The sequence below is a fragment of the Melopsittacus undulatus genome, chromosome 6 (assembly GCF_012275295.1).
Source record: "Melopsittacus undulatus isolate bMelUnd1 chromosome 6, bMelUnd1.mat.Z, whole genome shotgun sequence".
Lineage (NCBI taxonomy): Eukaryota > Metazoa > Chordata > Aves > Psittaciformes > Psittaculidae > Melopsittacus > Melopsittacus undulatus.
Window position 1 is genome coordinate 63,295,453 of NC_047532.1, and position 144,179 is coordinate 63,439,631.

Below are 144,179 nucleotides of genomic sequence, written 5' to 3' on the forward strand. Positions count from 1 at the left end.
TCTGGCTTTTTCTCCTCTTGAGACTAACAGATTTGAAATTCTTTATTCCTATTTCCAAATCACCTAATAAACAATTAGCAATACTTCCTTAACAGTTTGGGGAATATAAAGTCATCAGAAAAAAAAACATTCTAGGGGTACAAAACAAAGTAATGCCAGAAGTCAAGTTAGCCCTTGTAAAATTTTCAGACTACTAGCTAAAGTGCTAATTTGTCACACCATATTGTATGACCTACTTAGGCACTATGACTTACAATACTTTCTGCCATGAGAAATGCTTTACACCTCCACATACAGTCTCCCAGTCGTTTGCCTGGGATATTTCAAATATCTATTCAGGACACATCAAATATCTGTTTCACAGATCAGCTATGAACCTCTAGGACATCTACCTTTATAAATCTTAAAGCCATATTCAGGATGGAGCTTAACTGTCTTGCAAAAGGGTCACATGCAACACAAGTGCCTAATAATACGAAGTCCATGACAGTTCTTCATTAAACATCTTCAAAAATTCTCAGGAATACCAATAACAGTATAAAGTTGTGCCTATTTGATGAAACGTAGCTTTTAATGTTTTGTACAAATTTTCACTAATTCATAGCGAAACAAATGTCAAAAATATCAATTTTCCAAGAAATACAAATTCAAAAAGTTTCAACTTGTTCTCATGCAAATGTCAATATTTATCACACAATGGTAGCTGCAATGCAGTAACATGAAGATTTTCATAGTGTTCTCAACCGTCTGTCCTTCCCTATGAGCTCATTATGTCTGCCATTTCAAAGTTGCACTTTCAGTACCAATTACAAACAGAATCATGGAATAGTTTGGGTTGGAAAGAACCTTAAGATCATCTACTTCCAACCCCCTGCCATGGGCATGAACACCTTCCACTAGACCAGGCTGATAAAGGCCACATCCAGCCTGGCCTTGAACACTGCCAGAGATGGAAGGAGCATTTACTACTTCTTTGGGCAGCCTGTTCCAGTGCCTCACCACCCTCACGGTAAAGAACTTCTGCCTTAGATCTAACCTGCATCTCCAGTGTTTCAGTTTGAACCCATCACCCCTTGTCCTATAGCTACAGTCCCTGATGAAGAGTACCTCTTCGGCATATTTCTAGCCACCTTCAGATACTGGAAGTAGGATATTGTGTGATTTACAAAGAATAGGATCTTATAGTCTATGACCTTATGCAGTTTCTTGAGATCCTTACAGCAGTGGGCTTGTATTTTTCATCCGGCTACCCAATCTTCTGGAGAAAGTCAGTTGACAGTATAAAGACAAAACAAGTAAACATAAATGGGAACTCAGTATGAAACAGGCATGACTTCATACAAGCATAGAAGAGTCTAGGACTAATATAAATTAAGATGTAAATAAACACCATTTTGTCTGAGACTAGAAAATAATTTAGATTAGAGGAAAATAAAGGTAACTGAAACTTGCTTTTATGTTCAAAGAAAACTAAGTGTTGTGAAACTGAAGTTTATGTGGACTGTTCTTTCATAATGTTCCACAGACAACATAGAACTATGTGTGCCTAAGAGTTGGGAGAGGTGGGGAAAATAAATAAATTCAGATCCTATTTTTCTAAAGCTCTACAAACATATTTCATTTGATACATAATAAATGTCACCACTTCACACTAATGGAAATATAGACAATGTCCCTACAAACTCCAATGGATTTTACCCTTGTTTGTAAGTATGCAGATAAATCTCTCCAGGACCAGGAGCTTAGGCTGCTGCAGGAAGTGCTTAAATTGAAATTAACAATTTTTTTCAGCAAATTACTGAGCAAAATTGGCATTTTCCTACCTTGACAGTGATCTAATTGGATAATAAGATCTACTCATTGGGAAAATGTCACCGTTTTCTGAACAAATCTTAGCTTCAAGATTTCTTGTGAGGTACTCAGTACTTCGTATAACTTAGTATATAAAACTTAGTATAACCCAAAACATAGAATGGTTTGGGTTGGATGGGACCTTAAAGCTCACTCAGTTCCAACTCCCAGCCATAGGCAGGGACAGTTTCTGCTAGACCAGGTTGTTCAATGCCCCTTCCAACCATAGTAGCCTGTGTGACTGTTTTTTTAGATCTTACGAAAACAATCTTTTTTTGTTAGATGATGCAATGTTTCATTAACCATTCCTACATAAATGTAAGACAGTAAGATAACAATTTATTTGTATATTTACACAAATATTGTCAATAGGCCTCAAAATTCAGTTTCTACAAACACACAAACAGAAGAAATGCTGCTTATACAGTTAGAGATCCATACATAGAAACACAGGTAAAATAAAAGCGGATACACAAAATAATGGCCAATTCTGTTCTTACAATATGTTCAGCTCTAGAAATTTGCACTTTTTGAAGATAAAGTGAAAATTTCCTATATTCAGCAACAATAAAGTCTGTAATGTTTTTCACCAAGGGCACTCACCTTATGAGCCCTGACCAAAATTCAGCATAGCTGAAAACTTCAGATAGCATTCTAGATTTTGTCTTCAGCACCCCCTTATTCCTGTTTCTGCAAGTCTTATAAGAAAACTATGTTGGAAAATGCCATTCTTGCAATCCCTTATGTAGATTGGGGGCAGGAGGGGGTTTGCTAATACGTCATCTAAACCACGCTTGATCTGCTATTATACAAAAAACTGGCCAAATTCAAAGGATATGAGCATTGCTACTGAAAAATCACACATTTTGTTTGGTCATGGCTCTTTTTTTATAATCTTGCATGACCTTTAATGATTTAATCCCCAGTACTGATGCTAGTACTATTCAGATATGTATGTGTGGCAATGTTAAATCTGTGCTTTTAGATTTTAAACACCTGTCCTGGGTTCAGCAGTAGCAATCATTTTTTTCCTTGGTAGCTGGTGCAGTGCTGTGTTTTGACTTTCAGCCTGGGAACAGTTGCTGATAGCAAGTATGATTTCAGTTACTGCTCAAATGTTTGGTTTGTCCAAGGCCTTTTCTGAGCCCATGCTCTGCCAGGGAGGAGGGGAAGCTGGGAGGAAGGAGAGACAGGACACCTGACCCAGGCTAGCCAAAGAGGTATTCCATACCATAGCACGTCATAACCAGGATGTAACCGGGAGTTACTCGGCAGGGCTGGGCCTCTGGGGGTTGGTGGATGTATCAGTCAGTACTTGGTCGGGCAGGGTGGGGTGAGATATGGGTCGGTGGCTGGTGAGGTGTTGTATTCACTTGTTATTTGCTTTATCATTATTATTTATAGTAGTAGTAGCAGTAGTGATTTACATTATACCTTAGTTATTAAACAGTTCTTATCTCAACCCCTGGGGTCTACATTCTTTGGATTCTCCTTCCTAACTGTCAGGGAGTCGGGGGAGCAAGGGGGGGGAGTGAGTGAATGAGCTGTGCGATTTGGGTTTAAACCACGACAACACCAGGGTTCTGAACTGCACTGTACTTTTTATATATGTTTTGCTTCTTCCAACACTGCTGTATTCTAGGAAGAAAGTGGTATAATTCCACAATTCATTCCTACCTGCTGTGACAGTGCCCCTCAGGGTAAACATGATTTTCTACATTAACACACTGAAAGCTTCCACTATGATTGACCTTAAAGACACTGGCAAATTAATTACTTTCTAGTCAATATGGCATGGCAGCTTAAAGATTTGAACAGATACCCAGCCACTTAAAAGCATGCTGCCATCTGCTGAATATGAGAGCAAGGGATTTGTGCTGCTCTCTCTAAAAGAAAAGCTGTGTACAGCCTTCCAAGAAATGTCTTACCAAACCCCTAATTCATAGCTTATTTCACAAGTCAAATAAAGAGTGTTGAGTTTCTGCAAGAGCACTGGTAGTCTCTCGCATCTCTTTGATCGACATGTTTAAGACTAAAAAGAAGACTATCTCAGAGAATCTGCTGAAGCTTTGGTTTTGAGCCTACTTCTTAACAGCTGGAGGTAGGGTATATTCAAAAGATCATGAGATTTATATGAACGCTTATGCAGTGCAGATGTGAGCATGGGAGTTCATAATTTATGTGCCTCACTGTCAAGCCTCAGTGTTATCCTAATTTAGAGAGTTCTCCTCTGGCTTGAGATAAAAAAAAAGTGGCAATAATGTATAAACTGAAGTTCCTGTAAAACAATGGTTAGGAGGCAACACAGAAGAGTGACTTACAAAGACTACAGCTATCTTCTGAAAACAAAACAAAACAAATAACGGAGTTGTAACAAGAAAAAAACGTACTTTTTTAAATTTTATTTTCAGTACACCCCCATCAAATTAGGAAACTGAGTAATTTTTACATTACTATTCCTGTAAATAAAAACATATATCAAACTGGTCTAAAACTATAAGTATATAAACATGCATATGTATATACACACATAAAACTATATGATATATATCATATTGGTCCAAAAATGCATACTAATGGGAAATACAGCATCTATTATTTCTCAGATATGTTGAGGGGTAAGATAGGTGGCTCCAAGTCCTGCACACAGCAGAAGAAGCCAGACAGTTGTGCAAATCACCACTGTTCACATTAGTAGAGGATCATAGGATAATTCAGGCTAGAAGAGACCTCGGGAGATCCCCAGTCCAAACTATTACTCAAAGCAGAGTCAGCTGTGAAGTCAGACTTCATTCCTCAGACTTCTATTCAATCTAGTATGAAAAAACTTCAAGGTTACAGACTGTAGTACCTTGCTGGTCAATCTATTCTGCTACTTGACTATCCTAATGGTGAAAAAGGGTCACTTTATGTCTCAAAACATGTAGTACATAGAGCTTTTATGCCTCCTGCATATCAGATACTGTAGGTATGATTCACTTTTCAGATACACTAGTTGCAAATAAGGAATAACTATGCAAAAGACCAACAAAATCACTGGAACATAAACCACTGGGAAAACAAGACCTTTTGCTCCAAAGTGTAGTTTTAATCTTTCATCCAGTTATTCCCTCTAGAATTTATAAATGGGCTGATATCCTACAGAAGTTTGAAGAAAATCTTTCTAAATTTCCTTCTCTAAAGAAGAGATACTGTTTTTTCTTTGACCAAGTATCATACCCAAAGCTATGAATCAGTAGAATTGGAATGAAATAATTTCATCTGTTCCTCTGTTGTTGCTGTACAACAGGATAGAAGTAAAATCAAAAGTAGAGCCAACTCTCAAGTATTAGGCTAACACTGGACAACTGAAATATGATAAAAAAAGGATATGTCCCACATGCAAGTTATAGTCTTCTAAATTTTATATCATAATGAGAAAGTAGAAAACAAATGACACTGCACATTGTAGAATGCAGAATTTGCTGAGCTGTTAAGTCTATCCAGTACAACCCAGTGAGCATACCCGTACTGCTTTGAGACTTGGATGGAGGGCTCCATGATAATTATGTTATTAACTCAATTACTGTATAACATGGATAATCTCCTATTTGATAAAGAAAAGCTGATACCATTTGATAATTGCCAAGAGATATCAACTTTGTTTTTAGAAACACTTTAGAACCTAACACATGCTGAACTAAACCAAAGTACCTTTTTCAAATCTTTCTCTACCTATCATTTGCCCTTTAAAAAGCTGTCAACCTACTTAAACTGATCTCAGAGAGCATATTAATACATACTATTCACAGCCACAACCCAATATCAGTATTCAAAATCTAAACCTACAGAAGCACCAGGGGAATGCCAGCAAGCATCAGCTTAGACAATTACTTATTTCAGATTAAATTCTAGCATCCACCTGGAATTAAAATATCAAATATGTGTCAACTAACAAAATTGTATTACAACAGTCCCCAAGTTCATGTCATCAGGTATAACAAGCATACTTCTTGACTATATGGGAGAGAACCATGAATACTGCAATAGCACCACAAACAGCAGCATACTACTAGGTTCCTTTAAAAACTGAAACAGATTAAAAATCAAAACAATGAACTACTACTGTTACAGAAAACACTCACCTCTTTAAGCTCATTTGTCTCTGTGACAAGTTCTTCCACAAACTTTTCTTTCTCCTTTCCTGCAGAAATTTCTTCACAGAAGACAGACAAGATACTAAATACAAGGATTCTCCATTTGAGAAAAAAATATCAGGTATGAAAATAACATTCACCAGCTTAAAATAAACAGAAAACAAAATCCATCAGACTGTTTGCACCATAATTTATAATCATGACCTATCTTTCCCTCAAGTACTTGCGTCCTTAAGTGATTATGAGGAAGACTGGTATTGCAATTGAACTTTTAGTAGTGATTCGTTGTTGTTATTTTTATTAGTTTAAGAGCCAGTCCTGTGAGATGCTGAGTCCCAGAAACTCCCCAAGGGAGTAATGGGTTGAAACTTAAACAGCAGAGGTTTAGATTGGATATAAGGAAGAAATTCTTTACTGTGAGGGTGGTGAGGTACTGGAATGGGTTGCCCAGGGAGGTTGTGAATGCTCCATCCCTGGCAGTGTTCAAGGCCAGGCTGGATGAAGCCTTGGGTGATATGGTTTAGTGTGAGGTGTCCCAGCCCATGGCAGGGGGGCTGGAACTTGATGATCTCAAGGTCTTTTCCAACCCTAACTATTCTATGATTCTATCATAAAAGTTCAGCTTCTGTATCAACAGCTTAATTTTGCTTTTATCTTTTTTCTGTCTTTAGTGCCATTGAAACATCAAAGTATCTTCTGTAATAAAAGACACATATATGCTAAGTACAATTGAGCTCCACTGAAGTCAATAAAGGTCAGCATTCCACACCTCTTCCCAATTACCTAAACTTTTCATTCTCATAAGTATAGAGAATGCCTAAAATTTCAAATCCAGACCAACTTCCTACAGTAGAAAATTCGACTTCCATGAAATATCCAGTATAAGACTGATTTCATAATTTTTTTCTTGTCTAGGAAAACATTTGATAACACTGCAATTAAAAACAGGGGTTTGGATGTAACCTGCTATAAATAATTTAAACATTGTCTTTCTATAGAGGCATATGTATGTTGACTTTTATCATAACTCCTGTCAGTAGTTTCAAGCTGTCAAAGCCAGACTGCACAACTTCAAACTTATTTATATAGAATACAGTACCCACATCCAATTTACCAGCTTCAGTTTTCAGTGTACCCAAGTGAACAAGTATCTGTCTTATTCCACCTGCTAGCAATATGTCTTGCAATATGGTATGAAAAGAAGTTGTTATAACTTTAACCACACACTGAGAATATCCTTCACTCCCTAGACAAGCTGTATGCAGCGTGCCTCCATTTTGCTAAAAGCTGACGCCTGCAGAAAAAATAAGGCTTTTTGACATCTCTTTTTTCCCCCTCTCTCATGACCAACTATTTTATCCTGACTGCAGCCATCTCCACACAAAAAATTCAAGAAGAAATGTAATTTATGTGGAATTTCCAGGTTGAAAGATGATTAAAAGCTTTTTTAGAGAGAGATCTTCAGAAACGGTTGTTCCCTTGCCAATTTGAGGCATGCAACAGAAATAAGACTTTCTCATATGTACTTGGATTTTGTTTAGTTTTTTCAGATGCATTTAACAAACTTCATTAGTTCTGGTCTTAATTGCTAGTGATTCACACCATTCTTGAGACAGCCTTTTCTGGAAAAAAAAAAAAAAAAACAAACATACAAACAAAAAACCATGTTGGGTTGCTAGAGGGTGGGAGAATAAGCCTATTGTATATTTTCTTCTTAATGGATAGTTAAAATCAAGCAGAATAGAATTGGGTCAGTTTATGCCACTCTTTTGAAACTCATTTTCATTTTTAACCTTTCCATATATAAACTTATTTAGTTTGTAACACACAGAAAGAAGTGTCTGAGTGAAGGAGAGCTGAAGTCCCACTTTTTTCAGGAGCCTGGGAAACATTTTATCTATTTCTAAATTTACTGTTCAGTATTTGATTGTCATAGAATCATAGAATAGTCAGGGTTGGAAAGGACCTTAAGATCATCTAGTTCCAACCCCCCTGACATCGGCAGGGACACCTCACACTAAACCATATCACCCAAGGCTCTGTCCAACCAGGCCTTGAACACTGCCACAGACAGAGCATTCACAGCTTCCTTGGGCAACACACTCCAGTACCTCACAACCCTCACTGTCAAGAGCTTCTTCTTATATCTAATCTAAACATCCCCTGTTCAAGTTTTAACCCATTACCCCTTGTCCGATCACTACAGTTCCTAATGAAGAGTCCCTCCCCAGCATCCCTGTAGGCCCCCTTCAGATACTGGAAGCTGCTCTGAGGTCTCCATACAGCCTTCTCTTCTCCAGGCTGAACAGACCCAACTTTCTCAGCCTGTCTTCATATGGGAGGTGCTCCCGTCCCCTGATCATCCTTGTGGCCCTCCTCTGGACTTGTTCCAACAGTTTCATGTCCTTTTTATGTTGAGGACACCAGAACTGCACACAATATTCCAAGTGAAGTCTCACAAGAGCAGAGCAGAGGGGCAGGATCACCTCCTTCGACCTGCTGGTCACGTTCCTTTTGATGCAGCCCAGGATATGGTTGGCTTTCTGGGCTGTGAGCGCACACTGAAGCTGGCTCATGTTCATTTTCTCATTGACTAACACCCCCAAGTCCTTCTCCGCAGGGCTGCTCTGAATCTCTTCTCTGCCCAACCTTTAGCTGTGCTTGAGATTGCTCCGACCCAGGTGCAGGACCTTGCACTTGTCATGGTTAAACTTCATAAGGTTGGCATCAGCCCACCTCACAAGAGTGTCGAGGTCACTTTGGATCTTTCAAATATGATGGACAGTGGCTTAGCAACTTCATTCGCCAGCTCCTTCAGGACCCGCGGATGGATTTCATCAGGTCCCATGGACTTGTTTACATTCAGGTTCTTAAAATGGTCTCAAACCAGATCCTCATGTACAGTGCGCCTAGGGTCTAGGTTTTCACAGTCCCTGCGTCCGCCTTCCAAGACTCGGGTGCTGCAGTCAGAGCCTTTGCCAGTGAAGACCGAGGCAAAGAAGTCATTCAGAAACTCAGCCTTCTCCAAATCCAGGGTAGCCAGTTCTCCTGATAGCTTCCGGAGGGGGCCTATGTTGCCCCTAGTCTGTCTTTTATTTGCTACGTACCTATAGAATCCCTTCCTATTATCCTTAACATCCCTAGCCAAGTTTAATTCTAACTGGGCCTTAGCTTTCCTAACCTGGTCCCTAGCTTCCTGAACAAAATCCCTGTATTCTTCCAAGGCAGCCTGTCCTTGCTTCCACCTTTTATAAGCCTCTTTTTTTGCCCTCTAAGTTTCCTCAGCAGCTCCTTATCCACCCAAGGAGGTCTCCTGGACCTCCTGCTGCACTTCCTTCTAGTTGGGATGCAACGCTCCTGAGCTTGCAGTAGGTGATCCTTGAATATCAACCAAGAGTCTTGGGCCCCCCTGCCCTCTAGGGCTATATCACATGGAACCTTGCTAAGCAGATTCCTGAAAAGGCCAAAGTCTGCTCTCTTGAAGTCCAGGGCAGTGAGCTTACTGTATGCTCTTCTCACTGTCCTAAGGATCTCGAACTCGATCATCTCATGATCGTTGCAACCAAGGCTGCCCTGGAGCATCACATTTGCAACAAGCCCTTCACTGCTGGTGAGCACGAGGTCAAGCAGGGCACCTCTTCTTGTCGGCTCCTGTATTGCTTGCAGAAGGAAGTTGTCTTCCACACAACTGAGGAACCTCCTGGATTGCTTGTGCCAGGCCGTACCGTCGCTCCAACAGATATCAGGGTGGTTAAAGTCCCACATGAGAACAAGGGCCTGTGAGCATGAGGCTTTTCCTATTTGTCTGTAGAGTTCTTCATCCACAGGTTCCTCTTGATCAGGCGGTCTGTAACATATCCCCACAGTAATATCTCCAATTGCTGTTCTTCCTTTAACCCTGACCCACAGACTCTGTTGACTGCTCACCTGTCCCCAGACAGAGTTCCATACTCTCCAGCCTATCCCTAACATAAATAGCAACTCCAAACTGTTTTCAAAGACAGTTTTACAGTTACTGCTAGCAGCATCAGGGAATGGAAAAACTCATCACATCACTGAAGCTCTTCAACAAGTTTGCATTCTATGATTAATTCAACATTGTTCATACGGTTTGCCAAATATATCTGTGATAGACTGAAAAAAGGAAAGATGAGAAAAGTGTGGGGAAAATAAAGGTAAGGCAAAGAAGAGAACAAGCCTCTCTAGAAAAGAATACTCTAGAAAGATCTAAATACCTTCATCCCTGACTTTGTGGCTTTAGAAACTATGTTCTGGTTTTGTTTTGTTGTGGTGTTTTTTCATAAGAAATTGCTTTATTTGAAAACACCATTCATTTTGGCCTTTAGAAGACCTCAGATTTTTAGTTTGGTACCATTACTTCACTTATCATTGAATCCATATTAATAAATGCAGCTGTCCAATTTTACATTCTTTTATTGTTATTTTATAGAAAAACAGACCTTTTATATCTTTCCTAGAATAGTGAGGGAAAAAAAAAGAAATAACTAGTCTCCTTTATATTTCTTTTACATTTTCCTTGCAGAAGGAAATTCAATAGAGTCAGTATCAGAGGAAATTCTCTTTCCATTGTGGACCCTGGAATGTTAATGGAAGCTCATTCATAAATTCTATCATTTTCTTTTCTTGCCATAAGGAACCACACTTTGCAGATCTACCATCTACAGAAATGGAAGACTGTATCTTCCTCTCAGATACTGCTGGCTGAAATGGGGCTTCTCTAAGTCACCATAGCATAAAAGATCAATTGAGGAGAAGAAAATCTTGTTATTTTAATGTTATAAGAAAATCAGAACGCAAAAAAAATAACAAACCATTGCAGGAAAATCATCATTTTTTTAGCTGGCAACATTATGCCAAGGATATGCAATCTCTTCAGATACCACATAGGTAGAAGAGTTTCGGCTCCCTTTGCCTTAATTCCTGAATACAAAACCCACCAATCCTGTAGACTTAGAGAGAGTAAATTATAAAACCATGCTCTGTCCATACAGATTCCAACAGACCCTCAACTAACTCACCCTCCCAAGCTTAGAGTTTTGGTTGTTTGGGTTTTTTGTTATTGGGTTTTTTTTTTGTGGTGGTGGCTTTTTTACACTGAATTTTTGCTTTCTCTTTGTTGAGATCACATAGCACCACAACAGCACTGGCCTTTCTGTGCTAGCTGCTGAAAAAGTACATAATAAAGACCCTCAGAGAATTTAATCATGACCAAAAGGTTGCCAACTGTAAAGCTAATACATTTTACTATGTAAAGAAAAAGCTGAAAAAACCCTCATTTATAATAATCTTATTTATAAGATTAAAACTAAAGTTACACTAACCATAGATCCCGCTTCCGAGTCTTGTAAAGAAAAATAACTGAAACTTTACTGTACTTTGCCCATGCTAAGAGGATGGTGCTATTGGGTGATTTACATCTGGGACATACTCAGCTGTGATCAACATGGAACCCTTAGGAAACCATATCGCATCCCTGCCTGTACTTCCTTTTCTGGAGCTGTGGAAAAGTGACTATGAGCCACTGCACAGACAGAAGCCCACCCGGAGCCTTGTCCGGCAGACCAGCACCGACTACAAATGATACTAGCTGATGCAGAGAAAATGAAACTCCTGATGGCATAAAATCATGGAATCATGGTCACTTGCTGGCCATGGTCCAACTGGACAGCAGTGGTGGTTCCGCACTCATCAGAGTTCAGGCAAACCTTTCACTGTGGGGTAGTGAAGGGGCGGGATCCCCCAGACGAAACCCTTCTTCCCGCTGCGACACCAGCAGTGGCACCCGCAGCTCCTCACAAGAGCCAGCCCTCACCCCTCTCCCAGTGCCATGGTGCCCGGTGCTCCTTTCGGAGAACACAGCCGCGCGCTCCTTCCGCAGATGGAAGAACCTCCCCTATCCACCGCCACGGGAAATTAAACGAGCCGAGCCGAATCGAACTGAACCCAGCCCAACCCAGCCCAACCCAACCCAGCCCAACCCAGCCCGCCCAGCCCAGCCCAGCCCAGCGGCGCTCGCGGCCCATTTCCCAGGCCCAAACTTGGCCGGTGGGCTGGCCGGGGGCGGGGCCGGGCCGCGGCCGCGGAGCTGCTCCGGCAGCACGGGCACCGCGGGCACCGCCGGCTTCGCCCGTCTTTCCCGCAGCGAGGCCGGCCGCGGAATGAGCGTTCCCCGGGCGGCCGCCGCTGCAGCCTCCACTCGGGCGGGCGGGCGCGCGCAAAGCGCGTCTGCCGGCACTGTCGCCGCAGCGGGTGTGGAGTGAATGACAGAGAGGGGCGGCGCGGAGAGGCAGCCCTGGGGTCAGGATGCGGACGCCTGCCAACATCGTCAACCTCCTGCTGCTGTCCTTGCTGGCCAGCCTCGATCCGTCCAAGGTAAGAGCCGCCCGGGCGCCGCCTCGGCGGTGCAAGGCAGGCGGTGCCGGCCCGCACAGAGCGGCGAGCGACGTGGGGCGGCTGTATAGCTGCGGGAAGAGGCGGGTGCGCGTCCTTGGTTGTCCGGTGGGCTAGGCGGGAGAGTTCGTGACGGAAACGGTGGTCTCGGGACTACCGGGTGCCCGATGCGAGGCGGGGAACCACGGGTGGAAGGGCTCCATGGGCGCGGGCTCGCTGCAGCCGGGCCCAGGGCACCCGCGCGCTGAGCATCCGCGGCCCTGATCTCCCCACGACGACCCAGCCGAGATCGCTCCACGCACAAGTTATATCAGCCGTCGGGAGAGGAGCTGGGCGGCGGGGCCCGGCTGAACTGAACAGCACGTTCTCCGGTTCAAAGAGGTGTTTATAGTGCGCGATAACTGCACCACTTCCGAGGAAGCAGCCAGGCTCTGGAAGCAGGGATCGGCAGCCGCCGGCTGGGAAGAAATGTGTTTAGAGGGGAACCGGAGGCACCAGGTGAAGAGCCCGGGTTTAACACTACTCTGGGCTCTGCAGAGGTCCATTGTCTTACAATGCGTGCAGGACATTAAAAGGATCACATATGATAGTGAAATAAGTAAACGACATGTTTTGGCCATGCAACCTGGCTTGTGAAGGTAATTTTAGATGAAATCATTTTAAAAGATGCAGAATTGCACTGTACCACCTCAGAGCAATAATGACTGACCCCCCCCCCCCCCCCAGGCCTGCAGATGTCTGTAGTGCTGCATCTTGTAGGAGCAGAACTTGTCTCATTTGTCTTTGTGTGATGGGCAATCCTGTTAACTATGAACGTTAAAAGAAAGTAATGAGAGATGAAACATTCACAGAGTATTGCAGACCATTGCCAGCAGTAGTTTATGCTGTGTAGCCACAATTTGTATTGTATGTTGGTGAATGTCGTTTTAATGATATCGTTAGGTACCAGACAACTGTATGAGGCGATGTTCAGCTCTTCTGGCAGTTATTTTTTCCTTTAAAATAAAGACATTAATCACATAAATGTACAAATATATACTGAATTCCCAACAGTATGGGAGGGATGTTCCTTTTTAAAAATGTAAAGATAGAATTTCAAAAGCAATTCAGTGGAAATCTGATTTATGGCTGCAGTATTTTGTCTGCTTTTTAATAAGTATGATACAATAACAAGCAGGAGTGATACAGGATTAATAATGTTAGCTAAATAATTGTATTGGTGTTACTAAGTAGGAGCTATCTAAAAGCATCAGCTATTGCTACATCTATAAACAGACTCATCAGGCAACAAACAGGAGTTCCACATCTGTGTCGACAGCAGCACATGCCCGTGTTATAATCACAGGTTTTGACACAATCCTTTTTTAATTTTTTTTTTATCTTCTGTTACACTTTGTGAGATCTGTTAAGCTGAAGAGACTTAAGGAGACTGTGAAAGCAGAAAATGCAAAATCTGTGTACACATGCAGTGTAATACCACTAATGAAGCAAACCAGCTCCAGGTGGCAGGATTATTCTGTTAGTTCAAGTGGCAGAGTTATGCCCCAAAATAACAGTGGGGAGAAATGCTCCATTTTATGCATCTGTCACCATCCAGCCCTGAATAGCAGCATGAGCCACTGCAATGAAATGGCATGAATTAACTTTTGAAACTTTGCTTCTAGCTCTTTTTGCTGTGGCATGCTGTGCAGAGGACATAAAAATACCCTTTTATTCATCGCCCTATGTGGCATTTTCAGGGATATGAAAATGTTCATTGCAGGGTCTTTTCGCTTTGTCAAGGGGACGTGAGCCAGAAAGCTCAGAAGTCCTTAAGATTATGTAAAACTTAAGAGCCATTAACGTAAGCCTGGTGTTTATCAGAGCTAAATTAGCTTTTCATAAATAAAACCCACAAGATCAAATGGTTACTCTGATCCTTGGTTAAGATACTACAGCAGATTAAGTGTAAAAAAATGCCACATGGCACAGAATCATTTAGTTTTGTTGACTATGGACAACAGCTTTCAAATTTCTGTGAAATATATCTAAAAATGTTTCCAGGGTTTGGTTTTGGATTCCTTTTTTTGTTGTTTTTTTATTTTTGTTTTGAAATGGAAGTAGTAGTGCTCAGTTATTTATCTTGCTTTATGCTAAATTGAAATGGAATGATAATTTTTTGCCCTGAGATTGGAAAGCAAATATATCATTTTGGAATTAACTGTAGGAAACAAGGGGATGTTAAATTATTTATTTTCCAAACATAATTCTGCAATATGCTCATGACTAGATAGCCAACTTTTTAAATGCCCTTGACACTCAGAAACCATTCACCTTAAGAAACTAAATCATATCTGACATTTCAAAGTATCCAAAATACATTTCCATTCATGTCCTATGGAATTTGTATTCAAGGAATAACGCATTTTACTGATCACTTACTTTAAAATATTGCCAAGGGGTGGGGGGGTGGGGGGGAAGCTTTGAATTAGTACCAGGCCATCACTGACTATTGTTCACAGGTATTTTTATTATGGCAGGTCTTTTATGTTATACTGACTAGGTTATTTGCTGATAGTGAAGTGTTTAAGTATCACCATCTTATAGTAAAACATGTAACAAAAAATATAAATAATTTATTCTTAAATTCTAGAATATTAATATTTGATTTTCAGCATAGCAATTTGTTGCCAACTCTTTGGGGTTTGTTTGGGGTTTTTTTTTAGGTTTTGGGGTATTTTTTCTGCTAAACATTATAGAGAATATTGACCAGCTCTGGAAATTCCTTTTTAACAAAGGGAAGACATCTCACTTTTGATTAAACATTTAGTGCGAATTACAGACTATCCATTTTAAGATAGTTGTTAAATGTCCTATCTACTTGATTCTTGTTTTTTCTCTGTATTTATATAGAAAAATACAAGAAAACATTCATGCTAATCTGATTTATTTCCAGCAGTATGACTAGATACTCAGCAGGAAGACAGCTACAGGGAAAGGTCTTGGAATAAAAAGTCTTTCATTAAGTGCAGTATCTTGAAAAGAAGGAAATTTCTAAGAGTCACTGCTAGATGGCATCTCTGTGCTGCTTTTCTACAAGCCTAGAGTTTTCTGCAATGACCTTCATATTCTGTAAACTGGACTTTTATAAGAGTTACTTTTGCTGGCCATTATGTGATAATCATAGTCATATAACCAAGTGAACATTTTATAGTGATGTAATGCTGCTCCACATAGAAATCAAGCCAAGCAGGTTTCCAAGTGTACATGACAATTACAGAAAGCAGTTGCTATCTGTATTCCCTGGGATAAGGATGTTTTGGAATATTAACATTAAAGAAAATAAAAGCAAATTTGAAACAAGTCATCTATTTTTGAACGCTTAAACTTTGTATTTTGACCTTTGGAATGGCTGTGCTTCTGGATTTTAAAAATATACAATTTTCACACACACTGAGACTACACAACTAGCCACTAAAATCTTACTTTTTTTCCCAGATTTCAAGAACTTTTTAGTAGGAAGAGGGCATTGCTTTAATGCTGCTTTGCAATATGAACAAATTCATCCTTATTGTGAGATAACAAGAATACTATGTACACACAAGGATTACTACAATACACTATTTTTGTTGTAAATATGATCATAGTTCTACAATATGTTGCAAAATTAAATGTAAATCTCATTAACTACTTGGAAATTCGTTTATCCTGTTTCTTACAGTATCAGTAGTTAGTCAATATGAGAAATATAAATAATTATTTATCCTGCATGATTTAAGAATGCTCTAAATCATTCATTGCTCAATGTGGTTAGCTCTTGCTTGTTATCTGCTCTCCCAGTTCTGAGTGACATGGTTCAGTAGCCATTGAAGGACATCCTGTTGCTATCAACATATCCTGGGTCCTCTCCCAAGTGTCATTCCAGGCTGAGAACATTGGGGCTGCCCAGCCTAGAGAAGGGAAGCTGCGTGGAGACCTCAAAGCAGCTTCCAGTGTCTGAAGGAAGCTACAAGGATGCTGGAGAGAGACTCCATCAGGGACTGTAGTGACAGGACAAGGGTGATGGGTTCAAACTGAAACGGGGGAAGTTCAGGTTAGATCTATGGCAGAAGCTCTTCCCTGTGAGGGTGCTGAGGTGCTGGCACAGGGTGCCCAGAGAAGCTGTGGCTGCCCCATCCCTGGCAGTGTTCAAGGCCAAGTTGCATGGGGCTTGGAGAAACCTGGTCTAGTGGAAGATGTCTCTGCCCACGGCAGGGGGTTGGAATCAGATGATCTTCACAACTTAACCGTTCTATGATTCTATGTTATTCTTGCTCTAGTAACTTCAGTCAATGGGTAAAGACCAAACACTGTTGTTAACACTACTGGTTCTTCCTGCAATGGTCAATACAATGGCTTCTGACCTTTCAGACCCTGAAAAAAAAGATGCTTCTTATATTTCCTGTTTATCCTCACTCAATAGCACATAACCACCATATGTTATATAATCTGACAGAAAGGTATACAGCACATCATTTTAAGTAACATATATGAAGATATTAAAGGAGAGTATGTGAAAACATGCATCTGAATGACATGTCTGTGTCTGCTAACTCATGTTACTATACGACATCAAATGGTTATTTAAGGGCTTTTATAAACTGTTGATGCTATGTGAAGAGACCTTTCTTTAACTCTAGTTAATAGAAGACTCCTATGTTCTCTACTAATTTCTCTACTAATTTGACTATTCTGTGGTTAAAGCTCAGCCAATAACTCAGAACCATGCAGCCACTCGCTCACCCCCTCCCTCTTCTTCCCACCTGCTCCAGGAGGGATGGGGAAGAAAATGGGAAGAATGTAACTTCCATGAGTTAAGAGCAGTCCATAACTAAGGTATAACACAATCCCACTACTGCTACCACCAATAATAATAATGATAAGGGAAATAACAAGGGAAGAGAATACAACCACTCACCACCCCTTGATCAATACCCAGCCCGACCTGAGCAGCGGTCTGTGCCTTCTGGGTAACACCCCCCAGTTTCTATACTGGGCATGATGTGCTGTGGTATGGAATACCCCTTTGGCTAGTTTGGGTCAGGTGTCCTGTCTCTGCTTCCTTCTGGCTTCCCATGCCCCTCACTGGCAGAGCGTGAGACTGAGAAAGTCCTTGATTGGAGTAAACATTACATAGCAACAACTGTAAACATCGGTGTTATCAGCATTGTTCTAAGGCTGAAGTCGAAAACACAGCAGTGCACCAGCTGCTAAGAAGGAGAAAAATAACTGCTGTAGCTGAACCCAGGACACTGCTGCTGCTTTGAATGCAATCATACACTGATTATATACATTCTTTATAATCTCAAAAAAATATATGTGTATACATATATATGTATGTATAATCTGATGTGTTTATACATATAGTAAATAATTCTTTTCTCAAGGAAGCAATTATTTTCCCCTTAGATGCATACTGCCTTCAGGTAACTGGGCTTCCACCTTCCTTCATTTGGTCAAGTAATAATCCAATGAAGGAGGAAAAATTGACAAATTATGGAAAGAAGAAAAAGCTGAAAAGGTGACTGTCAGGAACAGGAAATGCTGTTATAATAGTATAACAGCCATTAAAACAACATCCAGCTACAATTCTAAAAATTGTGTTTCTCATTGGCTACAGGTTTAACACAGTTATAAATTTCAAGTTCAAATCCAGGAAGTTCCTAAAGGGCCTATTAAGAAATGAAAAGGGAGTCCTCAGAGGTGGTCTAGTCCATTTTGGGCACTGAAATCCCCTTTTTCAATAGTGTAGTATGAGAATAATGCTTCACGGAATCACTAAGGCATTCTTACTGGATCTTCACAGAAAGCCAAGTAAAATTCAAAAGCTTTGTGTAAATCTTTGCAGCACTAGTATAGAGATGTCCTCTCAAAGAGCATCTTTCACAAGAACAGACATCTATCCTATTGCTTCATTCCACAGGGCAGTGGATTTTTTTGTCTCAGATGAAGCCTAGAGAAAATAAGGACTTTTTGTGCCTGTGTTTGAATACAAGAGCCTTTTCATGAGGGAGAATTCAGGAATAGTGGAAAACTACTCTGAAAATTTCAGAAATTCCTGCATTTAAGCCTAAGTGAGATACAAACAGAAACAAAGAAAATACCTCCTAATTCTAGACCAGATACATTATTCATATGTTTTTAAACCAAGATGTATGACACAAGCACATGCTATCTGTGCATGTGGATCCTAAGAATCCTAAGATCCTAGCCATCAGAATTCTTAGTCCTCCAAGGCAATTAAGACCAGAAATACAGCGGCAGTACATATGACTCTTAAAAATACTTTGAATGGTCTATAGAAAAGCATTCAGGAATTAAGCATACTTATGTTTATTTGGAAGGAAGATCAGAGCTTGAATCATACTCATTTGATGTAAAGATAGGTGTGTGCTTCTTCCTACATGGTCAGCTAACTTTTTTTCTCCTAAGAGGAAATGATCTTAATGCATTCACATGGAGATCTCTTAAGAACTCTCAAAGTCCACAGCATCAATCTTAATGTACTTCATCCTGGCATTCATGATGTTTTTGTTGAGTTTGCTATAAAATAAAAGCAGGCAATAAGTATCTTAACCATTCCTTTATTCAGCCTTTATTTTCCCAACACTAGAAATAAATTAATTTTCTAGAGGACATAATTCCTCTTACTTCAGTACTAAGTTATCTTTACCACTGGTTCAGAAAGTTGATTCTATTGTTTACCATATTGTATGGGAACATACTGAATATTAACCAGAAATGACAGCACATGTTATCCAAGAAGTAAGAATATAAGTAAAACAGAAGTGTAAATATGGCTGGTTTGTAGTGAAAGCTGCATAGAATTCTAATTTAGGAATTGGCCAAAAGCTGCAAGTTTTAACAGTTCTGATTATGACATGTTATTATCTAACTCTCTGGACACCCATCCACCACTGATGGCCACTTGATACCTTTTGCTGTCTAAAATAAAGAGTTACCCTGATTTCAAGATGTAGGAATCAAGCATAAGTAGTTCAGTTGTGGGAGCATTTGTCTCTGTTCATGAATTTAAGATTCATGCTACAATGTTTGGGTGGTGAAGCCCAAGCAAAGACAATTCTGAGATTATTTCTTATTGTTGTGCACAGCACAGTGTCAAGAAATGCATCCAAAAGCAAATAGGGACTGATCTTTAATATAATCTCTAATGTTGCAGCATTACTTCCAAGAGTCAGTGACAGTGTGGACTGCAGCTTCAGATTTCTTCATTAGTGACTTCAATCTTAAAGGCAACTGAACTTCTATCAGTAGCATAAGATAGCAGAATATTTGAAACTATTTCAAAAACATTACCAGTTTTATTGTCATTGCTTTATTCCTGGCATTAAAGGTTTTTAAACTCTAGACTTGGTTTTGTGTGCAATTGGAGAATCATGTTTCCCTACTGCAATTATTTTTCCTATTTATTTTGTATAATCTGTTATGTATTATCATCACAATTCTACCTTTTTATAGTAAGATTCTGTGCACTTACAATATAAGATACTGAGATTTTTTTTCCAAGAAAATACATAGAAAATAGTGTAGTTGAAACACTGAGCTGCTGTATGGAGTAAAAATTACACGGAATAGGTGACTGTTTGAAAAGTTCAGGTGAAGCTATAGACACATGCTCTCAGTTTTCAAAGCAAGTGTGTGATAGGAGTGAATGTACAGTAAGATCTCAGATCAGTATTATTTGCTGTCACACAGGTATTTCTGGGCTCTTGCATAAAAAATACAGAGGTGCATGTCAGGCAGAGTAGCAAACGAGCATGTTAAAACAAATATGCATTTTCTGAAGTAACTTAGTAGCTTATTACAAAAGCATATAAGAGCACAAAAGTCCATAACTATATTAAATGTGAACAAACACAGATATAAAGTAATATTCACATTATTCCATTTCATCCATTGTAGAAATTAGTGACAAAATACTACTTAACAAAATCAGAATTGCTAACTTCTACAGTTTTCTCAGAGAACTGTGACCTCCTAAATTATTTATAATATCCCCTGCTCATATTTTATTCAGAGTGACAATTAATTGAAAGCTTTCTGTAAATACCTTATTCAGAAAAAAGGTTTCTGAAAAGCAGATTTACGCCTGAAAATTACTTCTGTCAACTTAGCCAAGGAATTCTCTTAAACTATATGTTTCCCAGAATGTTCCCAACTGTGGTTGTTTGCTTCAAGGTAAAATTACATTTCCTATGGGAAGAGCATCATTCAACAGCTTTTTTTCTTTTGAGTTTACCTTTTAATACAGTGATTTACTTTTTAAATCAGCAGCTATTTTTCAAATACACAAAAAGCCTTGTTCAGTATGTCAGTTACAATATTACATTCACTTTATTCAGCCTGGACATAATTTCTATTCTGATAACTGATTTATCTTGAACAGTTGTAACTTAACATACTTTCAGGAATTAATTTACTAAGAGGAATAAAGGGCTGTACAGACATCCCCCGCTATTGGTCTCAGTATGTCCCCAGGATCTATTCTATGGCTGTGACTCCCCAACCAGGATGGATATCTTCATGACAGTAGTACAGTAAAATCTGCCAAAATCAGAACCTTGAATAACTCTTCTGGAGGTTCCCCCTCCTGGTAATTATTTCAAGACATACATATATAGGAATTAAATGTAAAAGGAAATAAGTGCAACTGAGAAAAAAATCACAGTAAAATGTAGTGCAATAATACTTGTTTTCCTGAGAACAAGAAGAGGTAATGCTGCTTAGAGGAGCTCTGAAATGCTTTCAGTCAGTCAATACCATATTAAAATAATACTTTGTAGTTACTCATTCATGGCAAATTCATCCTTAAGTATATGGCAAAGACTTTTTCACAAACTCCTTAATAGTCTGAAGCTGCTTTATACAAAACAAACCATCAGAGACCTTTGGTCTTTTAGTCCATATTTCCAGCATTTCGGAACTGCTCTAAGCAGCAATTTCCATCAATTTAGTGTCATTCTGCTCCACTGTGCCAAAGACCAACCAGTCAGCATTGCCACTCACTACCAGCAAGCTAGACTTCAAACCACTACCCTTTACCAGTCCAAACATTTTTCTGCCTGTCTTGTTCACCCTAGTTTAACCACAACAAGGACACTGTAGCATGTCGTATCAAAAGGCTCAGTATGTGACAGCCTCTGCTTGTGGCTCAAGTATAGAATTATAAAATCAGCTATGTTGGAAAAGACCTTTGAGATCACCCAGTCCAACCATTACTCCAGAATTGCCAAGGGCACCACTAAACCATATCAAAATAATCTGAGATTTCTAGTGGTTTATTTGTTCCTATTTTATAATCAGGCTGTGTTGGGTATTGTTGAAGTCCATTCCTAGAGGAAAATCAGATTTATGCACTGTATAGAAAGAGTAATTGTGTGGTCATACAATTTTGGTTTGGATTTTGGTTTCATCAGGTCCTAAAAGTCAGTTAATACTGAATTTTGTAAAACTCTATGGCAAAAAGAAAAACGTATTTTTATACAGTGATGACTTGCATCTAAGTCATTTTCTATATATTTTTCTAGTGCAATGCTATCATAGTTTTAAATTGAAAGACTGTGATAGCAGAACCTTATTGTTTGTTTTCTTATCTCTTTAAATTGGAAGAGGAGACAGTGATTTCCACTTCAGAGTTCTTATCCTAAAGCTATTCAAACTGAATTTATATTTCTTCACTTTTTCAGCAGCAAACTAAGGGCCACAGGCATACTTTGGTGAAGTTCTTGGATTGGTCAATTCAGAATAACTGGAAAATTTCATTACTGTGTTAGTAAGATACTGAGGTATCTCCTGCGTTACCTGATTCCTATGGGAAATGTAGAAGAAATGTACAAGATAATGAGATCCATATTCTTTACCACTTTGTCCACAACAACTCTTAGTTCAATGATAGCCATGACTCTTACTTGAACTGAATTCTACCTAATGACATTGGGTTTGTATTATTTGTTATACTTGAAAAGTTTATTTACTGGTATAAGCTTTCCTTTTATAAACAGAAATATAACATCTTTGCATACTTGAATTAGAAGTAAATGCAGTAGAATAAACTAATTTATTTTCTGTAAGTAATTTATTATTCTTATACTTCTCAGTCTGTCCCCATTCTAAATAAATTCATTTTAGTACAGCTACTCTCCTGGTCCTTTAATACATTTTTCAGCAACTCTTTAGTCCCCACTACTTACTCTGCTTACTTCTTTTTGAGGTATTCTAAGAGAAATTCATTACATTTTTTGATACACACATTATACCACAGGGAGAATTAGTCATATCTTTGTTCTATGTGCATTCCTGTCCACATGGAGGACATCTGGTTCATGGATAGGCTTGTTCTTGGACTTGCAGCGAGAGTCAGTTCTGTTTGAATGTATCATAAAACCAGCTCAAGATACAAAGATTGAGCTGTTTTTCAGGTCTCCGAATACATGCACAATTATCAAAACATTTTAAAAAATGCATTAACAATGTCCCATGAGGATTATATAAGCAAAGAATATGGTCTTCTGCATTTTTGTCTCTTGAAAGCCTCAAATTCCCCTCTGAGTCTTTAACCTACTTCCACCTTTGCCTGCCACATAAGAGACATGAATTTACTGACTCCCAAACACCTTCTTGATCCCAAGTGCTCTTGCTTTTATTTCTCTTTCTGATGAAGAGGTTGATATGGAAATTATATGGACATTACACAATATACGCAAGTTCAGAAAGTACATTAGTACAAACTAACTAACAATTATGTTAGTAATACATGCAATTCAACTAGATATGCAAAAATGCAGCTGGAAGACATATGAGCAAACTGGAAGCTATATTCCAAAAATTAAAGTTTCCAATCTTACAAAAGTATCTCGTGGACCAGAAAACTACACTGAAACCAGGAGGAAATAATAAGATAAGTTTCTCTAAGGTAAGAAGGCATATAAATAGTGAGGTTGGTTGTATCTTTACCCCTCTACTGAGCTGGCATATAAAACTTCTGGAGTTTCATATGTGCCATATACCTCTACATTCTGTAATATGAACAGGTTTACTTTTGACATCAAAAAATCTGTCAGTTGTGGCTGTCACAAAGTTAAATAGCTGATTTGCATTCTAATCCTTTCTAATAAGTTTATAAATGATCATTTTTAATGACCTCCTGCTACACTAGTCCTGCAGACACTGCTAAAATAAATACTTCCATATTAGTAGATGGTTTAGCAATAAATGTCTACTACCGCGGAACGGACTCAGTCAGAGATCAATATGATCAGACAAAAAGCCACTTATTGCAAAGCATTTACTCCTTATATATTATTGCTTACACACACCTACAGCAATTTGGCATATCATGATTGGATACTTGTCTTGAAGACCCTTAGTGACTAACATATAATTGGTTAAGCACAGGTGTGAGAACTTGACCTCGAACGCTTGCCAACAGTCCACAGTTCTCATAACTCAGTGAATCCCAGCTTCTTCTTATCTTGCTTACTTAGGCTTCCTCGGGCCTCCCATGGCCTTGCTGTATCTTTCAGAGTTATTCAGAGCTCATGTACCAAATATCCATTCTCCTGTGAGAACACTGTCTCCACAGTCTACCTTGTTTCCCTTCCATCCTTCTTGCTGTAATCAGCAATCTCTGCTTCACAACCCAAGTTCAAGTTTCTGTGCTGTTGTCATCATCTTTTGCAGACCTTTCTTTGCCCTCCAGACTTGCTTCCTCATAAAACCATGGATGTATCCTGTTCAAGTCAGCAAATGTGAGTATCTTCACTACAGTGATAAGAATAAAGTTAGTGTATCCAAAGTTCCACTTACTGGCCTTACATTTACATACAGTACCCTGGTGTCTGTTGTCCTGATCTACAGGGAATGTTAAGATTGCAATTCTCTGAGATCTTGAGAGTTTCTTTCAATATCAAAAGATTTTAGTTATTTGTCAGCACCACAGCTGGAACATTCATTCGAGTGCCTCTGACAAAATAATTTTCTATGTGAGTCATTTTGGTTAGTACTGGTCCGGTGCATCTGAATCAGGAGAAGTACTAGAAATTACAAAATACAAAGACCACTACTACACCATTTTCACCATAAGCTCTTCAAAGTTTCAGAAAATGTACTTTAAAATCAAATTTTAGCATAGAGAAAACAAACCCAAAACCTAGCTATACAGTAGTTTATGCTGTGATTATTTTTCTGCATCTGACTTCTGCTGAAATGTTACAAATTTATGATTAATTGCGATAACGTAAGATAGAAAATGGTTGTTTTGGGGAGACCAAGAGGCTTTTTACACAGAAAATACCATGAAAGAATAACAACACAAATTCTGTTTAAAAAAACTGACAGCTTCCGGATTGGGGGTCTTTCTAACATTGTGATTTTGGTATCAAAAACTGCAATGACAAAAATGTTGACCCTTTCTCTGGAAAAGGCTAAATGTTTACTTAGAGCAAATAAGACTTCTGTCTCATTGTACATTATATACTCTATACCACCAACCAATCTTTTTCATAATATCTTCTTCCCAAAATCAACTTCTATTTATTATTTCTAATGTTTATGTCCTGCTTATTTATGAAACATGTTTAATTAACTATTTCTTATTTTATAGATGTGAAGATATACCTTCTATTTTAAATATCCATGTCATAATACTATTTCTATTGGGGTGTGAAGTATTATGGACTGCAGGCAGAGGAAATGGCTGGTTTATTTTGGTTTTATAACCTTTCTAAAAATTAAAGCTTGAGCATTTCTATCAGTCTTTTCAGTCCACTGTGGGAATCAATTTTTCAGAAGTGCAGCTCCCTCCATTATGTCCACTGCATTTGCATTGGTGTGAAACACTGCTGGACAATAAATCACACTCACAATAGCAGCAATGTTCTGTTCTTCGTTTCAAGAAGCAAAATGCCTGAGGACATACATGCTTGTTCTCCTTCTCTTAATGAAAAAGAGGAGGCATTTGAAAAAAATTTTGAACAGAAATATTGACTAAATCAGTGTTCTCAGAATGTCCCATTTATTTAGACTGTGGTACTTTTTTAGATAGAATCATAGAACTGCAGACTGGTTTGGGTTGGAAAGGACCTTACAGCTCATCCAGTTCTAACCCCTGCCATGGGCAGAGACACCTCACACTAGAGCAAGTTGCTCCAAGCCCCTGTGTCCAACCTGGCCTTGAACACTGCCGGGGATGGTGCAGCCACAGCTTTTCTGGGCATCCGGTGCCAGTGCCTCAGCACCCTCACAGTGAAAAACTTCTTCCTTATATCTAACCTGAAGTTCCCCTGTTTCAGTTTGAGCCCATCATCCCTTGTTTATCACTACAGTCCCTGATGAAAAGTCTGACTCCAGCATACTGTAGTCCCCTTCAGACACTGGAAGCTGCTCTGAGGTCTCCATGCAGTTTCTCTTCTCCAGACTGAACAGCACCAATGTTCTCAGCCTGTCAAATACTAAGCACTTCTTTCCCTAAGGTCGTCTTTCTTACCTTAAGGACTCAAGATCAAAAACTGTATTAGCTAAAACACACAATCATCATTAAAAGTATTTCATGAAGCAGTAACTTTGCTTTTGTGAGTGCTACAAGAACTAGATTGTTGAAGTTTGGAGCACAGAATTACAATTTCTCCTTGCAAAACACCTGTACCACAGTCAGCAGTAGCTTTTTCCCCCCTCTTACTCCTCCCTGAGCTACCAGCTCCAGAGAGCAGCACTTGAGGAAGAACACAGATGCTACCCATCTGCTCTTCCAACTTCTTCCACATCGTCTATGTGTGAAGGGGTGTACAGGCAGATTTCTTCCTCTACTTCTTGATCTAGACAATGAAATTATCCCTGATGGATATGATGCACAAGGAGAAGGAATGTATGTGTGGCTTAATTTGTGTTTCCTCTGGCCTGAATGAGAAGTGAAGAGAAACTCTTCTTTCTTTGGAGATTTTGAAACAACCTCTGAAACCAGAATGACATGGCTTTCCTGATGTCTCTGATAAGACTACCATACAAGAAGCCACTAGGTGATACTGAGAACCTTGAAATTTAGATTTTTTGAGAAAATCAAATAAAAGGGGGGTTAATGCAATACTGGGTGTAGCCATAGTATTCGGATCTTCCCAGTTCTAGATTTGTCAAGTGACAAAGCTACACTAATGACTAAGGTTCACCACTTGTTCATACAGAAGAAAAAATGACCCACATGCTGTTGGCATTTGTATTACTTTCACTGTTATTTGGCAGGAGTAGAATAAATAGCTCTTTCTTATAGCTCTCTCCCCTTTAGAAATGCCACAGAAATTAATAAGGTTGAAACTGGCTAGGTCAATGAGTCCATCTCTGTCCAAAGGACATGACTAGTTCATGTTTTCTCATGTGGTTCCACAGATCAGTTTCTAAACAGGTGGTAATAGTGATGGTAGTTGAAATAAATCCTGATAAGCCCTAACTGCCTAGTGCTTCTATAAATAGAAACTGATTGTAATTTTTTTCTTCTTTATCATGTCATCATTAGTTTCCCAAACATTTGTGTTTTTTAAGCATTGTGGCTAAACCCAGGACATTGATGGTTTGGCTTCAAGAGTGAAGATTTTGGGAAGGGCTTTAACCACACTGTGACCAAGGGCGAGTGGGACATGCAAATCTGGTTTGAAAAGGGTGTTTAGGCAATCAGGGAGTGTCCAACCACGACTGATATCTCCTGGGTAATCTCGAGCTACCCATGCGTTGGTCCGCTCTCATGCAAGGCTGGATCTGCAGCTTCCCATGCACTTTGTCACCTACCGATTCGACCCTCGCCTGTCCATACCCACAAGTGAGAGCAAGCCCTGCCAGCCTGCGCAGGGGATTTTTTAGGTGAGGTGCAACTTGCACAGAGCTGCCCCCACCCTTTACACCTGAGGTCTAACTGCCACAGCCTAGCAAGCTGGGACGGTGACAGCAAAGTCTGCAGGTTGTAGGTTTTGTAAGAGTGTCCTTCTCTTAGATGGAAGACCATACAAGGCTGGATGAGCTCCATCAGCCTTGGTTTGACAACAGGACATTAAGACACTAGTAAATGTGATATATTTTCTAATATTGCTTCCCTTCTGGAAAATATGCGATTATCAGCTAATTTCGTATCAAAGTCCCTAGGCTTCTCCTTTCTTCTTCCTCCAGAACACTAGATTTTATTTTGTACCTCACCTTGTTTGCCATCTTGGAGTGCTTTCTGACTAGCTGTGTTCCTTACATGTTCCTTAACTGCTAGGCATTTGTTCTTGCCATATTCAGTTGTCTTATGAGAGCAGCTTCCTTTTTCAGGAACTTCTTTGGTATTTTTCAGTTTTGAGAGTTTACCTAAGTTTTGACAGATCCCTCCAGTCACCTGCATATCACTACATATGCTGAATTTTTTAATTTCTATTACTATTTTTAGTAATAATTGGAACCCATTCCTCTGAGCTACAAATAAGTGCATTTCAAGCCCAATGCACTCTTAACCTAAGGAAAACATCCCAAGATTACAAGAAATCACATGATTATGATTCATGCACCATGTATGCTTGATTTTACTTAGAAGACTGTAACAGAAAGATTTAGTAACTTGTTCACTGAACCAGAAAGATTCTCAGCTATCATTCCAAGGGCATATATTCAAGTTCTGGAACAGTTACTCCAATTAGTATCAGTTTAACATAAAGGCTTCATGACAGGCATGGGGGGAACACCACTTCCTAAAGGTACCCTTTCTTATTTTTTGGTAAGGCCATTTTTTAACACAAGTCTGCTCAAACAAAGCCTTGACTGCAGAGTCTGCTTTTTCTCCTCAACTCTTCTTTGAATTCAGAGCATTTTAAAATTGGCAACATTCTCTTAGAAATATCTTTATGCCAAACAGAGCACATCCTCCCCATTTTCAGTCAGTAAGGCTTTGCACTTCTGTTTGCATTAGGGCCAGCATGCTCAGTCATTGATGCTGGGGAATTCTTGCCTGACAAAATGACAAAGCTGATTCCACAGTGTTAGTGCCATGGTATCTATTAATTACAAGATTCTACTTGAAGATTAACTTCCTCAAAGAGTAACTGGCTGAAAGATGAAGGATAAAACTGGAAGTAACGGGAACTTCAGAATAAACCCTTAAATGCCTACATGTGGATACAGGCTATGCCACTGCTGACCTTTCCAGGAAACCACTGTACAGTCGTGCACTCAGATGCAGCATGGACATTCCCATAAAGAAGGGAAGGTAAAAGGAAACCCAAATTACATCATGTGAGATTACAAGAAATAATTCTACTGGGAACACCTAGAGACACTGAAAATTTAAATATCTGGAAATAATACAACATAATAATATTTGTGGGATTATTTGGCTTTCATAAAGGTAGAGACCTATTAATTATTCTTCTATTAATAAAAGAGCATATTAAAATTAAGACAAACAGTAACAAAGTAGATTTAGACTGGGATATATTTAATTTAAAAATACACTGCTGTTTGCCTAAAGAAAGCCCTATACCTCCCTCTGCCTTCCTCCAAAGAAGAAACCAAGTGGTCACCAAAGGAGAAGTAATGACTGCAGCAGCAAAGCTGGGTTCATTTCTCACTTGGAACATGAATGAGTTGTGAGTTAGAATGGTACTATGACTGTGATTAGGTCAGCGGGCATATACCCATTAAAGATCACCTCTTGCTGGATATACACACTTGTGCAAAATGCCTATGGAAAAAATGAGGATGGCAAAGATCAGATAAGCTAATATTTTTCTTTCCTAATGCACTGTCTTCAGTAGAGAGGGAAGAAAATAGAAATCAAATCTTCTACAAATAGTCATGCCCATTTTTAAACAGACGTAGGTTAAAAATTGTTTGTACTCCATTTCTAGAAGCGAATGGATGGCAGTGCAGAATGTTACGTGAACATTGTGACAGAGTTTTGAATGTAAGAGCATAATTTGTACTTGCATTTGTACAGTGTTTGCCAGACACTAGAGGACGTCAGTCTAGGATCAGTAACTTTGTGGTTAGACAAGGATACCACATTCTGCAAACAGTCCGCCCAACTCCAACAGCTGTCTCTCGGACAGATTTCTCTGAGTTGATGAGGCATGTATAAAGGTTCCTTCTCCTCTCACCAATAAATAGAATTATTATGCTTGGAAAAGGATAAAACGCTGTCATTCTATTTCTCTGGTGAACCAATAAGCAATTTCTAGAAAACAAAATTCTGACACCCCTTAAAGTGCTGTAAACAAGGTATTATTCCGAAGACAGTCACATCAGGTTTACTCCTAGATATCCACAGACACTATGTGGCTTGGTACTTTTTGAGAAGACAGCTAAACTTGCATAATGCACTGACATTTCATACTCAGAGGCACCATTAACAACAACCTTAAGATAAGCTCAGAGTTGTCTTTCATACACCAAAATGGCTATGGAGCTTAACATTGCTTATATAATGAAATGGAAAAGAATTCTGTCAGACTTGTTCTGGTCTTAAATACTTCATGTCTTTCTGTGAATTAAAATTTGGACAAATAATCTGAGCTTGGGTAACCTACAATTAGCCCATATAAAGTAGTTTTCTGTGGTCCCTGAAGAGCAGTTATGGCCCTTGGGAGATGGCTGAACAGCTGTGCTGATGGGACAGCTTCCCCCTCTGTGGAGTTTCCTTCCACAGCACACCTATCAGGAAAGTCTCAGTGTAAAATTAGTCTATTCTTTATTGACTGAAACTGAAAAGATGAAAGTGTAGTAGACTTATCTGCAAAGCGACACAAATCAATCTTTCATCCTTAATGAAAATTGTGTTCCAAGCCCTTCTTGCTTGTCTAGTGTGTTGAATACAACTCATTTCCAGATGATCCAAGACCATTCTTCTTATCTTTATAAAATTAAGCCTTTGGAAACTATATAGGTCCACTACCTCCAAATTATGCCCTGGGGATACAATTCTTAATGAGTATCAGATTGTTTTATTATTTACATGAACAGCACAAAGAAAGAGTCTTTTCCCCCTTTCCTCCCGAAGATGTTAATTATTGCTATTAATATAAAAAAGTATTTACTATTCTTGTCACTGGCTCATTTGCAGAGGCAGATTATCTTGGGAAGAGAAGAGGCAAGGTTATATCCATTTTTGTATTCCTCTCTGCTCTGAAATTCTGTATAGCTCTCTGTGGGAGGAACAAAAGAGCAGGACTCATTCTTCCTTACTCTCCTCAGCAGTCTCACAGCTGATTTCACAATCTAATGCTGAGTTCATAATGCTGTTGTTTACCAAAATAATGGAGAGAACGTTGTTTGTGTGTTTGACTTCAAATTATGATAGATTTGAGGAATGTATATTCCTGTATCAACTGGAGGAAGGAGGAACTCTTCCTTTGTTCACCCTGACACTTCCTTGGCATTTATTTTATCTCAGTTTGGCAAAATTACGTTGCAGCTGTCTGGAAGTATTATTTAGTCCATCACGAACTCTGCATGAAGTATTTTTAGATTTGATTTTGTTGAGCCTTCTCTGTTTTAGTAAGTTATTTCTAATTCATGGGAGTTAGGTAAACCTGAGCATTCCGTTAACCTTTGTTATGCCATCTCTGCAGTTCATAGACTGAGCTCACATACAAACACAAAGATAGACATAAACCAGTGTCTTCAAAGAGATTTAAAATTTATCAAACAAACTACTATTTTAAGAAGGTGACACCGCTGATTTATCTATACTTCGATGTCTCAGTTGTCCTGGTTTTAGCGGACCAGAGCTTGTTTGATAATTCCTGACTTTTGTGTCTTAGTTTCTTGTCAGCTGTATCAGAAGAGCTCCCTTTCTGTGACTCTGCTGGCCTCTAAGAGCATAGCTCGTTTTAATGGTGTCTGGGAGGACTTTAATCTCATAAAAAAAGGAAAAGTCTCTCAGGTACTTCTGAAACTTTTCTCATTCCCAGTTCACTAACTCGACCCAGGAAGAAATCTTGCACTCCGACCACCATCAGAACTATCACAGAATCATAGAACATAAACTATACACAGAAGCTAAAAAAGAGATTTCATCTATTCCACCAAAACATAACCATTTAACACAGTTGCATCATAAACTCCCAGCCCTGCATCACCCTAAAAATACAGCTGAAATTACCCTTGAGTGCTTTATGCTGACAGAGGATATCATAAGACCTTTTTCTTAAATAGCAATTTATCTCTAACAAAGGCTTCAGGGCATGTAGCTCTTCCCCTTTGCTCTAAAATCTTTGAAATCACCTACTGAATTTATAATCTAAGCATTACAGAGTCCTTACTCATAACTTGTACCTATTCAGTGTGCTCTCTGATGGAATGTGTAGGTGGGATCGAGCAGATCTAAACCACTATGCAATGGAAAAGCAAGGGGAAAAAATGATCAAGTCAGTGCTGTGAAAAATGTTGCAAATTACATGTTGCCTGCAGTTCAGTGTTAATCTTAACAGTAACTGGCATGCCTTATGTTCTCTTTAGGCTTTAAGTATTTCCAGTTCCTGAATTTCTATGTTAGTGTTGCCTCAATTACAAAAGATGATAGCTTGTACTGTATTTTTAAAAGACTTGGGTAGTGTGTTAAATTCATGTATGGAATAAAAACCACCAAGAAGCACTACCATACACAAGATTTTTTAGTGATATGTGCACATTCCTTTACTATTGATAATGAACTTGGAAGAAACAGTAACACACCGGTCCTTTTCCTTCAAGACTCTCAGTTCTAAAGGCTGGCATTTGTGCTGCAATTTCCTAAAGATTACAGGTTTGCTTTTCAGGAACCACTGACATGTATCCAGTAAAACACCAGACCAGAAGGGTCATATATCATTTACAGTACAGCAGTCTTGATGTTGCCAGGAGAACCGGCTTATCATAACATGAATCAGAGCTGTCTGAAGCTTACGATGCCAAAAAGTGATTGTCTCAGAGGTCCACAAAGACAGTAAGCAAGAGAGTCATATAACCCAGAGATCTCCCCATGCCAGGACATCATTTCTCAGTCAATACAGGGCAGCTTAAGAGTCCCAAAGCATCCCAAGAGAAACCAGAAAGCATCTGTTTCTTCAATTAAGTCAGCCTTAGTTCTTATTCTTCTCTTTCATTCTCCCTGTGAAAGAGCTTGATTTTTAGCTACAGTAGTTTTGTTTTGGTAGATTGTTAGCATATTACCTAGTAGGAACACCACAGTAGACTAAGAAAAATCTTATTTAGAGGTCGCTATAGAATAAGGAATAAAGAATACCTCGTTCAGCTTTCCATAATAATATTCTAGACTGATTGTTGTAAGCCCAAATATATACTGCCTCTCCTCTTTTGTTTTTTTTTTTTTTTCACATTAAGTGACAGAATTATTAATTAAATCTAAAGTGATTCTGTCACTGAATGTATTTCCTTCTGGTTTCATCTGTTATTTTTTATGTGTATGATTCTATTTAACTTCCTCTCTACTTTTTTATTTAATCTTGTATTTCTTCTTTTTTTCTTCTTTTACAATAGATTGTAGACAACTGTTTCCCAACCCAGAAGGCTTAAATCACAGTATGAATATAGACTATGAATTGCCTTAGATTCTTCATAATTACTAAATACTGGCTTTGTGCAGTAACATCACTGTCTGTATGGAATGCTGAAAGGCTTACATTCACAATGCATAAACCAATATCCTACATCATAGCTACTCTGCAGTTCTCATGCCTTTAGCATAAGTAATGGCTTTAAGTCATACGGAATTTCTCATCTGTCCTTCAACATCTGATAAACCACGTTCTTCTTCAGGGGGGCTTTTGTTGGGATACTGATGTTCCCAACTGTCAGGCGTTTAGTTTGTATTTCATCTTTAAAGGGTTCGTATGGTAATTTCATCCACACTATTTTCTCCAGATAACGGATAATACATCTGATTATCTTCTCTTTAGGTACGTAATACCTAAAAGTTTAAATTTTTCACATCTAGACAGTAGGACCAGTTTTCTCTTTTTATCTGTTTGGTAAGTTCCCAGTGAGTTGGTTTTCTTAATAAAGCAGAGCTTGCGTTTTATCCTCTGAAACAATGCTGTTTCCAATTCATTACATAAGAAGAAATGAGGCATCTCGTGAAGTAAGCACTAGAACATGAAATCAGAAAGTCTGCCTTGCTAAGCCAGATTGGTGTTTGAGGAAACTGGATATTTCCACCCCACTGAAAGCTATTATAATCACATTTGTTTGACTGCCAAGCAAGCTGCACGAGAGTCCATTTGCTCCCTCCTTAAGGGATCTGACTTCTAATACCTCACTTTTCATAGAATCATAGAATGCTTTGGGTTGGATGAACCTTCAAACCTCATCTAGTCCAACCTCAGCAATGAGCTGGGACATCCTCACCTAAAGCAGGTTGCCCAGAACCACATCCAGCCTGGCCTTGAGTGTTTCCAGGGATGGTGCATCCACCACCTCTCTGGGCAACCTGTGACAGTGTATCAGCACTTGCATTATAAAGAATTTTTTCCCCATACTCAACTTGAATCTTCCTCTGTCAGCTTAAACCTATCACCCCTTGTCCTGTTGCAACAGATCCTGCTGAAAAGTCTCTCCCCATCTCTCTCATAGGCTGCTTTTAAGAGCGGAAAGGACACAGTAAGATCTCTCTGGAGCCTTCTCAAGAGATTTTACCATCCTTGCGGCATCTCTTGCACCTCCTGATTCCCAACCTTCATTCCCATTCCATTAGATTCTAGCACCCTTGCCTTGCCAAATCCAAGATGACATAAATTTGTAGCAGCACAGGAACAGTATATTCTGAATTAAATGCTAATTCATCCAAGGCCCAAAGTATAAGAAGGAAGAGTAAAAACAATAAATGATGTTTATATCTAGATAGCATTTGTAGCCCTTATATATTCAAACTTAGCTTTCCAGCTTGATCTCTAGAGTACTTTGCAACTGGGGGAAAAGCTAACATTTTTCATCTTCTGTGTAAAGCAGTCTTTTCCTATCTCTTCCAGTTTGCCTTATTACTCTCATGTTCAGGGTGGAACTGTCTATAATCCCACACTTGAGGCTTGAAAGAAGTGCTCCATTCAAGGCTGCAGGAGTCAGACATACTTTCTTCTGTACTCATGACCAAGCTATTGTTATTTTAAACCACTTGAAGTAGTTTGCCTGGGCCCTACCTTGGCCTCCATTTAATTTTTTCAAGTTAACAGTATGCATTGAGGAAGGACAGCATCAGATAAATGAGCTCATTTATGTATTATATATTGTTACATGTTGAAAGAAACACAAGTCCAATATATTGTTTGTCTTTAGGACTGTTGATCAGCTCAAGGGACTTATAGCCATGACATTTCCTATACATCTGGGAATTCATAGCAGGGATGAAAGTCATCAAGGAACATAGCTTGGGAGACTGCTTTGTGGTTTGCTATCTAAATATACTGCATTTATTTATAGGCAATTAATCACAGCCTCAGGGAACTACTAGGAAAGTCCGTACTAGGAAGGCTTGGACCTTAGCAGATATAAGTCTACACCCTGATACCTCAATTTCTTAATACAGGTACCCTCAAACTGCAACTCCTAGAAAAATATTTGACCCTGCAAAGAAAGATGGCAAAATCTGGAGCCAGATTACAGAGTTCTTCTGGAAAGAGATCCAGATTTGGGAATCTGATTTTGAAAACAATATTCCCAATCCATGAAAGGAGACTGTAACACAGAAAACTCATACTTGTTAAGGGAGTGTTCTACATCCATGTATGTGCATAAATCATTCAAAATTTTTTGGGGAGAGGTCATATAATTTATTAAACCAACTAATAGAGGTAGAGAAAACAGTTTGCTAAGGGAAAAATTTGGCAATTTATATCGATTAGGACACCATAACCATGAGTTCTGAAGAATCAAAACTGCATAAGAACTGTAAACAGCTTCTTCTGTACAGCTCAGACAAGTATCAGAACAAATAACAAACAGGATAGACTTCCAGCAGCAAAACATTTGGTTAGATTGCAGGATAAAACAAGATTGCTTGAATGTCCCCAGTAAAGCATGGGTTTCTAGGCTGTTTTCCCATGCATTCCCATAGGTGGTTTTGCTTTTAGAATGTGGTTATATCCAGTACCCTGTTAAAAATCAATAAAGTATATTTCAAGTATTTATCATTTTTTCCAAAGAATTAAGGTGTCTAAGCTGGTATTTCTTTGAAGGTCTTTGAAATGAGAATTTGTTTTTCATCCCAAAATACCCATTTGTGTTACTAATAAATCATTAAATGTATGTAAAATTACTTGATTGACAAGTTTTCTTTGGATCCAAAAGTAATTTGCAACCTAAGGACTTCTCTCACATATTAATAACTGATTAAAAGGGAGCATTCCAAAATGTTTCTTTTGGTCTCAAAGTCATTTAACAAAATCTCCAGTGATAAGTTTAATGTTTTAAATTCATCAGGATATTTTTAATTCATCCCACTACAGACTGAAAAAATGTGTATGTCACGAACTTTATCTACTGGACATTCCTTTAACTCATGGAGTAACTGCATCCTTAGTACACTGACCAGTGAATCAAAACCCTCAAAGTCCAGAGCAAAGCTTAACAATGGCAGCAAAGGTTATCTATCCAAACCAAAAGATTTGTGACATACCTCTTGTGCAAATCATGCAAGTCACGTTCTGCCTGTAAACTGATTTTGATTATTTGACTATAAGAAGCAAAAACTATTTACAAAGTGACTGTCACTTAATTAAGTGACTCTTGAATTTAGCACTTGATTTTAAAACTCCATTTAAATTCTTCAGGAAAACATGGTATAAATTCAAGCCAGGTTTTTTTGAAGTCCGTTTCAGGAAATGGCATGTAATATCTGTAAAACATGCATGTGGAAGTTAAATGGAAAATAGCTCTCAATTGACATAATTTGGAAAAGTATTATTAACAGTCTTCAGACTTAAGTGGTCATCACTTGTGTCAGACTGAAGATCAGCAGGTGTCTGTTTTCTAAGCGGTCTACAATAGGTGAGAAGTTGCAGCAAGCTAATGCTTGTGCACTGGGTTTTATTTCCACTGACAAAGCCAACATCTTAGAATCATAGAATCAAGTAGGTTGGAAAAGACCTTCAGGATCATCAACTCTGACCATTACCCCAGCACTGCCAAGTCCAATGCTAAATGCAACTTACATTTGGGAGCCATTGTTTAACAGTTTGTGGCATACATTTTAAACCCAACCATTACACATTTAAACTTGGTTTACCCTCCTAGCAGCTAATGTGTTCAAAGCTGAAAGCAGGGAGCAAAGCTTGGGACCAATTACTTTCAAATAAGAGACTTAAATTCTTAAAAACATCCATTCCTGTCAACAACTCATGCTGCTCAGATAATGAAAATGCATTATGGTTGTTCATAAAATAACCCCCTGTAGAGAAGCTGTTTAAACCTGACACCGTCTTAGTCTAGAGTATATCCACAGTTCTACTGTACTTGACCTATGGAAAAATCAAATCCAAGAGCATTAATTTTCCTGACTTAAACACATCCATTTATTTTTATGGTAGATTAACATTCCTAAGCCCGGTACAGTTTGGGAATGCAAAGCCTGCTTAACTTGGCTGGAATAAGTTTGTCACATCTTGGTCACCCCTTTCAAAAGAATCAGCTCAGGTAATTTCAAAGTCATAGTTGCTGCTGATGGACAAGAACAGTTAACTTACCCTTTTAGGCAAGACTACAAAGACTGCAGACTAGCACTATCATGCAGAAAAAGTTGCATTATCATCAAAATAAGATTTCCTAGGCCGGAATCTTGAAAATTATCTCTTCCTATATACCTGTTCGCCAAGTTTTCTTGTTATTACTGACTGTGCACTCCTAAAGTCATGCATCAATATTTCTACTTTCCTTGCTCCTTTGACTCTTTCTTTCCCCTTTGCCTGCAAGAAAGCTATGAGAAATAAGAACAAAGGCAGCAGGCATTTCTCTGAAAACCAAAACACAAAATCCTTGCAAATAGCCCTATGGCATCCCATCTGGCCCCAGAAAGATAAGTATTTTCCCTAAGCACTGAGTTGGGTTCCATCTGAAATCACTTTTTTCCTTATTTGGGACAGATTGACTATGTGTTATATTCATAAGAAAACAAATCTATTATAATTTGTTAGTCCATCAAAAGTGAAAACTCAGTAAAAAACTATATGTGAAATGCAGTTCTTCAGCTTCCTACTTTTGACCTCTGCTGTGTTTTCCTCAGCATCTCCCTATTTCTGTCAAACCATCTCTTTTTATGTAGGTTTTAAATCATTTTGTTGTCGTTATAAATTTAAAACTGATTTCCAAGGCTAACAGTGATGGATCTTAGTGCTTTTTTATTGCTATTTAATTGCCTTAATATCACCAGCACTTTGACAAATTGGCAAAGATGTACCCATTTCTTTTCCGGTTTCATGTTAATAGTTTTTACTGTTATGGTTTAACATCTTAGTGTTTTTAAAAGCAAGAAATCTGAATCATGGCTAGAAACACACTAATTCAAGACAAATAATGCTTCTAATAATGAAAAGGAAGCTAGGTTCATTTCACGAGATTTCAATTACTAAACATTTTAAGCCCACCAGCAATCATCAGCTTCCTCATATCTAGAAGTGCCTGAGGAGAGTATATATTTAAATTTGTTCCTGAAATATTAAATACATCATAATTTTCTCCTCCGAAGCTACATTTGAAAATATAATCTCTACTTCTTTACAGCATTTCTTAATTCTCTTTTGCTATCAAGATACTTAAAAGGACAGTTTCACCCCTTTAAGCAACACAGCACAAGTACATCCTGTGTATAAATAGAGCACACATTGTTCCTGGGATGTTTGTATTAACTGGGTTACCAGGTAAAAATTAAAACATTTCTTCTCACTGTTGAGACCAAAATGATAATGCTTTGTTGGTCTATGAAAGGCGTTGTTACAACTCATGATACTAAATGGTAGTTCACAGAAATCATCCAGAAAAATATTTCCCTATGATTAAAGAATTTCACCTTCAGTGCCAGCAATATTGATGACACAATTTCATTAGATTTTCTCTGTTGACAACTAGTGTATCAATATTCTCAGTTACTTTCAGCGTATGAAGGAATGATACATGAATGGCTTGGGTGCAAGAGTATTACAGTTATATACCTGGATCTTGAATAGTGTATTCTGTATTATGGAATATGAATGATTTTTTTTTTCTTTTAAATTACATAAAAGTTCATGCCAGATAGTCTGGAACTTAAGCTTCAGTGAAATCCAAGTCAGCATCTCAAGTGAACTGTGTAATTTGCTGTAGTTTAGTACTCTCGCTTTTAAGGTATTGTGCTATCACAACAATGAATTACAACTTTTCCTCTTCTTATTTTGGGATTGTTGAGACAAGTTTGTGCGTGGCTTTTAAATTTTCTTTTTGGATTGAAAACACTTTTCAGGAGCTCCAGCACAAGTTGTAGGTCCGAAGTTATTCTTTGCCCTTGTGCAAACAGTTCCTTCACTTTCTGCATCACTGTTGGCCAGACTGCAGAAACTCATGACAAGATTTAGTAGAAATCTTCTATTAAATTTCTCTGTCATTTGCTAATGAGTTCATTAAATCTCCCTGTAAAATTCATATGAAACCTTGAAAGTTATGTAAATGCTTTCATTAACCAAAATCTTGGCCCTTTTTATTAATGAGATCTAAAGGCTTATGTAAAAACTTCACTAGCTAAGCCTGTGAATTTTTTTTTCACAGTCACATTGCTAAGTAGGCCTTGAAAAACTCACTGAGTTTGTCATTCTGAATTGGTGGATTCCTCCTAATTCAGGCTAGAAAGAAAAAAGCCTGCATTGAACTCCTTGTGGGCAGGAACCTTTTTCTCTGGAAATGAAGTCTTATAAGCTGCTATTGATGCCTGCTCTTTGCACATTTCAGACTTTTTTCCTGTGTGAAATAATCATCATCATCATCATCTCTACAGGTCTTAATTTTGATATAAACACAGGCTTATGGATGCACACAGGTATTAAGTGGAGATGCCAGGTTGGATGAAGCCTTGGGTGATATGGTTTAGTGTGAGGTGTCCCTGCCCATGGCAGGGGGGTTGGAACTAGATGATCTTAAGGTCCTTTCCAACCCTATGATTCTATGATATAAAATAGCCATAGAGTTAAATTGCTGAAAACACATTTTGAAAATCATACAATCCCAGACTGGTTTGAGTTGGTGAGGACCTTCCAGGATCATCCAGTTCCAAACCCCGCCACAGGCAGGGACACCTCACACTAGACTATATCACCAAGACTCCATCCAACCTGGCCTTGAACATTGCCAGGGATGGGGCAGCCACAGCTTCTCTGGGCGCCCTGTGCCAGCATCTCACCATCATCACAGGGAAGAACTCCTGCCTTAGATCTAACCTGAACTTCCCCTGTTTAAGTTTAAACCCATTCCTCCTTGTCCTGTCGCTACAGCCCCTATGGAGAGTGTCAGTAAATAGAAGGCTTCTAATGTGGTATCACTTCAGTCTTCAGCATTACTCCTCTGTTGTCAGCTCCCTAAACCCCACAGAACTGCAAAATTCCAGCCATCTTGTAAATTCTGAATGACCTTGTTTCCTTTAGTTATAAATTGCAGCTATAAAAGAATGAGTGTCATGTGACTTGTATTTACTGATATTTGTTTTTAGAATACTTTGGATCAGGAAGCTGAAATGTAAGCCTTTTGTGAGGGATAAGGCATTGATCAGTTTGATGTCAGAAGGGCTTACTGTGCTGTAAAAGCTTTGTTCTCTCTCTCTGTGCCATAGCCTGTAGTATCAAACATTCCACTGCATGACTACAAAGCAACAGAAAGCCCAGCCATTTTCTACCGTCTCCTCAACTGCTGCAGTCATGTTCTGTAAGAACTGGAAAATCACCAGTTACATCATTATTAGTCTGAGACCACAGCTTTCTAACTCTGAGAACAGGATTCAATGCCTGTTTTAGAGACATGTGAAATATCCCAGGCACAGCTACAGGTTGAGCAAAGAAGGAATTCAGAGCAGCCCTGCAGAGAAGGACTTGGGGGTGTTGGTTGATGAGAAAATGAACATGAGCCAGCAGTGTGCACTCACAGCCCAGAAAGCCAACCGTATCCTGGGCGGCATCAAAAGGAACGTGACCAGCAGGTCGAAGGAGGTGATCCTGCCCCTCTACTCTGCTCTTGTGAGACCCCACTTGGAGTATTGTGTTCAGTTCTGGTGTCCTCAGCATAAAATGGACATGGAACTGTTGGAACAAGTCCAGAGGAGGCCACGAGGATGCTCAGGGGACTGGAGCACCTCCCGTATGAAGACAGGCTGAGAAAGTTGGGTCTGTTCAGCCTGGAGAAGAGAAGGCTGCGTGGAGACCTAATAGCAGCCTTCCAGTATCTGAAGGGGGCCTACAGGGATGCTGGAGAGGGACTATTCATTAGGGACTGTAGTGGTAGAACAAGGGGTAACGGGTTGAAACTTAAACAGCAGAGATTTAGACTTGATATAAGGAAGAAATTCTTTCCTGTTAGGGTGGTGAGGCACTGGAATGAGTTTCCCAGGGAGGCTGTGAATGCTCCATCCCAGGCAGTGTTCAAGACCAGGTTGGATGAAGCCTTGGGTGATATGGTTTAATGTGAGGTGTCCCTGCCGATGTCAGGGGGGTTGGAACTAGATGATCTTAAGGTTCTTTCCAGCCCTGACTATTCTATGATTCTATGATTAAACAGTAAAGAATCACAAGTATTGAAATTATTAACCTTTAAGTACCACCATGCAAGCAATGTAGTTATATTATGAACATAGTTGCTCAGACTACCTCTCCAGTTTTTATCTTCAACAAGTTTGAAGAAATCTACATTGCTCACAGTTCTCTGTGCCTAGTTTTATGAGAACTTTCAATGTATGTCACTCGTTTCTAATCAAAACATGTCCTCTTCTAATAGTTGCTAACTGTTGCAACTGTCAGGACCTGTTGAAGCAAGTCCAGAGGAGGCCACAATCAGGGGGTGGAGCACCTCCTGTATGAAGACAGGCTGAGAAAGTTGGGGCTGTTCAGCCTGGAGAAGAGAAGGCTGCGTGGAGACCTCAGAGCAGCTTCCAGTGTCTGAAGGAAGCTACAAGGATGCTGGAGAGGGACTCTGCATCAGGGACTGTAGTGATAGGACAAGGGGTGATGGGTTCAAACTGAAACAGGAGAAGTTCAGGTTAGATCTAAGGCAGAAGCTCTTCCCTGTGAGGTTGCTGAGGTGCTGGCACAGGGTGACCAGAAAAGCTGTGGCCGCCCCATCCCTGGCTGTGTGCAAGGCCACACTGGATGAGCCTTGGGCAACATAGTCTAGTGTGAGGCATCCTTGCCCGTAGGATCTTAAGGCCCTTTCCAACCCTAACCATTTTATTGTTCTATGAAGGTCAGAATACAAATTATTTCTTTCACAAGAGGCAACTTCCAACACTTAGAATCTTAAGCAATTCCATTCTCAAGGAAGGATATCAACCTTCACACAGAAAGCAGTATACCCAAGGGGACAGAATGATCATGCTGAGGATAGACACACTGTCCTATGCATAAATACTAAGTTTATAAAAAGGTGGCTTGGATTGACTGTCTTCTAGGTATCTTTCTTTCATTACATTCAAGTGACAAGTTAGGAGCAAAGAGACAGCAGTCTCTAATATCTAATCACTAAGTATGTCTCAGTACTTTCAGCTCCATTTTTTTTCCCTTTCTCTTTCTCCCTGCAGCTTTCTTTTCCTTCCCCCTGCTAGTATTATGAGTTATTGCAAGCTTTTCATGTTCAAACTAGTTTTTACAATTTGCTTCTCACCCATATGCAAAAATCTGTATCATCCATACCAAAACTCACAAAATCGGCATCATGTTGTTTCAGGAAAATGGCAACCAAGATGAAAATACATTTTATTTACTCCTGCAGTTTTCAGAAGAACATCTTAACTGTAGTACTCTGCAATGCTCATGCAACACTACACTCTGCCATTTTGTGGATGTTCATGGGAAGAGGAAGGATCCCAAGGTCCTCCAAAAGCATCAGATTCCCAACTTGTGTTGAAGGGAAAAGAACTCACTGCATAATCGTTAGTCACTCTCTACAAAGCAAACACATCTCTTTATATTTAGAAAAGAAACTTTATGAGTTAGTATGAATAACCTTGATTGCAAAAAGGGCAGAACAGAAAAGGGTGATTTCACTAAACTCCCATTTGATCTGTCATCATATCACAAATTTTAGCAATGCTAATGAAGTTTTACTGAGTGTCTGATATAAATGTTACTGAAAATCAAAATGGTAGGAAATCAACTGAAGAAGTCTTTGGTTTCATTTCAGTTAGTCCTTCCCTGCCTGTTTTTTCCCCAGCTGTTCCAATTAACAAGGAATTTAGGAAAGTTCACTTAAGAAAGCATGTCACCTCAAAAGCATTAGTATAGAAGCATGTAATGGTCAACAGAGTTTAAAAATTCCTTGCTCAATTCTTGTACTATCAGTGGAGATGCCTGACTGAAGAATGTCACTGTGTATGCACTGGTGAAAGCAAATTCTCTATAAAAGCCACATAGCTCTCCGTCTGCTCTTACAAAGAACAGGTATATTACTACTCACAAGTAACAAAGGTCTTACTTTGTTGAGCAAAACCATTGTTAGATGAAGAAGCTAATGGTTTCTCAGGGTTCCTAAATTCAGACACTTGGAATTGGCAAAGGGCAAAGATGTACTCTCTCAGTCCACCTGCAGGTGGATGAATTTTAATTGCTATTCAGATTCTGAGAACTTTGCCTTATACATGCATTAACCTTTTGGGAATAAATAATAATGCTCAGGAATATGACTAATGTACTGACATACTTCCTTAAATCAATGTACTGCTGAGTCACCACTACAATATGTCACATGGAGAAAAAGAACACTGTACACTACAGGACAACACTATAACAAGGAAAGCTTCGACTTTCATGCATGAACTTACTTTCTAAACCTAACCTGTCAAAGTACAAACTTCCTGAGATTTAAAATTCCTAAATTTGCTTTGCTTCAAAGGAAACTATTTAAGACATCTGAGCCATTAGGATGGAATCACTTGGATTGCTATCTGCACAAAATGCAAGGTTTTAAGCAAAGCCTTTTTAGCTTTTATCCGTGAACAGGATTTAAAACTGTAAGAAATATTTGGGAAGGAGGTAACTTTCTTTTTTTTTTTCTCACACACATTAAATAAGATGACATCAGGTTTAAGCAGCTGCTGCTGAACTGCACCACTTTGTCACAGACTGTTTCTTTTCCTCCACCAAGGAGATACTTCATATATGCATTTATATATGTGTGTGCTCACATATTGCTGATGCTCAGGACATTTGCTAGCTGATATTCCTAATACTGACACTAATTACTTTTTGTAAGACAGAGATTGTCATACCTCAGTTTTACTAACATAACATTAGGCTGTATTCTCATTTACATTAAACTTTATTTAACCCATATAAAAATGTCACAAGGTCTCAAAGTGGAAGTAAACAGCAGAGACTAGAAGAGTCTCCAACTTCTTATATTATAAAAATAAATAAAGGCATTCACATAATACCTTAAAACTACCTTTAATATTCCTAATAATTTATAATATACTAATTGAATATTACAGGACTGCTATATAATAGCCCTGATAAAACTGGAATTGTTACACGTTCAAATACTTTTACACAAGATCAGAAGATGACATCTGTAGTTATTCAGTATAAATACTTCAGTTTTTACTGACTTCCACAGAAGTCAGCTATGAAAAGGGGAAGCTATCATACTAGTAGAAATTTCAAGGTGATGAAGAACAATGCTCAGGTTTTAGAACTGCTATTGCTTTCTAGCTCTTGTTTAGAAAACTGCTTCATGGCAGTTTGTAGACTAGAAATGCGAAATTACACCTTTTTTTTTTTCCCTTTAAAAATAAAAGCAAAGCAGAGCTGAACTGAAATGCAGATCATAAAGTTTGGTTTCTAATTCCTAACAAGAGGAGAATAACTATTCAGTTTTTCTGTGCTTTCTGGCAAGATCTTTGTGATTACAGATGTGTTTCTCTCCAAAATTTTCTACTATTTGCTTGCCATTTTTTCATTTAGCCAAATATTTAAGGCAAAATACAACTAAAAATAAATTTTTAGTTCCTTAACAGAAAAATTTCTTGGACATTTTTACAGTTCTGATAAGAATACGAACAAAATACAGTCCCAGTATTTCCACTGTTCAGGAAAGTGATCTTTTCAGAGACTCTTTCTGTTCCCACATATGCCTTCTCTGCAAATACACCCCAGAGAGGGACTCTTCGTCAGGGACTATAGTGACAGGACAAGGGGTGATGGGTTCAAACTGAAACAGAGGAAGTTCAGGTTAGATCTAAGGCAGAAGCTCTTCCCTGTGAGGGTGCTGAGGCGCTGGCACAGGGTGCCTAGAGAAGCTGTGGCTGCACCATCCCCGGCAGTGTTCAAGGCCAGGTTGGACAAAGGGGCTTGGAGCAACCTGCCCTAGTGTGAGGTGTCCCTGCCCATGGCAGGGGTTGGAACTGGATGAGCTTAAGGTCCTTTCCAACCCAAACCAGTCTGGGATTACTCTGAATCAACTATTAGACAAATAGGTTCATGTACTGAGGAAGTTAGATATGTAGAATTTTAACTATTACACTGAATAAGTAACATCCCTGTTTAGGGGAAAGGTGTAGCCTATGTAAACAACCCCAAGCATTAAATTTTCAGCATTATGGGACACAGCTGCCACGTACTTAGAATTTACAGTGTTCCAGTGTAAGCTACTCTACTGCTAGCTCCTGAGCTAGGGCTACATTAAGAAACTCTCATACACCTCTACAACCTTCCATCATCAAAAGAACCCAAATCTATCATTACCTTAAGGAAATGTCTTGGGAATTAATGTATATATAAAACTGCTGAAAGAAGATATAACAAAAAAGGTGATAAAACTTGTGATTGGTAATAGTTTTTTTGTGTTAGGTATAGTGAGGATGCTGAGGGACTTCAGAATAACCCATAAAACTAGAAAATGGTGCAACATTGCCTAATGTTACCTAATCTGTATTGGAAGTAATTGATGGTGCTAATAATGAAATTGAACAATTGCCAATGAAAGGCAATAGTTCAGCAAAAAGCCTGAACTCTTAATGTTATTCTGGACAGATCAATATCCACATCTGTTCTGTGGACAACTTTGAGCCTATCTTCATGGAAACAGGAACTGTTTCTAAGACTCAGACATCTCGCTATGCCCTTCACCATGTTGAGATAATGCCTGACTGACCTCTGTCTCAAGGCTCAATATCAAGGGTGTCTTGCCACAGGGTCTCTGTCTTCAGAAAAATGTATGTAATGGCCACCATCACACAAGCCAAACTTTTCTGAAATGTATCTCCTGAAGCACAGGAAATATGCTGAGTTAATCAGAACTGTGAAATGCAGGAGTGCTTCTGAGGCTCTGGATCCAGCAGCACATCCCTGTACCACCACAAGCCATACTGATCTGAAATGGAGCACATACCAGCCATCTTTGCACTTTGGTTCTCACAATAAGGAAACCCAGATGCCTGGCTAGAGCCAGTGTATTGCAGCAGTTGTTTATTCCAGAAAAGCAGGAGGCCAAGGTCCTAGAACACAGCCCAGAGGATGAGTACAGACACCGCTACAAAAGTTGATTACGAAATCTAATGCTGCTCTTGGTTTCTTTGGAGTCAACAGAACAACATAAAATAGAGCTACCACTGACTCTCTAAAGGTATCAACAGTGTTACGAGATTTAACAAAACTGACTTGTTTCATGGGCTTATTGTGTTTGATTTGTGTTTGCAGTATCCAAATGCATTTATGAATGTTTTTTTCTGTTAAGTAGGTGGAAGCAATTCTGGTTGTTGCAAGCAGATGAATGTTATAATTTATTTATTTATTTTCAGTGGAAGATTTCAGATGAGGATGTTTCAAAGTTGCAATCGAATCAGGACTTTTAATAAGTATGTTTTTCACACAAGACACAATTAATCTGTGGATCTCCTTGCCAGTGGATGTCGTGCCTTCTAAGCCTACAGATGAGTTAAAAAGTTACTTGAGAAATTAATGGAAGAAAGCATCATGAAAAAATGCAGAACACAAAGGTGCAACCTCTGGCACAGTAACTACCACAGTTTGCTGGAAGGTAACACCAAGTGTTTGTTCTCCCCCCCTACTGGGGATTCCTAGAGAAAGGAACTAAATGGATCGAGGAGACTGACCCAGTGCAGCGTTATTCTAATGGGATGTTTTTTTTGGAACTGAGAAAAAAACCTGCATTTTCTTATTCAGACATCAACACAGAATCATGTAATCAGCTGGGCTGGAAAAGACCTTTAAGCTCATCCAGTCCAACCGTTCCCCAGCACTGCCAAGGCCACCACTAACCTGTGGCACTGAGGGCCTTGTCTATATGGTGTGTGAACACTTCCAAGGATGGTGAAGTGTTCCTTCCTGCCTCTATCCTCCATCCCTGCCCTGGGCAGCCTGTTCCAAGGCCTGAAGAACGTTTCCAACTACCAGCTAATATTCTGAAAGCAGTCCAAGTTTTGTGGAGACTATGGCCCTTGTGTGCTATTTTGTCCCAGGAGATTTGGTATCAATTACCCAAACTATGTGAAATAATTCAAAACACGTGCAAACTAGCCTGTGCATTCAAGATGCTACAGGGAAATAAAACTACTGCATTTAGCATGATATTATCATTTTCATATTTGGTCTTTTACTGCAGTATTTACTACAGAAGCTAGAAAAAGCTGATTTTTCTGTGCAGAAGCTGTATAGAAGCAAACTCATGCACTTTCACTGTCTTCAAATACATCTCTTCAGCGAATTAGGGTTTTTGAGTACTTTACAGCTCAATTTACCGTATGACTCCCAGAAAATGTTTAATACTTGGATACATAAAATACCTCTTTGCATTTGTCCTGGGTTTAGCAGTAGCAGTCAATTTTTCTCCTTCTTAGTAGCTGGTGCAGGGCTGTGTTTTGACTTTCAGCCTGGGAACAGAGCTGATAACACTGATGTTTTTAGTTGCTGCTCAGTAATGTTTAATCTGACCAAGGACTTTGTGAGTTTCATGCTCTGCCAGGGAGTAGGAGAGGCTGGGAGGAAGCAGAGACAGGATACCTGACCCAAGCTAGCGAAAGAGGTATTCCATACCATAGCACATCATGCCCGGGGAGGTAACTGGGAGTTACCCAGAAGACCTCGCTCTCTTCTGGGTTGGGCTCGTTTTGGTGGGTGGTGACGTGTCGTATTCACTTCCCTTGTTATTTCCTTTATCATTATTATTATTGGTGGTAGTAGCAGTAGTGATTTGTGCTATACCTTAGTTATTAAACTGTTCTTATCTCAACCCATGGGAGCTACATTCTTTTGATTCTCCTCCCCAACTTTCGTAGTTGGGGGAGCAAGGGGGGAGTGAGTGAACGAGCTGCGTGGCTGGATTTAAACCATGACAGCATTCTATTGCTCCTTATAAGATTATAAAATAGCTCTGAATCTGTTTTGCAATTTCTTTTCACAAAATTAATGTGTCTTTATTAAAATGCAAATTTATTGAAGTAATTCTGAATGAACGCTGGAAGGGAAAATCCTAGCCTGAATTTGGTGTACAAGCTCTGAGAAGCTGAAAAACTGGTTGCAGGGTTTTAGTAACTGTAATAAATATATCCATGATCATGCACTCCTGTAAGAACACATCACTCCAGTTTCACTACAGGTTTCATTCCTGCAGAGCACTAAATTCCTTTAGAAAAATACACAGTTTTGGAAGCAAATTCAGAAACACAGTCCATAACTACCTCTGGAAAAAATAGAGTCTTTTACCTCTCTGCAAACTTGAAAGGAAGTTCTCACTAAAATAATTGCTGTTAGAAATTCCTGCTCAGCATCTTGTCCTTTTAAAATAATCCTAAAAATTAAAAACCACCACAACAGCACAATAATTTCTACAATCTTTTTTTCTGATGTAGGTTTGTTGTTGTTTTTTTTTCCCCACTATACTTGCTAAATTTATGGGAAAGGTTAATTGCCACTGAACCTGGAGATCGTTCCACAGCACTAGAGAACAGTAGATTTAACATCAGATTGGAGCCCAAAGAAGCCGCAGAATGCTACATGTGCAACCCACAATTTTTCTTCTGTTCCCATCCAAATGACAATGAAGACTTGCTGGGTCTGCAAGCCCTGCGTGTAACAATAACTTTTGGTATAAAACCTTGTAAAATAGCAAGAACACTGAGAAATAAAAATCTTTACTCCTTCAGTATTCTTTTATGAACAACAAATATCTTAATAACAAGCTGTGCAAATAATAAAGTCACTGATGTTTGTAATTTTATGTGAGATAATCAAATCAAGGAAGGTTCAAAAAAGTTTCTGGTGTTTTCATGGTCAGGTTGACAGTCCTCCCCCTTCCCCATCCACTTGGACAAGTATAGTATCATATTTAGAAACAGACCTGAGCATATTTCTACCAAAGCAATGATGGGCGGTGGGTGGTTATTTGATTTTGGATTTGTGATTAGGCTTTTGCATTTCAGACAGGAACACATACCATGCTGAGAGGACTGAACTACTTCAGTGCTAATTGACTCTGTAGCACCTATAAAGAGGTAACTGACTCTATGCCATCTCCCACTGGAAACTCCAATGATTATTAGCATAGAAACTAGTTTACTAAGTGGTCAACATGAGATAGAAGTATTTGCCAGTAAGAGCAGAAGGACAGAGGGCAAATAAGGATATGAGTGTTTTTAATGGATTATTCAAGCTGGGTAGCTTGATCTTTCATGCTGTGGCTGTTGTGCTGCAGTCATGCCTCTCACTGCCAGCCTGCACTGGGATGATAATCAGTCACTATGAAAATTCATTAGCTCCACAGCAATGAGTCCTCCACTGCTGAAGCTTGATGCTGTCCTTATTACCATAGCAATGATCTCTAACTGGATGTCCCAAACTCTCCCATCTCTTGTAGGACTAAACACCACCAGAATTACTAGTAAGTAGCTTTGATGTGTTGCAAGACATCTTAATGCTGAAATAGTATTTAAGTGCCAGCAAAAGCTTTAGTTTGTTGCCTCTTTGTAAATCTCTTTCTAAGCTACTAATCTTCCTGTCAGTACTTCATGCATGCTTCTCTTTGGGCATCACAAAACTGTGTACTGGTGAGCATGTTGTGATCTTACTATGAAAAGAAAGTTTTTAAAATAGCATCCTTAAATATTTCAGAACAAATGTCTTCATCTTGAGCACGAAATGCTAAAAATAGTACAGCAATGTCTTTTCACTTGTCTCAACCTTTTTTCTTATGTTTGCTGTTCCAGAAAAACATGTTGTGTTATTAAGAAAAAACAAAACCAAAAAACCTGGCAGTATTCTTTTTGTCTTAATAATTTTATATTTTAACTATCCATTACAATATGGAAGGAGTCTGATTCTTTCCTATTTTTTTTATCAGAGTACAGTTAAGTGAATAAATAGCTGTTAGAGACATGATAAAATTGTTACTGGGAGGCTGAGTTCCAGGATTTTAGAAAGGCTGATATGGAAGAATACAAATGACACAAATAACACTTTGTATCATTGATGCTCCTATACAGCAGCCTGTTAATAAAGACCTACAGAAAAGCTGTGACTAATACTCATGAGAAGCCTAAAAATTAAAGTAATACTTAAAATGGTTGAGAGGGATCACTATACTGGTATCTATAAATTAAAGTAGACCACCATTTTCCTAAATGCTTAGTACAACACTGTATCTTTTTGTGTAACTGCAATCAGATGTTTACATAATAGTATGCTATGTAAAATGTAAATTTAACTATTTGTATGGTAATGCACTATGCTCAGAACGTAGCTTTATAGTTGTAACTAAAAACCATACGTTTACTCATTGATGTTTAGTTAATTGAATGTATGCATGCAGAAAATCACTGCATTTAGACTTTAAATATTACTACTTCAAAATTAATTGCATGGTGTTCTGGGAAAGAATTCTGTTGTGGTTTAGAACAGCAAGAATAAGTAGGAAGACAAGAAAAAGTTAACTTTTATTTTCCTTAAATTTCACTTGCACTTATTGAACACAGTATATATTGCCAGTTCTTGTGGCAATATGATAAGTAATAAAGTTCCCTACCACATTTACATCTAAGTTTAACATTGCAGCTGACTACAAGATGCACACTAGTTATTATAGCATAGAATTATATAATTATACATACACACATACGTGTTTATATATGTTAACATGTTCAGATTCCAAGTAAACCGTCATGCTTCCCTTGGCTACAACAGAGCACTGCTGATGTAAATGATGTAAGAGTATAATTTCGGTGATGCTCTTTGCACTCATTGAGTTTAAGTCACATGCATATTTTGTGCTTCATGAGGGGTAGCTAGGGAAATGAGCATAAAAACTGGATTATCTGAGCTTGGCAACATCTACCAAGCAAAACAAAAATGCGCTTCAGTCACGTGGGGTTCTTTTTGTATAAAACCAAGGACCACAAACATGTGATCTTTCTCTGTCTCTAAACATCAGATGTTGGCTGAGAGACTTCATGCTTCAGGTGCTCAGTAATACTGAGATCATCACTGATTGGTTTTTAACTGCCATCAAGAGTTGTCCACTAGCAGCTTGTCCAATGAACAGTGCAGCACTTGCACCTCTCCAGAATGTCTCCCCTAGCAGATACACAGCTCCTAAATGTGTATATAGTACCAGGGAAAAAAAAAAAAAAAAAAAATTCCCAATTTCCTCCCTTCTGGAAGAATTTTACAAGGAGGTGGGATCGGGAAAGAGCCTCCTCTTTTGAGCTCTCTCTCAATCCAGAATTGGAATTGCAAGACAAACTGATAATATACTGTTTATATTTAAGCAACCATATTTAAGCATACACATTGCCATTTGTCCTGTCAGTAAAAATGGAGGTAAGAGTTTTATCAGAATACATAAAAGGGCAAGTGAAAAACAATATATTTTGGAGGTAAGTGAAGTGAGTCTGTGGCACAGCAGCCTGCCAAGGCAATGGTTAATACTCATCTTTATAGGGACTACTCTGTTTTCCCAGATTTTCAAGAACTAGTGTAATTATTGTTGCTGTTCTCCACTTGTTCTTTCCTTCCTTGCTTGTTTATTAAGGCCTGTCAGCAGTAAGCCCACATCTGAAGAGTAGATTCATTAGCTTCTGTAAGGTTCTGATGCCTTCTAGCTCATTCCCTGCATGTCACAGTAGTTTCTTCTTCAGGTAGGGGTTAAATGTCAAACTGAAAAACTTGTTTTTCTCTGTCAACCTAATTAATGAAGAAACCCTAATGGCCCAAATACAGGGAACCATAGAATACCAAAAAAGAACTGTAGCTTAAATTGTAGGAGTACTACGTGAGTGCTTACTTATGCAGAGGAAGCAAATAACCAGATTGGGCCTGACAGTTTCTCACTGTGAGAAATATTTTCCCAAATAGCAATTTCCTTTTCAAATCAAACCATATGTTAGACACCATAAGAAAATACCTGCTGAGTTAACCAATAAAGTCAGGGGTTTTCCCTTAGGTAAAGCCAAAAAGAGATACCCACGACAGAGGTACCTTTGATAACACAGCCTGGATTATAATGACTTAGTATAGGCTGTACATGATCCTTGTTATCTCATACATTTCTACTTTAGAAAACTTACTAGAATGTAGCAAAACCAGTTGCTACCAATCTAAATGTAGCAAGTATAAAGCTCAAATATCACAATTTTTCATAAACTCATGTGAAGTATTTCTGTCCTAAAGGAATTATAATCACAAACTCTATGCTCCTGAATGGGTTCCCGAACTTCAGCAAGAATTCCACTTTCTTGCTCTTGCATGACAACACTGTCTAGGCGTAAGTTCTACAGAGTATCCTGGAATCTACTGCTGTGAATAGAGTTTATACTTCTCAAGGGTTGACAGCCTTGATAGGTTCCACTTGTTGAAGCTCACAATTTTAGTAGTTGCTCAAAATAAATGGTCTCTGCAGACATAATTTTGTCTAGTTTGTATTGTTCTCCAGGTCTTAAACTAGATTTTCTTAGCCCTAAAAGTTAAGGTAAAGAGGGGCAGTATAATTTAACACTGAACTCTGGATACATTTTTCTAGCAAACCTGAAGGCAAGTTCAGCTGTCCTCTTTCTGCAGTTATCTACATTATGACACTGGTTTTCCTTGCAAAACAGGAGAACAATACCCTTTTACCCAAATATCATTTTGATTTCTAAGTTAACTACAGTAGAAGAGGTCAGTGCAATCTTCAGAGACTTCTTCAGAAGAGTCATTGAAGATGGAAAGTCTATGCTCTTTTCTAACTTCATTCTACAGAGACAGCTGTGAATGCTCCATCCCTGGAGGTGTTCAAGGCCAGGTTGGACAGAGCCTTGGGTGGCGTGGTTTAGTGTGAAGTGTCCCTGCCCAATGGCAGGTGAGTTGGAACTAGATGATCTTAAGGTCCTTTCCAACCCCAACTATTCTATGATTCTATTCACCTCTTCTGAGGTGAGGAACTCTGCAACTAATTCTGCACTGAGCAGCCAGTAAATCATCAATATCAAAGCTTGCCAGTTTAAATAATCACTCTCAGTGCTGACACTGAATACAGTTTTATAACATAACTAGTAATTGATTCCAGCTGTGTCCAGCCCAAAATTACTTCATGGGATCCATTAGCACCTGTACTATGAAACTCAATAGTCAGTACTGTATTATTAGGAATGAATAATGAGCAATATTAACTCTAAATTACAGTTTTAAAAGAAAATTAAAAAAAAAACAACACTTTTGGTGTACATTAATTTTAATTCCATCACCTGAATCTTCTCAATCATCTAATTCTATTGCCTTCTCTCACTCTTGTGAGAGATTTCTATACATCCCATTAGACAGACAGATACCTAGTCTCACCAGGTATCACACAGACTTTAACTGCAGTGCATTGTTAGCCTGCTCTGTAAGCAAATGTGATATTTTTTCATTTGTTTTCTTTCTCAGTCATGGTGGCTGTAAAAAAGGACAAAAAAACACCAAACTTCCAGAATTAATTTGTCCTAGTGAAAGACTTGCAATTTCTTAATTGCACTGTGCCATGCTTGCCACAACTACCATTCCCCTTAACTAACCACACACTTCTCAGTGTTACCCTGCAGCCAGCTGCTCTTCCCTTTGCTGTCTGTGCAGTAGAAGTCAATGAAGAACAGTTTTCTGCATGTTGCTTCTTTAAGAGCAAACCTGCTACCCCACACTCCAAACTGCTGCTGAGCCAATTCTCAGTGTTTGTCACAGTGCTTCCTCTTTGGCCTTTTTGTTTTGTTCAATCCTGTCTTTGTTGTTTCCATTAGTCTAAAGTAAGCCATTCAGGCTGAAAGGACATATTTGTTCTCTGCTGATGAAAAACTGTAACATCCTTTTGCAAAGACTTAAATTATCTAGTTTGTGCTGAATCACAAGCTGAAAATTGTTTTCATCCACCCTTGGAAACAGTGTGTGCTGGACACTTCTCAAGAATCATTACAGAGTTGTGAGATAGAATAAAGCAGTGTGAAAACGCTGATCTCGTTAGTTGTTGAGTGTTGACCTCACTTCAAGCGTATTAAAAATACTCTGAGGTAGTGAGTTTCCAAATAATGACAACAACAAAATATCAGTTCAGGTCCCTTTACTTATTATTTTGTTGTTACAGACTCAGATTAGCCCCAAGGAAGGGTGGCAAGTTTATAGCTCAGCCCAGGATCCTGACGGCCGTTGCATTTGCACTGTTGTTGCACCTGAACAAAACCTGTGTTCAAGAGATGCCAAAAGCAGGCAACTCAGACAACTGCTAGAGAAGGTAAGTCTTCTGCATAAAAAACTACTCCTTTTGAGCACTGCATTTCCCACTAAAATCCATTCCTTTCTCTCAATACGTGATGGAGTACTGAAGAATTATCTAATACAAATATTTCTTCAGGGTATATATCCCCTATCTGTATTATTGCCACTGATCACCATTGGTCTATTTTCCTTCTGTCAAACCTTCTCCAACCTAAATCACTTACCTAGCAAACCGAAACAACATCTTTTCTCTCTCCTCCCAAAATTCTTCCTTACACACACATGTAACTATGGAAAAATCACTCTAGAAAAATCTGCTAATATAGTAAAAGATCCCCTCCATATTTTCCCTTCCTAAAACTCAATGAATTTCATCAGGGACGTAGTTTCAGGTTTTGACAGAGCCCATAGGATGAGATGCTGGGAGAGAACACTGGCAAACCAGCACACAGAGGAGGAGCTACCTCCCCTCATGCTGTCTGTTTACTTACCAGAGGAAGACTTCAGTCCTCCAGAGTCGTTGCTTTAGAATGTTTCCCAAACACTAACATATTAATGTGAAAAATTCTTACTTTCTTTTTGGGTGGGAGGTAAAGGAATGTTAAGGTCTCAACATAGTTTTCAAACTCTCCCAAAAAAGAACCTAAATCATAAGTTCTCTAAAAGCTATTTTCTTATTCTTAGAACTCTGGTCATGATGGGTGTATCATGTCATATTATTACTACACTACCTCCATGTCATTTAATTAGAACCTGTATGTGAATGCATCTTCTGCAAATGGAAACAGAAAGTTCTTCTACAACCTAAAGAACTTAATTTGCCTGCTTTCAACAATTAAAAGGCAAAGGAAAAAAAAAGAAACATTACTTTTTTTCATTAAAAATACTTTCTGAGAACTGCTAGTGGCAACTATTCCATAACTAATACACTATTTGTAAGAGTATTTGAAGAGTATTTGCTGAACCCACACATTCTGTAAGTCACAATGTATTCATTTCAGACATGAATATCAGTTCAAACATTGCATATTCTTGAAAACAACAGGAATACTGCCAGAACTGTCTTCTATTAGGAAGGTGTCTGATACATTTACAGCAGTCTACTTTGTTCATGTTTTGGGAAAGCAAACCACTTATTGAAATAGAATAATTACAAAATGTATTCTTTTTATGACTGGCAAAAGCATTGCTTTTATAACATAAGCTTTTTGTTCTAGAATACAGTTCTTTTTGGTAAAAGTGCTCGCTATAGCTACAAAGGCACTCACTCTACAGAAGTTACCTGAACATTCACGCTACTCATCTCTAAAAAATGTGGGTTTCTACCAAAGAGACAATTGTATAAAATACCTAATTTTATATATACTTACAAAAACATAAGCAAACACCTGTTTGATGATGGGCACACTCCAGCTTATCTCTGGATAGTCTCATGATTTCCTTATACTGAATTATTATTTAAATGCCTACTAGCAGTAAAAAAACATGTTCCTCATACTAACCAAAATCTCCAAATCTCAGTAATGTCCGTCCCAAATTGCTTGAGAGGAAACACGTCTTATCTAGCATATCCTGAAAAACAGCATCTACTACAAATGTCAAAGTAGACTCCACTGCCCAAAAGTCTTTATTGAGCCCACTGATAATGGTGCTGAAAAGATATCTCTCTCTTTACTTCTTCAAGGTCTTGCTCCTGATAGTCCTCTTAGCCCTGTTCCCCTATTTCTGTACTGTCACGGAATTTATGGAGCATTTATGGAACAGTTATGGAATTTAAAACTATACTGTGGTATAAGTGACTCACAACTAAAGCATGGACATAAGCACATATTATTGCCTGACATTTAACTACCTAACCAGGAAAAAAACGTATAGCAACAGAAAGTGCATTTAGAGTGTTCTTCTTTAACAGGTTCAGAATATGTCCCAGTCTATCGAAGTTTTAAATCTACGGACTCAGAGGGATTTCCAGTATGTTTTAAAAATGGAAACACAAATGAAAGGGCTGAAGGCCAAGTTTCGGCAAATTGAAGATGATCGGAAGACATTAATGACAAAGCATTTTCAAGTAGGTTTTATTTTAACAATAACTTTGAAAGCCTGCTGGAAGGAATGTACTAAGCAGCAATGCATGAACTGTTAAGATCTCAGCTCAAAATGCTCACACAAGAGCAACATTAGAAAGATAAGCATAATAAATCTTCGTTTATGATGATAATCTTCTTTTCAATTTAACTATAATAAGGAGTAACTATTAATTATTAAGTCATTAGAGAAATGTCACTATAAACAGATTCCTGTTTGCTCTGTGTCAATATGCTTGTCATACTGAGAAATTTGTATTCATTCAAGCTCCAGTGATAAACGAGGAGATCCAATCGAGTTAATAGCAAACTGCTAGAGGGTTCTGCACTTTTACTGTTGCCTGACATTTAATGCAGTTGAAGGGAAGAAAGCTTATTATAAATCAGGTTATTGTCATTTTTATCCAGTACAGCCAATCTTTTTGTGAGGAAGGAGGGTTCCAGGGATTACAAAATAGCATTGTGTGTTCTGAAAAAGCTATCTGAAGTAACTCTTTAGGAGAGAATGGTACAAGAGCATATTTAAGTTCTTCAAATATCAAGTCTGTCAAATTGATATTTCAAGGCTGCAAGACAGTAAAATAGGATCTAGAAAATAGATTTTGAGCATCACATCATGTTAAGCAAATATATATGCAAATATGAACATTTTTAAGTGTTTATGAAAGTTCACATAAAATGGTCTTAATTTTCTAATTGGTGCTAAAGTTCAATACCTAAACAATACCTAAACAGTTAAGGGTTTTTTTTATGAGACTGAATATCCAATGAGTCTCAATTCTATCAGGAATTAAGTACACTAATGATCTGACTACTGAACTTTATGTCACCCTTCTTAGAGTTTGAGCACATATCTCCAGTTATTTTCACATAAGAAACTTCTCCAACTTTTCTTCCCTCATCAATCATTTCTGCAATAACATCACATTTGTACAATGCCATTATACGTTCTACATTCTCATTACAATTTTCCTGGAGAACAAAATATCAGCATTTGAATGTCTGATAAACAATGTCAAAGGTAGCAGATTTCTGAAGTACTCTGTCCTTCTAAATATTCAGTATTTGTACTGGACATGTAGTTAACTTCAGTTTGACAGTTTGCCAGGAGTATAAAACAGATTTCCAGCCAATCAAGTTACAGAGTGATTTAAAAGGTCAACATAATACAATATATTGTTGGCTTTCTGAAATTTGAACTACTAAAATTCCAGTTCTTTCTATTTCCTGAGATAAAGAAGATCTATCTGTATATAATCTATCCCCTTAGATCATCAGGCACAAAGTGCCAGAATGTTTATACCACCTATCCATGTTGCAAGACAAATTAGTTCTTGGACCTCTCGTCATAGCAACAAGCTAGGAGTGCCAGCTGAAACCAATACAGTTACTTTATCAGGAAAATACCAAACCCGGCTTCACTTATATCCCGAGTTTTTACAAGCTTTGCACCTTTTTCAGTAATGGCTTACCCATGATTTTTGGCAGTTCATTGCCCCAAGGAACCAAAGGCTAAGTTCATCAGTTCAAAATTAAGTAACAAGAACTTTGGCTTCTGGAGCTCTGCTTTTTATGTCACAAAGCCTACTCACCATGTCACCAAGTTAAAAATAGTCACTTTAACAGGCATAAAGTAGGCTCAAGTTTTCAATAAAAACAGTAAAATAAAAATAGCTATACCTGTAAGCAAAAAAATATCTCCTTTGTCTTAATTTCTGTAATTCTGCTACTATAATGTAATTGGAAGACCTCTTGAGAATAGAACCAATAGAACTCCTAAGAATCTCAAATCCATTTATAATGATATGTCTGCTTATAATAGCTTCTTTAGCTATTAGGATGACCTGCGTGCAAAATATACTTCCTAACAACAAATGTAAGTCTCTCTTTTGAGTAAATAATAATTCTGGTATGAAAGCAATTGTTCAACCAGTATAGATATATTACCTAGGTGATGAAGAGATACTGCAGAACTTGCAAGCTGTCTTAGAACACATTTGAGAGGTAGATCCTCAAGCAGCAAAAATGCTGACCCTGCCTGTGAGCTTCTTCCACTTTTCCTTAGCAAAATACTTTGGACATCCTCATGGCATTTAGTTTGGAAATATTCTACTCTGTTTGCTGCATCTTTTAATACAAGTGATGCAAGAAATGGTATGTGCATGTCTTTACACCTGTCAGTGAGTATACTAACCTCTAACCACATCTGCTTCTGCACCTCTTTCTTGCCCTTGGGCTTTCATATAGTTCTCTTCTACTTTCCCTTTTAACCTGCTGACTAGTCCATCTAATGATTTTTTAAGCCCTTCAATAGGCTCTCCCCATGTACCCTCATCTGTTCCAAGTCTACCACCAAATGCTAGTACCTAACACAACTTTATTTCCATCCTTCAGCTTGTTTTGCCCAGGCTTACTTCTTCTCATGTCTGCCTGGCATTTGTTCATGGAAGTCCTGCTGCTTCCTCTATAAAAAGATTCAAATCTCTATATGCGGTTGATACAGCAGGGACAGCCCTGTCTGCTTTTGTGGCTGCAAGGATTCTTGGAGGTTTTCTACAGAATAATAACCAACCAGAAAACAACCTCGATTAGCTTAATTTTAATAAAGCCCCTATGATTAGCACATTGAAAAAGATGATGAAGAAATGGCAAATTAACAGCCAGCAAGGGTCACAAACTCAGACAAAGTCTCAACCTATGAGACTCAGCAAAAATCTGTGACATGGGAAATCAGAGATTCCAAAGTATTCCTTATTTTATTCAATCCATCTTTAAGAATAGGGTTGCCAGTGCAAAGGCAGCTAGTGCGGGATGACAGAAACAAAGCACAGTTAAGAACCCCAGATTTTTTCTTCAGAAGAAAGACCTCTGTGGCCAGAACAGAACTAAAGAGTCTCCAACAGCCATTGAGAAAAAAAATTAATTCAGTACTTGTAAGGAGTGAAATGGAATTGAAGAGCCCACCAACTATGAAAGCACTGTAAAACAGGCATGACCTCCTTGAGCCTCACTGTATGTTCAGGCCTAATTCCCTTCTCTCAAGAAAGTCACACTTAGTGGGGGGTGTAAAGTCAGACCTTCATCAGGTTTGGTTCAGATCACCTGAAGATAATTGTGTACTTTCAGTAGAAAAACTATTGTCTCATGCATTTTATCTACTGCCTACTACAATTAAGTCTGAGGTTTCCAAGTCTTTCACAATACACTAATAATACATCTGTACTTAAAATCAGTAATAATTTTCAAGTAATTTTAAAAATCTGGTGTATATGTTACATAAAAAGGAATTAGAGGATTGAAGGCCTTTAAACTGCTCTAATGCACATCTGATTGCTTTTAACAGGAGTTGAAAGAAAAGATGGATGAGCTCCTGCCACTGATTCCAGTTCTGGAACAATACAAAACGGATGCCAAATTAATTACCCAGTTCAAGGAGGAAATTAGGAATCTGTCTACTGTTCTCACTGGGATTCAGGAAGAAATTGGTGCTTATGACTATGAGGAGCTACACCAGCGCGTACTCAGTTTAGAAACCAGGCTTCGAGACTGCATGAAAAAGCTCAGTAAGTTAAGAATTTCTTGGCATTTCTCTCTAGGAGAAATAAATACTTGTAAGTTAACACTGAGTATGAATAAATTAGGAATTCTAGGGTTCAGTCCTATGATCAGTATCCCAGTTAATAGGATGTTTACTTCTAAATGCTACAAATGACATAAAATATATTATTAACCTGATATGTGGTGCCTCTTTATTTTTGTGAGGCAATGGAATGAGAAATATCTAGGTTAGGTTACCTCTTAAATGATTTCTTTTCAGTTTCTTTATTTTACACTAGAAGTAAAGCCATGACAATGGGCTAAAATACATGAAAGACTTCTTCAAACAGAAATTTCTTATGATCCTATTTTCCCCTCAGTACACACACATAATGTTATATATCAGAATTACTAGGTGTATTCACAGGCATTATTTCCTTACTTTTCATTCACTTTATTTCCTCTCCTATCTATCCTGAATTCCTGTAACACACCCTATTAAAATTATGTATATTAACAATAGAGAGAAAAATTTTGCACAAAATAGAGTATTAAGTATATCCATTATTAAAAAGGGTTTGGCATTCTCAAGCTCTAATGAAGATTTATTCCTCCTTATTGACAATATTCTCTGGTCTTAGATGCTTCAATGAATTTTATGCTCACCTACTAATGGACTGGCTGTATTTCTGGTCTACCCCTGTGTGCCTTTTAAAGTAAAACCAGCTTCAGCTAGGCTTACTGTAACTCCTGAAAGCTGGTATTGTGTGTTCAGATCAGCAAGCTTAAAGGAAAAACCACTTTGCTGCCTACACCTTCTCCAGACACATTCACCACACTGGATATGATCCAGCTGTGACTGTCCATGCCCGTCTGACACCCAGAAGCCTACAGCAGCAAAGGGCAGACTGGCCCCAATGTGCCACAGGATCTGGCTCCAGTCTTCACTGATTTTGTTGCTTTCACAGTATCATTATCTAACCAGCATGTGTAATAGCTATTTTCCATTTTTCTCCCTAGCAGATGTTTTTCAGCAATAGAATGCATTATTTATACTGCCCTGGCCACTTAAAAGGGATCTTCCATCTGCACTGGCAACATTTTCCACACTCAACATACAGTAAGAGGTTGTCTTACTTTCACTGAGGTTTAATAATTACCACAGCAGTTGTGACGGCTGAAACTTGCGCCTTCTGTTCAGAGTAAAAGAAAAGTCAGGCTGAAGCTGCTGAGAAATTTGTCCACAAAACTTTAGAATGGTGGATGCCATTAAATATGTAGCAAGAGAGTGCATATGATTGTGTACACTGCAGACTCACATACATTTAAAAAGATGGGTCTTTTTCTGGCAGTCATTTGCAGCCCGATCTGATTATATTGCAGAACCAAAACAATATTTTACAATAACATTTCTAGTTATAAATTCAAAAGTAGAATATTCTATATTTTCAAAGAAATGCTGTTACACCAATGGCAGAAGAGGTACTAGTGCAGGCATGAGATTACTTTACTGATTGCAGTGGTGCTTATTCTTCAAAGCATCCTTCCCCTTAGGGTTTGAAAAATTTTACAAATACGTACTACAAAACTGTGTACTAGGTCCCCATTTTGTAGATAGCAACAAGCAGCACAAGAGGATGAATGACTTTCCCAAGATTATATGACAAGTAATTTCACACATGCAGAAGAGTGCAGAGGCTTACGCTCAGCAATCTCTAATGCAGGGCAACAGACATATACCATTAAAGCAAGAATGAATTCTTCATTCTCTTGCATTACAATGTTAAGAAAAATTGGACCATAAGCAGAAAATCACAAGCAGTAAAAGACTTCAAAGTTATTTGCACAACCACTGGAAAAAAAAACCAACTTCATTTTCCTCTATTTATTACTTACAATAAATAGAATAATGATGCTTATGAACATCCCTAGAGAATGTTTTGATTTTATTTCCTTTGCTAGCCCTTCTATAAATCCTACACTCACTCGGAATGTATAGCACTACCCACAGTCTTTTGCGTCACAGAGACTGGGACTATCAGTTACCTATTCCTAGCTATCTTCAAAACAGCTCCTGCCTATTTGGTCTGTCGGAACTTTCCACTGGTATTTGCTTGCTTTGAAGCAGCTTTCCAGATGCATTCTGCCCCAGAGAGCTTTCCAGACTACAGGGGTAATACATCTACTTTCTTTTTTAATGGTCACTTCACACTCAAATTCTCCCTTAATATAAACCAATACAGGAAATCACAGACTTACAGGAGTCCACAGGACAAAACTGTTACAAGAGATCAATGAAGCCACAAACACCCAGACAGTGCATGATATGGTATTTCTTGCACAGTTCAATTTAGGATGGAAAACACTTAGAAAGTACTAACTGTAACTGATTGTGGTACTTGGAAAATCAAACCTCTAATGTAGGTAGGTGCTTCTTTCAAAGTCAAGGGAAAAAGTCTGAGTGCTTCTAAAAACCCCACTCTTTCTGTGTAACCCCAAATGAACCTCTTAGTAGTAGAAGAAATGCCTAGAAATACTACTTTTTTCCTCAGTGTTCCTGAACTTCCTGACATTTGCTAGTATAGAGATATATTTGACCTGCTTTCTCACTAACATCCAGTCCTCCTGTCAGGGAATTCAGGAGCAGAGGTTGGTTATAAACCAAAACTTTTCAATCAGTAAAAGAAAGGTTCCCTCCCATCACAAGAATTATTTTCACATTCTCAGATGTTCCCTTCTGCCAGAAAAAAAAATAAAAAAAATAAAATAATAATAATTAAAAAAAATTTAAAAAAGAAGAGAGGAAAAAAACCAACAACAAAATAAAGAAGGCTTTGGCCATGTTAAAAATGTCACCTCACTGCTATAGAAAATTCACAACCCAGAAGTGTTTTGCATTTCACATAACATTTGCCTATGTTCTACTTCCCTACATATAAAATGAGCCAAAGTCTCAACTGGAAACTAATTGGAGGTTTTTTAATTGCATATTCCCAGACTGGCCATGCCATAGAATTGTTAAGTAAATGATTCTGCCTTTCAGCATATTAGTAGCACTACTCCCTAGCAAGAAACCTCAGCATACAAGATCAATTTTGACATAGCCACATGAGAAATTGTGAGGTTCATTCTGCAGCTAAGAGTATAGGCTGGGATTAGATCAATGCATTTTACACTGCTGGTGGATGAGTGAGGGAAATTCCTTGCAGTGAATGCAAAGCTGCACGTGCTTACAACCACACAGAAAACTCACCTTGCTTTGTGAGTGAACTGTTAATCATTATATTGAGCTTTACTCTTGAAAGAGTTGTCACTCATTTAACTTCTGTTATCAAACACAAGAACAGGCTTGGGCAAGCTATAGAGGAATTAACTTTCTATCAATATTGCTAATTATTTCAATGTTAAACATTGGTAAACTACATATTGTAGTAATATGTCATTAAAATGCTGTGATATTCACCTGAAATAAGCTCCCTAATTATATTAGTAAGTCAGTAACACTTCTGCACAGACAGCACACTTAGTACTTTGTAATAAAAAGATAAGTGATCCTGATTCTGCCAATTTATACTGATCTGCTGCAATGAATGGGTGGGACTCCAAAGGACAAAACTGGGGAAAACAATGATACCTTTCTTTTGAAAACAGTGACTTACTATATTAAACTCTTGCGCCTAAGTCATCACAGCTATGAGGAGGCTGTGATGACAAGACAGAGGTTGGCACTGATGGCTCTGCTGCTTCCTTCTCACTGCCCACACCAACAGCAAGCAGGCCAATAGACCTCAGGTACTGTGGAGGTTTACAGCAGATGCCTGATGATGCTTTATAAATTATCACAACCATGGAAATGTAATGTTCAAAATACTTGTAGTATTACTCCTTAGTTTTAAAGACCAGTTCTATGCAGTTACATCTCAAATAAGCATATTTATGTGTTGAACAGGGAAAAGATAGGCATACTGTAGGGCAGGAGCTTAATCCTCATGCCTCTTACAAGATGCTGTGTTGTTATGCTGAAAAGAGAAGCTTTGTCACCTTTTCAGTCAGTTGACCCTCAGCTATATGGCAACTCTCCTAAGTCTCCTTTTCTCAATCACTACATGCTATCTGCAAATAAGCATAAATATACCTTGACTCAAACTGCTGATCATTTACTGGCTGAAGTACAGTGTCATCTCTTTTTTCACATCCAACAGTATCTCAATACATTTTGACAGAATCTCTAAAAGCAGTGTCTTCCGTCACAGGGGAGGGTGGCTCAGTTCATATAGTTTAAATCAAAGTAAGGCTGAAAAGATTTCATTATTAACAGGTTGCATTTGACTGGCAATCAGTGAATTATACATTCAGGTTTAATACAAGTAATACAACAGACAAACCATAGTACACAGTACTTACATAGTACACATTATAGTACAAATAGTACAAAACATAGTACACATTACTTACACAGTAATAAACCTACACGTTTCTGAACACCTTTCTCTAGCTAGAAACATGCACGGTGCATGCTCAGATGCGTGGTGTTACCTGGGCTGTATGCAAGAGGAGGACTCTGTGAGCACCCCCACATCTCTGCAAGGGGCTCTTCGTTAAGTTTTGTCTGTTCAGAAGCAAAATTTCACAGATTATTTTTGATCCCACATATAGCTTCATGGATTTTCTTGTTGGTTTTTCTTTTCTTAATAGAAGAAACAGTGTTTCAGAATTACAAAACCTTTTCTTATGTTTTGCTCCTAATTTCAAAACGGTGTTTTAAAGGCACCAGTTAGTATACCCTTTAACTCATTCACTCTGTTATAATTACCTTAAAAACTAAAAAGTCCTGATTTCTTATTACTCATTATTAGTTTTCTGATCATTTTATTCCAGATTCCAAATTAAACCCCTCTGAAGTTTGAGTTTATTTCATGCTCATTTCTGAGCTATTTCTGAGTCATAACTAACATACCATCTAAATATAAAAGCTTTCACCTTGGTAGGATACACTCCTCTGCTTTCCAAGCTAATAGCAGTTCATTGCTGCAGAAAAACAGCACTCAGCACACAATACCAGCAGCCTATCTACAGAGAATTCCAGAATAAAAAACTATGTACTGGTATAACCAACTGTAGAAGATCTGTAAGATTCTATAATATGTGAAGTTCAAAAATATCTTCAAAAGGTTGTGAGTTACATAGATTGAGATATATGAGTAACGCCTTACTGTTGATCCAGAAAATAGACACAGCCTACCCTGCTCACTGACTTCTTAGCATGTTCTTAGTTATCTTCGTTCCATTACATACCACTTCCTTGGCCATAACCAAAATCCCTGCAAGCAGCCCCTGAGTTGGCAGCACAGCATTAACCCCCTTTATTTGACTGAAACAGGCTTGCACAATACACTCCTTTGCCAGTTACATAAAGTAGAAAATACAGGCTTGATGTGCCTTCTCTTTAGAACTGAGTAAATTTACTCTCAACACCAGATACAGCTTGTTTTCCACGTTTCCTTGATAGATAGAGCTATACAATATAGCACAACCACGTATCATGGAGAAGTAGTTCTTTTTGTATTAAAAAATAAATGAAACATGTCACTTCTTTTTCCATTCTTACAGAACATTTACGTACATTACATTCTTATAGAAAATCTATTCTTCAAAACCATGCTATTTCACCTAGTGACTTACACACCACTGTGTGATACTAAGCCTCTTAGTAAACATACAAACTCCACCAGGGCCTTATTGCTAATAGTTAAGTTACTAATGCCCCCTAAATATATAGATTTTGGGACTGTTAGGAAGGTCAGCATTTGAAACCATATTGACTCTCATTATTTTCCTAGCAGTCTAATATGAGACAACCTAATGGATTAGAAGCCAACTAATCTAGCCAAGGTTGCTGAATAATTCTCATATTTGCTTTCTTAACTTCAGACAGGCTTCTCATACTGGAACAGTGTGTGTAACCATGGGCAAGTCACACACAGATATTGCTGCACAGTGATACTTTCTGATTACAAGCTCTTTCTTTCTTGTCTGCCCTTAACCCCTCCTTGGTTACCCTTGTCAATGGTAAAGTGAACCATCCATCAATCCTAGCCTTGCATTGAGCTTTTGGAAAGAAAAGTGAAGGGAGTGTATGTCTTCTTTTCATTTCTTATTAAAAGTTCAATGCAGAAAGATATTTTACTAGATTGCATTTTACTTTATGCCCAGAAAAATAACTGTCCTTTAAAATATATAAACAAAAAAAATACACACAAGTGATTTTTTGTTTGTATATTTTTACATATTTATATTACTGTTAAATTGGGAAAAGTTCATACAGTGAAGATGACAATCCATCTTCAACATAAGCTTAAATCCCCTGGAGCCACGATCTGGTTTAGAGCAATTGGTCTTGTGCTCCGACTGATATCAAGGAGAGGTGTGTAATTATTTGCGTTAACGTATTTGTTATTCTAATTTCAGCATGTGGCAAATTGATGAAAATTACAGGCCCCATTACAGTCAAGATATCTGGAACCCGATTTGGAGCCTGGATGACAGATCCATTAGCATCAGAGAAAAATAACCGAGTATGTTAAGGCACTGCATATCTTTGTGTCCTTCTGGAGTTTCACTTGCTTTATTTTAATCTTTAAAAGTATATTTTCCCCCTAGGAGCTTCCACTCACAAGCATGCTATTCTATGATTCTATGATTCCATGTTTTTGCTACTTCCATCATTTTCACTGTTAAAACAACTTCAGAGAAAAGGCAACAGTGTTCATGCAAAAATATCCAAAGTCAAGAGCTAGCTAAATACTTTTGGGGCATTTTCTTCAACAGTTTCAGGGATGACATACACCTATCCAAACCAACTACATACATGTTTTCTTCCTACCATGTTTAACTGAGCTTGGGTCTTTAGGAACCAAGATAATATAACAACAAACATCAACTCTTTCACCCAAGAGCATAACCCATAATGCAGCACAGTCAAAATCTGCTGGATTAGGCCCCATATGTATAATAAGCTATATTCAAGACCATTTTGCTGCCTCAGATAAAAGTTGTATTATGGTCTGGATCTGCAATAAGATCTCGCGGTGGCCACAGCTTTGGGGAGGTGCTCTCTCCACAAATGAGCTTTTGAAGTCAAACACTAGACTTCCTTTGTATGAGACCCACAAGCTTAATTTTTTGAATACAGGAAAATACAAAGGCAATAGAAAAGGCAACGTAGAAATGGTAATAACTGAAGAATGCATACAGCATTCCTTTGCCTGCTGTGTCCATCAAGGTTTATTACTGACACCAAGAACCTCAATTACCTGACGAAATTTCCTCTGCCCCCTCAGAGTGCCAGTGCCCATGGGCCCTCACCTCCACCAGCACCTTCTCCCTGCTGTGGCCCCCTCCCCAGACAGCCTTCATGTTCCCCCACTACCAGAAATTATTCTGGTCTTTTATTAGTCAGAATTCGTTTTGTCCTCTGACAAATTAACAGGAGAAAAGGCAAAATGAAGGAAAAAAATGAGGGAATAGAAGCTGGTATACAGAACATTAAAAACAAAGTACTGATTTTGTTTTCCTTTTAGGGAAAAAAGGGTTCCTAATCTTTACTGGCCTTCACTGCTACTGTATTTGGTTTCTTTCCTAAGAAGACACACTATTTCACACTGGTTAGAGATTCAGCTGAAAAAAAAATCAAATTTATTCCTAAGCTTTGCTCATATGTCATTTCCCATCCCATCTTTGATTAGTCTCTGGGAATATCTTTAAGCAAGCCCTGTGTAGTAGAGGTCCAAACACTAAATAATCCAAAATTGTATTTTTCTGAAAATGCAGACACTGTAGTTTAGTTAGCAACAATCTCTTTGAGACTTCACCTCTATAGGTAAGTGTTAATTCAGAAACTTAAGAGTTCCTCATGCTTTTGTGGCAGTAATTGGACAATATCGTACTTTGATAGCCTGCTACACACCTAAAACCTTTTTGTTTCCTTCTTTTTCTGCAATATATTCATCATGCCATATCATGATCATGTACCACAGATTGTGTTCCAGGTGTTTACTCCCAATCTTTGTTTTCTTTCCAGGTCTGGTACATGGATAGTTACACTAACAATAAAATTGTCCGTGAATATAAATCAATTGCAGACTTTGTCAGTGGGGCTGAATCAAGGACATACAACCTTCCATTCAAATGGGCAGGAACCAACCATGTTGTCTACAATGGCTCCCTCTATTTCAACAAGTATCAGAGCAATATCATCATCAAATACAGCTTTGACACTGGGCGGGTGCTTGCACAACGTAGCCTTGAGTATGCTGGCTTTCACAATGTCTACCCTTACACCTGGGGTGGCTTTTCTGATATTGACCTGATGGCAGATGAAATCGGGCTATGGGCTGTGTATGCCACCAACCAAAATGCAGGCAACATTGTCATCAGCCAGCTAAACCAGGATACACTGGAGGTGCTGAAGAGCTGGAGCACAGGCTACCCAAAGAGAAGTGCTGGAGAATCCTTCATGATCTGTGGCACCTTGTATGTTACTAACTCTCACTTAACAGGAGCCAAGGTCTACTATTCTTATTCCACAAAAACCTCCACTTATGAGTATACAGACATTCCTTTCCATAATCAGTATTTTCATATATCCATGCTTGACTACAATGCAAGAGATAGAGCTCTCTATGCCTGGAATAATGGACATCAGGTCCTGTTTAATGTCACCCTTTTCCATGTCATTAAAACTGAAGATGACACATAATTTCATTTTCCTTCCTTTTCCCTTACCTCCCTTCCTCAAAGCAGTGTCATTTGTGATAAACTCTAAAACCATCCATCTCTCTCAGTTCCTTTTAATTTACATTTCTTTTTTCATTAAGGAAAAGCAACATTTTCAACCATATAATGCATTTCAAATAGGGCTGAACCTGTCAAAAATGACCTATTGGAAATAAAAGCATCTTAACTTATGATTCTGCAAGGTCACACATGACCTTGTCTTGAAAAGCACTAAAGAGGATTTAAGTGGCTAAAGACAGTTCTTGAAAGATTATGACCTGCCTTATTTTAGAGTTAGAGACTAACGGTGGCTTACATGCATGAATGTCTTTTTTTTACCTCATTTTTTTGTTTGAATCTATTGCTCAGCTTCAGGTAGTGTCAGACACATACTGCACATTGTATTTTTTTATTTGTATTTATTTATTCCAGAAGAAAGATTTAGGAATTTCATTGACTTGGACATGGAGTCTGATTCATTTTGCCATTACCCAGTTTCAGATGTGGTGCTGTATGGTATGTTTTTAAATCTCTTGCAAACATTTTATCCACAGTGTATTTCTATCATTGTAACCACCATTGTGCAATTGTATCTCTTCACATATGTGAAAGTAAACTAAGTACTATTTTTTATAAAATATATTGAAGGTTAATTGCAGTTCTGGCTATGGGTCAATTGAAAATGGTTAAACTCTGAGAAATAGTTGTTATTTATGAGGAAGACCAATAGCTTCTCAGGTGCATGATCCTTATTCTCAGTTTCTTTGGGTAGACTTCTTCTTACTGACAAATCTGCAGCTTTGAAGCCTTATACTAATCCCAGTTTTATATTTGTTTGCCCTTCCCAATTTTTATCTCATGCTGCTGGTTTCTCTCTCTCTATCTCTTTCCCACTCTCTTTTGTTCCACCATTTAATTTCCCTTGTTTATGCTCACTCCCTGATCTGGGCTTTACAAAGTGTAAAGTGAGTGAGTGCACTCAGTAATCATGCTGTTCTGGGGCAGGAAGGAGCCATGTTTGAAGTCTAGTTGCTGTCCTTAGTCTTCCTGTCTTCTTACTCATAATAGAAGAACATGTATCTGTTGACAGAGCTCTTCTCTGGGATGACAGTTACTGGGGAGAAAATACAAACAAAAAGGTTCAGAGCCTAAATGATCAATGCGGCGCTGGTAGCCACCATATTGCTTGCCCTTGATAGAAAGTAGCCACAACACTGAGGCCAACCTCTTGCAAAGAGGCTTGGGTTGTGCTACCAGAAATACTGTTACTTATGGTCACAAACCATGCCTTTAAGAAACATATTTCTGAAAGATATATGGTTTGCTACACTATGTCATTTGAAATTGGGAAGAGGAGCATGTTTTATTGAGAAGAAGGAATGAGGTGCTACTTACCTGTTTGAGCATAAATGGAAAAAACTAACATAACTAATATAAGAACAAGTATATGACTTTATTAAGCTGGACTATTACATAATGCAAAAAGACAGGTATCTGAAAAGCTGTGTGAAAGCTGCATTCCTCACAAACTCTGAGATTCTCCTCTTTATACTCTTGGAAATTGGGCTCACAGAAAAGCAAGAACACTTATTGAAGAACACTAAAAAATTAAATGCACTGACTTTTTGCCAGTCTATTTTGAAGACATTTGATTTGCTGATTCTTCCAACATACCAGCTGAGACCACCTGAAGGCTCATGAATGTTTTCATCATTACAAATATATGTGTCTATATACAAGTCTGCATTACAATATAAGCCCACATGAAAGTGAGCAACAAGTTGCCTTATTTTCATACTGGTTGCAAAACAAAAACTACTAATTAGGTTTCAAGAACTTACCCAAAATAAATTTCACTGCAACATGACCAGAGAAAAGTTACTCTCCGGCTTCCATTTCCCTGCTTCTGCCTAGCTGAAATAGCTATTGTCCCTTGCAATCACACAGGATTTACAGCAATAAGACAAGGAGTGATGGGCTCAAACTGACACGGGGGAGATTCAGGTTAGATCTAAGGAAAAAGTTCTTCCCTGTGAGGTTCGTGAGGCTCTGGCAGAGAAACAGTAAAAGCTCCATTCCTGGCAGTGTTCAAGGCCAGGATGGACAGAGCCTTGGCCAACCTGCTCTAGTGGAAGGTAGGGGCAGGGGGTTGGAACTGGATGATCTTAAGGCCCTTTCCAGCTGGATCACAAACCATTCTGTGATTCTATCATCCTATGATTCCTGCATTGACAATGAAACCTCCTTTATGACATATGAAAGTGACTACTCATTAAAAATAATAGTATTATATGTCATATAGGAACGTTTCATGAGAACAAAAGATGATCAGGTTTTTATCAAAAGCCTTAAAACAAACCTTGGTCCTTCCTATACACAGAGTAATTTCAACAAGTAGAACTTTTTCACAAATAGAGCATTCTTAAAACCATCAGTCATTAGATTGAGAAATTAACCTTTCTACTGTATCATCACAAACTATATATATATGTATACACACACATAATCCAAGCATTCCCTGCTGCAAATCTCTGGCATTCAGAAAGCAATGTTGGGCATTTGGGCATCTTCTCACAAGAGGCTGAAGAATGCAGCTGCAGAGCTTTGGGACAGAGTTGCATCTCAGTCCATTGTTCTGACAAGATCCCCACTTCACTAATTTTGAGGAGACAACTCCTTCTCTGGGACATCCTCAAACAACTGCATCCCCAAGAAGCCACACACCAAAGGACTCAAGCAAGCAGAGATTAACTTCGATAAATCATAGAGCCATGTTCTGAAACAGTATGACCATATATACATGGACATCAGTATTTAAACTGATCCTAGAATTGTAGAATAATCAGGTTATTTCTCACAGACAAAACAGACCACTTAGATTATGTGATTATTATTATTACTAGGGTTTCTACATTCAGTTACTGGGCAAAATAGTTACCCAGCACCAAGTTGTGAAGACTATACAAAAATGACTGGTTTGTGCAGTATGGCTTTTGTTGGGCTCTAGAAAACAGATGTACTCTATTGATAGCAATGACCATCAGATTCACTACACTGAGATATGCAGGGTTTTCTCCAAACCGCATCAAATCATCCACCTGATTATTCTGGTATTACTAGGCACTCTTACAAACTGAACTCCTCTAGTCACTGAGTTCACAAACTGTGAATTACAGTCGCTGTCCATCAGTGTGTTTAGGAAGCATTTCAGGACAACTTCTAGCCTTCCAAATCCCTGCTTTTCCTCAAAGGCCTCTCATGTAAGCACCACACGTATCAGACAAGCTTGCAAGGGTGATGAACACAAGTGACAGTAGATGATCTTAATGTCCTTTCCAACCCTAACTATTCTATGATTTTATGACACATCCTTTCTGCAGCTCCCATTCAAGTCATCAGGGATTCTTCATAAATGTAGGAATTGGCCCCAGATTTCAAAACTGAAACAACCTGTCCTGGGTTTAGCAGTAGCAGTCTCCTTCTTAGTAGCTGGTGCAGGGCTGTGTTTTGACTTTCAGACTGGAAACAGAGTTGATAACACTGATGATTTTAGTTGCTGCTCAGTAATGTTTACTCTGACCAAGGACCTTGTGAGTCTCATTCTCTGCCAGGGAGGAGGGGAGGCTGGGAGGAAGCAGAGACAGGACACCTGACCCAGGCTAGCCAAAGAGGTATTCCATACCACAGCACGTCATACCCAGGGACGTAACTGGGGTTACCTGGAAGGGCTCGCTCTCTTCTAGGTCGGTGTTGTTTCAGTGGGTGGTATCGTATTCTCCTCCCTTGTTATTTCTCTTATCATTATTATTATTGGTGGTAGCAGCAGTGATTTGTGTTATACCTTAGTTACTGGATTCTTCTTGCGTCAACCCGTGGGAGTTACATGCTTTTGATTCTCCTCCCCATCCCTCCGGGAGGGGTGGGGAAGGAAAGAAAAGAGAGGGGGGGGTGAGAGAGAGACTGTGTGGTTGGGCTTAGACCATGACACAACCACATGGAGGAAATATTCACTCTTAAAAATACAAATCATGTTTATTGATTTTACATCAACAGGAGTTGCACAAGCTTCTCATAGAATCATAGAATAGTCAGGACTGGAAAGAACCTGAAGATCATTTAGTTCCAACTCCCCTGCATGAAAGAGTTCAGCCTTTTAAAGATGAAGGGTACTTTTTCTGTCTCTGAAATGGAGAGAGGAAAGAAAATGCACACTGTGTTAAGAATCAGCAATAATCGTTACGCTCCTGGATCCCCATGCAGCTCGCAAGCTGAACAACAGAGCCTGAGGACTTGTCCTGTACCTACTGCTTCAGAGCACTCCATTAAAATAATTCCATCATAGAAACATGTCAGCAGTCCAAGTGATATAAAGCTTCTTCAGGATTCAGTTTCAAAAATGGCAGAGTTTTAAACACAGCCCACTCTAGATGCACATAATAGATCAGCCACTTTCTGCCCCCACCTTTGAGTCTACTGTACAGAAGTCCCATTTTCCCTGAAAACTGTGCAACTGACACCATAGCAGCACAGAAGAATAGACAAAGACACTTAAAAATGAAAGCTAACAGGTCAGATTGAGCATCTCAAAACACAATCCATTTTACTGTGCTTTTTATACATAAGCTTGAATTCATATTTACACAGTTCTTATGGTTAGCATGAACAGTAAGAATCTACTGAAATGCTTATTTTATTTTAATTAGTTTATTTTATTTATAGCATTTAAAATTCTTAAGATTTTACAGCTTAAGAACACTGAACAAATTAACTAAGTCACATGCCCGTGGCAGGGGGTTGTACTAAATGATCTTGGAAGTCCCTTCCAACCCAAACCACTCTGTGATTCTGTGATTTTATTACTTCAGCCTATGGTGACTACAGTTCTGTATTGCCTTAAGCTGTGGGCTCTGCACTCTCAGTGGATATTCCCAGCATCTGCCCCCGGCAAGAAAACACAGTGAATACCTCAGACAACCTGCATGAAAGCCAGCAGCAACCCTCCAGAGCCAGTTGCCTGTTTCTGGAGATAATGAAATCTTTCTCACCGACAGTTTTTCTGAGCTTTACTCAGTATTTTAAGCCTTATACAGCTTGCAGCAGAAATTATGTTCCTAAGATGGTATCCCGAAAGCTAAGTCAAAGAGCTCTGGGGATCAGGACATACTGGGTTACACACACTTAAAACTCTCCACTGAAAGAGTCCGAATGGGCTAAGCAGGGGCTCTATATTCTTGCAACTGCTTATTTACAGATGGGTCAAGTGTCTTTAAGCATTGTTAGACTCAAAGGTTCTACTGACAGGTATAGCTATCTACAGCTTTATATTACAGAAGGCTACAGCCCTTTAAGCTCAGCCAGTCCAACCATTCCCAGCACTGCCAAGGCCAGCACTAACCCATGGCACTGAGGCCTCGTCTCCACAGGGTGTGAACACTTGCAGGGACGGTGACTGCAGCCCTGCTCTGGGCAGCCTGTTCCAATGCCTGAGCACCCTCTGGGGAAGGAATTGTTCCTCAGCTCCATCCAAACCTGCCCTGGTGCAGCTTGAGGCCGTTTCCTCTTGTCCCATCCCTTGTTCCTTGGGAGCAGAGCCCAGCCCCCTCCTGGCTCCATCCTCCTGTCAGGCAGTTTTAGGGAGCAATAAGGTCCCCCCTGAGCCTTCTCTTCTCCAGACTGAACCCCCAGGTCCCTCAGTTGTTCCCATCACACTTGTGCTCCAGGCCCTGCACCAGCTCCATTGCCCTTCTCTGGCCCTGCTCCAGCACCTCAATGTCTCTCTTGTAGTGAGGGGCCCAGAACTGAACACAAGATTCAAGGTGCAGCCTCACCAGTGCCCAGTGCAGGGGCACAGTCACTGCCCTGGCCATGCTGATACAGGCCAGGATGCTAGTGGCTTCCTGGCTGCCTGGGCACAAGCTGCTCATGTTCAGCTCCATCAGTCAGCATCCCCAGGTTCTTCTCCATGAACAGCTTTCCAGCCATTCTTCCCCACGATACTAAAACTGTGCTTGCAGCAGCATTTATAAATTTAGTAAAGTGACTGTTGTATATTTTATTTTACAGTAGGTTTGATGTCATCTCCTTTTTTTTTTTGCATGAATGTTTTGGAGCCCTCAAAAGTGAAAACATTTACTGTTAATGCAAGACACTGAAGCATCAAAGCAGCCACTAATTTCAGAGTCCTCTAAAGAGTACGTGCCTGTATTCTCTAATTCTGTCTGGTCCCCATGGAGAGAATAGCTTATTTTAGGTTTCTAGTGAGTGTACTATGCCAGCCTGTGCATCAGGAGGTGGAAGAGACAGGGTACTGGGCAACTGCCTGCAGCCAAGAGCAGTGGAGTACTTGCACACTGGTAACTTATGGATGCTGCTTCCTTCTGAAGATGTACAGGCCTGGGTCCAAACCGGGCTGCTTAAGTATGCGCAGTCAATCTGCAGCCATTCATTCCCAATCTAAGGCAACGTGATCTGGTATACATAAACAAGAACTCTTCTACTCCAAAGATGCGGATTTTTGTGCAAATAGGTGTCAACTACCATACATGATTTATACATTAAGTTGCTTGGAAGATCACCACATAAAAAACATTTGGAGAGGATAATACCTACTCAGTGAAGCTGTTCTTTGAAAGCAATCCCAAAGAAATGTGCCATATTGTATTACTGAACTATGCTAATCCTTTGATTTTTTAGGCTTCCTGAAATCATTCCCTTAGTTTCCCTCACACAGTATCAGCCACATGTGCAACCCACTCCAGATTATTTTTGTTTGCATTTTGTCTTCTTTCACTTGTTCTGATCTTCTTGATCTTCACCTAAACCTGCCCCAACCCCTCTCAATTCGCAGTGTGAACATTAATGAAGGGGTGTTCGGACAGAACTCAACTGCACAGATTTATAGCACGACAAGCTTCATCTGGAGAAGGCCTACATATATTTTTGCAGTTTAGCTCTAATGTCCCATAAAGCTGCCTACAAGCAGCACTGATTGTATATCATGGGTTGCTCTGCAAAAATAATTTTTGAAAGATTCAAGATAAAAATAACTAAATAAAATGGAAGGTAGTTGGGAAAACATTTTGATTCATATCTGCAATGGTGAGAAATTAAATTAGATCCTATTTGTCCATCCATTTCTCCCTTCTGAATCACACCCTCAAGGTGGTCAGCCACATTTCCACCTCCAAGAAATCAGGTGCACAGTAATTGAGTGTGCATCCTGTCAAAGGTGCTTACAACTTCTCTCTTGAGCTCCAAGTCTGTGTCACATCATGCAGACAGGCCATTTATTTAGGCTTCTCTCATCTGGGTAAATTGGGCTTACTGTCATCTTGAAGGACATCACAGATTAATGGTTACTCAGGACTGTCACTGCCAGTGTAGCACTTGGAGAGACAAGTGCCTTTTGGAATGAAGTACACACAAGAGCTACTTTAACTGACTCCTACAGCTCTAACAGTAGCTCATTCCTGGAGAAAGAGCGCACACCACCTGACATTTCTGTGGCAGCCACATCTTCAGGACTGCAAGGCAATCTACAGAGAGAGTTTCCCAGACCATCAGGAAAGAAAGGTAACTTGTACAAGTCATTCTTCAGGCTGAGCAGTTTGGACACAGAACAGCTCAGTTTAAGCCTAACAGGATTTCTTTAGCTCACCAGAAGCTGATGTTAGATTTCCAATATCACAAGCCATTGTATCAGTCATTAGCTCTCCTGCAGAAACAACTACTTCTGGCCAGAAGTTCAGTACCCACACTCTCATAGTGATTTTTTAGCAGCTTTTACTCTTGTGTTTAAACCTAGGAAGCAGGGCTTTGCTAGCTAGCAAGGTGTTAATTTTAACTCAAGAGTTTCAGTCTTGGCGGCAACGTATTACAAATATAGATTCATAGAATCATAGAACAGTTAGGATTGGAAAGGACCTCAAGATCATCTAGTTCCAACCCCCCTGCCATGGGCAGGGGCACCTCACACTAAACCATATCACCCAAGACTTCATCCAACCTGGTCTTGAACACTCCCAGGGATGGAGCATTCACTACCTCCCTGGGCAACCCATTCCAGTGCCTCACCACCCGAACAGTAAAAAATTTCTTCCTTATATCCACTCTAAACCTCTGCTGTTTAAGTTTCAACCTGTTACCCCTTGTCCTGTCACTACAGTCCCTAATGAATAGTCCCTCACCAGCATCCCTGTACACCCCCTTCAGATACTGGAAGGCTGATCTGAGGTGTCCACGCAGCCTTCTCTTCTCCAGGCTGAACAGACCCAACTTTCTCAGCCTGTCTTCATATGGGAGGTTCTCCAGTCCCCTGATCATGCCCGTGGCCCTCCTCTGGACTTGTTCTAACAATTCCACGTCCTTTTTATGTTGAGGACACCAGAACTGAACACAATAGTCCAAGTGAAGTCTCACGAGAGCAGAGTAGAGGGGCAGGATCACCACCTTCGACCTGCTGCTCACGTTCCTTTTGATGCAGCCCAGGATACGGTTAGCTTTCTGGGCTGTGAGTGCACACTGCTGGCTCATGTTCATTTTCTCATTGACTAACACCCCCAAGTCCTTCTCCGCAGGACTACCATGAATTTCCTTTTTGCCCAACCTGTAGCTGTGCCTGGGATTGCTCCAACCCAGGTGTAGGACCTTGCACTTGGCATGGTTAAACTTCATGAGGCTGGCATCAGCCCACCTCACAAGCGTGTCAAGGTCCCTCTGGATGGCATTCCTTCCCTCCAGTGTGTCAACCGAACCACGCAGCTTGGTGTCATCGGCAAACTTACTGAGGGCACACTCAATTCCATTGTCCATATCAGCGACAAAGATGTTGAACAAGACCGGTCCCAGCACCAATCCCTGAGGGTCTCCAGCCAGACATTGAACTGTTGACCACAACTCTTTGCGTGCGGCCATCCAGCCAGTTCTTTATCCACTGAGTGGTCCACCTATCAAATTGATGTCTCTCCTATTTAGAGACAAGGATGTCGTGTGGGACAGTGTCGAACGCTTTGCACAAGTCCAGGTAGATGACGTCAACTGCTCCACACCTGTCCATCACTTCTGTAGCCCCGTCATAGAAGGCCACCAAATTGGTCAGGCAGGATTTTCCCCTAGTAAAGCCATGCTGGCTGTCACCAAACACATTTCTCTTTTTCATGTGCCCTAGCAGGCCTTCCAAAAGAATCTGCTCCCAGATTTTGCCAGGCACAGAGGTGAGACTGACTGGTCTGTAATTCCCTGGGTCATCCATTTTCCCCTTCTTGAAAATGGGGGTTATATTTCCCTTTTTCCAGTCATCAGGAACTTCAACTGTCTGCCATGATTTTTCAAATATGATGGCCAGTGGCTTTGCAACTTCATTCGCCAGCTCCTTCAGGACCCGCAGATGGATTTCATCAGGTCCCATGGACTTGTGTACATTCAGGTTTTTAAGCTAGTCTCGAACCAGATCCTCATGTACATCCTCATGGGCCTAGGGTCTAGGTTTTCACAGTCCCTGTGTCCGCCTTCCAAGACTCGGGTGCTGTGGTCAGAGCCTTTGCCAGTGAAGACCGAGGCAAAGAAGTCTTTCAGAACCTCAGACTTCTCCAAGTCCTGTGTAGCCAGTTCTCCCTAAAGTTTCCAGAGGGGGCCTACATTGTCCTTAGTCTGTTTTTTAGCCGCTACATACCTATAAAATCCCTTCCTATTATCTTAACAACCCTTGCCAAGTTTAGCTCCAATTGGGCCTTAGCTTTCCTAACTTGGTCCGTAACTACCCGGACAACATCCCTGTATTCATCCCAGGCCACCTGTCCTTGCTTCCATCTTTTATAAGCCTCTTTTTTGCCCTCTAAGTTTCCTCAGCAGCTGCTTATCCATCCTGGCCCTCCTGCTGCACTTCCTTCTAGCTGGGATGCAACGCTCCTCAGCTTGCAGTAGGTGATCCTTGAATGTTAACCAAGAGTCTTGGCCCCCCCTGCCCTCTAGGGCTAAATCCCATGGAACCCTGCTAAGCAGGTTCCTGAAGAGGCCAAAGTCTGCTCTCTTGAAGTCCAGGGCAGTGAGCTTACTGCATGCTCTTCTCACTGTCCTGAGGATCTCGAACTCGAGCATCTCTGAATCGTTGCAACCAAGGCTGCCCTGGAGCACCACATTTGCAACAAGCCCTTCGCTGTTGGTGAGCACAAAGTCAAGCACGGCACCTCTCCTCGTCGGCTCCTGTATTGCTTGCAGAAGGAAGTTGTCTTCCACAAAATCAAGAAACCTCCTGGATTGCTTGTGCCAGGCCATACCATCGCTCCAACAGATATCAGGGTAGTTGAAGTCTCCCATGAGAACAAGGGCCTGTGAGCGTGAGGCTTTTCCTATTTGTCTGTACAGTTCTTCATCCACAGGTCCCTCTTGATCAGGCAGTCTGTAACATATCCCCACAGTAATGTGTCCCATCACCAATTTCCCCTTAACCCTGACCCACAAACTTTCTGTTAACTGATCACCTGTCCCCAGACAGAGTTCCATACTCTCCAGCCTATCCCTAACATAAAGGGCAACTCCTCCTCCCCTCCTACTGGGCCTGTCTTTTCTAAAAAACCTATAACCTTCCGTTTCAACACTCCAGTCAAAGGAGCCATCCCACCATGTTTTGGTGATGCCTATTATATCATAGCCCCATAGATGTGCCCACATCTCTAATTCCTCTTGTTTATTCCCCATGCCACGGGCATTTGTATAGAGGCATCTGATCTGAGCTCCTAATGAAGCCGGCTCAGTGGCTGGAGTGGCTAGCATATTACTACATTGCTCAGAGTATTTATTATAGGTGCTGGCAACTGACTGGATGTGTTGGGATGGAATGATGCTCCCCTCCCCCAACACAACTAGTTTAAAGCATCCTTGACAAGTCTGGCAAGCCTCCCAGCAAAGCCACTCTTCCCTTTCTTTATCAGAGCAGCTCCACCAGACCCCAGTAGGCCTGGCCTACAAATGTGGGCTCCACGTCCAAGACACCCAAACCCTTGACTATGACACTACCCTTTTAACCATTTATTAACCTGTCCAATCCTCCTTGGCTTTGGAAGGTCCTCCCCTGTGTCTTGGAGAATTGTCAAAAAGACTATCTGAGCTCCAGAACCCCTGACCACCTCTCCCAGAGCTCTGTAGTCCTTCTTTATACTCCTCAGGCTACTACTATCTATATCCCTAGCACCCACATGGATCACTAGAAGCGGGTAATAGTCCATGGGACTTACTAGAGCAGGCAGCCTCTCCACAACATCCCTGATCCGTGCCTCAGGTAGGCAACACACCTCCCTTGCGACCGGGTCAGGGAGACAGATGAGCGTTTCTGTCCCTTTCAAGGCAGAGTTCCCTACTACTACAACCTGCTGCTTTTTCCTGGCAGCACCAGTAGAGATCTTCTGTACCAGTGCACCAGCGACTGTTTCTGATGCAAGTGCATTTCCTCATCAGCCCCTTGCAGGACAGCAAAGCGGTTCTGGGTGGGTACAGCAGATTTAGGAGGAAGCCCCTTGCTTTTAATTGCTCTCTTCCTCCTTTGGTTGTTTTTTTTTTGTTACTAATTCCCTGATCAACAGCCTCCTTCTTTCCTCCATGAGTTAGAGGGGAATCTTGAGGCCCCTGTGCTGTTTGGTCCTGGAGCAAGCAGTCCTGCTTCCTCTCAGCTTCCCTGGACATCTTGCAGCTTATTGACAGCATCCTATAGCTCAGCCACCTACTGGAGGAGTACCTCCATCAGGGAGCAGCGTATGGCTGGTTATGTTTTCAACCTCACGACCATGGCATGCCTGTCACAGATAACTGCCTCCAATAATTTCTAAGGGAAAAATGTTGCTTCTATAAGGAGTTACTTTCTTTCTCTTCATGAAGAAGGAATACAAAGGGTGCTGTATGGAACTGTTTTTATGCTGCCCACATTTTGCATAACTGCAAAGGTCTTTCTTTCCTACAGACTGACTTACAGTAACTCCAATACTGCTGGATTTCACTAGATTCCCATGGTCACTGCTGTAGTTTAAGCCCAGCAGGTAACTCAGAAACACGCAGCCGCTCACTCACTCTCCCTCTTCTTCCTCCCCCTGCTCCCAGAGGGATGAGGAAGAGAATTGAAAGAATGTAACTCCTATGGGTTGAGATAAGAACAGTCCAGAACACAAAACCACTGCTGCTGCCACCAATGATAATAATGATAAGGGAAATAACAAGGAACAAGAATACAACCACTCACCATCCACCAATCAATATCCAGCCTGACCTGAGCAGTGATCAAGCCCTTCTGGGAAACTGCCTCCAGTTTATATACTGGGCATGACGTGCTGTGGTATGGAATACCCCTTTAGCTAGTTTGGATCAAGTGTCCTGTGTCTGTTTCCTCCCAGCTTCTCATGCCCCTGCTCACTGGCAGAGCATGAGACTGAAAGGTCCTTGACTGGGGTAAACATTACGTAGCAACAACTAAAAACATTGGTGTTATCAGCATTGTTCTCAGGCTAAAGTCAAAAACACAGCACTTGCACCAGCTACTAATGAGAAAAATGACTGCTACTGCTGAACCCATTCACATCATGCGTAGACCCCACATTTCTCAATATACCATTGCTTTTGTCTCATATATACATATGTATATATATACACACCCACACATGCACAAAGAGAGAGGAATTATTCCTTAGTCCATGGACCATCACTATAAAGTTTGCTAATTCATCCAGTCAATGATGTCAGGCTCCATCACTTATCTCTCAGGGCAGGAGAGATGGTGTGCAGTGTTGGACTGTAGCCTGTTGACAACAGCACTGGACTTGCCTGGTCACTGCTGAGCTCGTCTGATTTCATCAAAGTTCACTCTTTGTCGGGGTGATGGTTGAAGGGAAGTCAGGGTCAATCAATGGTGTCCTGAGGACAGTTCGCTGCTGCTGCTGGCTTTCCCACAATTTTATTCTCCGCTGATCATGACAGCACACATCTTCTTTTCAAGCCCGATAGCGGTGGAGTTGGGCATATGAGGTTGGCACACTTCGTGTAAGATTCCGTCATATGGGTCATATACATTTGACTTCATCTGGATCTACGGATGCATTCCCAGCATCCAGGCTGTGATAGATCATCTCTAGAATGGCTGATTCCCTCAGGTACTGGATGCCTCTATCATGGTCCATTTTCCTGAGTGACTCATAACATCATCCTTTGTAAGGAAACCTTTCCTTCACAGCTGCCAAGAGCCACCTCCAACAGCTGAGGGCTCATTTCTCTTTTGCAACTGCTTTGACAATTCCTCCTTCCCTAACAAGTGATCCCAGTTGCTTGGCTGCCATGCCTTGTAGTTTGTGACCATCAGCCCCATTGTCCCAGCATCAGAGCAACCAGGTGATGATGTGCTCCCCTGGAAGATGGGTGAAATCTTTTTGCATATTTCTTAGCTCGGTCAAAGTCCAGGATTGAGGAGTCACCTCTTCTGATTCCTGTAGTAATAACTTTAATGGTATGGAATACCCTTTTGGCTAGTTTGGGTCAGGTGTCTTATCTCTGCTTCCTCCTGGCTTCCAGTGCCCCTCCTTGCTGGCAGAGCATGAGACTAAAAACCCCTTTATCAGGGTAAGTACTACTGAGCAACAAACAAAACATCAATGTGTACTCTAGGTTACCCTGCTCTTGCAGGGGGGTTGGACTAGATGACCTTTAGGGGTCCCTTCCAACCCTTGGGATTCTGTGATTCTGTGTTACCAGCATTGTTCTCAGGCTAAAGTTGAAAACACATCATTGCACCAGCTACTAGGAAGGAGAAAAATTACTGCTACAGCCGAACCCAGCACAGTCATGAAGAAGATCAGCCACAGAGCAGAGCATTTTACCCAACCCAAGATGTTCCCACAGCAGGTAAGTGTAAGGGATGGGGCATAACCTCATGCACAGCCCTCAGCAGAGCTCTGCACTGACCCACAGTGCTGCACATATGGGTTCAAAAAGAACAGTAGGTACCTACCTAAACATGTTTTAGGTTCTTGAATCTGTGGACTTGCTCTCTTGACTTCAGAGGACACAACTCATCAAATTATATACCAAAGCAGTTCTGTTCACCATGCCAAATGAGGGAGGAAAATATCGCAGTTTTTATATGCTTTTACACTGATTTGAGAACTAAAGTAGGACATGGCATATTCATAGGCCTTATCTTATGCCCAGGAATCCATTTCACTCTGAAAGACCAAACTTCACTTTTAGAGCAAATGTCAATATGCTGTTATTCTAATAGTATTGGCAAAAACATGACACAGAAAAATGACACCATATATAGCAGAGCCCCTCATCTGAAAGACAATAAACACTGTAAAATATAACATATTAAAATAAATAAAATTATCCAAATGGACTATTTCACAATAAGTGCTCTAGCTTAATACTCAGTTGTAGTGATTTAACAGAACATACTAAACAAATACCAAGTTAGTTGATTTTATTAGTATTTACTGAATGTCAATATGCATGATGTGCTTAGATAATTATGGAATTGAATATTTATGTACCATATGAAGATTGATTTTTTATATCATTCAACTGGCTCACAGAAAATTCAGAAGATCCTATAATTATGATTGTGGAACACTGCTTATTTGCCATATTAAAACAGAGTCAGAAAACATGGAAATAGAAATATTTTACACCACAATGTAAGATATAAATTAGCAATCAGTACATACAGTACATCTAACACATCTGGATGAAAAAGCTACATAAATTTCAGGTTTTGTTGGATGATCAGGCTGGAGCACCTCCAGTACAAAGACAGTCTGAGAAAACTGGGGCTGTTCAGCCTGGGAAGAGAAGCTGCGTGGAGACCTCAGAGCAGCTTCCAGTGTCTGAAGGGGGCTACAAAGATGGTGGGGTGGGACTCTTCATCAGGGACTGTAGTGATAGGACAAGGGGTGATGGGTTCACACTGAAACAGGGGAAGTTCAGGTTAGATCTAAGGCAGAAGCTCTTCCCTGTGAGGGTGCTGAGGCACTGGCACAGGGTGCCCAGAGAAGCTGTGGCTGCCCTATCCCTGGCAGTGGTCAAGGCCAGGTTGGACATAGCTTGGAGCAACCTGATTTAGTGTGAGGTCTCCCTGTCCTGCAAGGATTTGAACTGAATGAGCTTTAAGGTCCCTTCCAATCCAAAATAGTCTGTGATTCCATGATTTCTTTCCACGTTGCACTTAGAGAAAGTATAAAACTGACTTTACAGATAATATAGACATAGATGCAGATGTAAATAGTTACATGACTATACCTTAAGTCTACATGGTATTTACAACCATGCCCAGAGAGAACTTAGCATCCGTGGGCAATAGCTTACACACTGACTGAAGCACATAAGAAACACAACAAAACTACTCTTTCTTAGTCAGACTCCCTGAAATGGAGATATTTCTTCTGCCTGGAATAAAGTTTGCCATGCCGTGCAGGGGTGCAGCCTGCCAGAGACAGTGGAACAGCCATGGATCCTAGTGGATCCATTCTTATATAAGCAATACTGCCCATTAATTTTAACAGAGGCATTGTCGTGGTTTAAGCCCAGCTGGCAACCCAGAACCACACAGCCGCTTGCTCACTCCTCTGCTTCTTCCTCCCCCCTCTCCTGGAGGGATGGGGAAGAGAACTGAAAGAATGTAACTCCCATTGGTTGAGATAAGAACAGTCCAGTAACTAAGCCAGAATACAAAACCACTGCTGCTACCACCAGTAATAATAATAATGATAAGGGAAAATAACACAGGAAGAGAATACAACTGCTTACCACCAACAACCAATACCCAGCCCTACCCGAGCAGTGATCCAGCCTTCCTGGGTAACTGTCCCCAGTTTATATACCGGGCATGACGTGCTGTGGTATGGAATACCGCTTTGGCTAGTTTGGGTCAGGTGTCCTGTCTCTGCTTTCTCCCGGTTTCCTCCTCCTCCCTGGCAGAGCGTAAGACTCAGAAAGTCCTTGGCCAGAGTAAGCAATACTGAGCAGCAACTAAAGATATTGGTGTTATCAGTGCTGTTCCCAGGCTGAAAGTCAAAACACATCACTGCACCAGCTACTAAGAAGGACAAAAATGACTGCTACTGCTGAACCCAGGACAGTCATTAAGGAACAACTTCTAAAGAGAAAACATTTTAGTATCAGTAAGCATTCTAAAAGAACTAAGAAGATTTATGTACCCAGTTCACCCTATGCATGAACTGTCATAAGTTATACCTTGGCTTTGCTTCAGCCAACCCCAAGCTGCTGGACTCAATAAGAAGCCCATATTGAGACAATTCTGGAGAAGTGTAATGGTCTATGAAATAGGAAAGGTCAGATTAAGTGATGCATTATTCACTATAGCCTTAAAGTCCCACTGCATGAATCTCTGACATAGTTGGATATAAAGCATTTATCAGTGCTTTCAGGTTCTTTCTACCATTCAGATTTATAAAGGCTGAATAAACACATAGCAATGCTTCAAGAAACATAAAAATGTCAACATTAAAATATTGTCCCATTGATTTACTATTTCCTGCAGTTATTGTATTACTGATTTCAAAAGTCAGATGTATTTATGAAAGTTGTTAGGAATAAGCTTTCATGACTTTGTCCTTTTCAAAAGTAGAGAATATTAAACAGTGGTTACTTTGGGCTGTCTTTTGGTAATGAAGATAAGATACCAGCATTTCATTAATTTTTAACATTTTGATCTTAATATGAAAATTATTAACTTTAGGGTTCTATTGGGTAATTTACTTGGAAAAACTGTAAAGCGATTTCTGTTTTGTCAATGACTGTTACAGACTTGGCATGAACCGAGACCACAATCACAAATTTCTACAAAGACTATAGTTTTACATTTCATTTTCATTAGCAGTAAATCCTGTTGGATTTGTGTGGAGAGACGTAGACGGATCGATTGACCAGATAGATCATGGTTACAACATGACCAAAAGCTGTAGTGAGTAATAATGTGGATATCCAGACTGACCCTTCCTGCAGACATGGGGCAGTGCAGGTCTCTGGCTGCAGCGAATGCCTGAGCCTGGCACTTGTATTGGAGTGAACCAGTGACACTGCTTGTGTTCGCTGTGAGCAAATAAATGATCTGCTCAGGCAGGTGGTTGAACTGAGGGAGGAGGTAGAAAGGTTGAGAGCCATCAGAGAATGTGAAAGTAAAATAGATTGGTGGAGCCACACCCTAAGGCAGGGGCAGAGGGAAGTGGTTGAACAAGTGATGGATCCCCTTCCCTCCTACCATCAGACAGAAGGAGAGAATTTACGGGACAAGGATGTATGGAGGGAGGTCCCTTCTTGGAGAGGTAAGAGAAAACCCTCGCAATCCCTTCCTCCCTCCCAGTTGCCCTTGAATAACAGGTATGAGGTCTTGGAACTACAGAGCCAGGTAAATGGAGATGGAGGGGTAGATCTATGTAGTGAGTCACCTAGGGCTTTTCATTCACCCCCATGCCTTAGAACTTCCCCAACCAAGAAGAAAAGAAGAGTAATTGTGGTGGGTGACTCCCTTCTGAGGGGAACAGAAGGGGCCATTTGTCGACCGGATCCATCCCACAGGGAAGTCTGCTGCCTACCTGGGGCTCAGATTAGAGATGTTAAAAAGAAATTCTTTGATCTGGTGCAGCCCTTTGACTACTATCCGCTGCTGGTTTTTCAGGTTGGCAGTGATTAAATTACTACAAAGAGGGCAAGGGCAATGAAGGGAGAATTCAGGGCCCTGGGACGGCTGGTTAAAGGGTCTGGAGTGCCAGTGGTGTTTGCCTCCATACCTGTTACAAGCAAGGGTGAAGAGATAAATAGAAAGAGTCTGCAGATTAATGTATGGCTATGTGACTGGTGCCAAAGGCAGGGTTTTGGGTTTTTCAATCATGGACTGCTATATGAGACACCTGGTTTGCTGGTGGCAGGTGGGATACACCAGTCCCAGAGGGGGAAAAGGGTTTTGGGGCAGGGGTTAGCAGGGCTCATTGACAGGGCTTTAAACTAGATATGAAGGGGGGAGGGGATTTAACTGGGCCTGTCAGGGAAAAGCCCAAGAGAAACATGCTAGGGCTTGAAGGATGGCGGACTAGGGAGGACTATCAATCTATTGTTTCATTTGTGGGAAAGGATAGTTGTTTAGACCCTGTCCTGCAGGAAAAAGGGTACTAGGACAAGAGTTAACAGAGCTCACTCACAGAGCTTCAGGTTAGATTCAAAGTGCAAGGGGGTCATAGCTGAACTAGTGGGGCATTGTTCTACTATTAATGAAGACCAGAAGGCCTCCTGCCTCCCGAGAGTGCCATCAGCGTGTTCTGCTTGGCCCTGAAATGCCTGTACACCAATGCACGCAGCATGGGGAATAAACAGCAGGAGTTAGAAGTCTGTGTGCGGTCTAAAGGTTGTGATCTAGTGGCAATTACAGAGACATGGTGGGACAGCTCACATGACTGGAATGTGGTCATGCATGGCTATGTCCTTTTTAGGAAAGATACGTCAGCAAAGCGAGGTGGTGGAGTTGCTCTTTATGTGAGAGAGCGACTAGAATGTATTGAGTTCTGTCCAGGGGCAAATGAGGAGAAAGTGGAATGTCTGTGGGTACGAATTAAGGGACAGACTGGTACAGGTGATACAGTTGCGGGAGTCTGTTATAGACCTGCTGATCAGGACAAAGGAGATGATGAGGCTTTCTACAGGCAACTGGAAGTAGCCTCGCAACTACATGCCTTGGTCCTCATGGGGGATTTTAACTACCCCAATATTTGCTGGAAGACTCACACAGCCAATCATTCACAGTCTAGGAGGTTCCTCCAGTGCATTGACGATAACTTCTTAATGCAAATGGTGGACAAACCAACTAGGAGAGGAGCGCTGCTAGATTTAGTACTCACCAACAAGGAGGGTTTGGTTGAAGTGGTGATGGTCAATGGCAGCCTTGGCTGCAGTGACCACAAGATGGTGGAGTTTAGGATCCTGTGTGGGAGGAATAGAATACCTAGCAAGGCCACAGTTCTGGATTTCCAAAGGGCCAACTTTGGCCTCTTCAATCAACAGCTAAGGGAAGTCTCATGGGAAAGGGTACTAGATGGTAAAGGGGCTCATGATAGTTGGTCAGCATTCAAGGACCACTTCTTCCAAGCTCAGGATCAGAGCATCCCAATGGGTAGGAAATCAAGTAAGGGATCTAGGAGACCAGCGTGGTTAAACTCAAGTGGAAAAGGAGAATCTATGGATTATGGAAAGAGGGGCTGGCCACTTGGGAGGAATATAGGACAGTTGTTAGAGGATGTAGGGAGGCAATTAGGACAGCTAAAGCCTCCTTGGAAATTAGTCGGGTTAAAGACAATAGAAAGGGCTTCTTCAAATACACAGCAAATAAAACTAACACAAGAGGCAATATAGGCCCACTGCTGAATGAGGTCAGCCCACTGCTGACAGAGGATTTAAAGAAGGCAGAGGTGCTGAATGCTTTCTTTGCCTCTGTCTTTACTCCTGCAGGCTCTCCCCAGGGGCCCCAGATTCCTATAGCCCCAGAAGGAGACAGGACAAAGGAGGAGTTTGCTTTGGTAGATGAGGATTGGGTTAGGGATCAGCTATGCAATCTGGACATCTATAAATCGACGGGTCCAGATGGAATGCACCCACGGGTGCTGAGGGAGCTGGCAGAGGTCATTGCTAGGCCACTCTCCATAATCTTTGGTAAGTCATGGGAAATGGGAGAGGTGCCTGAGGATTGGAAGATGGCAAATGTCACACCAGTCTATAAGAAGGGCAAGAAGGAGGAACCGGATAATTATAGACCAGTCAGCCTTACCTCCGTCCCTGGAAAGGTGATGGAACAACTTATTCTTGACTCCATCTCTAGGCATATCAAGGATGAGGGGGTTATTAAGAACAGCCAACATGGTTTTATGAGGGGGAAGTCATGTTTGACCAACCTTACAGCCTTCTATGAGACTAGGTGGAGGGATGATGGTAGAGTGATAGATGTGTTTTTTCTTGATTTCAGTAAGGCATTTGATACTGTCTCCCACAGCATTCCCATAGATAAGCTAAGGAAGTGTGGGCTTGATGATCAGGTAGTGAGGTGGATCAAGAACTGGTTGAAAGGAAGAAGGCAGAGAGTTGTGGTCAATGGGGCAGAATCTAGCTGGAGGTCTGTGACTAGTGGAGTCTCTCAGGGGTCGGTGCTGGGACCAGTGCTGTTTAATGTTTTCATCAACGACCTGGATGAGGGAACCGAGTGTACCCTCAGCAAGTTTGCTGATGACACTAAACCGGGAGGAGTGGCTGACACACCAGAAGGCTGTGTTGCCATTCAGCAAGACCTGGACAGGCTGGAGAGTTGGGCAGGGAGAAACTTGATGAAATTCAACAAGGGCAAGTGTAGAGTCTTGCATCTGGGGAAGAACAACCCCATGTACCAGTACAGGTTGGGGGTTGACCTGCTGGAAAGTAGTGAAGAGGAAAGGGACCTGGGGGTCCTGGTGGATGGGAGAATGACCATGAGCCAGCAATGTGCCCTTGTGGCCAAGAAGGCCAATGGCATCCTAGGGTGCATTAGAAAGGGTGTGGTTAGTAGGGCAAGAGAGGTTCTCCTCCCCCTCTACTCTGCCTGGGTGAGGCCGCATCTGGAATATTGCATCCAGTTCTGGGCCCCCCAAGAAAGATACAGGGAATCAAGAAGGACAGGGAATTGCTTGAAAGAGTCCAGCGCAGAGCCACAAAGATGATGAAGGGAGTGGAACACCTCCCTTATGAGGAGAGGCTGAGGGAGTTGGGTCTCTAGCTTGGAGAAGAGGATACTGAGGGGTGATCTCATCAATGTTTACAAATATGTAAAGGGTGGGTGTCAGGATGATGGAGCTAGGCTTTTTTCAGTGATATCCAGTGGTAGGACAAGGGACAATGGGTGTAAACTGGAGCATAGGAGGTTCCACGTTAACATCAGGAAGAACTTCTTTACTGTAAGAGTGCCAGAGCACTGGAACAGGTTGCCCAGGGAGGTTGTGGAGTCTCCTACGTTGGAGATATTCAAGGCCTGCCTGGACAAGTTCCTCTGTGATGTACTCTAGGTTACCCTGCTCTTGCAGGGGGGTTGGACTAGATGATCTTTCGAGGTCCCTTCCAACCCTTGGGATTTTGTGATTCTGCGATTCTGTGATTCTGTTAAAGAGCTTCCCATGTTTCTCCCCCTGTCTCTGGTTTCACCTTCCTGCTGTAACTCACAGCTTGTTTCAGCTGATCAACTGTTTGTAGGCTATGCTGTTAAACTGGTTAATACAATCATCTAGAATTACATGTACTCATTGATTTGAACTAGAAATTAAGTTAAACATGCACACATTGATTTGTATAACTTTTCAAGAACTAACAAATTTTGTTTCTTTTCCATTCTTCGTAATTCATCATTGACTGCTTACAACACCAAAAGAAACATTGGACTGAAATACAAGTGAGTACAATTAAAATTATCAATATCACTATTCTTATGAACAATTTTTTTAACCAGGAGAGATTTGGTAACCAAGATGTTGATTTTTTCCAAATTTCCTCAAATCCCCAGAGGTGTCACCCCTAGTGAAATTTTGCAGCACCTTAACTTGTTCCTATGTATCTTTTAGATCAGTCATGATCCTTCTGCTTTGTTCTATGTAAGAAAAACTGTCACTGATTACAGGACAAACTCCTCCTTGTGAGCCTAATGAGATGTCCAGGGCCATTTGATTTTGCAAGACGGCTTTAGACAAACTAGATAATTCTTCTTGTACTGCCTGGATAGTGCTTATTGTTCTATTTTCTATATTTTTTGGTTGCTGACATATTTACAATGGTCTTTTCTAAAAGGATAGATGAGGTAATCCAAGCCTCTTGCCCTGGTCCCTAGTACTGTTTTATTTATCTCTTCCAATTATTTTCTTCAGTTTTTCAAACACTGTCAGAGATAGCCTTCTCCTACTTCCTGAAGATCTTCCCCTTTAAACTGGGATTGATATGGTCTTCCATACAGAATCTCAAATGGGCTAACTCCATCCTTTCACAGAAGTTTTGTTCTGATTCTTAATAAGGCCAATGGTAACACTTGATACCAGTACAAATTTGTCTCTTAACAAATCTTACCAATTTGTTGCTTGATTAGATGATTCATTTTTTTCTACTTGTCCACTCGCCTGAGGCCTATATGGAATATGCATTTGTCAATCAATTTCCAGCTTCCTGCCAATTTCTTGCAACAATTTGGCACTAAAATGTGAGCCTCAGTCAGAAGAGATAGCTGCTAGCACCCAAAAACAAGGTACTATTTCATTTAATTATGTTCTAATTACCTGTCTTGCATTATTCACCCTACAAGGGAATGCTTCTGGCCAGCCTGAAAAAGTGTCTGGTCAATACCAACAAATATCAATAACCTCCTTTCCTAGGTAATTCAGAAAAATCTATCTGCCATTGCTGCCCCAGTTAATTTTCTTTTCCAACTGTTCCAATCTGATTCTTGCTTTCAGTTTTAAGATTTTATTTCAGACACAATAGACATTGTTTTGTTATCTGTTGGAATGCAGTATGTAAATATCTCCCTACAATTTGTTGGTCTAAATATTTATACAATGACTTAGCACCCCAATGGGTCTTATTATATTCTTCCTTTACTAGCTTCCACAGTTGATTATACAGAACTACAATTTGCCATCAGGTACTTGAACCCAACCTTTTTTATTTTCATTCTCTTTCAAATCCTCAGTTAATTTCTTATTCTCCTTTGAATATCTAGGTCTAGCCTGTTCAATTGTTAGTTTACCACCAGGAATCAAGGACACAACTTTGGCCTCTTCTGCAGCTCATTTAACTTCATAATTGGCAAATTATTCCCGACTTCTTGATCAGAATTACCTCGTTGATACCCTTTACAATGCTTAATGGCTACTTCCTTAGGTAGTTGCACAGACTCTAGCAACTGCAGGATTTCTGTTGCGTGTTTAACTTGCCTTCGTTGAGTAGTTAAGAGTCCTCATTCTTTCCAAATAGCACTATGTGTGTGAACAACACCAAAGGCTTATTTAGAATCAGTCCATATATTTACCTGTTTACCTTTTGCCAATTTCAAAGCCCTAGTCAGGGCTATTATTTCAGCCTTTTGCACAGATGTGGTGGCACGTAAGGACTTAGCCTCTATTGCCTGTGAAGTTGTGGTTACAGCATATCCTGCTTTTCATTTACTGTTTTTCATGGAGCTGCTGCCATTAGTAAACCAAGAATCTGCACCTTCCAAAGGTTCCTCCTTTAGGTCTGGTGGACTTGAGTATACTTTCTCGATGGTTTTCAAAAAATCAGGGACTGGTGGTTCAGCAGGGGTTTCCTTAAGAAAAGATGCTGGATTCACAACATTAGTAACCACAATTTCAATGTTTTCTTGTTCCACAAGAGTGGCCTGATATTTCAAGAAGTGTGATGGAGACAGCCAATGAGTTCCGCTTTGTTTCAGAACTGCTGATACAGCATGTGATACCAGCACAGTAATTTTGTCCCAGAGTAAATTTGCGATCTTCTTGGATGTTAGTGATGACTGTGGCCACTGCCCTTAAGCATCCAGGCCAGCCTTTACTCACTTCATCCAGCTGTTTTGATATCTCTGGGCTAGAACCCCTAGAGCTACTCCTTGCTTTTCACAGGAGTATGACCAAAAGGGCTTAGTCACATCCAGAAGCCTCAAAGCCGGAGCTCTCATGAGTTCCATTTTAAAATGTTCAAATGCCTCCTTGGCTTGATCAGTCCATTCCAGAATGGAAGGATTCCCTTTTAGTGGTTTCACACAACGGTCTTACCAATATGCCATAATCATGGATCCAGAGCCGACACCATCCAGTCATACACAGGAATATTTGAAGGTCCTTGGTTGTGGATGGTCTTGGCGTTTGACAAATGGCTTCCTTTTGGGCTGTTCCAAGCTCTCGTAGTCCTCCTGCTATTTCATATCCTAGATAAGATACTTGAGTGTGGATTAATTGAACTTTCTGTTTGGACATTTTGTATCCACTTAGTCATTGAAATTTCAACAATTCAACAGTCCACTGGACACATTCTTCTTTAATTTCAGTAGCAATTAGCAGATCATCAACATATGAACGAGGTTCCTGTCTGAGTGGGTGCATTCCATGATTCTAGTTCTCATGCTAATTGGTTTCCAAAAATCACTGGACTGTTACTAAATTCTTGAGGTAACACTGTCCAAGTTAACTGAGTTTTCTTCCCCTACCAGGGTTTTCCCATTGAAAAGAAAAAAAAATGTTGGCTTTCTTTGGCTAAGGACAGGCAGAAGAATGCATCCTTTAAGTCCAAGACAGTAAACCAGTTTCGGTTATTGTTCAATTTGGTTAACAAGGTATATGGCTTAGCTACTACTGGATGAATACCCTCTACAATTTGCTGATTGCTCTTAAATCCTGAACTAACCTATAACTTTTTCCATTGGGTTTCTTTACTGGTAAGATAGGGATGTTACATTTTGATTCTCATTCAATTAGTAATCCATATTTTAAAAATTTATCAATGATTTCTTTGATTCCTTTTGAATCATCTAATTTTAAGAGATATTGTTTTATCCAAACTGGGCAGGGGTCCCTTTTTCTTTCTGCTTTAACAGGCAAAGCATTTTTTGCCTCACCTGGAACTTCAGATGCCCATACTGCTGGATATACCTGATTAAAGGCTTCTTCTATTTCAGAGAAGTCTGCTTTTCTGTTGAATTAAAGATGAACTCAGGACTTCAATTAATTGTTCATCTTTAACTCTTAATTCCATTTCTCATTCCTTAAACATTATAGCTGCTTCCAAATATTCTAGTAAACCACGCCCTAGCAAAGATTTTGGAAAATCTGGCATGTATAAAAATTTATGCATTCTTATTTGTTTTCCCAATTTGTACTCTAAAGGTTTCAGAAAGAATGCTTTTTTCTTGGAAGCCAGTAGCTCCCATAACAATTTCTTTCCCAATGGAGTCAAACTCCGATTTAACACCAAATAGGTTGCTCCCATATCTACTAAAAATTCCACCTTCTTTACTCTGGTCCCTAGCTTTAATTTAACCAGTGGATCCACTAGGGTCGATTCCCCAGGTCCCTGTCAGTCCAGCTCCAATTCAGTCACCTGAGCTGTCTGGAGTTTCTTTAGCTTAGGGCAATCTCATTTCCAATGTCCGATTTCCCTACAGTATTCACACTGCTCTGGTCCCACAGACAAAGGATTTAGTTTTTCACCTCTGCTTGACATTCCTCCTCTACCTCTGCCTTGTCCTCTTATGCTATTCCCTCTACCAGTTCCTATTTGTCCCACAGCTGCCATTGTAGCTGTGGCTATGGTAGGACCTAGCCTTTCTTTCTCTACCTGGTCTGGATTTCTATACACTCCCCACGCTTCCTCTATCAACTTTTCTATATTGCAATTATCTGGCTCTTTAAACATCTGACGCTTTTTCCTAATATCTTCTGACAATTTTATAAAACCAGATTGGCTAACTGGTGCTTCCCTTCCTGTGAGGAGGAATCTAACGTAGTAAACTTTCGCATCACTTCTCTCCACCTGTTCAAAAACTCAGTTAGTATTTTGGCTTGCCCTTATTTTATAACAAATAGGGCTGATCAATTTACTTGTTTTGGAATTGCATTTTCCAGTCCAATTTTGATATCTTTTCAATGTGGCATAATCCACAGAGTCATCATAATCCCAATCTGGTGTTGTGGTGGGAATATGATCTTCCACTCTGCCTGCTAATGCTCCTGCAGTAATCTGAGCATTTACATGAGTGCAGGCAGTTTTTAACATCAACTGGTTTTTTGTTTCAGTTAATGTATCTAGCATTACATCTATGCCTCCCCAGTCAGGGTCTTGGCTTTTAATAATCAACTCAAACCTTTTTGCCACTCCTATGGGATCATCTCGATCTTTCACACCTAACTTCCAAGCATCCACATCTCCCATTGAAAAATTCACCTTAATCCTTGTACAACACTCTGGTCCTATTGCCTGTCTTAAAGGTGCCAGAGTTACCAGCCCTATTTATTACAGATTTGTGCTGTGATTGGGGTAACATTTTCAGGTCCTCTGTTCTATCTGTTCTATCATCAGCAACCGCAACGTTCTCATCAATATCAGAGGGATTTGGGGCAGGGGATGCTCCTCTCGGAGGTACTGGTGGTAGCTTATCTTTCTGATTACTCTTTTCTTAACTTTAAACATCTTTCTCCAATATCAGAAGCTGAACAACATCCCTCCAATTTAGATCCCTGCATTTCCCTGTCCTTTTCCAAAGTTAAAATGAAGGGATTTGGTGGAGCTCTATTAATTCTACATTAATGCCACTCTGGGTGGTTTCTTAACGTGTAAAACGTATCTGCATACATTACTTCATCCCATTTTCCTTGTTGTCTTAAACACAACTTCAACTGCAGTAATACGTTATAGTTCAAGGTTCCATTTTAGGCCATTTTTCCTGATCCTCCAAAGTATACAATGGCCACCACTGATTACAATCTTTTGCCAGTGTTTTCTTATTAACCAAACCTCCCAGAGATTCTCCAAATTCTTTCCAATGAGCTAAAATACATCCTAAAGGACTCTTTCTCAATATTTCACAGCTCTGTTGATTTCCCATTATTAATTTTACACAAAGACACACAAGGGATCCCACGAACACACTCCACTCAACTACAATAATCAAAATACAAACAATATCCAAACAAACAATCATCAATAATGTATTTACAATATACAGTACAGCATTAATCATATCATATCGCTAATACCAAAACTGTTACCATGATAATCCACAAAACCTGGTCAAATACCTATGAGTCACAGACAGATCCAAATGTATACCAGTTGGGTGACAAGCAGGTATTTATTGCAGTGCTGGGAGACACATTAGGAGGAGATATTCCCCATGTCTCCCAGCACTGCAAGAAAGAATACCTGCTTGTCAACTTAAACTTTGTTGGTGAGTTCTTGGAGAGTTCTATGAATCAACGCACAAAAAAATACTTAGCATCCACTATAATTTTGGAACATGATTACTAAATTGGATATTGACTTCTATCTTGACTACAGTAAAGTTAAAATTGCACATGGAATACAAATGTTCAAGCAAGAAATACAAAAGCACCAACTACAAACAGCAGGGTGCAGCAAAATGACTTCCTCATTTTTGCAGAAATTAAAGATGAACTTTAAAAATTGTCTTGGTTAAAAACAAAGCAGGTTACAATAGCTACATAAAAGATCATGGATTTGGCAGAGTAAACCTCTTTGGATAAGGAAAGAAGTGTTGCAGGGATTGTCTGGATTCCAGTCCCCCACGCTGGTCGTTCTCCTGGCTGCCTCTGCCCAGCCAAGGTGCCTATCAACAGGAAAAAAAGACTTCAGGCATACTGAGTTGACTGGAAAAATGCAGCCCAGATAATCTTGACAGATATTAGCCACCAAATAACCTGACCTTTACTTCTACTTAATTCTGAGTCAAGAACTGGTTGTTTATTCACTTCAGTGAATACTGTGGTGTATGACTAGATGACGCTTGTAAATACCAGCTGTCTTTCCTGTCGCCTTTTATTTTACAAATATACAAGAGTAAGTTAAAGGCTTCCATATTTCCATTTAAATTTATGCTTTTCATGCTTGAAGATGCAATGGTAGTCCTGTGAGAATATTTTCTGTCTACTCAGCTTCCAAGTCAGTGTATTAAAATGCTATGCATGGCAGTATTTCTGCGTAAATATATGACGACACAAGACTCACTTTTCTGAGTGTTTCTGAGGCATCTGACTTCTTCCCTTTCTAAAATAGCTATCAGTCATTTAGGAAGTATTTGCTTGATTAATTGGTCCAGGCCAATCTATTTAATTTCAGCACAAAAAGCTGAAATAAATACCTTTCTGGCTCTTTTACCCAATTACACAGAATGTTATTTAGCAGATAACCGTGAATTTATGCAAAACATCAATACAAGAAGTCACTTTATTAGGCAATTTTCTGGCTCAGTAAACCATCTTCAAGAATTCTCAAACCTAAGTAAGAGACTGTTGCTGTTTTACTGAGTCAGCTGACAGACATAGCTAGTTTTCTTAGACTAATAACTCATTACAGAAGCTGAAGTTTCTAGACTAGAAGTTTCTAGTATCAGCTGTCTTGTTCACAACCATCAAGGCTTTTTTGGGGAAAAAGATGGTGCACTAGCTTCACAGCTACCTCATGGTAGTATGAACATAAATAACTAGTCAGTTTTACATCTAGGTTTTTACCTGTGTTGTCAAACCAGGGTGCAGCAGCTGTCTTAAATGTGTCACTCATGGAAAGTGAAAGACATTCTCAGGATCACTGCTGATAACAAATAAGCATCATTTGGAGGAGGCTCAAACTGTAAGAGGATGAGTGCCCACCAGCTGATGGTTACTTCACCATTCTTTATAGAATCACTAAACAGTTTAGGTTGGAAAGGACCTTCAAAGCTCATCTGGTCCAACCCCCTGCCACTATCAGGAACATCTTCACCTGCAGCAGGTTGCTGAGAACCACATCCAGCCTGGCCTTGAATGTCTCCAGGCATGGTGCATCCACCACTTCTCTGGACAACTTGTGCCAGTGTTTACCACCCCCATTACAAATAATTTCTTCCTCACATCCAACCTGAATCTTCCTCTGTGAGTTTAAACCCATCACCCCTGAAAAGTATCTCCCCATCTTTCTTACAGGCCCCTTCTAAGAACCAAAAGGCTGCAATAAGGTGTCCCTGGAGCCTTCTCTTCCCCAGGCTCAACAATCCCAGCTCTCTCAGCCTTTCCTCATAGCAGTGGTGCTCCATCCCTCTGATCATTTTTGTTGCCCTAAATCATTGACAATTTGTGGATAATTTCATTCTATTTCACTGGGATTATGTCAAACAAAAAATCAAAGACTGTATTAAATGCACTTCAGTAAAGAGAGAGAACAGACACTTCAAAACCTTAAAAGAAATAAGCCCACATTTAATCTTCATGAGTTTAGTATGCAGCTTCTATAAAGGTCTATGTTTAAATATAATAATACTTTAATGGCACTGCTTTCTCTGCTTGAGAGCTGGATTGCTGTCTTGGACACTTTAAGTATCTAAATGCTAATAAAAATATCTTTGGGAAAGAAAATTCCTACTAGAATTTGCTTATTAAGTTAAGCCTTTCTATCAAGATTATTATTAAATACCACTAAATCCTATTTCCATTCAGTCAGCAACAGCTCTCTGCACAAATACGTAGAAAGAATGCTGTAAAGGATTATGTTTGTGAAAGAACTATGAGTTACCATTCTTGGCTCATTCTTTAACAACCAGATAACGATAATTCTTTAAAAATCACTTTCCATCACTTTAAATCAAGAGGTTACTGACAATAACATTTTAAATCACAGAAGTACCTTTAAGATCTTTAGCAAGTTCAGATCATTAGAAGAACTCCTGGAGATTAGTACTTTCATTACTGTAACTTGTTATGTTAATAGCATAATTATCAGAAATACAGAATGAGGGATTGTATCAAATTTGCCCCAAAATACTCTTGGTGGAAAATGAACAATGTCAATAAATATTTAGAGAGATGTATGAGAAGAACTTGTGGGGTTTGTTTTTATTTTGTTAGATAGTATGAACTTACCCAACAGGGGAAAGTTTTCTTCTGAAGCAACTTTTTCTTCTTTTGAGAGGAGAATAAAGCAGATGTAAGATGTAAAATATTTCAATAGCTTTAAAACAAACCCAAGTCAAACATACAAAGACAGTTTCATGCCATACATTCTTGCACAGAGATTTAACTTACAAAATAATATACTTCTGAATAATATCTTGCTTTTGCCATTATGAAGAAAACAGGGCTCTTAACCTTAAGAAGAATGTCATTCATCCAACAATCGCAGTGGCTGGCAGAAATTAGATGCAACACAAACAACAAATTGGGAATTGCACAGAAACTTGTAGACACATGTTGATAAACATCAGGGAGCTATCTTTCCATCTGCAAAAGTCACTGACTTAAGTATGCACAGGGATTCTTCCATCACAGTAAGTGGAAGAGTCTTAAAATTATCTTCCCATAGGTCCTGCTTCTGAGCCTACACATCCTACTTTAATAATTAAAACTTAATTACTATTTCCACAGCTTCCCTCAAAGGCCAAAGGGAAAAGTGTGCCCAATCCTGGCACAGTCTTCCCTGTCTCTTCACCTTTCTGTCTTGCCAGTCAAGCCTGTACTTGCTCAGAACAGTTTCTGAACCAGAAAAATATTCCATTGGCTATAGAAGAAAGAGAACAAATTGAGATTCACTCACCAACTCTCAGAATGAGAGGGATCAGACTCAGTATTTAGATGTTATTACATTTATATGTATTTTAAAATATTGCACTTTTTTTACTAAGATATGAGAGCCTTACTATACTTTCACAACAAATGCCCATCAGAATGACAGAAAATTCTCAGAGGAAGATAATTTGCTTTACCTAGAGAAATATTTTTTTCTGATTTAGCCATTTTCCATTCTGACACAGGCTTCAGAACTTGCACTGCTAGCTACATGCTACACACTGATGACTTAAGGGTTTTTCAGGGAAAGAAAATATCAGGGTTTGTGGTATTCTTCTTTCTCCCTAAGGATATTTGCTCACCTTAGTTGCCTACAGAAAATATTCAGTTCAGTACAAATAATAAAAGAGTATTTTGTTTCCAAGATTGCAGGGATGGTGGCTGCACAGGCAGTTTACCTTTGCTGCATGAATAAAGACAAACATTTGGAGTCAAACACGTTTCTTGTTCAGAGACTTGCAGGTTAAAAAAACCTCTGTGGATGTACATGTAACAACCAAGTGCAATTTCTCTCTGAAGAATTTTCTTATGGCATTTTATATGTTGACTTTTCCATAGTTAAAAGCTTCATATTCTATACTTTCTTTAATGCACCTTTGCAGTTTCATTTTGATAGCTGACTTTAACAGCCTTTTCCCACATACTATAGCAGTGACAAATGCTGTCTTCATACACAGCTATATTTAGGTTCAAACTTCCCCAGTTTCTTCACATTTGCTACCAACAAGTATTCCCAACTCATTTTTGGGGAATTTTTAGTTAGTTTTTAAGACAGTACTGATAAGACAGAAATGATGGGGTTTTGTGCTTTTATGGAAATTAGATTAGATATGACTGAAAATTACTGTGCAAGATAGCACATCATACCGCACAGGAACACCATGTACAGTAATAAAACAGATTATTTAAGCGGCATGAAAGCATCAGACTTGAATTTAAACCTACACTGTTTGTTTATCCTAGAAAACATAATTCAATATGTGATGTCGGAGTTAAAACACTTAAGAAAATGGAGCTTCAATCTCCACAAGACTAAGTGAGAAATGAAATACAGAAATGTCAGTGTGTGTATTTCAAGAGCAGCTTTCTCCTTCCTGACTCTGCCTTATGCTGTTCTAGATGGACCTGCTTTTAGACCATTTCCTTCAACAGTTTCCAAATCCATAAAACTACTAAAAAAAAAAAAAAGTGCAGCAGCTGATAAGATGTTTAGGTGTTAAGATACAGCAAATGGTATAGTTCACTATTTCGAAGCAAATCCACAAAGACTAGGATGGAGGGAAGAATAGCATTTGCTTCTGTGAAGTCAAATGTAAGCTGCACTTCCTAACCCCATGCCGATACCAAGTTCATAACAAGCCAAAACTTTATGTTGGTCTCAGCAGGAAAACTGCAGGGAATTAGTATCTTTTAATTACCAGGCATCTTATGTGTTGCAAAATGGCACCACAAACACCTTCGATTTAGACATGAAGGCGTCCTATGTTGTCTATGGATAAGATACTTTCTTGCTATACCAAACAGTAACACAACATAGAACACAATAATGTGGGGAATCTGAACACACACAAAGCAACTGTTTCTATCATTCCGCCTATTCTGCCAGGAAGTAATGTGGAATCTTACAACTATCAAATAAATGTTGGATATGTAGGGTTATAAATATCTTTTTTCAAGCATTACAGAAGCAGAAAAGTATATCTGATAGAAACAAGAAGCATCATAGTATAGATAGTAACATGAGAACCCAAAGCTCCATACCTTGGACACATCGATCATTGGGATAAATAAAACAATAGATTAAACGTGCACTGTAATGTCAACTATATTCATAAAATGAGAAATCCAGTGAAGGTTAACTATTACTGAAGTCCAGTCATCCACTTCAGTGCCCTGTAAAATCATCATCTCTCACTACTTTATGTGTTCCACTAATATAGCTAATTTGCTCTACAACATGTCTGGTTAAATTAAATTACTTTATCAAAAGATACAGTTAAACTCTAATTGACAGTATCTTCAACTGTGACTACAGCAAATCTAGATTTCACCAGTACTTAGGCTCAGATAAATGTTTATAATCCTCCCCTCTCAAAGCTGTGACATTTTTCTATACTGACCTTTATACAGCATTGTAATGGATAGACACTGCAATGACAGTACAACCATATGTAAACTGTCACAGCATGAAGAAAAAATGATGTATTAAGAGCACTCAGAAAAAAAACTGCTACTCACTTTGTCTATACTTTTCCCTTCTTGCTTTCGTCTTCCCTTCTTTGAACTACAAGAGTCAGTAGCTGTATGCACTTAAAATAGCTGTCTTTCTTTAGAAGATTATATGCAAATGATTTTGAAAAGTATCACAATAATATTTCCTCTATGGACAAACAAAGGGTAAATTCACAACTGTATATGAGTAGATAAAGACACAAGCTGTTTTCTATACTTTTCCCTCCATGAAATATGAAATCTGATAGAAATGTGTTATTTTTTGCTATGTAATATCTGGTGATAGACAGTAAACCTATTGTATCGATCAAATTGCAAGGAGAAATAGCAGTGTTTACTTTGATTCCTTTTAATCTAGCTAGTAGTGTTGTATGTCAAGAAAAAAAACCAAAAAAACAGAATAAATTCAGTCTCAATCAATGTTTTTCTCTAACAAAATCCATTTCTGATTAAATAGACTTCTGTGCACTCTAGGCTGACAGCACTAATTGAGATTTCTGCATCTACATATTGTCTTTCCTGCATTTCTGTGCTTTGATACAGGCTGCATGACAGAGACCCATGCAGTGTAAAATTCACTTTGCAAAATAACAAAAAGGAGCATGAGTATCTGCTTTAGCAATGGAATAAGGGGTGCTTTGGGGATCATGTCTTGCAGTAAACTGGAGACATCAAGCAGATTCTCTTTTCCTTCATGATCTCCAGTTTACTCTGAGACCTGTTGTTTTTCCCCGAGCCATGGTTAGCCTCTCCAGGGCAGGTGCCCTTACATGCAGTAAATAGCAGTATACAGGGCCTGCTAAACATTGCAACCTGGAATTCCATGTCATTGTGGAGAATAAAAGAACAAGAGGATGGAAGAGGAGAAAATAAATCCTTCCTTCACTTTAATTCCTGTTTATATGTAGAATCTGGGGGTTACAAAAAGCAAAACAGATCAGATAAAGTAATGAATGACATACTTCCCCCTGGAGACACTGTCTCTCACTCCTCCTATTCCATGAAGACAATGGACAATACACAGCTCGGTATCTCTATCTCTTCACTCATATTTTAGTAAACCAAGAGACTCCAAAAGACTCTCTGTTCCCTACAGCTAAACACTGACTTACAGTCACTAGAGTTAAGTCTGCCAGTTCCTCTGCACATCTCTGCCTCTACATGACAAAGGCACTATTTGTAGATGGTGAAAGATTTTGTTATGCCACATCAAATGGTATGGAGATGCTGGAAGTCTCTGAAATACAGCCTGTGGTTAAGCATGGACTACAAGTAAATAAATATGTGGCAAACTTCAAAATGCCTGTTTTCTGGCAATCAAAACTGTATTCACATTTCATAGCTGTGGCTGTACAGCATGTGTACACTTGCTAACTTTTGGGGCATACTACACAGATCATCTTTTGTGTACAGAAACAGTCCTGTGGAAACAGTTAAAGTTTATTGGAATTATATACTCTTACAGACGTTTCCTTGCAGCAGATGGGAATTATTAAAGTTATAACCCATCATAATTCAATGGAAATACTTCCCCTGAGTGAACTGTGGGAAGGACATTCCACTGTTAGTTTTCTAACAGAAGAAATAACAACATCTGAAGTTTTGATTGAGAAAGGAGAATAAACTGCATTGTTTTGGCAATTTAAGTGTTACATTCACTTTTTGAATTCACAAAATTCATTTACTAAATGACGTCATTCAAAATGCAAACTGCGAATATGAGGGGGTTGTTCACATATATACTTATTAAGATATAGATTGAAATTAAAATCCAGGTTTTCCAAACAAAGTAATTAATTGAGCATTACAGAAGCTCAATACTCATTCAGTTCATGTTTCAAATAAAACAAAAAAGCAGTCCATGCAAAAATGACCAAGTTTCTGTTCTGGTCCCTCACCACCATTTAGAAGGAAAGGGAGAGACTGAAATATTGTTTGGATAGGTAATCTTGACTGATGCCTATTGTCTATTTCCACAGGCATATGAAGCCTGTTGAAAATTCAAAGCCATTAAGAATAACACTTCTAAGTCTGATGACACACTCAAAAGCCAGATATTTTATAAAAGATCTTTCTGCATATGGTTACGTCACAGCAAGTCCTTGAGGACTTCTTTTTCCTTAGCACACTACATATATGTTGCAATATCTGCATATAAGTTAAAGCATAATTTCAAGAGAAGCATGTCTTTTGTTATGCAACTGGAACAGACCATGGGTTTTTCCTATTACACTGTAAAATTTATGTTCACATGTGTGCTTACTACAGCATTATAGCAGTGGCTAGCAGATACACTGACCAAAAGCTACAGCACACAGAAGAGCAGAGATGTCTGAAGGAAATTATTCCATGTGAATTCTCTTCAGTCCCTCACTCTGTCCCCATAGGAATACAAAGGGCTATTTTCAGTTGTCAAACCTTATTTGTTGAAGTCAAATATTGTATATCAGATTTTTTTCCCTACAAAGAAAAGTCACAGTTACATATTATTTCATAACATAATTTTCATAATATTATCTTACTATGTTATAATACTATCATAATATGTCATAATATTATCATAATAAATGATACATACAGAATCAATATAGAACTGACTCCTTCAGTTGGCATGTTTTTCCTGCAAAGTAATCAGATCCATAATAAACAGCTACATAAAAAGCACTGCTTTGGGACCTCTGGAAAAGCACCTCTGTTATTACACATATCTGTGCATGTTTGTGCTATTTTTCTAACTGTTCAAATCTAAGAGCATGCACCATTAATATTCTTCCAAGAGACGTATGCATTCTTGTAAAATACCATATGTAAATACTTCTGAATGACAATGAGAAACATTATAACCATTTTGGAACTAGTTTGAATGTGTACTGGCTGTCCTCCCATGGATGAACACAGGAATGGGAGCAGAGATGTGATAAATTCTGGGTTTTATTATTCATTTAATTACTGAATACAGCATTTATCCTAATGCCTGTCTAGGCAGTACTGAATCCCTTACTGGTGAAAAAGAAACTGCACCTCATCAGGAGCTACACCTCAAGTAACACATCAAACTGTGTTTCTGTTGTTGAAATTTTCAAATTACTTCTGGAAACTACATTTAGTATTAAATCTAGTTTTTGGTGATGGGCCTTAACTCCATGGAATACATGGAGTTAAGGCTTGTCCTGGTTCAACCCCAGTCAACAACTAAGTACCACACAGCCACTCACTGCCCCTACCCCACCCCCTGGGAAAAGGTAAATCCAGTGGGTTGAGATAAGAATAGTTCAATAATTTAAATAAAGTATAATATTATTACTATATTTATTATTATCACTGTAATGAAAAAGGAGATAAGAAAGAGAGGAATAAAACCCAAGAAAAACACAAGTGATGCCCAATACAATTGCTCACCACCCATCAACCGATACCCAGCCCGACCCAAGCAGCGATCCATCCTTTCAGGTAACTCCCCCGGTTTCTGTACTGGGCATGATGTGCTGTGTTATGGAATACCCCTTTGGCTAGTTTAGTCAGGTGTCTCGTCTCTGCTTCCTCCTGGTTTGTTGTGCCCCTCCTCACTGGAAGAGCATGAAGAGATTGAAAAGTCCTTGATCAGGGTAAGTGCTACTGAGCAAAGACTAAAACATCCTTGTGTTACCAGCATTGTTCTCAGACTAAAGCCCAAACACAGCACTGCACCAGCTACTAAGAGGATTAACTCTATCAAATCAAAAAAACAGGACAATGCTTAATTGGTGGGAATTAGCACATGTCTATAGCCGTCAAAGGAGCAGTATCATGATCACGTCACTTCACCTCTCCCAAGATCTTAAACCTTTAATTCACAATGTATAATCATAAAAAGTTGCTACATATTTGCTTCCAAAATGTAAATACTAATTTAAAAAATACTACCCACTGAATGCACTATGATTTTGTAAAGTTTATGAGTGCAAAAATTGGTCTCATAGCCATTTTTCCTTAGAGTATTTTCAAGACAGAAACATTCACATTTATATAGAAAACCCTTCAGTTTCATCCCTCAGCATATGAAGAGTATTCAGCTGGTTCACCAAATACAGAACAGTTCAGTGTGTGCAGAATAATTATTATGAATTACAGTTCTATTATTTTAACCATGCCAGAGTAGTTTACAAGATTTTCAAGAATATCTAACAAATAAGGTGAATATAAGAATTATTCAGAAGAGAATAGGTAAGGTAAAAGAATAACATATCTATGTGAAGAAACAAAACATCCTAATGGTTTTATTAAAGTTATTTGAAAAAATCATTTAGCTTTAAGAGTATAAAGAATATTTTTAAAGGTGAGAGAGACATTTGCAACCGCACTGTTAGCAAAGAGTTAAAACCTCTAGTTACAGCTTTCTCAACATTTCCCATTTGTGCCTCAAATATGCATATATGCCAACAGTAAATATTTCAGCAACACAGTGTCTCCTGTGTGCCTGATGTAACACAAAATACCTATCTCAGTCAATGCTTACTCATTTCCTCCCAGTTTGCAGTTGAATTAAATATTAGTTCCAAGCATTAAGAATTGTTTCAAACCTCCAGACAAATGTGCACTTAAGTACAAAGTAAAGGAGAATCTTTAACAAGGCATTTCAGAGACAGTTCATCTCCAGTGTATTCCCCATGAAACTACTCTGCTCCTTAAATCTGATCATTTGCCATATAGGCAGGCATTACATATTTCATTGTTCATGTTCTTTTCTCATCACACAGGCTTTAAGAGGCCAAACTCATTCTGAGCTTTTAAGGGCAGTCCAACGGATTAGAGCACGAGTGTACAAACATAGGCTGCCTCAGGATGCAGGAGTGTAGAGAAGCACAACATTACTGCTGAAGATTCTTCCTACGTATGTAAGGCACCTATGACTGATTTTTGGACTTTAAGTCAAACATAATGGGTAATGTAAAAATATCCCTGACCCAAGACTCCATGCATATATATTAATTTAAAGAGGTAAAACTACTAAACATTGCAAACCCAAATGCATCCTGATAGCACCTCACTGAAGTAAAATGATTTCAGCCAGTTCTGCCCAGATTCATTTCACCTCTTCATACACCCACCCAAAAGCATTAACCTAGAATGTGGTGATCTTAAACTGTGTGTATATATATCAACTCAATTAACCACTCAGGATAACAGCTTCCAAGAGCTCTAATCCTGACTTTTGTGCCACAGTTACCTGCCTAGGGATAAGTGGACTTAACTAATCTCCCACCTTCATTAGTACAAGATTCAGGGCACGTGTGTATATTCAGGCAAGGTGTCTGCTGGTGACCGTGTTACGTGACTACCTCCCATGGAAGGAATTGTGGAATTATCACCAATAATGGTGATAGGGAGAACTGTTCATGTTCAACTTGGGACACTGGATATTTTGCTACTTATTAAAACAATACAATTATCAAAGAATAAAGAGAAAATTTGCCCATAACATTTGGGTAAGTAGAAGACATAAATATATATTATGTCACTATATAATGTCTTATTTCTACATAAAAATGCATACACAGGAACTATTCAAGTTGCCTAATATTATCAGCTAGTAAGAGCCACTAAACTTTGCTCCACTGCTTTCTATTCACCTGGTCTTAGGACCAGACTGGGCACACAGCACCCACACTATTGTGCCTGAGGAACAAAACATTTCTAGTAAAGAGATGGCCATCTAGATGCTTCAGCTCTAGACCCTATCTGCATTACGAAATACTTCTTCTATTCTGCTTTCATTCCTGTTTTGGTAGGCACCAGGATTTTATAATGCAGCTCTAGAAAGATCCATCCATTTACTTAATTCATTATTTGCAGCCCCTTTAGATGACAAAGTAACAGTCCTTGAACTGGCAAACGGAACAGCTGTGTACCTTTTTTTTTTGCATAGCAGTATCATTTCTTCTTCTGTCGTCTCAGGTACTGAATTGCACAGTGCTATGGGGAATCAGTAGCTTCTCTCAACAACCTAATGTAGTCATCATCTTATTTAACAGTTCCTTGACAGTCTCCCAGAAGGTGCTGCACAGTTTCCTACCACTGGCCTTATAATTTAGCCAGGATGAACTTGAAAATTAAAGGAAGTTTTCTTCCATGCTCCATTTTGAGTGTTCCTATTTGTTCAGCAGATTTTCTGTACAGCTCAAAAGTAAACTTCAGCTGGAATCAATGTCACCTTCTCAATGTCACGTCAACTTTTGTTTTGCCTAGAACCACAAACTAAAGTCTCACCAGATTTTGTAGCATTGTTGGTAGCACTGCAGATCAATAAAAAGTTCGTGTACTGGTGGAAATCTCTTCTGATGAAGCTATTTCTGATTAAATAGTACGAGAAGTCTTGGGAAAAAAACCCCAACCCAAATAACTACATGCAATAGTTCAGTGAAAGTGTAAAGTGCTATTTTCAGACCACTATAAAAATACAAGATAATTAATGATGATAGTTGTTCTAGAGGGAACAAAACCAGGCTATTCTTGACCTCCAGCTGAAAGCAAAAAGCAAAATCAAAATTCTCCTATTGTGAAAAATCAACTGCACTAATAGACATGTTGGTACATGTCATGTAAAAGTAGAGGTGCTGGATATAAATACATTAAATCTTACAAGCTGTAGAACTTCATCACATAGGTTGTAAGGTTGTAGCTAATTTACAGCATCCCATTCAAGAAAGATGAGAAACAACTGGTCAAAGCCCAGAGAAGATCATCAGGTCATCTGAAATCTAGAAAATATGACCTCTGTTTGAAAAAGTTATGTTTCTGTACTGAATGGGATTAAAAAAAAGGGGGGGGGGGGGATTCTCATGGTGATAGGTGATTATAGAAGACTGCTGTGAAGAAACCAGAAGTAAACTGCTTTCCATGGTTATTGTGTGCAGGACAGGTAACAAAATAAATTGCAGAAAGAGGTTTAAGTTATGCAAAATATTCTCAGTAGATAAGGTGTACAAACTACTACCTCAAACGCAATCTATTTTTCTGTTAGTTGAAATACATGTGTGGGGTCAACCCTCACCTATTGTGAAGTCAATGAGTTTAGAAAAACAAGAAAAGAAAAAATACAAGACATGAGAAAGGTTCCTAGTTCACTGAAGACAGCAGCAAAAAATCCCATTTACTTTTTCAGGTTCAGGATTTTGTCCCATAAGAAGATTAAACACTAATATGACTTTATTTGCATTTTCTTTCCTAGTTGAGTGCATGTAAAAAGAGACAGAAATATTTTAGTGAGTGCATAATCTCTGCAGCAGAAATTATTGTCACTAGCAATAGCTGGAGAACTGATTTATTTGTTTAGCTAGTGGTACATCAAGACAGATTCTGTAGCACTTGAAAGAAATAGAAGTAATTAGAACCACAGCTGTATTTTGAAAAGTGTAAAAGGCAAGGATTGTGCTGTTTAATAGCTTTCATGTAGATTGCACTACTCTTTACAGACACCTTTGTTTCCCAATACTAAAAAAGATAGTATTAGAATAGTCAAGAAATACCAAATGTTAAATTGACAATTCATTATTTTTAAGGCCAATAAACATGTCCTGGTGGTTGTGGGGTTTTTTTTTCCTTTATGGTTCATCTTGCATAAAATCCAATCTTACTCAGTTTTCTTAAAGTGCCCAAAAACCAATATCCTGGAAAGAACATTGTTGAAACCAGTAATTGAGTGAATCAGCTAGGAATCCTTGCCCTGTGCTCGTCTACCAAATACATGGCTTTACAGAATAATTGTCTTCACTTTGCAGTTACACCAAGAGCAATATTTTACAGATAAAGGCAAAAATATAGGGAGAAAAACCACCTTTATTTTTCAGCATTACTTGGACAAAAGCTCAAAAAGATAAAAAAAAATGCTCTGCAAGCTTTTAACAATTTCACCCCCAATTTTGTACATTTATTATCATGCAATTTCAAATCAAATCAGGCTGAAAGTCTGCATCTGTGCTATCAGTTCAAAACTGTTGTGATTTTTGTTAATAAAGGGTTTCAATTACTTGTCTTTCTGAATTTATAAGGAGAAAAAGTGCCTCTATTTTGGGAGCAGATTAGGATGCCCCTTGCCAGCTATAGCACCATGAGTTTAATTTTTATATATATATTTTATTTTGAAAGTACAAGCAATTTTTAGATAACAGAATGACTGACTCTAGGGAGGCTTTAAAAAAAAACCACAATAACAAAGGATATTTAAGTATGACCATGAGCAATTTAGTAGAGAATATTTCACAGCTAAATATTTCATCAAGACCCAAAAAAAATAGCAACATGCTAAAACTTTGTGACTGCAGGATTAACCTTTGACAAGTGAAGCAAATGTTTCCCTTCATACCTATTCCAGTGTCACCTGATGGGTTTCAGTGAACATGGCTTCACTAAGGACAAAGCAAGCCTGACAAGTTTGGTGGCCTTCTACAGTGAGGCAGTTGCACTGGCAGGTAGGGGAAAAAAACAGTTGACATTGTCTACCTGGACTTGTGCAAAATATTTGACACTGTCCCATGCAACTTTTTATAAGATCAAGTAATGATAGGACAAGGGGAAACAGCTTTAAACTAGAAGAGGGTACATTTAGATTAGATACTAGAAAGAAATTCTTTACTATCAGGGTGGTGAAATACTGGAACAGATTTCTCAGGGAGCCTGTGGCTGCCCCATCCCTGGCAGTGTTCAAGACCAGGTTAGAAGGGCCTCGGAGCAACCTGCTCTAGTCGAAGGTGTCCCTGCCCATGGCAGGGGGCTGGAACTGGATGAACTTTAAGGTTCCTTCCCCCCCAAACCATTCTATCATTCTATGATGTCGGTTTGAATTAAAATAGGTTGAATGGACTGTATTTTTGTGTTTAATCTGCCATAGATATTCACAAAGTAGACATCCTTTGAATTGTTGAGGTGAGTAGCTCAAGGGAGGACTCCTTCAACACTGGAGCATTGAATAGAGCTCAGTGTTTGGGAGCCTCAACTCAGAGCAGCCAGAGCCACTGAGGGAGCTTGAGTCTTCGACCAGGAGCCAGCAGCTCAGCTGGTGCAAGCAGTTGACTCACAGAGGATGAAGCCTGGAGGAGTGGCAACAGCCCTGAGTCGTTAAAAACCTGCCCCAACGAGAGCAGCGAACAGGATGGGTCGAGATAGTTTGCATGGGATGGTGAGCGCTCACTGTATGACCAGGGCCCAGTCTGCTAGTTCTGCTCTGGCTGCCCCGGTGGTGGCCAGCGTAGGCACCCAGACAGAGCCAATGAGAGGAGAGGCTGCGGTGCAGAGCTCAGAGTGTAGAGAGTGCCTGCACTGGTCTGGTGAGGGAAAGGTGCAGAATGGGCAGGGCTGCAGTTGGTGTTCCCTGGTGCAGGTCCTCCTGCAGCAGGTGGCTGAGCTGCAAGACACTGTCAATAGCATAAAAGATGTCAGGGAAGCTGAGAGGAAGCAGGACTGCGTGCTTCAGTCCCAAACTGTGCAGGGGCCTCAAGCGTCCACTGTAGCTCACAGAGGAAAAAAGGAGGCCGTTAACCCAGGAAGCTGGGAAATACTAACAAAAAAAAAAAAACAACAAAAGAAGGAGGAAGAGGACAATTAAAAGCAAGGGGCTTCATCCTAAATCTGTTGTCCCCATTCAGAACTGCTTCGCTGTCCTGCAGGGGGGCTGATGAGTAAATGCACTCACACCACAAACAACCAGCTGATGCACTGCTAAAGAAGATCTCAACTGGTGCCTCCAGGAAAGAACGTCAGGTCACAGTAGTAGGGGACTCTCCTTTGAAAGGGACAGAAGCACTCACCTGTTGGCCTGACCCAGTCTCAAGGGAGGTGTGCTGCCTACCTGGGGCGCAGATCAGGGATGTTGCAGAGAGGCTGCCTGCTCTAGTAAGTCCCATGGACTATTACCCACTTCCTGTGGTCCATATGGGTGCTAGCAATATAGACAGCAATAAACCAGAGAACATGAAGAAGGACTACTGAGCCCTGGGAGAGGTGGTTAGGGGCTCTGGAGCTCAGTCTGTCTTTTTGCAGATTCTCCAGGATACAGGGGAGGACCCCAAAAAGGCTATGAGAATTGGACAGGTTAATAAATGGTTTGAAGGGTGATGCCGTAGTCAGGGGTTTGGGTGTCTTGAACACGGGACCCCAGTTAGTAGGCCAGGTCTACTGGGGGCTGGTAGAGCTGGTCTGACAAAGAAGGTGAGGAGCAGTTTTGATAGGAGGTTTGCCAGCCTGGTCAAGGATGCTTTAAACTAGATGTACTGGAGGAGGTGGGCATCATTCCATTCCAACACACCCAGTCAGCTGCCAGCACATATAATAAATGCTTGGAGCAATGTAGAGGTATTCCAGCTGCTCCAGCCAATAAGATGGCTTCATCTGGGGCTCAGCTCAGATGCCTCTATACAATTGCCCGTAGCATGGGGAATAAGAAAAAAGAGGAATTAGAGATGTGTGCACGTCTACAAGGGTATGATATAATAGGCATCACAGAAACATGGTGGGATGGTTCCTATGACTAGAGTGCTGAAATGTAACGTTACAGGCACGTTAGGAAAGACAGGCCTGGAAGGCAGGGAGAGGGAGTTGCTATTTATGTTAGGGATAGGCTGGAGAGTACAGACCTCTGTCTGGGGACAGGTGAGCAGTCAACAGAGAGGTTGTGGGTCAGGGTTAAAGGAAGAACAGCAATGGGAGAAATTACTGTGCGAATCTGTTACAGACTGCCTGATCAAGAGGAATCTGTGGATGAAGCACTCTACAGACAGAGAGGAACAGCCTCACACTCACAGGACCTTGTTCTCATGGGAGACTTCAACCAACCTGATATCTATTGGAGCGACGGTATGGCCTGGCACAAGCAATCCAGGAGGTTCCTCAGTTGTGTGGAAGACAACTTCCTTCTGCAAGCAATACAGGAGCTGACAAGGAGAAGTGCCCTGCTTGACCTCGTGCTCACCAACAGGGAAGGGCTCGTTGGAAATGTGACTCTCCAGGGAAGTCTTGGATGCAGTGATCATGAGATGGTCGAATTTGAGGTCCTCAAGACAGTGAGAAGAGCATGCAGTAAGCTCACTGCCCTGGACTTCAAGAGAGCAGACTTTGGCCTCTTCAGGAAACTGCTTAGCAGGGTTCCATGGGATATAGCCCTAGAGGGCAGGGGTCCCAAGACTCTTGGTTAATATTCAAGGATCACCTACTGCAAGCTCAGGAGTGTTGCATCCCGACCAGAAGGAAGTGCAGCAGGAGGGCCAGGAGACCTCCTTGGATGGATAAGCAGCTGCTGAGAAAAATTCACAGGAAAAAAGAGGCTTATAAAAGGTGGAAGCAAGGACAGGTGGCCTGGGATGAATACAGGGATGTTGTCCGGGTAGTTAGGGACCAAGTTAGGAAAGCTAAGGCCCAGTTGGAGCTAAACTTGGCAAGGGATGTTAAAGATAATAGGAAGGGATTTTATAGGTATGTAGTGGCTAAAAAACAGACTAAGGACAATGTAGGCCCCCTCTGGAAACTTTCGGGAGAACTGGCTAAACAGGACTTGGAGAAGGCTGAGGTTCTGAATGGCTTCTTTGCCTCAGTCTTCACTGACAAAGGCTCTGACAGCACCACCCAAGTCTTGGAAGGTGGATACAGGGACTGTGAAAACCTAGACCTTGAGCCCACTGTACATGAGGATCTGGTTCGAGACCATCTTAAGAACCTCAATGTGCACAAGTCCATGGGACCTGATGAAATCCATCTGCGGGTCCTGAAGGAGCTGGCGAATGAAATTGCAAAGTCACTGGCCATCATATTTGAGAAATCATGGCAGTCAGGTGAAGTTCCTGATGACTGGAAAAAGGGAAATATAACCCCCATTTTCAAGAAGGGGAAAATGGATGACCCAGGAATTACAGACCAGTCAGTCTCACCTCTGTGCCTGGCAAAATCTGGGAGCAGATTCTTTTGGAAGGCATGCTAGGGCACATGAAAAAGAGAAATGTGCTTGGTGACAGCCAGCATAGCTTCACTAAGGTGAAATCCTGCTGACCAATTTGGTGGCCTTCTATGATGGGGCTACGGAACTGCTGGACAGGGATAGAGCAGCTGACTAGTGCAAAGCATTCGACACTGTCCCACATGACATCCTTGTCTCTAAATTGGAGAGATATCGATTTGATAGGTGGACCACTCAGTGGATAAAGAACTGGCTGGATGGTCGCACTCAAAGAGTTGTGGTCAATAGCTCAATGTTCGGCTGGAGACCAGTAACGAGTGGTGTCCCTCAGGGATCGGTGTTGGGACCAGTCTTGTTCAACATCTTTGTCACTGACATGGACAGTGGGATTGAGTGTGCCCTCAGCAAGTTTGCCAATCACACCAAGCTGTGTGGTTCTGTTGATATGCTGGAGGGAAGGAATGCCATCCAGAGGGACCTTGACACGCTTGTAAGGTGGGCTGATGCCAACCTCATGAAGTTTAACCATGCCAAGTACAAGGTCCTACACCTGGGTGGGAGCAATCCCAGGCACAGCTACAGGTTGGGCAAAAAGGAAATTCATGGTAGTCCTGCGGAGAAGGACTTGGGGGTGTTAGTCAATGAGAAAATGAACATGAGCCAGCTCCAGTGTGCGCTTGCAGCCCAGAAAGCCAACTGCATCCTGGGCTGCATCAAGAGGAGTGTGACCAGCAGGTCAAAGGAGGTGATCCTGCCCCTCTACTCTGCTCTCATGAGACCTCATTTGGAGTATTGTGTTCAGTTCTGGTGTCCTCAACATAAAAAGGACATGGAACTGTTAGAACAAGTCCAAAGGAGGCCACAAGGATGATCAGGGTACTGGAGCTCCTCCCATATGAAGACAGGCGGAGAAAGTTGGGGCTGTTCAGCCTGGAGAAGAGAAGGCTGCGTGGAGACCTCATAGCAGCCTTCCAGTATCTGAAGGGGGCCTATAGGGATGCTTGAGAGGGACTCTTCATTAGGGACTGTAGTGATAGGACAAGGGGCAATGGGTTAAAACTTAAGCAGGGGAGGTTTAGATTGGATATAAGGAAGATATCCAATAATAAGGATATCTTATATCAATATCAATTATATCAATAATAAGGAAGATAATAATGAAATTCTTTACTGTTAGGGTGGTGAGGCACTGAAATGGGTTGCCCAGAGAGGTTGTGAATGCTCCATCCCTGGCAGTGTTCAAGGCCAGGGTGGATGAAGCCTTGTGTGTCATGCTTTAGTGTGAGGTGTCCCTGCCCATTGCAGGGGGGTTGGAACTGGATGATCTTAAGATCCTTTCCAATCCAAACCATTCTATGATTCTATCCCAGAAAAACCAAGACAGAATTAGATTTTCACTCATCCATTCCTCTTGAATATTCATAAGACAACGATGTGGTGATAGCCAGGCCAGTCTGTTCTAAAGGAGGCTGCATGGAGGTGATATCCAAGGTTGCCTGCAGGTTTACTGCCCTGCAGCAGCTGTCAACATGTAGCTCTTTCCATTACATTTTCTAACTAATCAGGTTGTCTGACTCCTCTCACTCTCACATGTACCCATCTATACCAATCACTGTGAGAACGGACACTATGTTGAAGACTGGCATTGTATTGAGGCTATCTAGCCATAACTCTATGCAGACCTTATATACACTGAGCTCACTCTGAAAGTACAACTTTTAGAGTGATGAGCAGATTCTGCAGTTCAAACAAATACAGGTACAAAACTGCAACACTGGGGTCACAATTCTAAGCTTGCCTCCCCACCCCAATTATCATGTTCTTAGACAACCTTTTTTTTATGCTGCTCTATTCTGACATTTTGCTGGTAAGTAAGTGATGATTCTATATTATGTATGAGTATTACAAAGAGCACTTTTGAATGCTAAAACAGTGCAACAATGATACTTACAGGTGTTATGTGAGCATACCAAACATCTCTCTTCATTTAGATCCTCTGGATAATTTGTAAATTACTGGTAAGAACTAGCCCTTATCAAATTTCAGATCAACAATCTGCCTATAAATAACAAAGTCTCTGTATTTTTACACCTAATTCCCATTACTTGCATCTGAAGGTTAGATTTTAAAATTCTCTTGGGGATTTTGTCCCCTCTGCCACCATATTTCACCTGTAAACAGGAACAGAATAGTTTCCATTTCCTCTTTCTGCTTGTCTGAAGTGATGTGAATTTACAGAGTTGCACAGCATTATACTGAGCAGGCCTCCTCATTTTGAGAAGATAAATACTGCATCTTCAATATTTCTTCAGGAAGCATCACCTCTGTCATCGATTTCAGCATGCTGACCCTCAACTATGTGCTGATTACACTTGTTACAATAGAAGTTTATAATTTAGAAGTGATACCCTTCTAAAAAAAAGGTTTGAATGAATATTGCTAAATTGCATCTAGCTGGTTTTGCCCATGGCAGGGGGATTGGAACTAGATGATCTTAAGGTCCTTTCCAACCCTAACTATTCTATGATTCTATGATCTCCTGAGTTCAGACAACAAAGACAAAATTTGTATAGAACACTAAGCACTTCATTAGGTCTTCAGTGTACTTTGCTTCCTTCTTTAACCAGTCAATTCTGAAGACATGGGGCCAATCTATTCACTTTATCTAAACTTGAGATCCTTTTGATCCAGATATTTGATTTCTTTAGTTACAGTTTATATGTAGTTTATATTCTACCTAGCTTTTCACGGAAATGTCATTTTGTTACTATGTGTTTGAAATAATGCCGCAGTAACATTATGGCAACACACACATACTTGACAGTAATAGATTTGTCTTCATTGTTTTTGAGGATCTCTCTACATGACCTGACAACTTTAGTCTGAATCCAGTTGAAGAATAAGTCAGTTCTACTACCAAGAACAAATTCACTTATTTCTAATGAAGTGTTTAGTGAAAATATATTTGATATGATAGCTGAAGAAAATAATACTAAACATAATGCAAGCCCAGGGTCAAACAACAGGCCAGGAAATATCCTTGCTTTTCATCCCAAAATGCTTTCAAAGCAATTGTTTCAGGCCATGAAAAAACATCATGAACTTGTAATCCTGACCATGGAACTTCAAAATATTTTTTAGATAAGCTATGGATTAAATGATATGACAAATAAACTGGGGTACCTGCCAGGATGTATTTCACACCTAAACCACTTTGAAGCTAAAGATTAGAAGTTGCTGTAAGAATGTCAGAACTGCAGAAGCAACATGGATAAATTGAAAATGTTAAAACTGTATTTGTTCTCTTTTCTGTTCTATTTTTCCTGTTGTTTAGTATTACACTGGCACTATGTTTTGCTTATTTACCTCAAAGGACTAAGAGTTCTCCATCATAAACAAAGATTGTCTATTCATGAGTTAACAATGCTTTTGCTTTGGGATGATGCAACCTGACAGCAGAGCAAAAGGTCTGTACCAGACTTGTGTACAGACCAGCTAGTAGGAGGCAATTGGCAGAAGCTGGATCTAGGGTGAGATGACTGGAGCTGTGCTACCACTTATATACTCCCTTGCAGGCAGGATAAGAATGGGAAGGTAACTAGTAAGAGGGCACAATGCTATAAGTCTACCTCTTTATTTTAATTCTGTTCAAGCTGAAAGGAAGAAAGTATGAAGGAAACTTAAAACTTCCACTGCAGTCTACAGAGTATATTTAAGTTCATCATCACTGCAAAAACAGTGAAAGTAAAGGAGAGAGCTGCTACATGATTTTTACAAAGTTACATCTCAGCCAAAAAAAAAAAAAAAGAGAATAAGAATAATGATGAGAAACTCCTAATTCTGCACTCAAGAAGAAAATACCATGTCTACAAATGTTCTAAAAGAAATTATAGATTTTTAAGCATTGGCATGTCCTCTTCGGCTTTTTTGATTCCTCCTAGCATAACAGCTAGATATACATGCAGGTTTAAAGAATCAGATTCTGTATATTCTAGAGATATCACCTAGCAACTACCTTTAACTTCAGTAAAATCTAACTTATCAATACTTCTCAATGGAATGTAGCAATATAGCAGTAAAATGTGATTTAAAAGCCTCTACAGTTTGCCCCAGATTTCATTATTTAGGGTCCTTTATGCAATTCATATAGCTAATAAAAATGAGTTATATTATTAAATGATATAAAAGATGATACATTATGGTTTGCTATAGCATACATAAAAGAAACATGGATTCAGTTCTTAGGCATAATATTCTGCAAATATTGTCTCCACTCTTTCCCCTATAGCAGTATAGAGTGCTTCCTTGGAGACTCTGGTGATTCCCATGTCTGATTCCAGGCAAGTGAAGATGGGAGCATACATCTTCTCTTAAACACTCCACATTTTGCAAGGTCTGCACAAGTGGAGGGAATGAAGCTAAACAGAAACAGCAATTTCTCTAGTCATAGTTTTAGCCTGTGTGCTGTTGCATGACATATGTCTCTCTGGAGCCTTACAAGCAGAGGAAGGGACAAATCAAGAGTGAGCAGATACCACATTCTGGCCCTTAGTATTTAAAAGATAAATTTGAAATACTGTTGTCATTAGATTCAACAGCCCAGTTTTCAGTGGAGACCAGGAGCACACCTGAGAATAATTGCTTGCTAGATAGTTAATTGTCCATGAATATTGCATGCATGGAAATGGATGGAAAGGCAGGTGCAACTGGACATGAATAACAGCAGTCTAATGTTGATGAAGATACTTGTTTACAAACAAATTAAAGAAGTTGACAAAACTTTAATACAATGTCAGCAAAACATGTAAATAACTGGCTTCTAGGGTGACATTCAGCACCCATTGGAATGATACAGAGATCAGAAAATGCTTAAATGTGCTAAAGAAAATGCAGTGCTGGCAAAAAAAGAGAACACTTGGTATGAAATCTCTGCAAGATATTTGTAGCTACAATATTTTAAAACCATTAAAATAGTGACTGCAGATCAGATATGCTATTTGCTGGCTTTTTCTCCTTTCACCCCTTCTCCTGGTGGAACAGAGAATCACCCAGCCATTCGTGTGCTGTATGACATAGCCCATCCAAAATTAATAGGGCTGGACTATAATAATTTCTCAGCCAGCTCTCTGTTACTAAATCTTCTCTTACTCAAGTGTACTTGGAAATTTCATCTTCTAAAGTCACAGGCACAGCTAAAGTCAGAGTTTAATGCAAATATATCTAAGGGATATGACATGTCAGTCCACGATTAGGTTATAGAAAGCAATTAGTGACTTCCCCCACCTGTGGATGCCCAAAGTGGAAGACTTTAAAAGAAACAGACAGGCAAGAGCTCATTCAAAGAACTTTTCAAAACCCACAGTGTATAAAAAAATAAAAAAAATCTTGGTTTAAGGATATAGACAAAACCAAACCCATAAATGAACTGCCATTTGCTCAGCAAAAGAAAACAATTAGAGGGACAGTTTCTTCCCCTCTCTGATGCTTGTAAGTACACACACAATCTGAACAATTCAGGCCAGAGTTTCATTCCCTCTCTAATGCTTATAAAGACATGCACACAGAATCTGAACTGTAAAACTGAAAACTGGGTTGGTCCCAGCTGTATCTTACAGAAAGAATGAATGACCATGGGAAAATATCCTTTTCCCAGCACTTCAACATATGCCATTCACACAATGACCTTGCAGTATTTCCCTGGAAAATGGAAGTGAAAGAATAATGTCTGAGGGTAACTTTATATTTTATTTTTATAAGGTTATTTTACAGTTTCCGAGACAGATTCATTAACAACCCAGCCCAAAGGATCCGAATAATCATGTCTCTAAAAAGGTTTCACCCAGATGTCAGAAAAAGTGGATTATTTTCACCCACTAAGAAAAAGCCTTGAAGAGAACCAGTGAACATACTTATTCTCTGATGTAAATTAGAATTGCTTCAAAGCTACTCTAAATTCCACATTGTCTGCAAAAGCCAGGGAAATTATGCCTGCCAAAGGCTGCCATTAAACAGTATACTCTGAGGATGAAGAGTGGACAGCTAACCTGCTGCCTTTTTTCTGCATAGAGATTTACCTTCCCAGTAGACAACCTCAGCTGTCTAGCTAGACTAGAATTGGAACAATTTCTGGACTCTCATTTTTAATGCACTGAATATATGTAAAATAATGGTCTTGCACATGCAAATTTCATTTTGAACAGTAGCATGATAAAAGGTCATGTGGTGTTTTCTTACAGTGATCTATAGAGCACAGATTATTTAAAAGATGCCAGATCACGGCGAAAAGAAATCATTTCACCCCAGTCTCAAAGGATGAAAATCCAGCATTTGTAGCTATGTGCAGTGGTCCATAGTTCATTTCAGACTCCTGAAGAGGTACTGTAATAAGCCAGAAGAAATGTTTTAAAAAGGTTGCTGGATTCAAAAGCACCTGTTCAGAGACTGCCACAAACATTTGGTTATACATGTTTTGACCATTTGTACAGTGATTCATAGCAACACCAAAAATTAGATTAATTTTGGTAATCTTTTGTAAAGGATTAGATAATGTTTTGTGGAGACTGCAGTCTATGCTTCAGGTTATCCCAGCTCCACAAATACAATAATGACTGAGCAATTAATAAAGTATGGCTTTTAAGGATTCTGCCTGGCTGAATTCCCACAGTTAGGATTAGCTATCAAAGTTGTGAAGAAGGACCTAGGAGTTTTATCTTTCTCAGTTTCTGACAGGACCCAATATAGCTCCAAGGAAGCTGGCAGGAGTAAGCCTCCAAAACGGATAAAATGCAATGACGATCAGATCTGTCACTCAGGATTGTTCTTTCTTAATCCATGTGGGAAAGAAACCTTTCTCACAAACAGCCCATTTCACCATGTCTGTCAGAAAACTCAGATCTGAAGGAGTTTTAATCACAGTCTATGGCGAAAGAGTTTGAGTTCACAAAACCATAACAAGCTTGAGTATTTCTACAGAAGAATGCTGATCTTTTCAAAATGCAGTCTTTGAAGTGTCCAAACAGCACTTGGTGCAAAATATGCATGAGTACTGCTTGCTACATCTTAGATGCATAATCCTAAATGAAAATACAAAATTCCAAGCACAAAGTTACAGGCTGAATCCTGAGATCAGTCTATCCAGCACCAGAAAATTCAAGTTACAAGATTGTGAATATTCATTTTGGAACAGATTCTGATCAGTTTACTCAAGTTAAGCAGTACCTTATTCCTCAAATTCTGTAGAAATGAAAGCACTTGTACAGTTCAACCCAACTCTGCTGTATTTTAACACATAGGATAAAACCCCATCTACTGATTACTGCATCTGTGCTACATATTGTTGCTAGGAACAGATAAAAAATATTTTGGTCAGGCTTTTTTGCCATTAAATTAAATATGATTTATGATATTATTAGGTTTTAATGTCATATCTTGACAAGAAGACAAAGAGTTGAGGAAAGGCTACGTTGCAGCTGCTGCTCTTGGATATGACTTGGATATGTTCATATGCATTTCCTAATAATAATAATATGATAATATAAACTATAAAACAATATTTTAGCCCACTGAAATATTCTGGGGGTCAGAGCTTTACAGATACGTAGAGGTATGAAGCTCCCACTGAAACAAGGATGTGTCAGAAATTTGAATGTCTTTGACGAACTGGGTTTATTGACTGAACATGGTCAGTGACGCTCATATACTTTCAAGAAGCTGTATCAGAAGGATGCCTGGTACAACAAAACAGATTTCTTTTCTCTTACTATTCAGATACTTATGTGGAAAAAAACCCAAGTATTTTGGACAATTGCAACCTAGGAGAGCTTTGTTACATCTAGAAATTGAAAACTTTGTCTAAGAGGAATTGAAGGCTGTTCCTAGAGTATATAGAACAAATAATCTTCATTTTCTTTTCGAAAAGCAGAGACTGTTCATCTCCAAATCCATGAAAGATGTTGACAATGCAAAAGCTATGCTAGGAACCATGTTTGTAATGACTCACCTTAAAATAAAACAAATGCTAAACAAAGCACGATAATAATATAGCGTAAAGAGCAGGTTATTAGGTGACCATTAATCTTTACCCAAAAGCTAAACATATGAATTAAATTTGAGCTGACTTACATACTTCAGATGCCATATCTGTAAATGAAAAACAATTATACTGATCCTGCTAGGGAACTGTGTACATGAGCTCACCAGTATTTAGAGCTCGTGGGGAGGCTGGCAGACTCCATGGGCCAGCATTATTCTCACATGTACTGCGATGCAGTTCAAACAAACCTGCCTTTCTGAATTAGGCACTCATATAATATCCTCAGGGTAGCAGCCTTCACCCTGCAGAGGTGTTTTCTAAACCTCAGCTAACCTTCATTGAGTTAAACACTCCCAAAGCAAAGCAGGTAGGATACATTTTCAGGTGGGATTTGTATTTGTTGGGGAGGGGGGGGGGTAGGGAGTTTTGTATCTTGTTTGGTTTTTGTTTGGCTTTTGGGGATCTGGGGGGGCTTTAATAGTATGGAAAATATATTTGAGGTCTAATCAGTTCTCTAGAAGAGTGAAAAAAATATCAGGTTGTCACTAAACCATATGAAATAGTCTGCTGTCTAGTACTCTCCCAGATATTTGCTGATCACAGAAATATCCACTCTCCCTTTCTCAGTTCCTCTTTTTGTGCATATGAGAAATGCTGGCACACAGGCTGCCCAAAGGGAATAGTATATCATCTCTGGAAAGTTGTTAACATAAGACTGAGCATGTACCATGCCATTATGACAGCTTGCGCTGAAACAGAAGAGACAAGCAGAACGGGGGGAAAGTGCACAGGTCTTGTTTCTACCACATATATCTGTTGTTTTTTGCTGAATATAAATCTCACTATGACCTAGAATGTAGACAACTGACAAAGCACAGAGCACTTCAGCAATTAAGTTTGCTCTGCCTGGTTTTACCCATTTTCATCACTGACAATTAGCATCCATCTTGTGTACAGGCTTCTGAATAATTAAACTCAATCAAAATACATGTCACAGAAATGTCTTGTGTGACACTTAGCTCTTCCCCTCCTCTGAACTGTGGGATCATTTGGATATGACTTACAGAGATTTCCTGTATTGCAACAAACAGTAAGCTACAGCAAGAATCTATTAACTTTATGTTGTTTGAAGTGGTAAATCTAGATGAAACACAACTAGCAAACTTTGTCATGTCATTTAGTTACATTATTTCTATTGCTCCTTAATTCTCCTGCTTCTTTATATTCTCACCTCATCCAACTAGCCTGGAAAATACTTGAAAGCACATGACTGTCATAGGTATTTTAAATAAAGTACTAATGATTTATTGTTTCCATTAGCTGCTTGACTATCTTCCCAGAGCACCCACTAAGGCCTTGAAATACTAAAAAACTGTTTTTGCTCTCAGGTTGCCCTTCCTATCACAGCTATTCCCTGCTCCTTTCCCAGCAACATAGCAATCTCATTAGTCTCTGGTATTCCTTGCCCTCATTCTTTAATAGCCCCCTAAGAGATGTTAATTTGTAATTTTCTTTCTACCTCTTTCATAATTAAACTGAAGAACCCATGTCTTCCATTCTGATTCCATAAAACCAAGAATGGTGAAAGCACACTGTTTCTCCCCAGTCAATTTATCTAATCTTCTACCTTTTGGTATTTTAGTAACTGGGTTGATACATGTGTTTGACCTGGTCGGGGCAATCAGGCATTTCTTGACCGTTTGTCAATTTGCCAATAAACAACATATGTTTGTACATTTTATAAATAACTTCAACACAAGGATTTCCCTGGGTTGGGATAGAGTGCCTAGTCAGAAGAGCAGAGTTAGTCTCAAAAGACAGGGCAGCCAGAAAGCCCCTTGTGCTCTTATTAGGACACCTGTCTTAGGTGTAAGAGAAACTGCCTGCCCCATCCCTGGCAGTGTTCAAGGCCATGTTGAACAGGGCTTGGAGCAACCTGGTCTAGTGGAAGGTGTCCCTGCCTGTGGCATGGGGTTGGAACTGGATGAGCTTTACGGTCCCTTCAACCCAAACCATTCTGTGATTCAACTAAGAAAATTCACTGAACTGAATGTTTCTAAGTTATTCTTACTGCTGTAAATAATTTATTGAAAAACTACAATCACTATTTCATCAAAATTTTTGTGCTACACAACCAGAACAGGACAGAGCCATCATGTCCAAACTGGAGGATGACCTGTTGCCACCCGTCCAGCAATCCTACAGGCATTATATGGTCATAAAATTCACATGGAGACCCTTTTTGTTCCAGTAGATTTCTCACCTATTAGGCACCCTGGTTATTAAATGCTCATTTTCATGCTGCCTGCTCATACTGAAAAAGTGGGATTCCAGCATCAAGGTTTATCTTGTTATTTCTTGCTACTTCACAAAGACTTTCTCATGAAAAGTGATATAAAAAGGAAAGGGAGTACAGTGCAAAATCATACAAAATTCAGCATTTAAGCTTATTCAGGTGAGTGTTGTTTTGATTTTTTGGTTGGGTTTTTTTTTGGGGGGGGAGGGGTCTTTTTTTACAGAACCTTTAAAAAATGTCATCTGTCAGGTAAAGTCACTGCTCTCACAAACTGTTGGCCTGTAGCTATTTTTTTGTCTGAGATTCTGGAACATTCTTAAAGAATTTAATTCCTTGACATTCACTACTTAGTAATTATCTACCTTTGACCTGATATGTAAAGAAAACGAGCTGAAAAGCTTGTGGCACATCAGTGTTTTATAGCAGAAATGTGCCTGAGAATGTCCGCAATATAAATCCCTATAAGGAAGGGTGTTGGTACAGATGTGCTGATGCACTTGTGTCCCCTAATATGAAAGAAAAAAACCAAACACTTGATTAGCACATGTTTCAACAGAGTCTGTTTACTATTTAGCTTGGTTCGAGCCATTTCTAAATGAAATACTGCACGCAAGTAAAACCATGTACTTCTTGCCCTTGTTTTGACCTTTTAATTACCTTGCACTGCTCAGAAGAAAATTTGCACTGAAACAGCTGATATGAAACACTGATGAAGGACTCTCTGCATTCCTGCCTACAGAAAGGGTAATATTGTAACCTGGATAAATAGCTTATTGAAAAAAAAAAAAAACAAACCCCAGGTGTGCACTCAAAACTAAGTGCTATGTTTTGTGGAAACAATATTAAAAAATTAGAGAAATTATGCAGAGATTTGTTTCTTCTTCCCTTGGAGATTATAAACACCCTGAGGCACCTCATTTTTACCAAGTGTTTGCTGTCAAGAAGCAATGAAGTGCAAATGGAAGCCAACTGGATTTCCCAATTTGTTTACCCAGGAAGACAACAGCTGGAGAAAAAATAGTATTTGAATAATTAGCCAGTCACATTAGATAAGGAACAAACTGGTGTAGGATCTAACATTATAATAAGGAAACTTGATTGGGGGATTGTAGAGAATTAGTAATTATCTTTGCTACGGATCAAGGAATTTGTTTCACCTTATCTGAGGATGCTGGAAACTGAACGTTCCAAAATATCAGGTCTTGACTGTATATTTTTTTCCCCAAACCCTCAGCCGGTACAGACTACATTTTTTTTTTACTTCAATATTCAGAAGCCATTCTGGTATAGCTACTAGCCCCTATTTTCTCCAAAAACAAAGCTTTATAAAAAAGAAATTATTTAATTGTTAGATATTATGTATCTGGAGAAATTCAGGTTCATGTTCTCAAGCATGTATCACTTTGATACCTTTTTCTAAATTAGCTCTTGGGAATTTTTAAGTTTGAATAAAACATAAAACTGATTTACCCACAAAGATATAGTGAAGAAGTTATTTACTACCCACTGACACATACAAGGGACAGGAAAAAGAAATTATTTCTTCTTTATAATGTCTGCATACAAAACGTGTAATTCAAAACCTGCTGCAGCAAGTAGAAAGCTTCCAGATGCCATCACTGGCTTTCAAACTAGACTCTGTCTTGCTGAATGACTCTTATGTACAGCTCAGTAGCTTTTTAATGTTAGGTGAACTCAACTGAAATCAGTTCCACAAGATGTTATTTTAGACCTTCGGCTAAAGTGACAAATTTTCTTGATACGTAATTAGAAAATATCAGGACTAGAGGCACAAAAACCTGAAAATCATTCAGAGGAGACTGCTGAAATTACTACAGGACAAACATTCTGAAGAAAATAATTGTTTCCCAGCCCATACAACAATATGCTTTGGACTGATATATGTGAGTAACAGTGACTCATCATGACTGGATAAATCAAAGGCTGAGGACCAGCCTTAGTTGGAGACTACCTTTTAGTCCTCAAATTTAAGGACTAAATTTGAGACACAATCTCTTTTTGTATGGAGTGAAGCTTGTCATCATATTCTATTGAATTATGCACTTAAAATTTCTATTAAAATTACTTTTGTTAACAACTGTAACAATGATTCTTTTAGCCATCCTAAACAATGTTTTGCAACACCTTCTTGGCCACTTGGGCACAAAGGACACTAAACTGAGTTCATTTTCCTATTTCTGTTCAGTTTGCTATTTTGCATAGTCATACAAGAAAGACCTAATAATACGCTGCAATGCATTAGGTCAAAGTTACTGCTGTGAAAATTTGGATGTTTTCTCAGCTGTTCCCTCTCCCCATCAGCCCAAATGTTCTCCTATTCCAAACACCCCACAAAATTCAGTTGAAAAATTACAGGGGGAGAGGGTGGGAAGAGCAGCAAAAATTGCTATTTCCAGGCTTGGAAAAGGTCCCAGGAAGCATGTCTCACATCTGCGTTGAACTAAGAAATGCTAGTCTGTTCTGCTTTCTTCTAATATATAATTACAGTAGTCCTTGTTATTACTGTTATTGTTATTAATTGTTCTTGTTCTGTTACTGTTATTAATCTTCTGAACTGATTACCAGCACTCTGGGTTTTGTCTGAAGACACAGTCCAATGTGCCTGACAAATGCTACATAAACATTAGGTATCTTGGAGCAGCAATTACTGCACTTGTCTGTTTGGAAGGAATAACTTAAGCAATGTTGTGTTTACAGAAAAGAATCATAGAATCAAATGAGTTGGAAAAGACTTTTAAGGTCAGAGTCCAACTGCAAACACAGCACTGCCAAGTCCACCACTAAACCATGTCCCTAAGTGCCACATCTGCATGTCTTTTAAATTACTCCAACTCAACCGCTTCTCTGAGCAGTTTGCTCCAATGCTTGACAACTCTTTCAGTGAAGAAATTTTCCCCTAATATCCAGTCTAAATCTACCCCATGGCAGGGGGCTGGTAAATAAATGCTATGTGAAATGTATAAAATATGAAGCAAACTAAACTTTCCAATGTTAGTTCTGCTCCAACAGAATTATTCATTGTGAATCATATTCTTGTGACTTTAGCCCCCTCTCTTATCACAAGTTCTTCAGGAATTGACCATAAGTTTATTTAAACATTCATTACCTGCTAATATTTGCTGAATATTTTATGTCAACAAATTTCAGTCCTTGGGATGCTTGTAAAATCTTCACCTCAATACCATACTACTGTGTTATTTCTGAAATGTTTGTCCAACTTAGGTGTCCAACACTTACAGTTTCTAGTGTTCTGACTGGATGACTAAAAATTGTTTAAACAAGAGAATAACAAAGGAGGAACACTGAACAGTAAATAATGAAGCACCAGAGCAGATCTGGGGGCAAAAGAAATTAGGTAACTAGTTAAGGCATAGCCATAAGAATGGAACATTGATATGCTGAATTTAATCACTGCTTCATTTGACAGTCATTTGATATTTTTATGTCTGTATACTTTATTTCTGACTTGTTAAGGAACTTCAAGCTGTATTTTCAAAGGTACTCACATATCTTAAGATAAAAACAAGGTCAAGAAAGGATATACATATGTATATAAAACACCTGATTAAAAGATGTTTTTGAAAAAAACCATTTTGATGCTTTTTTATATCACCAGACATCTAAGCAAGTTTAAAGAAACCAGCATTTTTGTGTGTCCCACACTTCATTCCCTTAATTCTTCATATTTGATGATTAATAAAAGCTCTACTGAGCTTATTTAGAGAATTTAGTTAACTTCTGCATAGACAGGATGAATACTGGCTCTTGATCCACTATAGACTGGACACACTAATCCATGTCACTGAGAGCCTCATCTGCACAGTGTGTGAACACTTGCAGGAACAGTGACTGCAGCCCTGCCCTGGGCAGCCTGTACCAATGCCTGAGCACCCTTTGGGGAAGGAACTGTTCTTCATCTCCGTCTAAATCTCCACTGGCACAGCTTGAGGCTGTTTCCTTTTGTCCTGTCCCTTGTTACCTGGGAGCAGAGACCAACTCCACCTCACTACAACCTCCTGTCAGGCAGTTGTAGAGCCATAAGGTGCCTACTGAGCCTTCTCCAGAGTAAACCCCCCCAGGTATCTCAGTTGTTCCCCATTACACTTGTGCTCCAGGCCATTCCCCAGCTCCACTGCCCATGCATATACAGAAGTGTTTATTCCTAACACTTGTAGAAATGTATTACCTTTTTTTTCCTTTCAGCGTTATTTACTGTGCTTATCACACTAATCCATATCATCTCTGGACAGCACCAGGACAAACACCATCTTCTACCATTCATTTTGTTACTCTCTCAGACACCTCAATTATCTTTGTTTAGACTGATTATTAAATGATGGAAGAACTTATTTGTAAAGAAATTAATGGATATTATTGCCCAATCCACAGCATTAATTAGCTGCAAACATTGTCCCACTCTAAATATTCTTGCAGGTCTTTGTAACACCATGACGGTATTTATTGAGTACAACTATATTCTCCATACTCACAAATCTGTACTGCAGCTCAAAAAAAAAGAGCATCAGCACTTTTGCAAGGGTGAAGAGAAGGGAATTAGCCTAGACCTATTCAGAATGTTCACCTTCTTTATGACACGAAGAAAGATCCAGATGGCTACCCCTGATTAGTTGCCTAATATTACTTGGTTTAGGTGGGAAAAGCTCATTCTAAAACCTGCATGTATAAGCAGCAACTTCCATTTGTGGCCACCAAAAATAATTGCTTTGTTTCATGTTTGTTTTCCCAAGTATGGGTTAAGCATGATGGAGCCCCGCTTTCCTGGATATGGCTGAACATCTGCCTCCAAGGGGAAGTGGTGAATGAATTTCTTGTTCTGCTTTGTTTGCATGCACAGCTTTTGCTATGCCTGTTAAACTGCCTCTATCTCAAGCCATGAGTTTTCTCACTTTTCCTCTCTCCCCATACCACTGGGGAGGTAGTGAATGAGCAGCTCTCTGGTGTTCAGTTACCAAATGGGGTTAAACCACAACAATGTTATTACAATTTCTTATTAAATTGTCTAAAATAATTATTTTTTCAGGCACTGTTTTGTCCCAAGTGACCTTCATTAAATTCAGTAACAGATTTACTATTGACTCAAATGGGAGCAGAGTTGGACCTATACAGCACAGATATCATTTTCTTTGTCTAATACTTCTTTACAAAATACACCAGAGAAAGCAATGGAGTGTTCCTTTTCAGACAACAAAAATCCATGGGTTTAATTCCTGTTTGAAGTATACTATCCCCATGAAATTCAGTAAATTCCATAAACATGACTAAAGAACGAATTTGGCCTCATACACCTGCATCAAGCAATCAACTGAGACAGAAGTCTGTAGAGTTCACAGTTCTTCATTTTCATTTTTTAATCCACTGAGTTCAGTCATGACACTAGCATAAAGCAGGTGTGAGGAAGCTGGGATTAGAACTTGTTACCCATTGGAACCCTAGACTAACATGGATCAGTAACAATTCTTCTTTTCAGACAATCAGTTTCTTAAGTCAATGAACATGATTCACCTTAAATAAATCTCCTGACAACAATAAATTACTTGAAACAAGTCCATTGTCCATCGATTGCATTAGCATTCAGGAATCACTTAAAAATGTTAGCTACAAGAAAGCAGAAACTAAATTTTTGTAAGGTTAAATATAATAATGTTAACTGTTTAGCACAAACACAAAAAAAAAACCCACTTGTGCTGCAACTCCAGTCTGCTAGTATCCACAAGCAAACACAGGGATAGCTCTACAGAAGTAATTCACTAAGAAGCTGGAAAGATTCTGCTCCCACGTAATACTTTCTCCTCAGAGTACTATACATGGAGATATAACAATTGGGAGACAGTATGGCTTGCCTAAGAAAAAGATATCAAAACAGACTTAGAAAACAAAGGAAATAAGCACACCCTTTTCAGAGCCTCTTTAAATAATCTCTGAGAATTTTTGAATTCTTCTAACAGCAAAATAGAGAATTCTGCTGTAAAAAAAAGGTCTACAAGCATAATGATTACCTGACAACATACAAATCATAGTGCGGTCATTCAAGTCCAGTCCTTTTCTGACACTAACCAATATCAGAACTGTAATAAAAAAGGAGAGAAGGAAGAACTTAAAATAGTCAAAGAATAATGATGCAATAGCTGTTCTACAGCCTCAGTTTCTTATTCATTCCAGATACTTGCCATCCAGCTTCAGACTTGAGCCAGAAGATACATCCTCTATCTCACAGAATTTCAACTAAAGAAAACAAACCAAAGAAACCCAGGAAACATTATGAACTAAATTCCTTGTATTTATAACTCTTCTGGTATCTAATTACTGCATTTGCAATGTATGCAAGGAATTGTGTACCTCACCATAAATGACTGAATACAGCCTCAATTTTATGCCCACAAACTGGAAGCTAAACTTACTCTTAGTTTCTTGCACTTCTATCCCACCTAATCACAAACATATCACCCTTATGAAAATCTACATTGGTCTGAGCCTACTCTTTATCATATGATATAAATATGTGCCACAATGTATTTCCACCAAGATTCAGATTGTTGCATTTAAATTTCATTTAGCACCCCTCTTCTCTTGTATTTCGTGAATTGGATTAATTAGAAATACTCAGATGACTTTTCAGTCCCAAGTAAAAATATCATTTCATCTTAGTTTGCATCTCCAATTCAAGCACTGAACTTGCTGTAAATCTATGTCTTCAGAGATTCTACAGTATCTCTTCTGAGATAGAATGAGACACTTGTATGCACTATTCAAGGTGACCACACAGCATCGATGTATATAACAGCACTGTATTTTCAGGGTTAATTTGTAGCTTCTTATCAGTAAAACATAACATCTTCTGTAACTGTAGCCAACAGTAAGCAATGAGCAGACACACTTACTGAATTGCATAAAGCAATGCCAGCATGTCTCTTAAGTGGTTATAGATAACTGAATTAAGCTATTAGTCAGTAATTTATCAAGCACACAACTCCAAAATACATAGAAAAATGGAATATAAATATATTTAACACAAACACTGTGGCTGAGGTTTCCAAAAGCATTCAAGGGTTTTTGCCATGGAAACTCCTACTGATTTCAGCAGGAGCTAGGTTTGAAAAGCTCTCTTCAAATTCCACAATAAACCAACCTTAACCAAGAATTTCTTTAACTAAAGCAAATGTTAGAGCATCATCGATCCTCAGAACAATTTTAGGCATTCCTATTTTAAAGCAGCTCCTTTAAACTAGATTGTATATGGATCAAAGCATTGTAAATGAGCATCTCAGAAAAATACTGGAAAAAAATATTAATATCTGTTCTTATTTCTAGGCGACCTTACACCAACTGCTCTGATTTATCCATGGAAAATGTTAGCCTAAATATTTCCACAGGTAGTCTCCAAGAAGACCTAAGGCTCACATGAAAATGTGTTCTGTGCATGTGTTATAAAACTCCTTCCTTTCATTCACTGCTTTTGAAAAGATTGCTGCTGAAAAACTAAACAGCAGCAATAATGTGCAAGTTAGGTGACTAGTCATACACCATGAGAACTCAAAATGAGCAGCTTCCAAACAGCCTAATCACGGAAATTTATTGGCTGAGCTGTCTGGCAAGTACCTGTAAATTACAAAGAGATCCCTAGAAATCAATAGCCATTTTCAAACAAACAAAAATATTTAAATTAAACTGACATTGTAACTATTCTGAGCAAATCATCTATTTCTAACAGCAAGAATACAAACCAACAACAGATGCAAAATCTATCCAAAAACCTGACATCACACAGGTTCTGAATCTAAACCGACGCTCTCTCACAAACCAGTTTGGATCAATAGAAGTTTTAGTGCAGCAGCCAAAACACACTCCTGGTTCCACTGGAAATAAGAAAATAACAAATGCAAGAGCTGACGATCTGTAACTCATGACTCCGGCTCTTCCAAATGAAATTCTGTCCAATGGAGAAACGGTACTGGGGAGTAGAAGGAGCACCGCACTGAAGAAAAGCCTTTCTTTACAAAAGAGACACCTTCCATTTTTTAATTTGGACTGATAATATCTGGTTTGCAATTTCACAATATCTTTAGAAATAGAACCAGTATATTTACTGTTTATTTTAGAAACTACATCCATAGATCACAAACTACAAGAGTAAAACCTTTAATATGCAAATTTGTAGCTACAGCCCAGTTGCACCCACGGTACATTAACATATAGCCAAATAACACAATTCTCCCATTTGCCCAGAAAGAATTTTGGCACAGCTATTCTTGGCAGCATTAAGAAAGAAAGAATGGCTACAGCTTGTTGTTTACCGATACAGCTAACTACAGCCAACAGTCTTTTGACACTAATGTGTTACTCTTAGCAGCAAGTGCAACCCGAATTCAGTTCTCTAGGGTTAACTCCATTACCAGTCTATGCGCCTGGACAGGATCTACCCATGGGCACTGAGGGAGCTGGTGGAAGTTCACACAGAGCCACTTTGAGTCATTTCTAGCAGTCCTGGCTAAGTGGGGAGGTCCCAGCTGTCTGTAAGCTAGCAAATGTGACACACATCTACAAGGAAGGCCAGAATGAGGTTACAGGGAACTACTGGTCTGACAGCAACCTCGGTGCTGGGGAAGGTTATGGAGCAGCTCATCCTGAGTGCCATCATGCAGCATATACAAGACTACCAGATGTCCAGGCCCAGGCAGCAAGGGTTGATGAAAGACAGGTCGTGCTTAACTAACCTGACCTCTGGGAGTTGCTGGATTTTGCTGAGGTGAGTAGCACAGAGAGGAAGCTTCAATCCTGGAGCGAAGGGAAACACCGCGTCCAGGAGCCTCAACTCAGAGCAGCAAGAGCCACCGAGGGAGCCTCGAGTCCTCAACAGGACCTGCTCAGGACCGGGCAGCTCAGCTGATGAGAGCAGGGACTCACAGGGGTGGTGGTAGGAGGGACAGCACCGGCCCAAGTGGTAGAACACAGCCCAGGGAACAGGGGGGAACATAGCAGTCAGGGACAGAAGTGGTAGCTGGGGCCGGGAAGCACTTGCCTCAGGCCCAGGGTCTGCTCTGGGAGCTCTGTTCTGGACTGATCTTCAGGTCTTTTCCAACCCAGACTGTTCAGCAATTGTATGATTTACAGGACTTTAATAAAGCCTTTTGACATTGTTCCCCACAGCATTCTCCTGGCTGCTCATTGCTTGAATGTGTGTACGCTTCACTGCCAAAAAACTGGCTGGATGGCAGAGCCCAAAGAGCAGTGGTGAATGGTGTCACATCTAGTTGTGTGTCACTAGTGACGCCCCTCAGGGCTCAGTACTGGGGCCAGCATCTTCACTGATGATCTGGATGAGGTGATCGAGGGCACCTGCAGTAAATCTGCAGATGACAGCAGGTTGGGTGGGAGCATTGATCTGCTGGAGGGTAGGAGGCTCTGCAGAGAGATCTGGCCAGGCTGGATCCATGGGCTGTGGCCAAAGGGATGAGGTTCAAGAAGGCAAAGTATGGGTCCTGCACTTGGGCCACAAGGACCCCATGCAACGCTCCAGGCTTGGGGAAGAGTGGCTGGAAACTGCTCATGAAAAACGACCTGGGGGTGCTGACTGATGGAGCTGAACATGAGCAGCTTGTGCCCAGGCAGCCAGGAAGACACCAGCATCCTGGCCTGTATCAGCATGGCCAGGGCAGTGACTGTGCCCTGCACTGGGCACTGGTGAGGCCACACCTCAAAGCCTGTGTTCAGCTCTGGGCCCCTCACTACAAGAGAGACATTGAGGTGCTGGAGCAGGGCCAGAGAAGGGCAATGGAGCTGGTGCAGGACCCGGAGCACAAGTGTGATGGGGATGGCTGAGGGAACTTGGGGTTCAGTTTGGAGAACAGAAGGCTCAGGGGGGACCTACAACTGCCTGACAGGAGGATGGAGCCAGGAGGGGGCTGGGCTCTGCTCCCAAGGAACAAGGGATGGGACAAGAGGAAACAGCCTCAAGCTGCACCAGGACAGGTTTAGGCTGAAAAGGTTGTCAAGGATTGGAACAGATTGCCCAGTGCAGTGGTCGAGTCACCATCCTTGGAGGTATTTAAGACATATAGATGTGGTGTTTATGTACATGGTTTAGTGGTGGATGTGGCAGTGCTAGGCTAACCGTTGGACGTAATCTCAGGGTCCCTTCCAACTGATTCTGTAATTATGAACAAGCCAGCACACAGACTTGTATTTGTTCTTGAAAGATCAAGAATAAAAAAGCACCAGCTACTCAGATGAAGGGATGGCATTTCAAACCCCAAAATTACGGTTTCCTTCACTTTAATAACTCATTACCAGAACTTTCTTCTCTCCTATACAAGGGTTATAAAATAATGGTTTATCTTTCTTCTCGGGAATCTTAGTATGAGTAACTGCCTGGTTTGCCAGAGGAGCAGTTGCTGTTCCTGGCTGTGCCCAGCTATTTTATCACTAGGAAAGTCCTTCTTAGTTTTTCTGTCAATGCAGTAAAAAATAATGAAACCAGTAAGAGCAATTTACACTGGTTCTAGTGCAAAAAAGAAAAAAAAATGCACTGCTCCTTTGATGGCATCTATTCTACTGTAAGATTAGTTATTTCTTATCGCTGCTTTCAAGTCTCATATTTTCTTTGTGTATCTTTGTTTCAGAATCTTTTCCCTTAGGTGCAATAAATTATTTCAATGCTTTACTAGCAGCATTCATAAACTGCATATACACTGCAATGCACTTCAATATCAAATGAAAGCTGTAAACTCCAGCTAGCCCATAATTTCTGCTATCATTTCTGAACAGGCTGCAACAGTATTACAGAGGCAGCTGAGTAGGACTAGGTGAGGGTTAAGTATCCACTGGATATGGCAGTCTCAACAACTATATACACATAGCAACATTCGAAAGTAGTTGGAAGGGTTATTTTGCTCTGATTTATATTTTCTAACCATTTGAAAAGTCATTTCCCACTTGCCTTGTTGAACACGGGTAAATTTTTTCCTCATCTCTTTCAAGCCATTTTCTTTAGTAAATTGTCCATTCACACATAAAAGCAAAGAGAACCTCGATCCGACCATGCGTTGTTCCAAGGGAGATAACCCAAGCAGAGGGAGCATGCTCATCACATGCTCCAACACCACAATATGTTCATACTACACAACTCAAAACTCTATGTTCTTTGCTTCCCAGTTTTCTTTAAAACTGCTCACACTTGAGCAATTCCATGAAAATGTAGACACTAAAAGATGAGCAGAGGCCTTCAAGAAACTTTACTCCCAAATTCCATTTCCTGAATGCACAGACAGCATTTACTGCATGCAAAGAAGTCTATTTAGCTATCCATCTTTTTGGGAAGGGAATCTTACATCTGATAAATAGTTTTACAAAAAAAACTGACATCTCATTTTCTTCTACTGTATTTGCAGGTAGCTACTGCAGTAAAAACACAAGAAGAAAGATAAAACCAAACAACACAATGCTCAGTAACTTTATCTGGACAATGTTACAAAGCAGAATCAATCAGAAGTGCTCTGCTTGGGGGAAAAACTAGGCTCTAGCAAAAAATGAACAAGAAAACCCTTTTTCTTCCAGAGAGGGGAAAGCCAAAGGGTGGTGGTGTTAAATTACAGCAGAAAATCTGAGTAAAGATATGCTCCAGAATCTGATCTAGAAATTACACTGGAAACATCATGCTTTGGCTATATAATTTATTACAGAAGCACAGGATCATTAATGTTAGAAGGGCCTTCTGGAGCTCATCCAGTCCAACCCCCTGCCAAGGCAGGACCACCCAGGGCAGGGCAGGCAGGATATCTAGGTGGGCTTGGAATGTCTCCAGAGAGGAAGATTCCATGACGTTCCTACTAACTTGCCTCTTCTTATGCATTAACACCTGGTGACCTTGCTTTTTTCTATTTTGCCTTTTGTTTTTCACTTCAGAACCTCTCTCAATGCTTGTCTCTTCCCATCTTTTTCTTTTCCAGAGGAAATATTTCTTACACTATAATTTGGGTTTCTTTTCAGATTCTCAAGCATCCTTCAACATAATTGGGTTTTGACAGTTAATCCTCTAGGGATCAAATAATGTAGTCCATGTGTTAACTTATTAATGCCTTCTTTTAGGCCTCACCTCTTGACAGAAATAATAAAAAAATACCAAAAATCTGATTTCTTAGTAAATGGATCAGATGACATATTAAAAGCAAAAAGAAGTGAAGACTGATATTGTGCATGCTGCTGCTATGTGTTGTCTGATAGATAGCTGTTCATAAAAAGAAATTCCTGTGGGTCTCCAGTACCCTGAAGCTCTGGGTAAGATGTTAGATTAAAGGTTTCTAATTTCTATGCTTTTGTCACAATTATCTGTAGAACATAATGGAAACATTTCCCTTCACACCCTTAAACCTGTTATTGGTAAGAGAAGGAGTAACTACCATTCCCTGAGAGGAAGTTCATTGCTTGGCGGAGTTAAAGAGATTTGCCGCAGACTGTGATATTGCCCCTTCTCAGAATTTGCCTGCCCTAATAGTATACCGCAGAACTGTAGCAGAAATATCCAAAGATTATTTAGTTCTTGCCACTAGACAGTGCCCTGCATCACATAATAAACTACCTTATTCTTTTATGCTTCCCATTCCACCACAGTATTTGAATACTATGCATTCCAATTGTATACTTTAGAATTTTCCAACAGCACCACTACTACAGCAACTATTATTTTTCAAGCAGGATAGTAATTTCTTGCTGGTACACTGTTCTCCTCCTCTTATGTGCCAATCACACATGCTTAGCATAAGCGTCACTAGGACTGCTGTAGCTGAAGCTGAGCCTGAGAATAAAATCAGCTATTTTATTTCCTTTACAGTTTCTTATTGTTCAATCACTATATTTTTTTATCTCTTTTTAATCACCTTGTATGGTAGAAAGTACATTTTCAGAGGTGTAAGTTATTCAAAAAAGGTAAATACAGAAGATAAAATGTCATACTAAGTTCTTCCCCATCTGCAGTCGCTTCTACCTGATATTAGCACAGCTTTATGTGATATAAAACTGGTTCCTGAAGTCGGACCATATAGAACTTATAAATAACATCAAGTTTAAATTAAAACATTGAAGAAATGACAGGATGGCCTTTTTAATAAGCTACAAATGAATACAGCTGAGAATCATAATACATCTAATTTTTATATCCATGGAAGATCTTTCCAAACAATCTATACAGACAAGCACAGCAGTTTTCCTTTTGTGTCATCTGCAGTTTAACTTCAGCATGCATGACTTTGAGATCACTGCCAAATACATCTGGCTTCTCCAGAACTTTCAATCCAATCAAATTTACATTACAAAGGAGCTTTTCTGCAACATTCTAGAGCACTGGACAAATCCAGTTTAAAAATAAATGCAATTGGGTATTAATAAGTCAAGTCAAATAATTTTGTTTTCTAGTGAGAAATGTGCAGTTCTTCTACAGTTCTCATACAAATAGGGATTGAATTTCACATCCAAAGATCACACTTAAAGCATGTAGGCCCCATACACAGACAAAATAAATGGCAAAGCAGGTATCCCAGTGGAAAAGTAATCTGGCTGCAGCTCAGGCAGAATAGAGACAAGATCTGAACAAATGATGAATCTGTGTCAATCTGGCTGTTGGTCAGTACAGTTGAAAACCTTCATCCAAGATTTTTGGAGAGGTGCCTAATTTCGAAGCTAAATTTATTAATCTGGGCTATAGGCACATATTGACTGTTATCATGCTATCATGTAATTAACATCATTCAAGAGAAACTCAAGATGGAAAACAGATTTACTGATCTCAGGGCTTTGTTAGTCTGAAACTGTAACTGCAGGTGTAACAGTTTATATCTGCTCTGCAAAAATGCAAATATTTGGTCACTTCCACGAACCAAACTAATTCATATGCATAGAGATCTTAACTCTCCGTGCATTTTTCATTTGTGAAGAGAGTTATGTTTGTATATGCATACACAGACAAGAAGGTCTGTATTTGGAAAATCAGCTGTTACAAAGTTTACTGGATAAGTCACAAATAAGAAGATTCTTTATTCAAATAAAAGAGAGCAAAGACACATGTAAGTACCCCTAACAGTGATTTAGTATTTCCACATGCAGAACAATTGATTCTAGAACTTAAGTCTGTAGCTAAAGCCCATCAAAATTTTAAACAGTTGTTTAACACTATGTATGTGAGTAACCTGGTCAACTTCAAAGGTGCTATTCGTAGGCTTAATACAAAGCAGGTCTTCAAGGATATAGTCATGCCATTTTAGATGTCCCTCTATTACTATAAGTAAGGAATAATGAGAAGAATTTAGGTCAATTGTGTAAGATCACCTTATGAATTAAATCAAACATAGCATTTATAACCCACCCTACTTACCATCTCCTGAGATGGCTTATGACTTGAAATGATCAACAGCAAAGATCTTTTTGTTCCATTTCTCTGTGTAGATTTTCTCCTTTACAGTTTTTACTATGTCATCGAAGTGATACTATCATCAGACACCTCATCACTAATGAGTCAAAATCTCAGCACTGTTAATAGGAATATTACAAACCAGCATTATATTCAAAATCAATATGCTAAAAAAAATAGCATTAAGCTTTTAAAGACTAGCATCAAAAAAGAAAATCTTTTCTTCTTTTTTATAAATCTAATTTTGTTGCCTGAACAGTGCTGTGGATATTAAGATACCTCGGTGCTGCTGAACAGAACTTTTAAGGAACCTTTGCTTTTCAGCTTGCGGCAGCGTATAACTTCATGCTCACCAGATCTTTGAGAAAAACAAACTTAACGTTCATACAAGCACTCTAAGGTTCTGTCATGATTTAGCCCCAGCTCGTAACTCGGCACCAAGCAGTCACTTGCTCATTCCTGCTTTCCCCCCCTCCAGGCAGTCTGAGGAGGAGAGCTGAGATAATGTAAACCCCACTGGTTAAGAACAGTTTCATGACTAAAGTAAAAAATAAAAATAATAGAAAGAGTACCAATAATAGCAACACTGATAAGGGAAACAACGAAAAAAGCAAAATAAATGAGATCTCAGAAGAAGTGGTGCCCAATGCAATTGTTCACCACTCACCAGACAATACTCAGCCTGACCCAAGCAGTGATCCAGCCTTTCTGGGTAACTTCGCCCACTTTCTATACTGGGCATGATGTGCTGTGGTATAGAATACCCCTTTGGCTAGTTTGGGTTAGGTGTCCTGTCTCTGCTTCCTCCACCCCTCCTCACTGGCAGAGCATGAGACTGAAAAGTCCTTGATCAGGGTAAGTGCTACTGAGCAACAACTGAAATATCAGTGTGCTACCAGCATTGTTCTCAGACTAAAGCCAAAACACAGCACTGCACCAGCTACTAAGGAGGAGAAAACTGTTACAGCTGAACCCAGGACAGGTTCAGAGACAGAGAGCATGTTATGCACACTGGCATCTGATTTTTCCTCACTCTTCTTCATGCCTTTGCCTGCACGGCTCAGAACACACACTAACTTCACAGGATTCCTGGAGTCAGGGAAGATTGTGCAATTATGCGTCCCTGTGGTGAGAAAGAAGTCAGAGACATCTCTGAGTTTCTGGGAACCAGAACACAAAGGGAACACTGTGGAATCTAATAAATACCCTGGCTGTGCCCCCACAGCTGGTTAATTAATCATTACTTAAAATATCGAAAAACAACATGGAACAGAGGCGATGTGCATATCTGCGTAATTGTGATGCCATACAGCTTAGCATATGCATTTTTAACCACAAGCTTTGTTCCATCCATAAATCTTAATTATACAACTCATCCCACAGGAAGATACAGGTAACCTGTACTGTAGAGTAGCATCTGCAGTCAGGTACACTCAGGGATCTCTGTAGGTGCCTGGGGAGAAAATGGTCCAACTCAGCCACCAAAGATATCATGGACTAGCTCTCTACAAACTAGTATCCTCTCTTTCAGGAAAAGAGTGGGCAAACCAGTAGAGCTTTGCTTATGCTTTCCATCTTCTCATGAGACCAACCCAAACTGTTCTATGGTTCTCCCATCCAGCACCCAAGATGGGAACTTGACAGACTATCAAGTTTAATACTCAAACTCTCATGTAGAAAAGCCTAATGTGTTTCACTGCCAAAGCAAATCTTCAAGGCATTGCAGGCTGGAATAAGATCTACCCCACAGCCCGTAGAGACAACACCTCAGTACAATTTTCTCCATTGTTTCTGCAGTCATTACTTCTGTCTCCACCTCCTTCATTTTGCATGTGTGGTGGTTAGTTTTTCAAAACCCTTAGCACTAGCCTTACTCTGACATCAGCCAAAAGCTTTTTGTTGGCTTTAGTAGAAACTGGATTACACCTTAAATTGAACTTTACTCTCAAGAGAGAAATCAATCACATAGGAAAACAAAAGCTAATTTAAACAACCTTTACCTTTTCCTTCACCAGTCTGTTTACAGGGTTTGAACTTTCCCAAATACATTTAGGTATGCCTGTTTCATCACGCTCGTTCAAGATTCGGTATGTGAGTACACTGAAAGACCCTCATCTAACTAGAGCTAGAGTCAACATAGGTCATTCTCATTAACTCCATAGCCTAATTGTGTGGATTAGGCTTAGACACATCACTGCTGAATAAAGGCCCACCAACTAAGAACAGCACAAAACATGGAAACAGTGCCTATTACTGGCACCTTCTGAACTCAACAGCTTTCTATTTCTGTACTTGAAATTGTTTTATATAAGGTTTTTCCCCTATTTCTTTGAGTAAAATCAAGATATGCTGATTTTTACTACATATTTTTACGCATAATAAGTGAGTAGAATTTGATTCTCAGTTTAACACTGATGATGACCCAAGCCACTTTTACAGTATCTACAAATATCCTATGACCTCGTTTATGTACTTGCTTGTTACAAGAAGTCTAGCATCAACAGAAATGACTGAAAGGACAAGATACTATTAACCAATCATGACATCCCAAGTAAAAGTCATTAGGGAAAAAAAAAAAAGAAGCATAGACCAGTATGTAAAGAGCATGCTGGACTGTGGGGTGCTACTTAGGTTAATAAGCATTGTACATGAGCTGCAACACAAACATGAGGTTGCCTGTCTTCCAGTGAAGTAATATTTGTGAAGCAGCGTTTGTGAAGTGATATTTGTCTCTTTTTCCCTGTGTTTAATTAACCATTTAAGATTTGTGAGAGTCACAAGCAGGCTCAACAAGGGTATATGCATTTCCTTGTGGACAAAACATTTTTGACAACTGACTTCACATGAATTTGTTACTACAAGGGAAGAAAAGCTGCTGAGAAACAAGAACAAACAAGATTTTACAACAGGAATAATTAAACAATGAAAAAACCTCCCAAGGTATTCCACAATGTGGAACAACCCTGTAGAAATCAAAACAGAGACAACATCTGTGCTATGTGATGCTGATGTTGGAGTCCATGCAGTGGGACTTACAGTCCCAAATGTACTAAGTAGTGATTTTAATCTATTTGTACACAGCTATATCACAAATGCTAGGTTTTTTGTGTACTGAGCATGCAGTGTAGTTAAAAATCTTTCTTTCCAGCTAGTACTTAAAGAATTAACTGCCATCCAGTTAATACTCATTTAAAGTTACAAAACTATTGCCAGCAAGAACAACTTATCAGAACATTTGCCAGCCTTTTTGGCTGATTGTTTTTGGCATGGGTCTGCTGCAGTCTGCATGATTTGCATCTGTTCAAATGAAAAGACTCTCATTCAAAAGACATTGCTCTACTGAAACAAATGAGTGTTTTCTTTTTTCATACTGTATTTCAGTGTTATTTCTGTGACATCTAGCACGTTCAGAATTATAGGGTTAGATCGCAGACTTCTGCATCCCTATGAATATAGTGGAGCAGCACAAAGATTTCCAAAGCATACCTAATACTTACCCCTTTCACTTAACTCTGAGAACTGTGGGCTACCTTCTAATCTCAGCTGAAGTAATAATAGAAATAGAGCATGACCTACCTAAAATCATAATCTGTGTTGGCATCATCCTTTTAGAAAGGACGAAACTCTGCATCTGAGCCTCTGAAAAGTAAGTATGACCTCCACATTCTCAAGACAGTTTAGTCAGATAAAAGACAGTTTCTGTCAGCCCCAATTTGTGTCAATCCTGGATCAGCAACACTGTTTTAGTTATCAATAGAGAGATCCTTAGGACTTTTTAAGACCTTCAGAAAAAATCTTACTTGGGCCACAGTCCTGGATTAAAGCATTCTTAGTGTGCAAACAAGCAGATTTTGTTAATAGGACATACCTATTGTATATGTGTTGTGGTTTAAACCCAACCACAGAGCTTGTGCACTCACTCCCCCCCTTTTTCCCCCAACTCCCGGAGAGTTGGGGAGGAGAATCCAAAGAATGTAGCTCCCACAGGTTGAGATAAGAACAGTTTAATAACTAAGGTATAACACAAATCACTACTGTTACTACCAATAATAATAATCATAATGATAAAGGAAAAAACAAGTGAAGAGAATATGACACCCCACCAGCCGCTGACCCATAACTCATCCCACCCTGCCCAACCGAGCACCGACCAATACCTCTTCCAACCCCCAGAGTCCTAGCCCTTCCGAGTAACTCTCGGTTACCTCCTGGACATGACATGCTGTGGTATGGAATACCACTTTGGCTAGTTTGGATCAGGTGTCCTGTCTCTGCTTGCTCCCAGCCTCCCCTCCTCCCTGGCAGAGCATGAGGCTCAGAAAACCAAACACTTGAGCAGTAACTACAAACATACTTGCTATCAGCAACCGTTCCCAGCCCAAAAGTCAAAACACAGCACTGCACCAGCTACCAAGAAGGAGAAAACATGACTGCTACTGCTGAACCCAGGACAATACAAAAGTGCTAATGCTAAGACATGAAGAACTATTGCCTGTACTCAAGGCCAGGTTGGATAGAGCCTCACACAACATGGCTTCATGTGAGGTGTCCCTGCCCATGGCAGGGGGTTGGAACTAGACAATCTTAAGATTCTTTCCAACCCAAACCATCGTATGATTCTATTAAGCCATCAGCAATACATCACAGTATTTTCTGTTGCCACTTTCTTTTATATTCCCAGCCATCTCAAATGTTCATGCCATTTTTGGTGGCTTTCCCTTGAACACAGATGCTTGGTTCATTGAAGCTTGGTTCTATCCACTTAGATGATGAAAGTATTTTCTTGAATAAACATTAAATCAAAATCCCAAAAGTTTAAGATGAAAAAGAAAAAGTGAAGTTTTGGCCTCTACCCATTATGACAAACCTTCAAAGCTACGTAACACCATTCTAGTGGTACTGGTTTAAATCCACCTCCTCTGAGGTTTTGTGATTCTTCATAAATTTATGTGCCCTGGCAATGAAGACCCACATTTTTGCTCTGTCCGTCAGAGGTCAAACATCTTACAATGCCTCTGTACTCTGATCCCCTTCTATGTAAATCAAAACTTTTCAACCTCTTTCAAGCTACAGTGTCAGCAAAAACCAAAAGTTTGCTGATTTGAAAGGCAGTGTGGACCCATGCTTCATTTTCATCACACCTGCACCAACTATATTAGGAGTCAAGAGGTATATCTTCTACGAGAATAGAATTTCAATTACCTAATTACTACCTGAAGGCTATAAAGTGAAAGAGATTGTATTTAGCCTGTTTTCATTAGGCCCTTTGCAGATATTATATTCAGTCCTTCAGCACAGAATCACAGACTAGTTTGGGTTAGAAAGGACCTTAAGATCATCCAGTTCCAAGCCCCCTGCCATGGGCAGTGACACGTCATCCTAGACCATGTCAGCCAAGGCTCTGTACAACCCGGCCTTGAACACTGCTGGGGATGAAGCATTTACCACTTCCTTGGGCAACTTGTGCCAGTGCCTCACAGCCCTCAAGGAAAAAACTTTTGTCTCAACCTTATGTAAGTCCTAGATAAGTTTATCCACAGTTTGTGCTATTCTAGATACTGTATTTTGAGGTGTGACCTCTTGTCATATTTGAGGTGTGAGCCTAACTGGAAACCTGTTGTACATCAAGGAGTTAGATGTTCACCTCACCACTTAACCCAGGTGGTCAGAGGATTGTGCTGTGCTATTTACAGCCTGGCCACCAGGCCTGTGCTGTGGACATATGTCCACTTAGCTGCAAGTTAAGCTCAGCTAGCCATGTGTAGCACAGGGAGCCCACAGGCAAATCCCACTCAATAGTAGTGATTATACCACCTACATGGCCTTGCATTTATCAAAAACTGCAGTAACAGCTCACCTGAACATGTTTTTTGTGAGGTAGTAGAAATAATTGTTTTCTTTTCAGCCATTTTGAAAATCAATGTTTAAACCAACTCATATAAAATTAACATAAACTTAGAAATGTCTGGTTTTGGCTTTGTTGTCTATCTTGTTGAACTATCTTGTCAGCTAACAGTAATATAGGAGCTTTCTATGTAACTGCAAAAGCACAGCATATTTCACATGCAGCTCGCTAGTCAGATGAACTATGGAGGCTTATGAGCACATTCTCCAATTGACTTCTATTGACAATCTTCAGATTTTGTATGTAGATAAAAGGAAAAGAACCCAGCAATCTCTGA

The 144,179-nt window shown here is 39.6% G+C and overlaps 1 protein-coding gene across 1 annotated transcript; it reads left to right on the forward strand.

Moving 5' to 3' along the window:
• Positions 1–12,100: 12,100 nt before the first annotated feature.
• On the forward strand, positions 12,101–70,490 carry OLFM3 (olfactomedin 3). The gene is made up of 6 exons (XM_034064235.1): positions 12,101–12,380; positions 54,195–54,341; positions 56,238–56,393; positions 59,753–59,972; positions 66,415–66,521; positions 68,027–70,490. The coding sequence occupies exons 1-6, from the start codon at positions 12,312–12,314 to the stop codon at positions 68,702–68,704; spliced, it is 1,377 nt and encodes a 458-aa protein (XP_033920126.1). The 5' UTR covers positions 12,101–12,311; the 3' UTR covers positions 68,705–70,490.
• Positions 70,491–144,179: the final 73,689 nt, after the last annotated feature.

What these genes read in the sequence shown, in the direction of transcription:
- OLFM3 (XM_034064235.1), top strand. Translation starts at nt 12,312, where the DNA reads ATGCGGACGCCTGCCAACATCGTCAACCTCCTGCTGCTGTCCTTGCTG. An exon ending in TCAGACAACTGCTAGAGAAG is followed by an intron (nt 54,342 to 56,237) that starts GTAAGTCTTCTG and finishes CTTCTTTAACAG; the next exon opens with GTTCAGAATATGTCCCAGTC. An exon ending in AGACTGCATGAAAAAGCTCA is followed by an intron (nt 59,973 to 66,414) that starts GTAAGTTAAGAA and finishes TTCTAATTTCAG; the next exon opens with CATGTGGCAAATTGATGAAA.